Genomic DNA, 144,179 nt, shown 5'->3' with positions numbered 1-144,179 from the left:
TTAGAAATATGGTTTAATATTACTTACACAACCCATTCAGTTTTCATGATATTTCCTATTGGGCAGGTATTTTTCCATCTGTCAGTATCCAAACATCCAGGGTCCCTTGAATTTCTCAAAGATGAGTGTTTTCCTGTGGAGATAAGAACAGAACCCTGCCCCCATTCTATATGTTTTTCTTACCACCTGTATGAATATCATCGTTGTGGATGAGTTATCATTTCTCCTTTCCAAGTGGTTTCTCCTCTTCAAATCGAAACTTTATTAATTTTGATGGTATCCACAATCTTTCTTCTCCTGTGGAAACAAGAGCAAAACCCCTTCCCCAACGTAGCACATCTCCTGGCTTCCACTGAGAGGTCAGCACATCTTTGAAATAAATCGGTTGATTTAGTTCAGCAGACTTTTCCATTATCCAATGTCTTTCTGCTGCTGTCGTTCCTTTCTCATTAGCGTTAAGAAAATTCAAGGTTAATAAAGCATTATGTAATCTATTTCTGGGGGTATTTTCAGTCCCTTTCTGTTTGTTCAGCATATCCTTTATAGTACGATTTGATCTTTCTATAACTGCCTGACCTGTAGGATTATTTGGTATACCTGTAATATGTTTTATATTATAATAATCAAAAAAGCGTTTCATTTTCTTAGATACATATGCTGGACCATTATCTGTCTTTATTTGCGCAGGTATACCCATGATGGCCATAACTTCCAATAAATGTGTGATTACTGAATCAGCCTTTTCTGAGCTCAGGGCAGTAGCCCATTGAAAACCTGAATATGTGTCTATGGTGTGGTGTACATATTTTAATTTACCAAATTCCATAAAGTGGAACACATCCATCTGCCAGATTTCATTCCTTTGGGTGCCCTTTGGATTAGCCCCTGCAGGCAGTGGCGTTTGGTTATAGAAAGAGCAAGTAGGGCATTTCTTTACAATCTCCTTAGCTTGTTGCCATGTAATTGAAAACTCTTTCTTCAAACCTTTGCTATTAACATGATGTTTTTTATGAAATTCAGAGGCTTGTAGCACACTACCAATCAATAATTGATCAATTTCTGCATTACCTTGTGCTAGAGGACCTGGCAGACCCGTATGGGATCGGATGTGTGTTATGTACATAGGGCAAAGCCTGTTCCTGATCAAATCTTGAACCTGGAGGAACAATGAGGTTAGTTCTGTATCATCAGGTATAAATTCAGCAGTTTCAATATGTAAAATAACTCTTTCTGCGTATTGTGAATCTGTAACTATATTAATAGGTTCTTTAAAATCCCTTAGCACCATAAGAATGGCATATAATTCCGCCTTCTGGACAGAATTATACGGACTTTGTTCCACCTTATCCAAGTCTTCTGATTTGTAACCTGCCTTCCCTGATTTATTGGCATCAGTATAGAATGTACGGGCTCCAGTTATTGGAGCATCATGGACGATTCGAGGAAGAATCCAAGAGGTTCTCTTTATGAAGTTAAGCCTCTTGCTTTTTGGATAGTTGTTATTAATGTCTCCCAAAAAATTAGCACAAGCTCTTTGCCATGGTTCATTATCTTCCCATAATTTCTTTAGTTCATCAGCAGTGAAAGGCACTATAATTTCTGCTGGGTCTATGCCTGCTAGTTGACGAAGTCTCAGCTTGCCTTTTATAATTAACTCAGAGACTTTTTCCACATAAGTTTTCAGTTTCTTACTTGGTTTATGTGGTAAAAAGATCCATTCCAAAATAATATCATCTCTCTGCATTAAAATTCCTGTAGGAGAAATTTTTGATGGTAGTATGATGAGAATACAATCGAGCTCTGGATTCACCCTGTCCACATGTGCCTGTTGTAATTTTTCCTCAATCATTGTCAGTTCCTTTTCTGCTTCAGCTGTTAATTCTCTGGGACTGTTTAAATCTTTATCACCATCCAAGGTTTTGTTCAAATGAATTATTAAATCAGGTGTTATTCCAATAGCTGGTCGTAGACTGGAAATATCTCCTAACAGCCTTTGAAAGTCATTAAGAGTCCGTAGGCAATCTCTCCTAATTTGTGCTTTTTGTGTCTTAATTTTTTGCAAACCTATTTTATAACCTAAATAATTAACAGAATCTCCCTTCTGAATCTTTTCAGGAGCTCATTGCAATCCCCATTTAGGTAAAAGTATCTTTATTTCTTCAAACAGTCTATTCAAGGTATCCATGTTTGAATCGGATAACAAGATGTCGTCCATGTAATGGTATACTATAGATTTGGGAAATTTCTTGCGTATTATTTGCAATGGTTGGTTCACAAAATATTGGCACAGGGAGGGGCTATTTAACATACCCTGAGGGAGAACGGTCCAGTGGTACCTCCTCGAAGGTTGAGAATTGTTATAAGTAGGCACTGTGAAGGCAAATTTTTCTCTATCTTCTCTTTGCAAAGGTATAGTGAAAAAACAATCCTTTAAATCAATAACTATGAGAGGCCATCCTTTTGGTAATAAAGAGGGCAAAGGAATTCCAGATTGCAGAGGGCCCATAGGTTGAATAACATTGTTGATGGCCCTGAGATCTGTCACCATTCTCCATTTACCTGATTTTTTCTTAACCACAAATACAGGAGAATTCCAAGGGCTGGTAGATTCTTCTATATGTCCAGCATCTAATTGTTCTTGTACCAGCTGTTCTAAAGCCTGTAACTTTTCCTCAGCTAAAGGCCAATACGGATGCCAAGATTCTGGGGTAATGATACTTACCTCAGCACCTGTGTCCAGCAGGCCAGTAATAAAAATGCCATTTACACACACTCTCAGTTTAGGTCTTTGATCATTTATAGAAGTTTGCCAAAACACACGTAACTTATCTTTCTGATCATTATTGCTTGTAACAGTAGGCATGGGGCTTCCTAATTGTCCTGATGAGGCACGTTCTCTGCAGAAACTGGATATGACTGAACCATGTTTGCCATGGGGGCCTGTGAGGCGCCCCCTCTCACGTTTCCCGGCTGTATCAGGTTGCCTTGTCTATCTCTTGTAGACCTGCATTCATTCCTCCAATGTCTGCCCTTTCCACATCTTCTACATAAACCTGAATGCTGAGTCCTCCTATTTCTGTTATTTCTAGAAGATGCATTATTATTATTATTTCTGAAAGATGCATTCTTCTTCTTCTTCTTCTTCTTCTTCTTCTTATTATTATTATTATTATTATTATTATTTCTGAAAATCCGTTGTCTACAATTCTTTTTCATATGACCCATTTTTCCACAATTAAAACATTTGGTATTCTGGTGTCTCCTTTTACCATTGGAAATTGCTTCTTCTACCCATGCTTCAGTGCCATAATCAAATGTATCAACATTGAGTGTATGCAAGACCCATTCTTCCAACGGCGCTGATCTGAGCTTTAAAGGACCCAAAATCCTTTTGCATTCCACATTTGCATTTTCATAAGCCAAAGACTCAATCATTATACGTCTTGCTTCTGGGTCAGATATTCCTATTTGTACAGCCTTAGTTAATCTTTGTAAAAAGTCACTAAAGGGTTCTCTCTGACCCTGTTTAACTCTGACAAATGATTCCATTCTCTGTCCTGGGTCTTGTACCCTGTCCCAAGCCCTTAAGGCTGCTGTAGTACAGATGGAGAGTGTGTTTTCATCCAAATTAGCTTGTTCCTGAGGATCGGAAAAGAGCCCTTCACCTAGAATTTGATCTAGGGAAATGTCAATTCCCTTCGCTTTTTCCTGTTGTTCTAAGAGTCTAGCCTCTTGCCTGAATAAGCATTTCCATTTCAATTGCGGTCCACTCTCGAGTACCGCAGAGCTCAGCTGGAGCCAGTCTGAGGGGGTTGCTCTGCTTGTCGTGGCCCAAGATCTTAGCATCTCTTTAACAAAAGAGGCTTGCATCCCAAAAGTCATGACAGCCTGTTTTATTTCCTTGAGATCATTCATACGCACAGGCTCCCATGTATCCTCCTTGATGACCCTAGGGTTTTTGGAACCAATCACCTTCTCTGTTGTTATTACTGGAAAGGCAGGTAGATCTGTAGGTAGAGCTTTGTGGAAATTGTCCCGGAGAGACTTACCCACAGATGTAGTTAAAATTTGCCTTTCTACCCTTTGCTCTTCCTCATCAGAATTTAGAAATTCCTCAATCTTTTCAATTCTATTCACCATTGCCTTCTGCAATGTCTGAATCTCCTGTCCAGAATTATGTTCCAAAGCCTTCATTGAGGATTCTAAAGTATGAAGTTTGTCCGTTAGAGATAACATCTCATCTTTGGACATAATTTTTATGACATAAACCGTGCCTTCTTGTAATAACAATCATTCTGTCAATCTGTCATAAGCTTTAGACAAAATCCGATTGTCACATTCAGCAGTTTTGATTCTCTCAGTTAATGTTTCATTTCCTACAGAAAGGGACTGAATCTTATGGTCCAGATCAGCTGTTCCCTCTTCCATAGTAATGAATTTCTCCTTAACATCAGCCTGAAGAACTTCAACCTGATTCTTGAGAAGATTGTTATCAGCCTGGAGAACTTCAACCTGATTCTTGAGAAGATTGTTATCAGCCTGGAGAACTTCAAACTGATTCTTGAGAAGATTGTTATCAGCCTGGAGAACTTCAAACTGATTCTTGAAAAGATTGTTGTCATTCTCAATTGTTTTTAAGCGTTCAATCTCTACCTTAAGAATCCTGGATTCGTCTCGTAAAGACTTTATCATATTTCTATTATCAAACCATTTGGTGCCAATGAAAACTACGAATCCCAGAAGGATCCATATATGTGGGGTGATAGACACCTCTTGTAAAATCTCCCACATGGTACAATTAAAAAATCATTAAATTATTGAACAGTAATGTGTTCAGACATTTTATTTATAAAAGAAAATTTTTTTACCTGCAATGATCGGTTCCTGCCAGTGGTGGTCTCTGTGTTTTTGGAGCCTGTCCTAGAACTAGCTCTTGTAGACCAGGCTGGTCTCGAACTCACAGAGATCCGCCTGCCTCTGCCTCCTGAGTGCTGGGATTAAAGGCATGCGCCACCACCGCCCGGCCAAGTCACTTTGTAACAGACCAAATCTGACACTGTGGCAGCTTTTGTTGCAAAACCACAAGTACTTGAGCTTCTGCTAATTCAGGCAGTGGGGTTCCGCTGCAAAACTTAGCCAAGGCAGGCAGAATGGGCCTGTGTCGCCGAGTGTGTCTGGGACTCGGCACTGGGGCCGGAGTCATGAACTGAAAAACAGCACCCGGGATGGTGCTGTGTTAGCTAGCGGGCTACCCGCTTGAGTCGGGGGCAAAATAGCCCGACGTTGGACGCCAAAATGTAGCGGCGTAAACGAATGCAGACAGAGTGTAAAAATATATATATAGCTTTAATGTAGAAATAGACTTACAGAACCACAGTTCCCGTGGAGACCAGGAAAGCAGAAGCGAGAGCTTGGAGCTTGCTCTCCAAATTTATAGGCAGACATTAGCCCGAGGCGAACACGCCCCTTAAGGGGCGGGACTTATCCCTACAACATTAACTGCTGTTAAAGCAAAAAGAAGCCATGAATTTGAAAACAATGAAGAGTCTATGGAAAGGCTTAGAAGAAGAATAAAGAAGGAAATTAAGGAATTGTTATCCTCAAAAATTATTTTAAAAAGTTGAAATAGACTTTATGGCCATATAGTCCAGAGTCAAAACATTTATAATAGAGCACACCAAGTTTCAGTCATTTTCTCTCAGAATGTTCATCTTAAACCTGTAAAATACCAGTTCTTTTAGGCACTGCCATACCATTTTATCCAGTTATATTTTGTTCAAACTAGTGTATTATCTGTAATTGGGTTCCATATTAAGTTCCCTTCTTAATCCAGATTCTAGATTTCCTGGTCTGTGGATGTGAGAAGTGACCAGTCAGGACATTTATCAATTACTCCATGATATTTCATGTTTATTCCAACAAATAAAGCTTCTCTGGAGATAAGAAGTGGGGGGTAACCACTAGTGAACCAGAGGTTTAGGCAGTAAGTGGCTCATGCCTTTAATTCCAGCATTTGGGAGATGAGGACAAGAATTTAAGATGGGTGAGGACGGGATCTCTTCCCTCATTAGATCCAAAAGTTTAGAGATCTAAAAAGTGAATGTGGCTGTTGGATTGCTTCTCTGTTCTGACAGCTTTTCCCCAATATCTGACTCAGGAATTTTATTAATAATACTAATTAGGATCATGCTTCAATCAAACAAGTTAACTGCATAATTTTAATGTAGCTGCTTGGTTTCATCTGTGTTCTGTCAGTTTTACCCCAATATCTGAATCTGGAAATTTATTAATAATACTAATTATGATCACACTTCAATCAATGTAACTACATATTTCTAATATGCACTACTTTCAAAACAGGGGAGTTTTTATGCTCCTTCATGTCTATGCCCTTTTAAACTGGGACAACATATGCTTTAAATTTGACCATTGAACTCAATTCTTACACAGGATCTACTGGTCTATTATTTCTTCTCACTGCCCAGCTAAGGCCTAGCCTTGAAGCAGTAGCAAGATTTTTTTTCTGGCACTGGGCAGAAGAAGCAGGATTATGAGTTCAATGGAATTATTAACTACATAGTGTAAGGCAAGCCTAATCTACAGAAGACATTGCTCGAAACAGAAATAAACAATCAACATACTTGAGAAAAGAAGAAAGAAATTCTTATTGACCTGGAAACAATGGGAAACAGAAATAGGGTAAGGATGAATTTAAAAGAATTGAAATTTAAAAATTGAAACTCGTAATTGCTTTTAAAAAAACAAACAGCTGGTTCTTTGAAAAAATCAACAAATTGACAAGCCCTTGTCCAAACTAATAGAAAGGCAGACAGAGAACAAACAAATTAACAAAATCAAAAATGAAAAATGGAACATAACAACAGACACTGAGGAAATTCAGAGAATATTAGGTCATACTACAAAAGCCTGTATGCCACAAAGTTGGAAAATGTAAAAGAAATGGACCCTTTAAAGATAAGTACTACATACCAAAATTAAATGAAGACCAGGTGAACAATTTAAATAGACCTATAAGTTGTAAGGAAATAGATGTCATAAAAAAACCTCCCTACCCAAAAAAAGCCCAAAACCACGTGGTTTTAATGCAGAATTTTACCAGAATTTCCAAGAAGAGCTGATACCTATACTTCTTAATATGTTTCATATAATAGAAACAGAAGAGTAATTGCCAAACTCTTTTTATGGAACTACAGTTACCCTGATACCAAAACCACACAGAGACTCAACCAAGAAAGAGAATTACAGACCAATCTCACTCATGAACATCGATGCAAAAATTATCAATAAAATACTGGCAAACTGAATCCAAGAACACATCAAAATAATTATCCATTATGATCAAGTAGGCTTTATCCCAGATATGCAGGGCTGGATCAACACACAAAAATCTATCAATGTAATCCATCATATAAATAAACTGAAAGAAAAAAACCATACGATCATTTCATTAGATCCTGAAAAATTATTTGATAAAATAAAAAACTCCTTTATGATAAATGTCTTAGAGCAGATAGGGATACAACGAACATACCAAAATATAATAAAAGCAATACACAGCAAGCCGACCGCTAAATTCAAATTAAATGGAGAGAAACTCAAAGCCATTCCATTAAAATCAGGAACAAGACAAGGCTGACCACTCTCTCAATATCTCTTCAATGTAATGTTTGAAGATCTAGCAATAGCAATAAGATAACATAGGGACATCAAGGGGATTCAAATTGGAAAAAAGAAGTCAAATTTTCATTATTTGCAGATGATATGATAGTGTACATCAATGACCCAAAAACTCTACCAAAGAACTAATACAGCTGATGAACACCTTCAATGATTTGGAAGGATACGAGATCAACTCCAGAAAATCAGTAGCCCTCCTATACACAAAGGATAGAGAAGCAGAGAGGGAAATCAGAAAAACTTCACCTTTCACAATAGCCACAAATAGCATTAAATATCTTGGGGTAACACTAACCAAGGAAGTGAAAGATCTATTTGACAAGAAGGTTAAGGCTTTGAAAAAAGAAATTGAAGAGGCCACCAGAAAATGGAAGGATCTTCCATGCTCTTAAATTGGAAGAATCAACATAATAAAAATGGCAATTCTAACAAAAGCACTCTATAGATTCAATGCAATCCCCATCAAAATCCCAACAAAATTCTTCACAGACCTTGAGAGAAAAATAATCAACTTTATATAGAAATACAAAAAACCCAGGATAGACAAAACAATCCTGCACAATAAAGGTCCTTCTGGAGGCATTACCATCCCTGACTTCAAAATCTATCACAGAGCTAAAGTAAAGAAAACAGCTTGGTATTGGCATAGGAACAGAGATGTTGAACAATGGAGTCAAATCAAAGACCTGGATATTAACCCACAAACCTATGAACACCTGATTTTTGACAAAGGAGCTAAAAGTATACAATGGACGAAAGAAATCACCTTTAACAAATGGTACAGGCATAACTGGATTTCAACCTGTAGAATAATGAAAATAGATTCATATCTATCACCATGTAGAAATCTCAAGTCCAAATGGATTAAAGACATAAATATAAACCTTACCACACTGAAACTTATAGAAGAGAAAGTGGGACGTAGACTGCAACATATGGGCACAGGAGACCACTTCCTATGTAAAACCCCAATAGCACAGACAACAAGAGCAATGATGAATAAATAGGACTTCCTGAAACTGAGAAGCTTCTGTAAAGCAAAGGACACTGTCATTAAATCAAAAAGGAATCTTGATGAATGGGAGAAGATCTTCACCAACCCCACATCAGACAAAGGTCTGATCTCCAAAATATATAAAGAACTCAAGAAACTAGACTTTAAAATTCTAAATAACCCAATTAAAAAATGGAGTACTGAACAGACACAGAATTTTCAACAAAAGAAGCTCAAATGATCAAAAGATACTTAAGGTCATATTCAACTTCTTTGGCAATCAGGAAAATGCAAATCAAAACAACTTTGAGATACCATCTTACAACTGTCAGAAAGGCTAAAATCAAAATCACCAATGATAGCCTATGCTGGAGAGGATGTGGAGTAAGGGGAACACTCATCCATTGCTGCTAAGAATGCAAACTTGTGAAACCACTTCGGAAATAAGTGTGGCAGTTTCTCAGGAAATTGTGAGTCAACCTACCTCAAGATCCAGCAATACTACTCTTGGAAATATACCCAAGCATACTACAAAAACATTTGTTCAACTATGTTCATAGCAGCATTATTTGTATTAGCCAGAACCTGGAAACAACCTAGATGCCCCTCAATGGAAGAATGGATGAAGACAGTGTGGAACATATACACATTAGAGTACTACTCAGTGGTAAAAAAAAATTAACACCTTGAATTCTGCATGCAAATGGATGGAAATAGAAAATACTATCCCGCTGGGCGATGGGGGCGCACACCTTTAATCCCAGCACTCGGGAGGCAGAGGCAGGCCGATCTCTGTGAATTCGAGACCAGCCTGGTCTACATAGCTAGTTCCAGAACAGGCTCCAAAGCCACAGAGAAACCCTGTCTCAAAAAAACCAAAAAAAAAAAAAAAATACTATCCCGAGTGAGATAACCCAGACCCAAAAGGATGAATATGGTATGTACTCACTCATTAGTAGACTCTAGCCATCAACAAAGGACATTGAGCCTATAGTTTACAAGCTTAGAGAAGCAAAATAATAACTTGAACCCAAAGAAAATCATACGTAGATCCTCCTGGAAATCGGAAGCAGACAAAATTGCCAGGCAAAAGTTGGGAGCATGGGGGTGGGGGTGAGGGTGGGATGGGGGAAAGGAAGAGTGGGAGAGAGAAGGGAGAAGGGAAGGTTTGAGGAGAGCTTGGTGGAGTGGGAGGGTTGAGATGAAGGAAGGGTGGATATAGGGGCAGGGAAGAAGATATCCTCATTAAGAGAGCCATTTTAGCCTCTTTCGGGACTTGGCTCCAAGATGACCAAAAAAAGGAGAAACAACGGTCGTGCCAAAAAGGGCCGCAGCCATGTGCAGCCAGTTCGCTGCACTAACTGCTCCCGCTGTGTGCCCAAGGACAAGGCCATTAAGAAGTTCATCATTCAGAACATCGTAGAGGTGGCTGCCATCAGGGACATGTCTGAAGCAAGTGTCTTCGATGCCTATGTGCTCCCCAAACTCTATGTCAAGCTGCATTATTGTGTGAGCTGTGCTATTCATAGCAAGGTAGTCAGGAATCGATCCCGGGAAGCTCGGAAGGACCGAACACCTTTTTTTTTTTTTTAAACAAATTTGTCTCTTTTTTTTTTTTAAAGATTTATTTATTTATTATGTATACAACATTCCTGCAATGTATGTTTGTATGCCAGAAGAGGGCACCAGATCTCATTATAGATGGTTATGAGCCACCATGTGGTTGCTGGGAATCGAACACCTTTGATGTTGGTACCAGAGTTGCTATAAATGACTGCTGCTTTAGGGGTTAAATATTTTGTTAGTGGAGATACAACCAATACACTAAATGATGATAAAACTTTCTGAGTGGATAATAGGTAAATATAGTTGGGCTATATTCAAAATTATTTTATTACCAAAACTATATCATTTGTTTTACTGGAAAAAGGAAAATGGTTTGTTTTTACTGCTGGATCATGTTTTGTGTAGTAAAGAAGAAATTCTTTGGTCAAATTGTAATCTTTGTATATCAATGTTAAGATTTCCTTATTTGTATTATAGTAAATCAATGGTTTTGAGAAAAAAAAGAAATGAACAATTTTCTGAATAGGTATCACATACCATAATTAAATCAAGATCAGGTGAATAATTTAAATCAACCTATAACCTGCAAGGAAAGGGAAGTCATTCCAACCAAAAAAAAGCCCAGGGCCAGAGAGTGTCAGGGCAGAATTCCATCAGAACTAAGACCCAATAACAATACTCCTCAAAGGGTTCCACATAATAGAAAGAGAAGGAACATTGCCAAACCCCTTTAATGATGGTACAGTTACACCTCTACTAAAACCATGCAAAGATTCAACCAAAAAAGAAAATTACAGACCCATCTCCCTGATGAGCATAGATGCAAAAATACTCAATAAAATACTAGCTAAAATCTAAGAACACATCAAAAAATCATCTACCATGATGAAGTCAGATTCATCTCAGAGATGCAAGAATGGTTCAACATACAAAAATTTATTAAGAATCCTGCCCTCTTTAAGTTCCTTTCCTGACATCCTTTAGTAGTGAACGACAATATGGCAATATAAGCCAAATTAACCATTTTCTCCCATTAGTACTCTTGATTGCTAAGACTTCCCAGAATCCCTCATTGGCTAGGGCCACCCAGCTGGGACTCACAATATTAACAGCTTCTCTACTGGAGGATCAGAGACCAAATGACTCAGACAGCACAATATCATCCAGTTCTTCCCTCCCAGCCCAGCAGACAGGGCCCCAGTTTAAAAACTTTGTATTTAGTACACATTATTCTACTCCCCTAGATCACATCCTATCCCACATCCAAAGTACAGGGTCCTTTGTGTGCACATTCCATTGTACACTTACTTCCCAGTGCAGCCATCCCATTGGCTCAGAGATGGGAAATCCTGAAGACAAACACAGGTCACATTCATAAAGTAACTATTGTTATTGTGCATCTGTGGTTACTTTGTAACTGTTGTTAAAGAAAAACACACCATAAATTAGAAAACAATCCAGGCATATTTGGGTTTGGAGGCAACAAGGAGAATGTAAATATAATGTGGATTTCATCTCTAAAATTATTTTGAAAACTTGAAATAGACTTTATGGCCATGTGCTCCAGAGACTAGGGATTTGTGTTAGAGCACATTAAATATTTCTCATGTATTTTCTCTAAAGATGAACAACTTAATGCAGAAAGGTAACAGTCCTGTTAAGCAGGGCCACAACATTTTCCCCAGATTTTGTATTTTAGATGAGCTACTTTAAATATAGCAATTAGGTTTAAAGATAAGGTCAGTTTCTTTCCCAGATTCTTGATTGCCTTGATCTGTGGACTGCAAACAATGGTCAATCTGGACATTCAAGAAACATCTACAATTGACTACCTGATTCCACAATGCTAATTTCAACTACTGTTGAAGGAGGAAAGCTTTCGCCCTCAGTACAACTTCTCCCTTTCTGAACTGTGTCTCCACCAGCTTCATGTTGGTCAATGACCTCAACTCTTGCACAGGTCTCTCTTCTTCTAAGTCCCCAATAAAGGCCAGAAAGATCAGCAGACACTCAGTAACTACTCTACATTTCTTCTTCATTGACAAGTCAATGCCAAACCTGTAAGAAGTTGCAGGACTGTTTTCCCAGCACTGGGCAGCAGAGGCAGGATTAGGTGTTCAAAATGATTCTCAATTATATAGTATGAGGCAAGCCTAAACTATAAGAGACAAAGAAATCAATAATTAACATCACTTGAGAGAAATAAAATGCAACTATTAATGACTTGAAACATTGGAGGACAGAAACAGAGACAAGAGGAGCAATACACTTAAAAAATATCTGAAAATTACACTAATAAGATTTTAAAATGATAAAAATATTGCACTCTTGAGATTAAATAAAACTTTCTATATTGACTTTGAAACAGAGTTGGCCTTTCTATAGGAGAGGGAATGTCACTAATAAGAGATAGATTAATGGTTTCTATATACATATGTTGGCTACTGAGATCTGTAACCTGACACATAAAGTTAGTCAATGGCCTGTTTCTCAAATCTCTGAGCTGACATAACTGTGTCAAGCAAGATCAACCATGTCTGCATAGAATTGTTGCCTAATTGCCTTTCCTGGAACTAGCTCCTGGAGACCAGGCTGGCCTTGAACTTACAGCCAGCCTTTGCCTCCCTAGTGCTGGGATTAAAGGCCTATGCCAACTCTGCTCAGCCAGGAACATTTTCATAATGGTGACTCCAATAATTGATTGCCTCCACTGTTTCCCCTGCAGTGTACACAATAAACTATTTATCCTATTGTGGTCTGAAGACATAAGGAATGCTCCATATGCAAATCCTTTTCCTGCAACTGCAATGCATAGTCAACTACATTACTCAAATGCATAATTTTAAAACTGTGAGGTGGTACAGTATTTTTAAAGGAATTTTGAAAATCTAATATACAGGACAGCAAGGTCATTGCCCTGGATAGCAGCAGACTTAGGGCACCTGAGACAACATAAGAGAACTTGTCTCAGGAACTATTTTTCTATCAGGATGGAAATGAAGCTGTTCTAGAATTAATATGCCTTTCCACTGAGAAATAACTTTACACACCTAGGAGATTAATAAAGAAAAACGTCTTTAATGATGGTAGACAACAATCTCTAGCTAAATATCAAAGAGGAGCCAGCTAGACAGATTCCACATTTGCTGTTGTCCTTAAGTGTCCTTTAGGTTTAGGCTCTAGGTTACACTTTGAACATTGAAATAGAAACAGGGAACTTGCCAGGCTACACATTTAGGCTGATAGGAGTCTTACAGAGCAAAGATATTCTCAGGATACTTTCTTCATTACATTGGTAACAGGAATGAGCAGGTCATGCTTCAGTAACAGGGTCCTGAGGTGAAGGTCACAGGGGTGAGAAGGATGGGAAAACTAAAATGTAAAAAAGATAAAATCCTAGGGTAGGGAAGTCTTGCAGATGCCTAGTAAACTTCCTAGGAAAAACTGCATCTTGCTGGGCATTGATGGCACACACCCTTGCTGCGCCAAGTGATCTCTTTGAGTTCAAGGACAGCCTGATTTACCCAGTGAGTTCCAGAATAGTCAGGACACTCCTAGAGACAAACCTTGTCTCAAAAAAATTTTTAAAAGGAGAATAGCATCTTGTATACTTCCAAGGGAGAAATGAAAGATATTAGAGAATTATAAGTACAAATTATCACATGAATTTAGGAGGAGACTACTCAAACAAATCTATACAATGAGAACACAGGGTATCTCAAGAACTTTACTATGAGCAGAGTGGCCATGGGACTGATAACTAAATCTCCATATGGTGGGAAGAGTGGGTTCTTAGAATCTGAAGCAACCCCTCCACAAAGGCCTTGTCACCAGACCATTACCAGCTCCCCTAAGCATATTTCTGGTTTTAGAGAAGGAGCTTTGTTTTATTATCAGTAGATCAGATCCCTAGGGAAACTCAAAAGGCTTAGGCACCAGTCTATTACTAGGTCTCCCAAGATTGTTCTTCCTTCCTCAAGAGGGCATAAAAAAAAAGCCTTGATTGATCAGGTAACTCCTCCAGACAACAATGTTTTGCATTTCAATTATATGTCACCTGGTGTCATATTGCCCATTTGAAAGAACTGTGCTTTTCTCAAATAGAAAACTGGAACTTTATACCACATCAGGCCTTAAAGTAGGCCTCCTTGAAAAGCTTGTTAGAGGTTGTGTTTTGATATGGTGATGTGCCTGGTGTCTGGTTTTAAGTCAGTGGTGGCTTCTTTGTAATAATTTAGAGGAAAATATCTGGACAATCCAGTTAAACAATGTGTACCCTAGCATTCTAATCTCTAACAGCCCTAATTAAAATACATTTAACTTTTGGGTAATTTAGGGGCAGTCCTCTCTCAGCTAATTGTACTTTGTGATATTGAACTATGTCCAAGGCATTGGCAAATCCTTTATATCAGCAATTCTTCTCTTCTATATTGCAGCTTAGAAGTGCAGTGCTACACAAGAGGTGAGATGCCTTGATACTGTCCACATAGTTAAATATAAATGGAGATTGTATGTAAGGTTAAATGCAAAGTGCTCAATTTTGAGAAGATACTGGAGAAACAAGGCTTCTCTGAGTATGGCATATGAAGTTGACAAGAAAAATGTTTGTACACACAGCACCCTACTTCCAATTCTCTAAGCAGATTTAGGCCACAGTGCAAAGTTATTCAGAGACCTGACCCTAGGTCTATGAATTAACAAAGACCACATGGGACTTCACAATACAGGGAATATGGCAGCAGGTTTCCACACCAATCCCAGGAGGATGTACCATGCTGTCTCCCTCACTTCATCCTCTGTTCCTCCCCATCTGGAGACAACATTCCCTTGCTCACAATGTTGCTGTTTCCCAGCTGGTCAAAGCTCTCAGTTCTTCAACTCCCAGCAGCAACAATTACACTGCAGCATAAAAAACCACTGAAGGCAGCTCCTCTGCAAAGCTGAGTCTGAACATGGCTGCCCAGAAGAGGCCGGCATGACTTAAAGGGCCTGATTAGATAATTCGGTCTGAATGAAAAAAAACACTGTCCACAGGGCTATAGTGTGCTTAAAGACACAGCACAGTGGTTCCTGGCCATTGCTCCCACCCCAGTCAAACATCTTTTCTAGAAGGGCCAAGATATGTATTTCATAACACTTATCCCTGGCTTCCAAAAGTAGACACTGTCATAATCTTGCACTCCATAGGAACTTTCCCTTTTTCTTCCAGGACACAATGTGGCTAGCTAGCTTGTACAGTGTACTGTGCTGTGCTAGGTGGGTGCAGTGATTTCCTGTCCCATGGTGGAAAGAATGCTCAGAATATTATTAACAGCTAAAGAGAATTTTAAGGTAATAAATGGAGAAGTTTGTGCTGTGGCTTCATGCTGAGATCAGATGAACTGAAGGTACTTTTTATGGTGTTGATAAAGTTATCTTTTAGAATAAGAATCAAAATTGATAATTGACTTTTCACAGTGTCATCCACTTGAATTTCAACTAAAACCTTATGGTACAGTATGAACATGCCAGAGGCATTTCCTTCCATCATTTGTTTAATTTACAATTGTTCCTACATGATTTTGAGGAAAGAATGTCACTAAATGTCTTTGCTTTTACATTGTGATTATCATTAAAGTGGATTTGTTAATTGAGCATGCTTAAGGAAAGGGAGAACATTGCATGAGCATGTTCAGACTCCCTACGTAAAATCTCCATGCTTCATTCGTTGAGGAAAAACAATTTTGAAAACAACTTTATAAACATTCTTTATGCCTCCTACAGGCAAGAATTTTTTCTCATTTCATCTGTCTTGGCTGTTGAAATGTCTGGCTATTTTTGGCAGTTAAAATTGACTACACAAAGAATTGATTATACCTGAGGAGATTTTACTTAAAGGTTTGAAATGGGAAAATATTCCTTTAATGTGTATAGTTTGAGATGATAGGATCCACATTAAGCTGCTTGGTGTTTGTGCACACTTAACCAGTGAGCTATCTCTCTCACTCATGTCTGTGTGCAGTTTTAACACCATCACTCATGAGCAGTGGGATTTTCTAAATTTGAGACCAGTCTGGCCTACAGAATGAGTTCTACAACTACACAGAAAAATCCTGTCTTGAAATTACCAAAAAAATAAAAACGAACCTGAATCCAACAAAGACTATGACCCAACTTTAATCAGCATCTCCCATTCTGGTAGCAGCAGTCACATATAAAGTATTTTGAAGAAGAAGAAAAGTCTCTGTTTTGCCTCCGTGCTCTAGCTCTGGCTACCAAGCTCATTCCTTTACTAGCATTAGAGCCTACTGCATTGTAATTTTGATGAATACTTAAAACCAGCTGAGTCACAGAGCCTTGGGGGCAGAACAACTACTAGAATCTTCACCTGACCTTAGACAAAAGGCTGAGAAGCAAGCTATTGGATTCTTCAATTGCCATTGGTAGGCAGCTATTCTTAAGTTACCTGGACAATAGCTTGTGAGACATTTTAATAAGCCTACTTTTTACATACATGGTGAGATTCATTCTACAAATCCTGTTCTTAAGAGAATCTTAAATACTGCAGTTGTATATTTTATTCACCTGACTATGGAGTGAGATGTGCTGGCTAACAATAGTGCTCATTCTTTCTAGCTCCATTATTCTCTACATATTCAAATTTCCATGAACACTATTCTTTTTATTATTATTCATTTACCTGGAATTTGCTTCAAATTTAAGGAACAAAACCCATAAAGCAATGAGCCATTATCCACCTTTCTGATGGGGGAAAGACTGATCATCTTGATTGAGATCTGTTTCCTGCTTTTCTCTTTCCTGTTGTATAAAATCCCTGTGAAAACCATATAAAAAGTACCTTCAGTTCATCTGACCTCAGAAATGAAGCCACAGAACAAATATTTCATTTAGTAACTTTAAAACTCTCTTTAATTGTTAGTATTCTAGGCATCCTTACCCCATGGGACAGGAAAATGCTTGATCCACCTAGCACAGTGCACCCTACAAGTCATATAGTGTGCTGGAAGAAAAAGGGAAAGTTCCTAGGCGTTCAAGAAGATGACATTGATTGCTTTTGTAGCCAGGGGCAAGTGCTATTGAAATGTATATATTCTCAGATCTGGAGAAGTTCTCTATTAGGGGCAATGGATTGCACAGGAATCAGTATTCTGTGTCTTTAAGCACACTGTATCCCTATGGGAGGTGCTCTTGTCACTCAGGACTCAGTAGCCAATCATGCACTCCAGGTGACCTGCCAGTCAGAAGCAGTGCAGGTCTCTTCCTGGGAAGCCATCTTCAGTCTTGGCTTTGAAGTGGAGCTGGCGCCAGAGAATTCCTGTTCTCCGGTGCAGTTGCTGTTGCAGGGAGACGATGCACTGAGAATTTTTGCAAAATGGAGAAGCCCAACATGGTAAGTGAGGAAATGCTGTCTCCTGATGGGGAGGAGCAGAGGGTGAGGTGCAGAAAACACTATGGTGTTACCTCCATGGGTCTGGGTGGGAACCTGCCATCATTCTCCCTGTATGTGAAGTCCCTCATGGTCCCTGCTATCTCCTGAACCTAGGAGCAGGCCTCTGAATAACTTTGTTCTGTGGCTTCATCTCCTTAGAGTACTGGGAGCAGGAAGTTGTGTGTAAAAACACTTTCCTAGTCAACTTCAACAGTGTTCTTGCACTCATGGAAACAAGTTGCCAAACTCAGAGAAGCCTAGATTCTCCAATATCTTCTCGGTATCGAGCACTTTGCATTTAAGCTTTAAATATGATCTGAATTGAGATTTAAATTTGTAGAGGTTATCAAAGGCATCTCATGTGTTGTGTAGCTTTCCACTACTGTACCATAATGTTGAAGAGTAGAATTGGTGATACAATAGATTGACCAATGCTTAAAAAATAATTAGTCTCACAAAGTAGAATTTAGCAGAGGGAGAACTTCATGTAAAACACCCAGACTTTAAATATATGCTAATCAGAACTGGAAGAGATTAGAATGCCCTGGTACACATTGTTTACCAGGATTGTGCAGATATTTGACTCCAAACCATTTCAAAGAAGCCATCACTGATTTAAAAATAAAAACTCACTGCCAGGTAGTAGTGGTGCGTGCCTTTAATTCCCACACTCTGGAGGCAGAATCTGATGGATTTCTTTGAGTTCAAGGCAAACCTGATCTACAAGAGTTCCAGGACAGGCTCCAAAGCTACTGAGAAACACCTCGAAAAATCCCCGAGTACAGGGATTAAAGGCGTGCTGCACCACTGCCCGCCTAAGATGTTATTCTTAAGAAGCTTACTAGACTTGCCTGGATCTTCTGCAACACCTCCTCACCTTATCTTTTTTATCTTTTACTTGTCCAGTCCAGTCTTTCTTTTCCCTTGTGATCGTCACCTTAGAACCCTGTCTGTAACTGGTAACTGGCATACTTAAGAGAATATTCTGAGAATACTTTTGCCTAAATATTTAGACTGGCAAGTTTCCTGTTTCTATTTCAATTGTTCAAAGTTTAATCTGGACCATTATCATAAGGGATGCTTATGGATAACAGCATATATTGAATGCAAAATCTGTCTATCCTAGCTCCCCTTGAGCATTGGACAGAGATCAATGCATAACATCATTTAAGAAATTTTTCTTTATTAATCTTCTAAGTGTGTATTGTGATTTCTCTGTAGAAAGGCATATTAATTGTAGAAGAGCTGCATTTCTGTCCAGATAAAAATATTGTTTCTGAGACAACTTCTGTTATTTTGACTCAGATGGCTTTGGTCCCTGTCTGTTGCTTTCCTGGACAATCTTGAGTGTCCTCTATATTACACCCTCAAAGTTCTTAAGTGACTGTACCCATTCACAGTTTTAAAATTATGTATTTGCCTGGCAGTGATGGTGCACTCGGGAGGCAGAAGCATGCAGGTCTCTGTGAGTTTGAATCCAGTGTAGTCTACAAGAACTAGTTCCTGGACAGGCACCAAAGCTCAGAGATACCATGTCTCAAACAAAACCAATAAAATAAAATAAAAATGCATTTGAGCCATGTAGTTGACTGTCCAACACAGTCACAGGAAAAGGATTTGCACATGGAGCATTTCTTCTGTCCTCAGACCACAATAGGAAGAATAGATTGTTGTGTGCACTGCAGGGGGCACAGCATAGGCAATCAGCTGTTGCAGCCACCACTATGAGAAAGGGCCTGATTGTGGTAGCAGGAGAGGTTTGTAATTGCCCAGCATGTGTAAATTAATGTTGTGTGATTGTGTGGGTGTCCAGATTAGGAAGGTTATCTTGAGTCAAGTAACATTTAATTTGCAATTAGGCAACTATCCTCTGCAGATATGATCGATCTTTGTTTATTGATATTTACTGAGCTCTACAATTTCTTTGCTTCATTCCCCGCCTCTCCACTCCCGCTTCAACACTCTCCCAAGGTCCCCATGCACCCAATTTACTCAGGAAATCTTGTCTCTTTATCCTTTATTCTTCCCATGTAGATTAGATGTTTGTCAGTCTCTCTTAGCATCCTCATTTTTGTCTAAGATCTGGGATTGTGGTTTGTAGGCTGGCTTTCTTTGCTTTATGCTTAAAAACCACCTATAAGTTAGTACATGTGATAATTGTCTTTCTGTGTCTGGGTTACCTCACTCAAAATAATGTTTTCTAGATCCATCAATTTTCCTGCAAAATTCAAGATGTTGTTATTTTTTTTCTGCTGTGTAGAACTCCATAGTGTAAATGTACCACACTTTTCTTATTCATTCTTCTATGGAGGAGCATTTAGGTTGTTTCCACATTCTGGCTATGACAAACAAAGTTGCTATGAACATAGTTGAGCACATGTCCTTGAGGCACGATTAAGCATCTTTTGATTATATACCCAAAAGTGGTATTACTGGGTCTTGAGAAAGGTCATTTCCTAATTTTCTGAGAAATTGCCACACTGACATCCAAAGGGACTGTATCAGCTTGCATTCCCACAAGCAATGCAGAAGTGTTTCTATTTCCCCAAAAGCTCTCCAGCATAAGTTGTCATCAGTGTTTTTAATCCTGGACATTCTTTCAGGTGTTAGATGGAATGTCAGAGATGTTTTGATTTGCATTTCTCTGATTAATGATATTGAACATTTCCTTAATTGTCTTTCAGCTATTTTAGATTGCTCTGTTGAGAGTTCTCTGTTTAGGTCTGTACTCTATTTTTTATTGGATTATGAGTTCTTCTGGTGTCCAATATCTTAAGTTCTTTGTATATTTTAAAGATCGGACCTCTGTCTGATGTGGGATTTTGATCTTTTCCCATTCTGTAGGCTGTCATTTTGCCTTGTTAACCTGTCCTTTGCTTTACAGAAGCTTTTTAGTTTCAGGATGTCCCATTTAATTTTTCTTTTAGTGTCTGTGCTACTGCGGTTATGTTTAGGAATTGGTTCCCTGTGCCAATGCATTCAAGTGTACTTCCCAATTTTTCTTCTGTAATTTTCAGTGTGGCTGGCTTTATGTTGAGGTCTTTGATCCATTTGGACTTGAGTTTTGTGCATGCTGATAGATATGGGTCTATTTTAATTTTTCTACATGTTGATATCCAGTTATGACAGCACCACCAGTTAAATGTGTTTTCTTTTTTCCATTTGGTATTTTTTCGTTCCTTCTCAAATATCAGGTGTTTAAAGATATGTGAGTTGATATCTGGGTCTTCTATTTAGCTCAATTGGTCCTCCTGTCTGTTCTAATGACAATACCAGGCTGTTTTCAGTAATGTATCTCTGTAGTAAAGATTGAAGACAGGGATTGTGATGCTTCCAGAAGTTCTTTTATTGTATAGGATTGTTTGGCTATCCTGAGTTTTTTGTTTTTCAAATGAATTTGAGTGCTGTTCTTTTGAAATCTTTGAAGAATTTTGCTGGGATTTTGATGGGCATTGTATTCAATCTGTAGATTGCTTTTGGTAAGAAATATGATCGATCTTGCTTGACAGAGTAATGTCGGCTCAGAGATTTGAAAAACAGTCCATGGACTAACTCTATGTATTCGGTTACAAATCTCAGTGTGAACATATGTATATTTGTACCATCAATCTACCTCTTGTTAATGACATTCTTTCTCCTAGGGAATGGCCTACTCCTTTTTAAAATCAATATAGAAAATTTTATTTAATCTTAAAGGTGCATTTTTTTTGGTGTGTTGAGACAAGGCTTCTCTGTAGCTTTGGAGCCTGCCCTGGAACAAGCTCTTGTAGACCAGGCTGGCCTCAAACTCACAAAGATCCACTTTCTTCTGCCTCCTGAGTGCTGGGAATAAAGGCCTGAGCCACTACTGCACAGTTAAAAGTGCATTATTATCATCACTTTAAAAATCACTTTTTGGTTTCAGTTTCAAATACTTTCTTTAAGTGAATTGCTGCTGTTATCTCTATTTGTTTCTGTTTTCCAAGGTTTCTAAGTCATTGATAGTTTCATTTCATTTCTTTCAAGTTATGTTGATTTCTATGTAGAGCTATGTCTCCTATACTTTAGGCTTGCCTCATGCTACGTAATTGAGAATTATTTTACACACCTAATCCTGCCTCTGTTGCCAGTTCTGGGAAGACAGTCCTGCAACTCCTTCCAGGTTTGTCCTTCTCTAGTCAGTGAGAAAGAAAAATAGAGCAGTTAATGAGTGTCTGCTAATCATTCTGGCTTTTATTGGGGACTTAGAAATGAAGAGGGATTGGTATAAGAATTGAACTTATTGACCAACTTTGAAGCTGGTGGAGACACAGTGCAGGAATTGAGAGGTTGGCCTGAGGGTAAGAGCTTTCCTCCTTCAACTGAGATTACTTATGTGGAATCAGGAGGTCAATTGTGATGCTGTATGATTATCCTGATTGACCATTGTTTGCAGTCCACAGACAATGGTAATCTAGGTATGGCACTTACCTTATCTTGAAATCTAGTTGTGATATTTACAATAGTTCATCAAAAACAGATAATCTGGGTAAAATGTTGTGGCCCTGCTTAACAGAACTGTTACTTTTCTGGAATAAGGTGTTCATCTTTAGGGAAAATACATGAGAAATATTTATTGTGCTCTAATAAAAATCCTTAGTCTCTCGAGCACATGGCCATAAAGTCTATTTCAAGTTTTCAAAATAATTTTTGAGCTTAAAACTGCATCATATTCTCATTGTCTTTGCTCCCTCCGAGCCATAACATGATCCTGATTGTTTTCTAATTCATGGTCTGTTTTTGTTTAACAACAGTTACAAAGTAACCACAGTTACACAGGAACAGTGATTCCTTTATGAATGTGACCTGTGTTTGTCTTCAGGATTTTCCTTCTCTGAGGCAATGGGATGGCTGCACTGGAAAGTGAGTGTGCAATGCAATGTGCACACAGAGGACCCTGTACTTTGGATGTGGAACAGGATGTGCTCTAGGGTAGTGGAATAATGTATACTAAATACAATCTTTTTAAACAGGGGCCCTGTCTGCTGGGCTGGGAGGGCAGAACTGGAAGGACTGTGCTGTCTGAGTCATTTAATCTCTGATCCTCCTATAGAGGAACTGCTAATATTGTGAGCCCTAGCCAATGTGGAATTACGGGAAGAGTTAGCAATTGGGAATACAAGTAGCAGACAGTTTGTGAGTTCTTTCCATGATTCTATTCTGCCTCTGCAGTAGGTGTAGGCAGGAAGATCACAAGCTATATCGTGGTGAGCGTTGGGTGAAGCTTTGATCACTTCTAGCAATCATATAGAGAGTATCATACACAAAAATATATACAAACATACACAAAAAATAGCAGTAACCTTAATTTCAGAAGTGGTTGGAACTCCAAGTAGTTAGAGTAAATCAAGTTGATTTACATGTAAACTGATTCTTTAAAAATCTGTTCTCTTGAAATTCCATTTAAAAAGATTTCATTTCCTCACTGTGATGCAGACTTGGATTCCATCACCAATTGTAGGAAACATGGTAAGTGATCCTAACAGACATAATTTTCTTTATCACAAGAGAATGAGATGCTTTCAGTAATCAAATCTATTTTCTGTAAAGGAAAAACATCAGAAGACTTCAAGTGAATATTGTAAATTTTGGTGAAAGAGCCCTTCTCACCGAACCCATTTTCTATTATTGGTAAAGAAGAGAACAGGAGTGTACAGCATGTGTGATGGCCAGTGATTCAGTGAATTAGATTAGAACCTTGTTGTTCTTCTTTAAGAAACAATTATATATATATATGTGTGTGTGTGTGTATGTGTGTGTGTGTGTGTGTGTGTTTGTGCATGTGTGTGTATGTAGATTTGTGTTTGTGCCTTGTTTTGTCAATGGTGTCATCCATATTGTTGATTTTGTGAACCATAATTTAATTATATCATTCATTGTGAAAACGATGGACCTTCCCCAGTTTGTACTCAGAATATTTTTTATATTTTTTGGTGATAAACAGTTTTACTTTTCTCTTCTTGATCTCAGATGCTTGCTTCTAAGTATTTTATTTTATTTTTTCATTTATATTTTAATAATAAAGCTTGCCTGAGGATCATAAAGTAAAACAGATACCATGGCCCGCCTTACACCCCAGGCAATACTGACACACACCTTTAATCCCAGTAGTCACACTAGTTTGTTGTAGAGTCAATGCTGGTGTCTCATATCTTTAATCCTATCACTAAGGAGTTGCAGATAGGAAGTGGCATGCTTGGGAAGAGAGAGGAATATAAGGTGGTATGAGAGAAGAGCTGAGGATTGAGTGTTTTGTAGAAACAGCATTCACTTTGAGGATTTATAGAGACGGGATACCCCATTTGGTGAGTCTTAACAACATTTATCTAGGGCTTCCCTTGGAGGGAATGCTGAGGCTAAGGAAAAGTTAGATTAAGAGAAATGAAGACAGAAACATAGGTTAGACTGAAAGGATGAAAGGTCAATAGAAAACAGCCTGAGTTTATTTCTCAGCCAGCATATGTACTAAACACAGTCAAAATGCAGATCAAAAAGCAGTACAGTCAGCTCCCCACCTTCCTGCACTGTGCTTGGAGGCAGCTCAAACCTGTGCATTATCTGATTCAGCTAAGCAGCTTCTAATCATTAACAGGGGTGCCCCTGGCTGGCCTCCACTAGCCCAAATATTAATAGAAAAAAATGGACTCTTATAGCTGGGCAAAATGCTTTTTCTGTTGGCTAACGCAGATGTTATTCACAACCCTCAAGGTTACTAGAACAGCAGGTATGCTTGGACTCAAATAGAATCTTTAAGTCTGAAATGACTCCAGATGGAAACTGAGTCACATGTGGGCTCCCACATTGGACTGGGAACTTTATAGAGCTAAGATCTAGTGGATGGATGCTGTGCTTCATTGATCTTTCAGCTTCCCGCCCTACTAACTGATTACAGGATTTATGAACAACATCAGTTTGCACTACATCTAAAATCTAATTTAAATAAAAGGCTTCTTTTTAATTCCTGTTCATGATTTTGGGTCTAAATCTCTATCAAGTAACTTAAAAGTAAGTTTTTCGATTCTGTATATAAATAAAAAACTATGCTCCTTTAACCTCTTTGAGCTTTACTACATATAGCACTTAAAAGGTTTTCTACAGTAAACCACGATCATTCTTAGCAGTGACCATTAAAATCTTAATGATTTTACATTGATTCCTCCTAGAGTGTGGTAATGCCACTAAACTGACTACCTTCCTCCAAAGGTCAGCTTTGGGCTATAAATTATTCAGGATGATTCCAAGATTACTATCTAATATGGTCCTCATGCACTACACTAGACAGAACTTGAGATAATTCCTATACTTTCCCATTACACAAAGACTGGACAAGAAATAATACAGGTAATTCTCCCATAAATTGAAATTTTCTTAGGTTTATTTCAGGGACCCTTATGGATGCCGTTGCTCACAGACATCAAAATATAATTTCAAAAGCATGGTTCCCATATTCCTAAGAGTTGGGGTTTGGTCATTCATTAGGTCATGAATTATGCCATCGTTGAGGTGGAGGAGGTAACAAGTTACTATGGGTAATGGTAAAATATATAAACAAAGGAGAAAATATTTAGTTATCTTGTTCTGAAAAGAAACAGGGAAGATATAGAAATCATAGGATAAATGATAGATTACTAATTTGACCTTAAATAAAAAACTATTTTTATTAAATATTTTATATTAGTATGGATTTTTTATATTAATACATATTTGAGATTATTTTTGTTATATTGTAGATGTTTCTAATCTTATTTAACATATTTTTGTATATTCATGGAAATTTAAGGTTATTTTTGATAAAAGATACTGTACATACATATCTACTCTTATGTAAGGTTTTCTGCCGAACTTTATGATATAAAATAAATCTCTAGTCCTGAAAATTACTATTACAAGCTATTTAAATTAATAAAATTACAAGTTAATGTTACATGTTATAATCATACTTATAGTCCTGTTAGGTAGGCTTTCAAGGTGAAGCCAAAAGATATTTCATTTTCATTTTTTTCATGATAGGATTCCTTTGAATTACTCTGGTTGTTCTGGAAATCACTTTGTAGAACATACTGGCCTTGAGCACACTGAGATCAACCTGCTTTTGCCACACAAGTACTGGGATTAAAGACATGCCCCATCACTCTCTGGCCAAAAATACATTTTCAATAAGTCATCAAATATTTCCTATTCAAAATATGGCACTTAAGATGTTATGATTATATAAGGCATGTCTGTTCCTGACAACACCAATCTACTTCAGAGAAATTATGGATATCATAGAAATGACTAAATGTAGTTAACTTTCTTGCTGTCAAGACTTAGGCACTGGCAAGAAACTGCCCTTTGAGTTGACTACTGACAGTATACTGTCTAAATTAGATAGGCAGGACATGAAAGAAAGTGACAGCTGAGCATTGCCATGGCAAAGAAGGACAATCCTTCAAAATTCCTGCTTCACAGAAACTTGGTCAGATTTTCTAGGTGTATAGGCTAAAGTTAAAATTCCAACAGTACAGTGGAATCTTGGGTGACTGTCCAGGCAGTCAGTAGTTTATGTCATTTCTTGGATTTTTAAAATTGTTTTCATTGAGGTATATATTTTTCTCTGCTCTCCTCCCTTCCTGATTTCTAAAGTGATTGTGCCAGTTTGCATGCCCACCAGCACTGGAGAAGTTTTCCCATCACCCTACATCCTCTCCAGCATAAACTATCTTCAGTGTTTTTGATCTTGGCTATTCTTACAGGTGTAAGGTGGGATCTCAGAGTTGTTTTTACATTTCTTAATGGCTAAGGATGTTGAGCATTTCCTTAAGTGTCTTTCAGTCATTTTATAGTCATCTCTTGAGAGTTCTGTGTTTAATTCTGTACAATTATTTTTCTATTGGCTTATTTGTTCTTCTGATGACCAGTTACTTGAGCTCTTTATATATTTTGGATATCATCCCTCTGTTTGATGTGGGGTTGAAGAAGACCTTTTCCATCCTGTAGGCTGCCGTTTTATTGAACATTTCCTCTGCTTTTCAGAAAGTTCTCAGTTTTAGGTGGTCCCATCTATTAAATATTGCTATTAGTGTTCGTGCTGCTGGGGTTATATTTAAAAAGTGGTCTCCTGTACCAATGTGTTCAAGTGTATTTCCCACTTTCACTTCTATGAAGTTCAATGTGGTTGGTTTTCTGTTTTGATCTATTTGGACTTGAGATTTCTGCATGGAGATAAATAAACACTATATTTTCTGTTTACTCAGGGAGTACTATAACCTTCACAGGTCTCTAAAGGACTTAAATACTAGATAATTGTAGTTTTCTCTGTTACCAAATTGAAACAACTCAGAAACTAGAATGAAATATGTAAGGTTAAGAGATATAAAAAGTTTATTTTAGGGTGGGATAAATAATGATTTAGGTACAACACTTTGGACTTACCTAGATAGGATATATAATATAGTATTTTCTCTAAATGTCACGCCCACCTTGACCATCAAGGAAGACACAACACCCGGACTCTTCTTGCAGGCAGTTTTATTCAGGACTTTCTTACAGAATCGTGATCTCTCTCTCTTTCTCTCTCTCTCTCACCCCGGGCAAACCTCTCCTAGCCCTTAAAAAGGCACAAGCTGCCAACCCTGGATTGCCACATGGGCAGTGCCCATAGGTCCACACATATGCAAGCAGCTGACAATAATTGTGTGATAATAGCATGAGTCAGGCCTTAGCCATATTAGAAGTTGATTATCACAGAGAGCACTCACTTTCGGGATCACGGAGGGCAGAAGCCAGCACCATCAGGTGCGGCTCCACACAGCTCTCTACATCTAAATTTACCAAATACAAATGAATTGGTCACTGTTTCCTATATATATTTGTACATAGTTGTTGTATATTTTGTATATAGCTTTACTGTGTTGGTTGAATCCTTCACTTTTTATTTAGTAAGAAAGGGGAAATTATGACATTTTGATGATGTTCTCATAATACAGTTTGCTTGGAGTCAGGACAGAGCTAACAACAACCTCATTGTAAATTACCCTAGAAGTTTGGATGTTGTTGACCAGGTAGGAATCAGGATTATTAAGGCAGGCTTGAGAGAAGATATGGGCTCTTTTCTTGCATGGATAAATTGAAGAGGTAGTAGTCACCAGTGGCTGATCAATTGATTTTCTGATCTTTCAAGTTCTTACCCTGCTATCTGACTCCTGAGTTTTATTTCATTTTAGTTTGGTTTAGTTTGGTTTAGTTTTTCTGAGACAGAGTTTATCTGTAGCTTTGGAGCCTGTCCTAGAACTCATTTTGTAGACCAGGCTGGTCTTGTACACACAGAGATCTGCCTGCGTCTGCCTCTTGAGTGCTGGAATTAAAGGTGTGTGCCACAACTGCCTGGTCAAGGCAGTTTTAATTTTAAATATCAATTAGATTACTGCTTCAGTAGGGATAGAACTAATTAAGTAAGCCCTTGGAAAGTGAAGCCTCACCAGTCACTGGTGGTGCATTTCTGTGAGTTCAAGGCCAGTCTGGTCTACAAGAGCTAGTTCCAAGAAAGGCTCCAAAGCTACAGAGAAACCCTGTCTCAAGAAACACAAAACAAAAACACAAAACCAGCCAAACAAAATATGTAGCCCCATGTACCTGAGAGAGAACCACGGGGTTTGGCATTTACTCTGCTGAATTTTCATCTTTCCTTGACACAATCTTCCCTCATTTGTCCTCATTCCTCTCTTTCATTAGTCTTTTGTTTCTTCTTCTTTTTTTACCTTGACTGCAGTGCTTCCTTCCACCATTCATCTCAGTCTCATATTTCCCCCAAATCTCTCTTCATTGTTTACCTTTAGAGTCTCTGTGAGCACCAATAACTCCTGCTTAGTTGATTCTGTGGGTTGTGTTAACCTAGTGTCCTCAACCAAGGTGGGAGGCAGTTGCTATGGTACTTCCTCCCCATTGCCAGCAGGGTCTTCTTATCTCCTCTTATTGTTTGACTGCCTGTGTCTGCTCCTGCTGCTTTGAGTTCCTGGATTAGGCCAGTTTGGTAACAATTGTCTGAGGCACCATTCTATAAGAATAACAGAATATTATGAGAAATCATTTCTTGGACTTTTTTCCTATCTTGTTTGGTTCTATCACAGACCTGTAGTGAAGTGAGCTTCAGGTCTTGGACATCCAATTAGGATGGGCATTGTCTCCTTCTAATGGAATGGGCCTGAAGTTTCACGAGTTATTTGTTGTTTACTCCTACAAGTTATGGGGAACAAATAACTCAACACATGTTACAATCAGGACTAGATGTAGATGTGACTGTTGCTGGGTTGGTGTTTCAGTCCCAACATTGAATACTTCGCCTGGTTAGAAAAGACTCCACAGGCTTTTTATCCCTCTTTCCTAAAAGTCCTTGCTAGTGGCATTTTTATACAACCTAATGAGTATTTACTCTACTAGGTACCATACCAACTCCTAAATGTTCCCCAATTCCTGTAGTCTTTCCTTATTCTCCCTACATCCAACCACCCTGATCCTGATTTCTCCTGTTTCCATACCCAACTACCGCCATTCAATTCAGAAGACCTATTCTAGTGCCCCTTTCAGGGAGATTGATGTATCCCTCCCTTGATCCTTTGTTGTTAACTAACTCTGTGTCTGTGGATTATAGCATGAATATCCTCTACTTTAAAACCAATATTAATGTATAAAGGAGTTTACACTATTGTCATTTGTATTGTTGGGTCTTGAGTTACGTTGAATCCTAATTTTCAGAGAAACTGACATACTGTTTTCCAGAGTGGTTGTACAATTTGCATTTCCACCAGCAATGGAAGAGTCTTCCCCTTACTCCCACATCCTCTCCAGCATAAGCAGTTATTGGTGTTTTGATCTTAGCCATTCTGACAGGTGTAAGGTGGTATTGCAGAGTCATTTTGATTTGCATTTCCCTGATGGCTAAGGATGTTGAACATTTCCTTAAGTGTCTTTTGGCCATTTGAGAATATTCTATAGAAAATTCTCTGTTTAGTTCTGTACCCCATTTTTAATTGAATTATTTGAAATTTTGATGTTTAATTTCTTGAGTTCTTTATATATTTTGGAGATCAGTCTTCTATCTTATATGGGATTGGAAATTTATTTTCCCATCCAATAAGCAGCCTTATTGTGTTATTGACTGTGTCCTTTGCTTTGCAGAAGTTTCTCAGTTTCAGAAGGACCAATTTATTTATTTTTCCTCTCAGACTCTGCGTTTCAGGTGTTATATTTAGGAAGTGGTCTTCTGTTCCATGCTTGTTAAGCTACTTTTCACTTTCTCTTCATATTTATCGTTGTGAGCCTAGCCTTTAACGGCTGAGCCTTCTCTCCAGCCCTCACTTTCTCTCTTTTCAGTTTCAGTGTGATCAGATTTATATTACGGTCTTTATCCCCTTTGGACTTGAGCATGGTGATAGATATGGATCTATTTGCATTCCTTACATGTTGATATCAGGTTATGCCATAACCATTTGTTGCAGATGCTTTCTTTTTTCATTGTATAATTTTAGCTTATTTGTCAAAAATCAGGTGTTCATAGGTGTGAGGATTAATATCTGGGTCTTTGATTCAATTCTGTCATTCAATCTGTCTGTGTTTTTGCCCATCATCTCTTCCTCAAACCTCCAAAATGAACTGTTTGCTTAATTAAAACATATGTTCCCAGGTGTCTCAAATATCTCAGTGTACCATTTTGATACTGTCCCGAGCAGTGTGTAGTCCAAACCTGGTGTTTAGATGGTGAAACAATTACATAGTGCAGTTGAAATCTTCCTTGTGTGACTCCCACTTCTTTTGGAGACTTCAGAGTCACTGTAATGCATGCTCATATTTCATTGCAAAAAAACTTAATCATTTTAATTGTCATATGCAGCAGATCTGTAAGAGGTTAAAGATGAGTATTTGTTATGTATGCGTAGATATCAGAGAGAGACTCAAACCCAAAATTAAATACAGGAAGCTAGATGAAACCTTTCCCTAGAAATAGTTATTTCCCTATATGATCACTAATATTATGGCTAAAGAGATATTTGTTGTTAATTTCTCCCAAGAAATTACTGTAAGCTCTTTGCCAATGTTCACTTCCTGTCCATAATGATTCAATTTCAACATTAGTAAAACATGCTAAATTTTTTTTATTGAGAAAAGGAGGAAAAAAAAACAAGTTTCCACCTCCTCCCAGCCTCCCATTTCCCTCCCCCTCCTCCCACCCTTTTCCCCCTCCCCCCACTCCTTTCCCCCTCCCTCTCCAGTCCAAAGAGCAGTCAGGGTTTTCTGCCCTGTGGTAAGTCCTAGGTCCTCCCCCCTCCATCCATATCCAGGAAGGTGAACATCCAAACTGGCTATGCTCCCACAAAGCCAGCATATTTAGCAGGATCAAAACCCCGTGCCATTGTCCTTTGCGTCTCATCAGCCCTCATTGTTCGCCATGTTCAGAGAGTCCAGTTTTATCCCATGCTTTTTCAGTCACAGTCCAGCTGGCCTTGGTGAGCTCCCAATAGATCAGCTCCACTGTCTCAGTGGGTGGGTGCACCCCTTGTGGTCCCAACTTCTTTGCTCATGTTCTCCCTCCTTCTGCTCCTCATTGGGACCTTGGGAGCTCAGTCCAGTGCTCCAGTGCAATAATGACGAATATCTTGCATATCATCATAGAATCTTCATCTGGTGATGGATGGAGATAGAGACAGAGACCCACACTTGAGCACTGGACTAAACATGCTAAAATTTAACCTTGGTAAATTCTTGCTAATAGACGAAGTTTCAGTTTTCTTTTTAAAAACAACTCAGTTTCTTTTCCACATAACTTTTTAGTCTTTCAGTATGTTTATATGTTTAAAATATCGATTATAAGATAATATCTTTCCTCTGCAGTAAAATACCTATAGGGAATGCATAGAGCATAAAATGTCTAGAATGACGGCCAGGAGGTGGTGGCTCAAGCCTTTAATCCCAGCACTTGGGAGGCAGAGGCAGGTGGAGGTCAAGGCCAGTCTGGACTATAAGAGGTAGTTCCAGGACACATTCCAAAGCTACATAGAAACCTGTATCAAAAAAAAAGTCTTGAATGTAACCAAACTCCAGATCCAAACAATCCATAAGTACCTTTTATAATTTTATTTCTACTAAACCATTTTTTTCTGCTTTAGATGATAATTCTCTTTGGCTTGTCACCTTTTATGGTTTGGTTCTAATTACTATTTTCAATTTTTTACTCCAATAATGGGATATAGATGGTCAATGTCTTGCAACAATTTCTGAAATTTATTAAGATTCCACATATAACCTCTCCTAATTTTTAACTTTTGGGCTCAAATTTTTATAACACTATTTTATATGCTGAATAATTAATACAATCACCTTTTTGTATATTTTCAGAAGTAATTCCCAAGGAGACAAAGTTTGCTTTACTTCACCAACCATTTTCTCTAAAGTATTTACATTTGAATCAGCTAATGACATTCCATATAATGTTGAAAACATACCTAACTTGAGTATAATTTCCATTGTAATAAATAACAAAGTACTAACATCCAGTACTTTATATCCTAATTGGTTTATAATAATAACTTTCAAGGACTAGAAATTTTCATTACATGTTTAAGTGAGTTAAATTAGATAAAATGGTTTGAGTAAGAATATAAAAATCATAGACAGTATGTTTTGATAAAAATGTCAAGTTTATATCAAAAGGGAGCATCCATATCTATATCAATATAAAATATATAAATAAGTAGTTGCCTTTTTAAATTAATTTTAATGATCTATACTTTTACATCATACACATATATGCCCCTTTATTTTTTTTTTTTAGATTCAGTAATGTACACTTTTATCCTATCATTTCATTGGGTGCCTTTTGTAAGTGGATGTATATTTATGAATATATAGAGCTGGTTTTGGAGAAAGACACTGGCTCTGTCCCTCTATAAATCCAAGCATGTCATTAAAATAAAAATTCAGAGTTTCTCTCTCAATGTCAGGATCATGGGACAGAAAGAAGAATTTAGAAAAATTTTCACTTTTCTACATTTCTACTTTCAAGTCTATTGTACATGTCATTGAATATATATGTCTGTATATGACTATAAATAATGTTTCAGTTTTCCACAATGCACAATGAATTTTCCTGCAGTAATTTCTGAAGTTTCAGGAAGAAGTTGGGGCCCCACAACAACAACTCAACCTGGTTGATACAATGGCATGATGATGATAGTGCTACTACCAGACGTGTTTCGCATACCAGCTGCTCAAGATGGTTCCAACTTGGTTAGCTGAAATGGTCCACTTTTTACAATGTTCTGGACAGACCTTATAAGAAGAAGATCAGAAAAACTTTACATAATACTCAGAGACTATTTGCAGTTATACCAGACAGTAATCTTGGAACTTAACCATCATTTTAGTTTCGCAGGATCCCATAGAAAGAACATCGCCCCCATGACAGCTGGAAGTAATTCTAAAAGACTACATCCCCTCTCCCAACAAAGTTTGTCCTAGGGTTAGGGACATCATTTAGGGGTTGATTATAATTGGTATAGGGTTGTGGGTTGGAAGGGAAATTTTATGGGCTCAGGGATTTCTTTGAAATAAAAGGGAAAATTGGATGGAATAAGATAGTGTGAGTTTACATACATTAATAATAAGTAAGTAATAGAGTGAATTCTTGTGAGTTATAATTTATAGGCAATTGCTTTGATATAGATTTTTGTATGTTGATATAATGTTAAATATTGAATATTATATGCATTCATGCTTCTACCAATGCTTAAAACATTTTATATATTAATAAATATATTTATCAAATTGCAATGTACATTTCTTCCACTGATCAAGATACCTATTCATTGGTTACATTTTGAGCCCATTGTCCTCATTTGTTGTACAATTGTTTATTGTACAATATTCTAATATGAAGTCTTAGTCTTTAAGTTATATAGGTATTAGAATTATAGATCAATAGTCATCTATGTTTGTCTTACTTATAGTTAGAATAATCAGGTTTTTCACACACATGAAGAATAAATGTTGAATAGATAGGTAAATCAGCCACTTCAAACAGCTGTAAAATATGGATTTTACATAACCTAGGGTACTGTTGAAGTGAGACACAATTACTACTGGTAGCATTGTCTATTTTCCAGAGAATGTTGAGCACCGGAGACACTCAAAGCTTGTTTTCTTGTTGTCAAAACTAGCCTTTGGGCAAAGACATGCTCATGCCTCAACCTCTGACAAAATACATGGTATCCAAAAATGGATAAGCAGTTCTGTTAAATCTTGACTGGCATTCATCTCAGAAACAAATATACCTACCTCTGTTTGCTGAGCATTGTGGTAAAGGCAAAATACACCAATAAGCCCAGTTTGCCCATCTTTTTTTTCCTTTCTGTAGGCATTAATTTTCTCATGCATACAACATACTGTTGATCTTTTCTCTTTTTCTTTCCCCATGAATAGATACTGCTCATATAAGGAGGTATCCTATACAAATGACACAGAAATAACAGAATTGATTCTCCTTTTCAATTTCCTTCTAAAGTGACTGTCTATGTCATGGAACAAGAATGGGGAACACCAGAATTGTAAAACTATACTGTCAAAGAAGTATGCATTTCACTCTCATACTTACACTGTACTCATATATGGTATATTTTTGAAGGAAGTGACCTATGATGATGTGCACATCAACTTCACTAAGGAAGAGTGGGATTTACTGAATCCTTCCCAGAAGAATCTCTACAAAGATGTGATGCTGGAGACCTACTGGAACCTAACTACTATAGGTGAAAATGAATTTCTTTCATGTTTCAAAATATGGAGACAACTTTTCCTTGGTTTATAATTTTGTTCTGTAATTTGTTTTAGAGAAAGAATAATGGGGTGAATAACACAGTCACAGTTTTTAGGTGCACTTAAGATAATAAGCTAATTGTTGCACATTCTTAAATAATATAACTTCTATTCTGGTACTGTATTTTAGGATACTTTTGGGAAGACCTTAACACCAAAGAGCATTGTAAATGTTCTAGAAGACATGCAAGGTAATTTTCTTGGGCAAGTTCATAACAATTTCCCTTAAATAGTTTGTAATGTGTTCTGGAACTTTAAAACAAAAGCAAAAGTGTAAATAAGCACAGCTTTAAATATATTGATGGTTATTAAGTTCTCACAAATCCATATACCTCAATTTCTTGTATATGAATTGCATCTGCAAAGCCTTCATTTAAGAAAAAGTCTAGGTAGCAATGCCTAAACAGATATCACCATTTGATTCATAGCATCATGAGAGCTATGTTGTAGAACTGCTGCTTCATTTGCTTCTTGCTATTCATGACAGAAAATGTATACATATTTCAATGATGATGAGTATAGCTGCAAAACTTTCTACTAATTCAATAGCCCATGGTAAGCCTTGTATCACTCATATACTTTTTGTGACTGTGCTAAGTTTAGTGAAATCAGATTAGTCAAGGGTCAAGGGGCAGTGATGTGGAAAAACCTTAATATCTATACCTCAAGTCTCTGAAAGTTGAAGCTTGTGGATTCATTTTGGAAATCTTTTATACACTATTCTTTTTTTCATATATATATATATATATATGATTTTTTCATATATATATATGATATGTCACTCTTGACACAAGTGTATGAGCATAGGAATATGGAATAGGAATATGGAAATATTTAGCATACCTCTCCTTAAGAACAATTAAGAAGATAAACTGTAGTTCCTATGTAGAGTATACATGTTTAATTTGATCCACAAATACAAAGTTAATTTATTTTCTATCATCATGGTTAATACATAAATACAAACTCACATTACAACAAAAACAAACAAACAAACATGAGTTCTAGGTCTATGCAAATACTTCTGGGTGTCTTAGTTCACTTACCAAATGTATAATGATTCACAATATAGTAAAATTATGAATGGAGTAATGTTTGTAAATGTTGTAATAAGAGTGGCGGGCTACGTTCCTGGCACCCGGCCACCCGCATGGCTAGCATTATCCGAAATAATTACACGGAAATTGTTTTCTTTTAAACACTGTCTGACCCATTAGTTCCAGCCTCTTATTTGCTAACTCATACATATTGATCTAACCCATTTCTAATATTCTGTGTAGCACCTTGGGCTGGTGGCTTACCAGGGAGGATCTTAACCTGTGTTTGTGTCTGATGGGAGAATCATGGCGACTCACTGACTCGGCTTCTTTCTCTCAGCATTCTGTTTTCTTTACTCCACCCACCTAAGGGTTGGCCTATCAAATGGGCCTAGGCAGTTTCTTTATTAATTAACCAATGAAAGCAACAGATAAGATACAAGACCCACCTCCATCATTTCCCCTTTTTCTGTTTAAACAAAAAAGAAAGGCTTTAACTTTAACATAGTACAATTACATATAGCAAAACAGTTATCAAGCAAGAATTACAGTTACAATATTTATATCTATTTTATCTTTTATCATAACTAAGGAAAACTATAACTATTTATTTATTCTTCAACTCCATCAAGACTCCAGAGTGATATAATATTACCTAAGTAAACAAGAAATCCAAAACTCTAGAAATGACAGAGACATCTTGCTCCCTGTACAGTCACCCAAAGTTCTTTTGTTTCGTTGGGGCATCCGTCTTCGGCCTTCAGACCCATAGTGTTCAGCAGACATTTCCATGAAGCAGGAAATTTCAAAGACAGTTCAGTCACTTTCTGCTGTGTCCTGCAGAATGTCTTGCAGACTCTTTCATGAATCAGGAACCCTGAAAGAACATCTTGCCTTTAGGCAAGTTCAGCTGTCCTTTCTCTGCGGGTTCTTTGTGTCCAGTTTATGCAACAGTCCAGGCAAGAGCAGTTTCTTGCCCAAATGGCTATCAAACTCCATAAGGAGCCTCTTCGATGCCCATCTTCCTCTTGAAGTAGCTTGATGCTGCCAGGAGCAGATGTGTCTCATTGTCATGAAAAGCCCTAAGGGATTAAAACATTTAAATGCCATATTCTTATTCTGCAGTCTTTAAAAGATATAAAGAATACCTATCTAACTGAAATATATCTCTATATATAACCTGAATATCTAACTAACATGACTACAAGCTTGACTAATATTTATGATTATCCATCAACAACCTGTATTTCCTAATTATACATTACATTTTAAAAATGAACTACACAATCACAATACCTTAATCAAGATACTGAAATACATATACGTATAACAAAATTGACCTTAAAATCCACACCAATGCAAATTATTCATACCTATATCATATCCCCCTTTAAATGTAAAAGAACATTTATAAACAATATTTGGGAACATGGGCACAGTTTTTTTCTCTCCAAACTGCTTCCTGCTGAATGGGGGTGCTGTTATTCAGGTCTTTTATGGGATAACCTGTCTGCTAGGTTCATCTCAGTCGGCAGTTGAGTGAAGTAATTTTCTGAAGGTGTTCACAGCAACCTCTCAGGAGGGCATGATCATACCATATTGGGATAGACACAATCCACAGGGTCTCATCCTCTGTGAAAACAAAAGAAGAAACTCCTTTCCAAAGCATCATATCCTTAAACCAAAATTCTGAAGTCATAATACCCTTATGAAATCCATTCTGGTTCAGCTTGGTAGCCCATGTAATAAAATGTCTCTCTGTACTTAGCTCCTGTACAGTCAAAAATTTTAAAGAAAGCACAATAATACAAAGAATCCAGACTCACTGTGAATTTTCCATTTTTATGTGTCTTATTTTTACTCTATCAGTTTACTTTATTCTGTCTCTTTAAAGACTTTACCCTTTTTTTAAAGACATTAACTTTATTCTTTATATTCTTTTTCTTCTCTCTCCCAAGCCTACGTACATTCATCCAACACTGTAACTCATTTAGTGGTCTTTTATGTCTGAATCTGTTTTATTGTGAATCTGTAATTTTTTTTTACTATCCAGGAGCATTTCTTAAAATGTTAAGCAGTTCTTAAAAACTTAAGTTGCACCATGTACAGGTAATATGGTACCACCTGAGTCCTGCCTAGTCTAAACCTTAACCATGCTATTATTATGGTAATTACGGTAGTTCCTGCTGAGACCAGCATAGTTCAGCATGGTTGAGCTGAGCCTCTCCTGCCTCAGAGCCATTTGGTGCCCCTGAGCCACTCACAGTTCCAGGCACATGGCAGTCCACATCGCCATCAAGCGAGGTGTACCACTTTACTCCAAATGCTCCATTCAAAAGCTCTGTCTCCAGCAGGAGCCAGACAGATATGGTGATGGCGGCACAGCCCAGAAAGCCGGCATTTTAAAACAGCCAGTTTTTTCCTGCTGCTGAGTCAGGAAAACTTCTTTGTGGCAAGCCACCCACAAAAAGCCAAAGCTGTATTAAACTCTCTCCCTTTTCTAAAGACCTCTCAGGTTTTTAAAGTGGATGTAGTCCATCACGTTAGAGAGCCACTCTGTCATAATATGAGTGGGTGGGTGCCAGGAACGTAGCCCGCCACTCTTATTACAACAGGTAAAGCACTCAGTATATGCAGTTCTCTTCAAAAATGTAAAAAATACCCTAGAAAAATATAGGTAGTGTTATAGATGAAAAGGTAAACCATGACACAATGGAATTTATCATCACAAAAATTTTTTCTAGATGTAAAATGACCCCCAATGAGAGAACAAAACATGATTTTAAACAAAGCTATAAAACCTTGATATTAGATTCCTTTTTACAATTTGAAAAAATATGAAGTTAATTCATATAGGTATAAGGTACAACTGCATTGAATGTGGTAAAGCTTTTACATGTGTAAATTTTGCTTGCAGGATTGAAAGAAATCAAACTGGAGAAAAGTTTTCAGTATATTCTCACTGTGGTAAAGTCTTGTCTTATAACACTCATCTTCTAAGGAATGAAAAAACACATAGCGGAGAAATATGCTGTGAAATTAAGCAATGTGATGAAGTCTTTTCTTGTCACAATCATCGTGAAATGCATAAGAGAACACACAGTGGAGAGAAACCCTATGAATATGTTCAAGATAATAAAGACTTTCTGTATGTAACTCATCAAAGTCATAAACGAAAACATACTGGAGAGAAAACATATGAATGTAATCTGCATGGTAAGGTCTTTGCTGATCAGAGCCATCTTCAAAAGATTAAAAGAATATATACTAGAGAGACACCCTATGAATATAATCAGTGTGGTAAAGACATTACTCAATGTACTGTTTTTCAAACACATAAAAGAATACAAACTGGAGAAAAACCATATGAATATAATCAGTGTGGTAAGGCCTTTGCACGTCATATTCATCTTCAATTGCGTAGAAGAACACGAACTGGAGAGAAAACATTTGAATATAATCGGTGTGGTAAGGCCTTTGCACACTACAGTAATATTCAAAGCCATAAAAGAACACATACTGGAGAGAAACGCTATGAATGTAATCAGTGTGGTAAGGCCTTTGCATGGCACAGTGGTCTTCAAAGACATAAAAGAACACATAATGGAGAGAAACCTTATGATTGTAATCAGTGTGGTAAGGCCTTTACACGACATAATCATCTTCAAATGCATAAAAGAACACATACTGGAGAGAAACCCTATGATTGTAATCAGTGTGGTAAGGCCTTTGCACAACACAGTCACCTTCAAAGCCATAAAAGAACACATACTGGAGAGAAACCCTATGAATGTAATCAGTGTGGTAAGGCCTTTTCTCAAAACAGTGTTCTTCAAACACATAAAAGAACACATACTGGAGAGAAACCCTATGAATGTAATCAGTGTGGTAAGGCCTTTACACGTCTCAGTCATCTTCAAAGGCATAAAAGAACACATACTGGAGAGAAACCCTATGATTGTAATCAGTGTGGTAAGGCCTTTGCACGTCTCAGTCATCTTCAAAGGCATAAAAGAACACATACTGGAGAGAAACCCTATGAATGTAATCACTGTAATAAGGCCTTTGCATGTCACAGTGATCTTAAAAGGCATAAAAGAACACATACTGGAGAGAAACCTCATGAATGTAATCAGTGTGGTAAGGCCTTTGCACACCACAGTAATTTTCAAAGCCATAAAAGAACACATACTTGAGAGGAACCCTATGAATATACCCAGTGTGGTAAGGCCTTTGCCCTTCTCAGTCATCTTCAAAGGCATAAAAGAGCACATACTGGATAGAAACTCTATGAATGTAATCAGTGTGTTAAGGCCTTTGCTCAACATGGTGCTCTCAAATGTATAGAAGGACATATACTGGAGAGAAACCCTATGAATGATATCAGTGTGATAAGGCCTTTGCAGACCCCTGTACTCTTCAAAAGCTTAAAATGTAACATACTCTAGAGATACCTGTGAATGGAATGTGGTAAATTCTTTTTCACAATTATCTCCAAATACATAATATGAGCCCTTCTGTAGAGAAACCCTGAAGATAATTTGGATACTTTTCAAAAATATGAGAAAAAAATCATACTGTAGTGAAACTATAAATGAATTCAGTGTCATAATGTTTTGTGTTTTATATAAGAGTAAGACTTAGTGTGTAGTCATCTGAGAAAGCTTGTGCATATTATCATAATCTTTTGGACCTGATGAAAAAGCTGGGTGCTTCTTTTAAATTGTTCTTTTAGATGTCAAGCCACTTACAGTCAGTTAACAAAAATCAGTTATTGTGTAGAAAAAAGTTTGAAAATGTCAACAATTTGTTCATGCATCATTATAACTCTCTTTATTTTAGTTTGAACCAGCAAAGTAATGGATAAATCCTTTTCAGTTACAGGAAGGGTATTCCAACTTTGGTCTTCAAACCACAGCCAAAGGAAAGAACTTTGTCTTTGAATCCAGAACTAGATAATGAAACAACATCTCCCTGAAAACAGCCAAAACATTAAAAGGCCCAGTGAAAGAAACACAACTTGGCTCTCAAACCAGAACCATAAAATCCTAAAAGTTTCAACAATGTTTTTAAGCTCAAAGGATATCATTAACTGAAATATGAGAGGCATCAAGAGTCAAATCACTCATACGCTTACTTGTAGGTTTTGTATAAAAGTATCCTTAGAAGTTGGGAATATAATTATAGTTATCAGAAGATTGGGAGTGGTCATCAGGAAGGTAGATAGAATGTGGTTACAAGGAATATTTTCTGAAAAGGAAAGATGGTTTGAAGTAATAAATGATGGAAACATCACTCTTAACAGTAGCCACAAATAATATAAAATATTATGGAATTACCAACTAAAGAAGTGAAAGGACTGTTGGAAAAGAACATTAAATCTTTGAAGAAGACACCAGAAAATGGGAAGATGTCCTTTGCCCTTGTTAGGTAGAAATCAACATAGCAATCTACAGGCTCACTACCATTCCCATGTAAATATCAGAAAAATTCTTCACAGATCTCAAAATAAAAACACCCAACTTCATATATAAAAGCCAAAAAAATGCGGGATAACCAAAACAATCCTACATAAAAAATAATTTCTGCAGGCATCACATTCCCTGACTTCTTTAGATGACTGCAGAGCTGCAGTACTGAAGAGAGCCTGGTGTTGGCACAAAAACAGATAGGAGGACTAATGGAACTGATTTTAAGACCCAGACATCACTCCACTCACCTACTACACCTGATTTTTGACAAAACACCAAAAAATATAAAATGGAGAAAACATATTTACAAATGGTGATGGCATCACTGAATATCAATGTGGGGAAGAATGAAAGTAGATCCACATCTATCATCATGAACAAAACTCAAGTCCCAATGGATCAAAGACTACAACATAAAGACAAACACACCGAACTACATAAAACAGAATGTTGGTTAATCCCAGCACTCGGGAGGCAGAGGCAGGCGGATCTCTGTGAGTTCAAGGCCAGCCTGGTCTACAAGAGCTAGTGCCAGGACAGGCTCCAAAGCTACAGAGAAACCCTGTCTCGAAAAACTAAAAAAAAAAAAAAAAAACCAGAATGTTGGAAGTACACTTGAACACATTGGTAAAGAGGACCACTTTCAAATTATAACCCCAGGCATCACAGACACTGAGAAAAATTATAAATGAGTTTTCCTGAAGCAAAAGTTTCTGTAAAACAAAGGACATGATCAACAATACAAAAAAAAGGCAGCCTGTAGTATGGGAAAAGATATTCACCTAAACCACATTGGATAGAAGACTGATCTTTAGAACATACAAAGAACTTAAATAATTGATCATCAAATAAAAAATGGAGTACTCCAATAAAAATGGAGTACAGACCTAAAAAAAAATCTTTTAACATATGAATCTAAAATGACTGAGAGACACTTAAGGAAATTTCCAAACTCCTTAGTCATTAGAGAAATGAAAATCTAAACAAATTTGAGATTCCCTCTTACATCTGTAACAATAGGCATGATCAAAACACTGATGACAACTTAAGCTGGAGAGGATGTGGAGTTAAGGGAACACTCCTGCATTTTTGATGGGGTTACAAACTGAGTCAGCTACTTTGGATATCAGTATGGTTATTCCGTAAATTAGAAAGTCACCTGCCGGGTTGTGAGGCATGGCTTTAATCCCTGCACATTGGGAGCCAGAGATAGATCTCTGTGACTTCAAGGCCAACCAGGTCTACAAGAGCTAGTTCCAGGACAGGCTCCAAAGCTCAAGAGAAACCATGTCTTAGAAAACCAAAAATTAAAAAAAAATGAAAGAAAATTAGGAAACAACTTATCATAAAACCCAGTCATGCCCTTTGGATATGTACTCAATGGATGCTTAATCATACCACAAGGACAAATGCTCAACTGTGTTCACAGCAATATTGTCAGAGCCAGAACCTGAAAACAACCCCTCCTCAGAAGAATGGAAAAAGAAATTGTGGTATACTTACACAGTAGAGTACTACAGAGTGGATAAAAACAATTACATCTTGAAATTTATGTGCAAATTTATGGACCTAGAAAACATCATAAAAGAGTGAGTTAACCCAGAACCAGAAAGAAAAAATATATGTACTCACTCCTAAGTGGCTTTTCAATAAAAAACAGGGGACAGTCAGCCTACAATTCACAATGCCCAGAACATATACAACAAAGAGGAAACAAACAGAGACATACATAAATCTATTCTATATAGGACATAGAGAAAGACAAGATCTTAGTAAATTTGGAACATGTGAATCATGGGACAATGGGATGGGGGAGGAAGGGTGAATAGTGGATAAATATAGTTGAATAAAAAACAATTAAAAAATCCTTGATTCACAGCCGTTTGTGGGTGAATTAAACAAAGTGATAGTATAAAATGAATAGCTGAAATATGGAACTTTTCTTAGTTTTGTAGCTGAATGAAATACTTCCTCTTGCTAAGGCAGACTGATTTATGATATTTAATTAAAAACAATCCACACATTTTCCAAAAGAAAATTAAAGATTTATACCATATCTCCCAATCTTCCCAAACCAATAATCACACATGAAACATTTGAGACGGAAGTGCTTGATTTTACCTAATGTAGCTGCATTCATTCTAAGTTCATCATGTAACACTGAGTTCATGTTTTAATGATGAATTTTGAAGGCTGTACAAGTCAGAGTGACAGACCCTGAACTATGTGAGTACTAATTGAATCTTTGACTTCTGAAAACACCAAGTTAGAGTGTAAGAATACCTTGGGCTTTTATAGGTCAGATGAGCACCTACAGAGCAATGGATCTCATATACAATATAGCTAGCATCCAGAATCAAGAACTGGATTCAAGAGAGCAACTATACCCTTTATAGATTCATTCATACTGTAAGAGACCATGCCCAAGTGCATTGATATTTTAAAGCTGTTGACTGAAGGAGCTCTCACAGCACCTACCCATTTAACTTAATACGAAATTCCAAACCCTATACAAAACTCTGTACACAAGATGTCAAAATTAAAGTTAGAATTACAATAAGCATAATCAATATTAAGGAAGGAATACATCCTAATGGTTTGATAAGCATTTTATCCTAAGGAGTCCATGTTGTAGTAGAAATGGCTTAACTAGATCATAAGAGGATGGTAAGTATGATTATCTCATCTTCAACCCCATCAAAGACCTGAGAAGAGCAATAATATTACTTGAGTAGGCAGGTAGTGCAGTCTAGCAGCTTCCAAAAAGTGTAGTAGTTGACAGACAACTGACTGACCAATCAACCAAAGTCTCATCACAGTGTTGAAGAATAAGACTTCATATCAGAATATAAAACAATCTTTAAAGAACTATGCAGTAAAGCAGGACAATGACTTCAAAATGTAAACAATGTATAAAAATCTTGATCAGAGGTAGAGTAATATAATGCAATATGATAAATATATCATAAAATTGCATCAATAAAAATATGTTTTAAACAGGTAGAATCATACATTTATACAATCTGACATAATAACCTTATATAGTTGTTACAAATATTCTAAACAAAAATCAAAACAGTCTATATAATAAATATAATTCGAATTTGTGTCACTATATAAAAGTATACCAATGTAATCCATAAAAAATATTTCACAAGTATTCCTTCTATTACAAACTTATTAGTAGGAGTAAGTAATCTACCTATTATCCAATTCCATTTTCGCTCATTTTGAGATCTCTGGGTGTACATCATTTCACCCAATCCTATGACCCACCCAGCAGGTCCTAAGTTACTCCAGGGTCTTGAAGAGGCACTATCTGAAAGACTTGGGAGGAAAGAGAAACGGATGCCAAGCAGTATTTTGTCAAGGCATCCGTTTATTGAAGCAAGTTTCATGCCTTAAATACTCCTCAGAAAGGTACTCGGGCAGGGGGAACTCAGGAAAGGGGGAAGGGAAGGAGGGGCTTGGTAGCTAGGCAACTAAGTGGGGCAGTTTGAGAGCTAAGCAGGGCAGTTGCAAGGTCAGTGGCTAGAACACCTGCTGTTAGTGATAGCAGCAAGCCCTGAAGACACTTTGTGGTACTTTCCAGAGCTTGAGTCTCCACGATCAGCACATAATGATTTGGCTAACTTTAAGTTTTCTGTCTCAAGATTTTTACTTCAATGCCCTGTGAGAAAGGAGAAGCCTGAAATGGCTCCTGACAATCCTATATTAGTAATAATCAACTCGTAAATGTTGTTCCTGACTGTGACGACAAACTTTGTTGGGAGAGAGAATGGCATCTTCTAGAATTGCTTCCAGGGACGATGTTATTTCTATGGGATATTATAAACGCAAAATGATGGTTAAATTTCAAGATGGCTGTTTTGGATAATTGCAAATGGTTTCTGAGTATTTGATAGGGTTTTTCTGAATTTCTTATTTGGAATTCTGGCCAGAACATTGTAAGAAGGTGCACCATATCTGCAGCTTGTACCCATAAATTGGTCTCGTAGTGCTATCAGCATCATGCCGTCATATCACCCAGGTAGAGACATTGTGGGGCCCCAATGTCTTCTTCTTGGAAGCTGTTCTTTGATGAAAATGTAAGCATTATTCATGTAGACATATATTCATTGAAAGATAAGATAAAGACAAAATGGGCATGAAGGAAAGTAAAATATTCCTTCAAAATTGATCTTCTTTCTGTTCCATACCAGAAGACTGTTGACATGAGACAGAGTTTTGAATTTTTCTTTTAACATCATGCTTGGATTTAGAGAAGGATAGACATTGTCTAATTCTAAAACCATTTCTGATTCTTAAGTAGAGATGGAAACACAAAAGGACATCTTCTAAAGTTGTAGCCCATACAAAGCACCTAACAGATTATCTCTCTGGGGGTGTTCCTCCTCACAGGTTTACAGGTCAGTATCTGCCCCCTTCCTGAGATATAAAGCATACAGTGTGACAAACAGAACCAGAAGAGACAGATCAGCTACTACAGGTGAGGAAAAAATGAAAATATTCCAGATAGTGAGAACAGTGCAAGCCATGGCTTAGAGGCTGCAGCAAAGTCAGCAGGACCTTTAGAGACATTCATTCCTATGCCATCAAAGCAGCAACAGCACACATCTGCCCTAAGCCAGAAACTCTGGAAGGAACACACACTGTGTTTTGACAGTCTTCCAAATAATTCCAGTATGTGTGTAAGTTTTAGGACCTCTTATCCAGGCTACCAGCTCTCAAATGCTGTTTTCAGGTCACTTCTCTGTGATAGGATAAGAGGTGAAGTGGATGTAACTTCAGGTAAGTTTGGAAGTGCATAGTCTACATTGCTTTTGGAGAGCTTCCAATAAACATTAGCCATTGAAACGTTTTAAGAATCCTACAGTAAAGACCTTTATTTCTCATTCAGCTTTGGCTCTCTGTGATTCTGCCTATTGATACTTCCATAAATACCCTCTTAGGGATGTTTTTTTTTAATTTATTTATTTATTTATTATGTATCCAATATTCTGTCTGTGTGTATGCCTGCAGGCCAGAAGAGGGCACCAGACCTCATTCCAGATGGTTGTGAGCCACCATGTGGTTGCTGGGAATTGAACTCAGGACCTTTGGAAGAGCAGGCAATGCTCTTAACCGCTGAGCCATCTCTCCAGCCCCCCTCTTAGGGATGTTATCCTCACTAGTCACATGGATGCGATGTAACCTACAGAAGATGAGGAGACTGTCTTCAAGTCACAGAATGTGTATCCATGTTGGAAAAGACCTTAAAATTTTTTGTGTTCTCAAAACACTGCATGCTCTCTCCTTCCACTCTACTGTGTATCCAGGCATAACTCTGCATTATGTAGACCAGAAGCAGGACAAAAGTCTCTGCATTTATCTTGAAGGAATTTTCTGACTACTCATCCCTGGAAGATCTATTCTTTCCTCTGTGCTCAGTTATGAACCTGGTGACCCTGCTCCGAACACTGCCTTCATGACTGTGTGTATGTTTGATCCCTGCCTACACACACCATATACAATTTCTGAGTAATATTTCCATTTAGACAATCTGCTACACATCTACTTTTGTGCCTCTGATGCTGTTCCACCTACTCTCATCCCAGAAGACCATCTCTCTGATGGCTGTGACATCCAGATGCATCTGAGACTTTCCACAGGCTCCACAGAATGCCTGCTGCTTGTCATCACAGCCTGTGATTACTACCTTGCTATTTGTCAGCAACTCAGGTACCTGTGCACATGAGCCACAGCTTTTTCTCAATGCCTCCAAGAGCCGTCTGGGTATTCTATGTCATCAGGTAGTTGACAGAAACAGTCATTGCCATGAGACTGTCATTGTATGGCCACCAAGTATTTAGAAAGTTCACCTGCAAGGTCCTGGGTGTGCTGAAGCTGGCCTGTGGTGACATATCAGTTAAAAATGACTTTGTCCTTGTGGATGCCATCCTTCTGTTACCTCTACTCAAGTACCTCATTAGCCTTTCTGACATGCCAATCCTGGTCACCTTCCTAAAGGTGCTCTCAGCCAGCAGGTCCTGCAAATGCTTTTCCACCTGCTTGGAGCACCTTGCTGTGGTCCTATTTTTCTATAGTATCATCATGTTTCATGTACATGAAACCTATGAACACAAATGGTTATATCTCTAACATGGTCTTTACAGTCCTCTTCATTGTGGACTTCACACCCATCAAGCAGGAAGTGATCTGCAAAGATAGGGATCTTGACTTTCTGTTTGTGTCATCAAATGCCAATACCAATGCAGAGCAGATTATAGAACTATGGGGACCTCCACTGTAGAGACACAGTCTGTCTCACTAAGTCTGTCAGTCTGACTCCCCAGTTTTCTCCTATCCTGAACTTGTCTGAGCTAGTGTCCAGCATTTTAATGTGATCTAATCTCAAGACTTCAGCCTTCGCTAGGTTCCTTCATTCACAACTATAATACCAGCATGTGTGGGGCTAAAGCAGATTGATGGTTAAATTAATGTCATCCTGTGCTACATAGTGTGACCAGTACCAAGAAAATAAATAGATACTAGACATTAGTATTTCCTTCTTAATGTGTCCTCAGTGGGCACTGGGAGTACCATTTTAAGTACTACTTAAGAGTGCATCATTTCCTGACTGACAGTCACAAATGGCTTCTCACTGCTCTCAAAAAGATGTTCATCAGCAGGACCTCACAGCTGCCTGCCTGACTGCCTGCCTAGTTCCTAGCCTTCTCCCAGACTTTCAGTCACACACAACTGACAAATGTGAGTTTCGATCTTCCCTAAACTCCCTACCCCACAAACTCTTGTGTTCTTCTTGTGAGGCAGTTATTATCAGCACTCATTCAAGAACACTTGAACTTTCTTTCCCTTTAGGCTCAAAACTGTTTTCTCCTCTCATTATCTCCCTCCTCTATCTTTGGTTTCTAATATTGTTTATGGCCAGATGGCATTTTTAGGAATGTATTTTTTATTGATTTTTATTGAATTCAACATTTCTCTCTATTCTCCTCCCTGCCTCTTCCCTACCCCCTTTAGCCTTCCCACAAGGTCCACAATGGGACCTTGATCTAAATTTGGTCAGGAGATTCAGTCTTTCTCTACTTCTCCTGTAGATTAGATCTGTGTAAGTCTCTTTTAGTGTCCTCATTTTTGGGTAATTTCTTTGGGATTGTGGTTTGTAGGCTAGTTTTCTTGGGTTTATGTTTAAAAACTACCTGTGTGAAGGCGTAAGTCACAAACAATGCCACACCAATTTGGGGTTATGATTATTAGGGTGGTATTTATTTAAAGGGGAAAAAACTTACAGATCACTGTCCCAGGCAACAGCCCTCTTCGCAACCAGGAAAGGAGTCTAGTCGCAGGCGGAGCAGGAAGTGAAGAGAGAGAGAAGAGGGAAGTGGCCGCTTTTTTAAAGGGAGAGAAACCACGCCCCAGTGGGCTGGTACCTCAGCGGTGATAGGCTGGAGGAGTGGGAGGACCTCCCGCAACACCTCCCCCTTTTGTTTAAATAAGAGAGTTCTAAACCTACTATGAAATTATATACAATAAGTACAAATATCCTATTCTAACTAGCTTAGGTCTTGTACAATAAATAACTTGGCCAAGTCATGAGAGAAAGTAACTACATTTATATAGTCTTCAACCCCATCGAAGATCTGAGAAGGGAAATAATGTTACCTGGGTAATTAGGAAGTTCAGTAAAACAACTTCCAAAACATGCAACAAATTACAGAGACAACTAGCTACCTGGGCAATCACCCAAAGTCACATTAGCAGCGTTAAAGCAACCAACTTTGGCTAAGGCCTAACATAACTGACATACCATTTTCTAAGGCAAGCAACTTTTCAAAACTATCTTACCCTGTCTTGGCAGGATATGACAGTCCTGTTTTATCCATTGATGCATGCTCTGTATCTTTGTCAGTTGTTGAGGTATGGGCATTTCTTTGCCCAAACGCCAGTTCTGCCAAAAAGAAAGGCTCCAGGTGGAGTGTCTTTGGTGCTCAACATTCTCTCGGGAATAGAGTGGTGTTGCCAGGAGCAATTGTGTCTCACTACCACAAAACTCTGAGTTAGATTAAAGGCCATTTTCTACAGCTCTTTGAAGAAGTTGAAGATTATCTATCTATACTGAGTATAATCTCTATATATCTAAAGAACCTGATTAGTCTATTATAAATGACAAACTTAGATGACTATTAGTCTATATAATTCTCAATATCTATCTAACTTAAAGACTAAGACAATAAACGACTGTGAAACAAATGAGGACAATGACCTCCAAATATAAACAATGTACAAATAAACATTGCAGTAGGTAAATATATATCAATACACAATCATTATATAAGTATCTTAATCAGAGGTAGAAATGTACACTGCAATATGGTAAATATATACAATACATATATATATATATCAATACAATATATGTCAATACATAAAAAATGTTTTAAACAGAGGTAGAAACATGCATGCGTACAATAGTCAATATAATTTAACTTTGTATCAATATACAAGAATCTATAGCAATGTATTTGTCTAAAAACAGTAACTCACAATTACAAATCTATTATCCCATCATCCCTCTTTTTTTTCTTTCAAAATGATCCCTGAGCGTATAAAATTCCTCCCCCAACCCTCAATCGTATACTAATTATAATCGACCCCTAAATGATGTCCCTAAACCCAAGGGCAAGTTTTATTGGGAAAGGGGACGTCGTCCTCTAGAATTACTTCCAGCTGTCATGGGGGCGACGTTCTTTCTGGGGGATCCTGTGAAAGTGAAATGATGGTTAAATTTCAAGATCAATGTCTTTTAAAATTGCCAATAGTCTCTGAGTATTTTGTGCAGGTCTGGCCAAAATGTTGTATAAGATGTGCACCATTTCAGCTAACCAAGTTGGAACTGTCTTGTGCAGCTAGTACCAAAAGCAGGTCTTGTAGTAGCGCTATCAGTATCATGACGTCATATCAACCAGGTGGAGTTGCTGTTATGGGGCCCCATCTTCTTCCTGGAAACTTCAAATGTCACTTCAGGAAAAACTCATTGTTCATTATGAAAAACTTAAACATTAATCATATAGACATATATAGACATATATATATATATTCAATGAAAGACATGATAGATATATTCAATGAAAAGTATGATAGATATGAAGAAAAGCAAAGATGTTTTCTAAACTCATATTTCTTTCTGTCCCATATCATGGCTCTTGACATGAGACAGAAACTCCAGAAACTCTGGGTTTTTCTCTTACTAACAGGCTTGGAATTGGAGAGGGACTGAGCCAGAGTCCAACTTCAAAACCAGCTTTATAAATTTAGAAATATGGTTTAATATTACTTACACAACCCATTCAGTTGTCTTGATATTTCCTATTGGGCAGGTATTTTTCCATCTGTCAGTATCCAAACATCCAGGGTCCCTTGAATTTCTCAAAGATGAGTGTTTTCCTGTGGAGATAAGAACAGAACCCTGCCCCCATTCTATATGTTTTTCTTACCACCTGTATGAATATCATCATTGTGGATGAGTTGTCATTTCTCCTTTCCAAGAGGTTTCTCCTCTTCAAATCGAAACTTTATTAATTTTGATGGTATCCACAATTTTTCTTCTCCTGTGGAAACAAGAGCAAAACCCCTTCCCCAACGTAGCACATCTCCTGGCTTCCACTGAGAGGTCAGCACATCTTTGAAATAAATCGGTTGATTTAGTTCAGCAGACTTTTCCATTATCCAATGTCTTTCTGCTGCTGTCGTTCCTTTCTCATTAGCGTTAAGAAAATTCAAGGTTAATAAAGCATTATGTAATCTATTTCTGGGGGTATTTTCAGTCCCTTTCTGTTTCTTCAGCATATCCTTTATAGTACGATTTGATCTTTCTATAACTGCCTGACCTGTAGGATTATTTGGTATACCTGTAATGTGTTTTATATTATAATAATCAAAAAAGCGTTTCATTTTCTTAGATACATATGCTGGACCATTATCTGTCTTTATTTGCGCAGGTATACCCATGATGGCCATAACTTCCAATAAATGTGTGATTACTGAATCAGCCTTTTCTGAGCTCAGGGCTGTAGCCCATTGAAAACCTGAATACGTGTCTATGGTGTGGTGTACATATTTTAATTTACCAAATTCCATAAAGTGGAACACATCCATCTGCCAGATTTCATTTCTCTTAGTACCCTTTGGGTTACTCCCTGCAGGCAACGGTGTTTGATTATAGAAAGAACAAGTAGGGCATCTCTTTATAATGTCCTTAGCTTGTTGCCAAGTAATGGAAAATTCTTTCTTTAGGCCTTTACTATTGACATGATGCTTCTTATGAAATTCCGAGGCCTGCAACACACTTCCAATCAAGAATTGATCAATCTCAGCATTGCCTTGGGCTAGAGGACCAGGCAGACCTGTATGGGACCGGATGTGTGTTATGTACATCGGACAAAGCCTGTTCCTGATTATGTCTTGTACCTGGATAAACAATGAAGTCAAATCTGTGTCATCTGGTATAAATTCAGCGGTTTCAATATGCAAGATAACTCTTTCTGCATATTGTGAATCTGTAACTATATTAAGAGGTTCTTTAAAATCCCTTAGCACCATAAGAATGGCATATAATTCTGCCTTCTGGACAGAATTATAAGGGCTTTGTTCCACCTTACACAATTCATCTGACTTGTAACCTGCTTTCCCTGATTTATTTGCATCAGTATAGAACATATGGGCTCCAGTTATTGGAGCATCATGTACAATTCTAGGAAGAATCCAAGAAGTTCTTTTTATGAGATTAAGTCTATCACTTTTGGGATAGTTGCTATTAATTTCTCCCAAAAAGTTAGCACAAGCTCTTTGCCACGGTTCATTGTCTTCCCATAACTTTTTTATTTCTTCAGTAGTAAAAGGCACTATAATTTCTGCTGGGTCTATACCTGCTAGTTGACGAAGTCTCAGCTTACCTTTTATAATTAATTCAGAGACCTTTTCCACATAAGTTTTTAATTTTTTACTTGGTTTATTAGGTATAAATATCCACTCTAAAATAATATCTTCCCTCTGCATTAGAATCCCTGTAGGAGAAATTCTGGAAGGCAATATGACTAGGATGCAGCTAAGATTTGGGTTCACCCTATCCACATGTGCCTCCTGTAATTTTTCCTCAATCATTGTCAGTTCCTTTTCTGCTTCAGCTGTCAGTTCTCTTGGACTATTCAAATCTTTATCACCATCTAAGGTTTTGTTTAAATGAACTATTAGATCAGGTGTTATCCCAACAGCTGGTCGTAGACTGGAAATGTCTCCTAACAATCTTTGGAAGTCATTAAGAGTCTTTAACCGGTCTCTCCTAATTTGTGCCTTTTGCGTTTTAATTTTCTCTAACCCTATTCTGTAACCTAGGTAATTAATAGAATTTCCTCTTTGAATCTTTTCAGGGGCAATTTGTAATCCCCACCTAGGCAAGACTTTCTTTACTTCTTCAAACATCCTTTCTAAAGTATCTTTATTTGAATCAGATAATAAGATGTCATCCATGTAATGATAAATGATGGACTTGGGGAATTGTTTACGAATTATTTCCAATGGCTTACTTACAAAATATTGGCACAGTGTAGGACTATTGAGCATACCCTGTGGGAGGACAGTCCACTGATATCTCCTATTAGGCTGAGAATTATTATAAGTAGGCACTGTGAAGGCAAATTTTTCTCTATCCTTTTCTTGTAACGGTATAGTGAAAAAACAATCTTTCAAATCAATAACTATAAGAGGCCATCCTTTTGGTAACAGAGAAGGCAAAGGAATTCCAGATTGTAGTGGGCCCATAGGTTGAATTACTTTGTTGACAGCTCTTAGATCTGTCACCATTCTCCATTTACCAGATTTCTTTTTTACAACAAACACAGGAGAATTCCAAGGGCTGGTTGATTCTTCAATATGGTGAGCATCTAGTTGCTCTTGCACCAGCTGTTCCAATGCCTGTAGTTTATCTTCAGCTAGAGGCCATTGTTTGGTCCATATTGGCTTCTCAGTTAGCCATTTTAAAGGTAGGGCCATTGGTACCTCTAAAGGTTTGGTATTTGCTGTATGTTCTTGTACAGCCTGAATGGCTGGTGACCTTTTTCCATAATACCTCATCATATCCTTCCCAGAATTATGAGTTCCTGGAAATACAGGAATGTTAATCTGGGTATTCCATTGCTGTAGCAGGTCATGGCCCCATAAATTTATGGCAATATTGGCTATATATGGCCTTAGTCTTCCTATTTGCCCTTCGGGCCCTATGCATTCAACCCATCTTGTGCTTTGTTTTACACGAGATAGGGTTCCAATTCCCAGGAACTGAACATCTACCTCTTGAAGAGGCCAATTCGGATGCCAAGATTCTGGGGTAATGATACTTACATCCGCACCTGTGTCTAATAAGCCTTCAATAAAAGTGCCATTTATACAGACTCTTAGCTTTGGTCTTTGATCATTAATAGAAGTCTGCCAAAATATACGTTTACTCTGTCCTATTGGGTTTTTTGACTCATCCTCCACACGTAATTCTTCATTTAGACCAGTATTACTTTTTACAGCAGAAATTGGAGCTTTTAATTTTCTTGGTGAGGCACGTTCTCCACTGTGACTGGGAATGACTGGGCCACTGTTGGCTTGGGGGCCTGCGAGAGGCCCCCCAAGGAGTTTCCCGATGATATCGGATTGCCCCGTCTGTCTGTTGTTGACCTACATTCGTTGGACCAATGCCTGCCTTTACCGCATCTCCTACATATACCTGAAGGCCGAGGTCTCCTATTTTTGTCATTCCCAGAAGAGATATTATTCCTAGAAATTCTTTGCCTGCAATTCCTTTGCAAATGTCCTAATTTACCACAATTAAAACACCTGGCAGTTTGATGTCTCCTCATTGCTTTGGAAATCGCTTCTCCTACCCAAGATTCATCATTATAGCTAAACGTCTCAACATTCATCGTATGCTGAATCCATTCATCCATAGGTGCTGATCTAGACTTTAAAGGCCCAATTATCTTTTTGCATTCTATGTTTGCATTCTCAAAAGCTAGAGATTCAAGAAGTATTCGTCTAGCTTCTGGGTCTGTTACTCCTATGTCCAGAGCCTTAATTAATCTTTGCAAAAAGTCAATAAAGGGTTCTCTCTGTCCCTGCCTAATTCTGGTATATGATTCAACTCTTTTTGCTGGATCTTGTATCCTATTCCAAGCATTTAAAGCTGCTTGGTGACATAGACACAGTACTTCATCGTCATAAAGAGCTTGGACCTGTGGATCAGCATATTCTCCTGCACCAAGAATTTGATCTTGGGAAACCTCAATACCTTTTGCTCTTCCTTGCTGTTCCATATGTTTGGATTCTTCTCTGAAATAAATTCCAAACATCAAGGAAGGTCCATTATCTAAAACTGCAGACACTAACTGATGGAAATCATGGGGAGTAGCTCTGGCATTAGAAGCCCAAGTCCTTATCATTTCCTTTACATATGCATTGTGCAAGCCAAAATTAACAACAGCTTGCTTAATTTCTTTCAGATCATTCATTGCTATTGGCGTCCATCTAGCGTCTCTGACTCCCTTTGAGCCTTTAGAAGTTGATGCTTTTTCAGAATTAAGTATAGGGTATGTCGCTAGAACCCTGGGTAAGCCAGTTCTAATAGCTGGTGGAGGCCTTGTATCCTGTCCTTGTGCCTCCTTACTCTGTTCACCAGCTGCAATAATTTCCCCAATCTTTTCAAATCTTTTTATCATTGTCTCTCTTAAATCCTGAATCTCCTGACCTGTATATATTTCCAGTGATTTCACTGAGGTATCAATTTTTTGGTCCCCATTCTGCACCTGTGATTCCAAAGCTTTAATTTTTTCCTTCAAAGATAACATGTCCTCCTTAAACTTTTCTTGTATATCATGTAGATTCCCATCTTGGAGGTACATTCTGTCTGTTACCTTATCAAAACTTTGTGATAAAGTCTGAACGTCAAATTCAACAGCCTGAACCCTTTCAGGTAACTTTCTAATACCCTTGGATATGGAATCAATTTTGTCTGTCATAGTATCCACTTGTTCAGATAACCTCTGATTTTCAATAATTTTAATCCTGTCAATTAGTTGTTCATTATTAGTTCGTAAAGATTCTATCATTCTTAGGAGTGCCATATTCTTCTGTTCATTATTAGTACGTAAAGATTCAATCGTTCTTAGTAGTGCCATATTCTTCCTTAATGATAGAATATGGAAAAGAAAACTGAAGGCTAGTAACAAGCAAATTAAGGTATCCCCATAATCATATAAACCTTGTATGATGTAATTCATTGTATTAGTAAATATAAATTTACTAATCCATTGTATTAGTGAAAACAAAGCAGTAAAATTTGCGTTAGAAACAAAAACTGCAATATTACCTATTATCCAGCAGGTGGCGCTGTTGCAGAGTCGCGGTGAAAACATGGTCCTGTTTCAGTGCCTTAGTAGATGTTAAAAACTGGAAAATGCAAGTTTCTCAACAAAGTAAATGTAATTAAATCAATTCCTGAGACGGAACCAGAAACCCAGAATCCAGGGGTAGAGAAGAGCAATCTGGAAGCCGCTTATGCCTCCACATGACAGAGTCACCCTGAGGGGTTGCAGCTTTCAGCAACCACGTGCTCTGGTTCGTGCCACTTAAGAGCTGTACTTGCAAGGGAGATTTAAAAATGACTCAGAAAAGAGCAAACCACGCGGCCAGAGACTACGCGGGCCTGTGGAGTTTAAATCCACGTGGGGAGTCCAAGGCCGCTGGCGGCTGAGGAAGGGGAGGGCTCCCGCCAAGCCGAACTAGAGCCCGCCAAGCCCGCGGCCGCCAAGCTGAACTTGCGCCCGCCAAGCCTGCAGCCGCCAAGCCGAACTTGGGGCCGCCAAGCCGAACTCGCTGCTGCGAGTGGGGAAAGGAGAGGTTCTAAAACCAAACGTTGGGTGCCAAAATGAAGGCGTAAGTCACAAACAATGCCACACCAATTCGGGGTTATGATTATTAGGGTGGTATTTATTTAAAGGGGAAAAAAACTTACAGATCACTGTCCCAGGCAACAGCCCTCTTCGCAACCAGGAAAGGAGTCTAGTCGCAGGCGGAGCAGGAAGTGAAGAGAGAGAGAAGAGGGAAGTGGCCGCTTTTTTAAAGGGAGAGAAACCACGCCCCAGTGGGCTGGTACCTCAGCGGTGATAGGCTGGAGGAGTGGGAGGACCTCCCGCAACACCTGTGAGTGAATCCCTGTGATAATTGTCTTTCTGTGTCTGGGTTACCTCACACGAAATAATGTTTTCCAGCTCTATCCATTTTCCTCCAAAATTTAAGCTGTCATTATTATTTTTCTGCTGTGTAGTACTCCATTATGTAAATGTACCACATTTTCCTTATCTATTCATTGGTCAAGGGGCATGTAGGTTCTTTCCATGTTCTGGCTATGACCAACAATGCTGCTATGAACATAGTTGAGCACTTGTCCTTGTGTATGTTTGAGGATCCCTTGGTTATATAGCCAAAAGTGGTATTACTGGGTCTTGAGGAAGGTTGTTTCCTAATTTTTTGAGAAACCACCGTACTGACATCCAAAGGGGCTGTACTATCTTGCATTCCCACCAGCAATGCAGGAGTGTTGCCTTTACCCCACAACTTCTCCAGCATAAGTTGTCATCAGTGTTTTTGATCTTGGCCATTCTTACTGGTGTAAGATGGAATCTCAGAGTTGTTTTGATTTGCATTTCTCTGACAACTAAGGATGTTGACCATTTCCTTAAGTGTCTTTCAGTCATTTTATATTCCTCTACTGAGAGTTCTCTGTTTAGTTCTGTGCTCAGTTTTTAATTGGATCATTTGTTCTTTTGATGAGCAATTTCTTGAGTTCTTTGTATATTCTGGAGACTGTATGATGTGGGATTAGTGAAGATATTTTCCCATTCTGCAGGCTGTCATTTTGTCTTATTAACCATGTTCTTTGATTTACAGAAGATTTTCAGTTTCAAGAGGTCCAATTTATTAATTGTTTCTCTCATTGTCTGTGCTGCTGGGGTTATATTTAAAAAACTGGTCTCCTGTGCCATTGCTTTCAAGTGTACTTCCCACTCTCTTTTCTATGAGGTTCAGTATGGCTGGCTTTATGTTGAGGTCTTGGATCCATTTTGGACTCGAGTTTTGTGCATGGTGATAGATATGGTCTATTTTCCTTCTTCTACATGTTGATATCCAGTTATGTTAGCACCATTTCTTAAATATGCTTTCTTTTTTCCATTTGATATTTTTTGTTTCTTTGTCAAAAATCAGGTGTTTGAATATGTGTGGATTAATATCTGGGTCTTCGATTCAGTTCCATTGGTCTTCCTATCTGTTCTTATGCCAGTGCCAGACAGTTTTCAGTACTGTAGCTCCTTAGTAAAGTTTGAAGTCAGGGATTGTGATTCCTCCAGAAGTTCTTTTATTGTACAGGATTATTTTGGCTGTCCTGGGATTTTTGCTTTTCTATATGATGTTGAGTACCATTCTTTTGAGGTCTGTGAAGAATTTTGCTGAGACTTTGATGAGCATCTCATTGAATCTGTAGATTGCTCTTAGTAAAGTTGCCATTTTTACTACGTTAATTCTGCCTACCCAAGAGTATAGGAGATCTTTCCACTTTCTGGTGTCTTCTTCAATTGCTTTCATCAAGGATTCAAAGTTCCTGTCATACAAGTCTTCCACTTGTTTGGTTAGAGTTATTCTGAGATATTTTATGCTACTTGTGGTTATTTTGAAGGGTGTTATTCCTCTGATTTCTTCCCCAGACATTTTATTGTCTGTGTATAGGAGGGATACTGATTATTTTTTTTAGTTGATCTTGTTTCCTGATACATTACTGAATGAAAGTCTTTATGAGTTGTAGAAGTTCCTTGGCATAATTTTTGGGATTGCTTATGTAAACTATCATGTCATCAACAAACAGTGAGAGTTTGACTTCTTCTTTTCTAAATTGTATTCCCTTGATTTCCCATTTGTATCTTATTGTTCTGGCTAGGACCTTAAGAAATACGATGAATAGATATGGAGAGAGTGGACAATCTTTTCTCGTTCTGTGGAATCACTGAGAGTTTCTCTCCATTATAGTGTGTTGTTGGCTGTTGTCTTGCTGTATATTGCCTTTATTATGTTTAGCATATTCCTTGTGTCCCTGTTCTCTCCAAGATTGTTATCATTAAGAGATGTTGTATTTTGTCTAAACCTTTTTTTGACATCTAATGAGATGATCATGTGGTTTTTATTTTTCAGTTTTTTTATATGGTGGATTATTTTGACAGATTTTCATATGTTGAACCATCCTTGCATCTCTGTTATGAAGCCAACATGATAATGCTGCCTAATGGTTCTCATGTGTTCTTGGATTTGGTTTGCCAGTATTTTATTTGGTGATTTTGCATCAATGTTCACTAGTGAGATTGGTCTGTAATTCTCTTTCTTTATAATGTCTTTCTGTAGTTGGAGTATCAGTGTAATTGTAGCCTCATAAAAAGAGTTTGGCAATTTTCCTTACTTTTCTATTGTGTGGAATAATGTGAGGAATATTGGTATTGGTTCTTTGAAAGACTTGTAGAATTCTAAGCTGAAACCCTCTGGTCCTGGGTTTTTTTTTTGTTGGGAGACTTTATTTGACAATATCTATTTATTCAGCAATTATAGGTGTGTTTAATTTGCTTATCTGGTCTTGATTTAATTTTGGTAAGTGATATGTATCCAGAAAGTTGCCCATTTTCTTTAAGTTTTCCAATTTTGTGGAGTACAAGTTTTCAAAATATGACCTGGTGATTCTCTGTATTTCCTCTGTGTCTGCAGCTATGTCCCCCTTTCATTTCTGTTTTTGTTTATTAGATATTCTCTCTCTGCCTTTTGTTAATTTGGATAAAGGTTTGTCTATTTTGTTGTTTTCTTGAAGAACCTACTCTTTATTTCATTGATTCTTTGTTATTTTTTCTTTGTTTCAATTTTGTTGATTTCAGCTCTTAATTTGATTATGTCCTGCCATCTAGATCTCTTAGGTGAGTTTGCTTCTTTTTGTTCCAAAACTTTAAATTTTCTGTTAATTCACTAGTGTGGGATTTTTCCAGTTTCTTTATGTAGGCATTTAATTCTATGAACTTTCCTGTTAACACTTCTTTCATTGTGTCCCATAAATTTGGGTATGTTGTGTGGTCATTTTCATTAAATTTTAGGAAGTTTTAATTTCCCTGACTCATTGATGATTCAGGTTAACATTGCTTAATTTCCCTGTGTTTGTAGGTTATCTGAAATTAGTATTGCTGTTTACTTCTAGTTTAAACCATGATAGTATGAGAAAGTACATTGTAGTATTCCAATTTTTTTTTGTATTTGTTGAGGTTCGGTTTGAGTATGTGGTCAGTTTTTCTATAAGTTCCATCAGGTGCTGAGAAGAAAGTATTTTCTTTTGTTTTGAATGGAATATTATGTAGATGTATGTTAAGTCCATTTGGGTCATAATATCTGTTAGTTCTCTTATGTCTCTGTTCATTTTTTGTCTGATTGACCAGGCCAGTGATGAGAGGGGAATATTGAAGTTTTCCACTATTAGTGTGTGGAGTTTAATGTATGTTTTAAGCTTTAGAAGTGTTTCTTTTACATATCAGGGTGCCCTTGCATTTGGGGCATAGATGTTCAGTAATGAGATTTCTCTTGATGGATTTTTCCTGTGACTAGTATGAAATGACCTTCTTTGTCTCTTTTGATTGATTTTAGCTTGAATTCTATTTTGTTAGATATTAGGATAGCTACACCTGATGTTTCTTATTTCCATTTGATTGGAATCCTTTTTCCTAACCTTTACTCTGAGACAGTGTCTGTCTTTGAGGTTGAGATGTGGTTGTTTTTTGTATGCAGAAGAAAAATGGATTGTGTATTCACATGCAATCTGTTAGCCTGTGTCTTTTTATAGGTGAGTTGAGTCCATTTACATTAAGGGATATTAATGACCAGTGATTGCTATCTCCTGTTAACTTTAGTATTCATTGTTGGTGATGTTAACTTGTGCATTTTCCCCTTCTTTGGAATTTGCTACTATGTGACCATCAATTGTCTATGTTTTTGTTGGTTAAGCCAATTTTCTTCAGTTGGAGTTTTCCTTTTAGTATTTTTTGTAGGGCTGAGTTTGTAGCTAGGTACTGGTTAAATCTAGTTTTTTCATGGAATGTCTTGTTTTTTTCCTTCTATGGTAATTGAAAGTTTTATTAGGTATAGTAGTCTGGGCTGGCATTTGTGGTCTCTTAATGTCTGTATAATGTTTGATCATGACCTTCTGGCTTTCACTGTCTCCAATGAGGAGTCAGGTATAATTCTGATAGGTCTACCATTATATGGTACTTGGCCATTTTCCGTTGCAGCTCTTAATATTCCTTCTTGACTCTATATGTTAATGTTTTGATTATTATGTGTTGAAGGGACTTTTTATGGATCCAGTCTATTTGGTGTTCTGTAAACTTCTTTTATCTTCATAGGTATATATTTCTTTAAGTTGAGAAAGTTTTCTTCTATGATTTTTGTTAAATATATTTTGTGTGTTTTTGAGTTGAGCTTCTTTTTCTATTTTTATTATTCTTTGATTTGGCCTTTTCATGGTGTCTCATATTTCCTGGATATTTTGGGTTAAGCTTTTGATACATTTAATATTTTATTTAACTGATGAGTTTTTTTCCTGTATTATATCTTCAGTGCTTGAGCTTCTCTCTTCCATGTCTTATATACTGTTATTCATGATTGTGTTTGTGGTTCCTGATCATTTTCTCATTATTTCTTTTTCTATAATCCCCTCAGTCTGTGTTTTTTTTTTATTGTCTCTATTTTAGTTTTCAAGTCTTGAATAGTTTCTTTCATATGGTTGATTGCTTTTTCTTGGATTCCTTTAAGGGATTTGATGATGTCTTCCAATTTTTTTTTGCCTTTCCCTCCAATTCTTTGGGGGAATTTCTCATTTCCTCTTTATGAGTTACAAACTCTTGAATTTATTTTTTAGGTCACTTTCTTCTGCTTCATCTATATTTTGTTGTTCAAGTCTTGCTGTTGAAGGTTCTTTAGGTTTTCCTGGTGTTTTATTGCTCTTTGTGGTGTTGCATATGGTTTTACCTTTTGTACTTTTATTCCACTCTTAGGTGCATGTTGCAGCTGTCTGAGATTCTATTGATTAATATTCTAGGTGTCCATTAATCCAAAGCTCAGATGATTGTTTTGTGGTACTATCAGTACTATAGTTCTAGTTACCCCATTGGTTATCCTGTGTTCCTAGAGATAGCTCAACATTCCTGGGCTTTGCTCTGCTCACTTGGAGTTTGCTGTCTCAGGACTACTTTGGCCTAGGTTACCAGCTTTGACCTGTTTCTGTAAATTTTGGTCTGGATTTCCTCCTGCAGAAGTCCCTGGCTTGGAGTTGGTCTTGCAAATATCTTTGCCTTTGGTCTATTGCTTCAGAATTCCCAGGCTCAAGTGCGCCCAGAACAGTAGAAGACCTGGCTCAGTCTTACTCCCTCAGAGTTCTCAGATTCACACTTGGACCTGCAGAGGTTTCAGTTTCCTGTCTATTCCCTTTGATGTCCCTGACCAAGGCCCTGAGCAACAGAGGTCCTGGATCAGCATTTTTCCCTCTAAGGTCCATGACTGACACTTGGCTCTGCAGAGATCTCTGGTTCTGCTTAATCCCTCAGAGGTCCCAGATTCAGTCTCAGAGTGGCAGAGGTCCTGGCTCAGAACCATTTCCTTGGAGGTCCTAGACTCACACCAAGACAAACAGGGGGCCTGGTCTGGCTTAGGTCTACTCCCTTGAAGGTCCCAGATTTATGTCCGGACCCTCAGTGGGCTCTGGCCCTGGTTCACTCACTCTTCAGTTACTCCCCTGTACCTGTTCCAATGGAGTTTGCTGTCTCTGTTCTACCCATTGGTTTGTAATATTATACCAAGATCAGGGAACAATAATCCTACTTTTCTAATATCTAGTCCGGCTCAATTCCAGTCCTTTTATACCTTTATGTAGTACATATATGAACATGATTATGTAGACACATTCATGGCAGCATGGTGTTCTCCCCGAGTATGAACAGAGCTGGATGAATTTCTTACAGTTTAGGCAAGACTTAGACCTCCGGGAGATGTCGCCAGAGGTTGAAGTTAGGTCTGTCAAAAATCACAAGAATCCAGACCTGTCTGGTCAGAGGACACCAAACACCCTGAACAACATTAAGCTGGGGTTCCTCTTCAACCCCACCCAACAACTGCATCTTTCAGTATTCCTGATTCATCTGAGGGGGCTTGTTCTACCTGCCATCATGTTATCATTGTGCTCTATCCTAGGTAGCTGCCCAACCTCCCCAGGGTCCCTTTCTGAGACCTTATGAGCAGTTGGAGCTTCAGAGACACTGAGGGTCTGCACTCCCCATGCACACAAGCCTCAATGGTAGGCATCATTGATTTGGGATTCCCTTCTGTATGGTAAGAACATGCTTTATTACCACTGTTTAATAAAGAATCTTTTTTGGCTTATGGCAGGGCAGACTATAGCTAGTTTGGAAAGCTAAATTGAATGGGGGCAGAAAGAAGGCAGAGTCATGCAGATGCTATGTAGCCACCCAAGAGTCATGATGTGAAGTAAGAAACCATGACCCTCATAGTAAAATATAAAATAACAGAAATGGGTTAATTTAAGATGTAAGAACTATATAGCAATATGCCTGTGCTGTTGACAAAGTAGTGTTGTAACTAATATAGTTTTGTGTGATTATTCAAGCCTGGGAGGTCAGGAAACAAAAGTACAGTCTCTATTTACACATCATCCACACCATATGGAGTGAGGTCTGACCTCCAACAGTGGTCTGCTGTTGTGGAAAATTATTTTCACTGTGTAAAGGTGCACTACATTTTTGCTGCCTTTTTAATTATGCAAATATGTTTTACATTTTTTTCTTTTTTTATTGAGAAAAGGAAAAAAACTATCCATCTCCTCCCAGCCTCCCATTTCCCTCCCACTCCTCCCAACCTTCTCCCCCTCCCCCAAACTCCTCCCCCCTTCCTCTCCAGTCCATAGAGCAGTCAGGGTTCCCTGTCCTGTGGAAAGTCCAAGGTCCGCCCCCCTCCGTCCATGTCCAGGAAGGTGAACAACCAAACTGGCTAGGCTCCCACAAAGCAAGAACATGAAGTAGGGTCAAAACCTGGTGCCATTGTCCTTGGCTTCTCATCATCCCTCATTGTTCGCCATGTTCAGAGAGTCCAGTTTTATCCCATGTTTTTTCAGTCACAGTTGAGCTGGCCTTGGTGAGCTCACAATAGATTAGCCCCATTGTCTCAGTGGATGGGTACACCCCTCGTGGTCCTGGCTTCCTTGTTCATGTTCTCCCTCCTTCCACTCCTCATTGGGACCTTGGGAGGTCAGTCCAGTGCTCCAGTGTGGGTCTCTGTCTCTATCTCCATCCATCACCAGATGAAGGTTCTATGGTGGTATGCATGATATTCGTCAGTATTGCTATAGGATAGGGTCATTTCAGGTTCCCTATCCTCAGCTGCCCAAGGGACTAACTGGGGACATCACCATGGGATCCTGGGATCCACTCTAGGGTCAAGTCTCTTGCCAACCCTAAGGTGTCTCCCTTAACTAAGAATTGTGGTTCCGTGCTCCCTTGTCCAACCTTCCTTTTTCCCAATCCTACTGTTTCCCCAAGTTCCCCCCCCCCCTTCCCTTCTCACTTTTCTCTCCCCATCTCCCCTTAACCCCATCTCACCCCACCACCAAGAACCCAATTTTCTCCCCGGCAATTTTGTCTACTTCCCATAGCCAAGAGGATAACTATATGTTTTTCTTTGGGTTCACCTTCTTATTTAGCTTCTTTAGGTTCAACAATTGTAGTCTCTGTGACCCTTATTTATGGCTAGAAACCAATTATGAGTGAGTACATCCCATGTTCATCTTTTTGGTTCTGGGATACCTCACTCAGGATAGTGCTTTCTATTTCCATCCATTTGCATGCAAAATTCGAGAAGTCATTGTTGTTTACCGCAGCGTAGTACTCTAATGTGTATATATTCCGTACTTTCTTCATCCATTCTTCCATTGAAGGGCATCTAGGTTGTTTCCAGGTTCTGGCTATTACATATAATACTGATATGACCATAGTTGAACAAATGTTTTTGTCATATGATAGGGCATCTCTTGGGTATATTCCCAAGAGTGGTATTGCTGGGTCCAGGGGTAGGTTGATCCCGAATTTCCTGAGAAACCGAAACACTGACTTCCACAGTGGTTGCACAAGATTGCATTCCCACCAGCAATAGTGGTCCCATGTCCAATAGTGGTCTGCTGTTGTAGAAAATTATTTTCACTGTGTAAAGGTGCACTACACTTTTTGCTGCCTTTTTAATGATGCAAGCATGTTTTACATTTTATGATTAAATAAAATTAACCTGTGGTTAACAGGCAACATCAGCAACCATCTGACAGGAAGCTGTAGGGAGAAACTAAGTCTAGTGAGAGTTTTTAAGTGGGGACCGTGTAGAAAGACACTCCATTTTTCATAAATGCCAACAACAAGGACACATCAGGAACTTCTTATTCAACCTTTCTGAGCCAGCAGGAATTTCCCTCAACATTTAAATCCTGAGTTCAATAGAAGGATAAGAGATTTAGATATAGATTTACTTAGTGTCTTGTTGGGATCCCCTATCTCATATCTCTGTGAGTCTGAGGCCAGTGTCTGAGGGAACAAAATTCCTTCCTCACTGTATCCCATAGCATAAACTGCTGCTGATAAGTGTGGAGTTGCAATTGCTGTTTGGGACAGAAGCTGCTTGAGGTACAGTCAGTGTATTGAATGCAAAACATCTGTGTGGCCCTCCTGCTAGCTGACTCCAGGCCACCACAGCCCCTCAAAAGCACTCTGTCTGCCCTTTTGTGTTGGCCTCTGTCCACTGGGACTCAGTGAGGCAGGCTAGAAATAGCAAGGAAATAAAGGAGCAGGGCAAGGGATAGAAGCTGCTCTCCTTGGGGTCTAGTTGGTATATTTTCCTCACTAAGAGTCAAGAAAATTTGACACAAGTGATAAAACACGGATTTTCTGCAGAGGCAGTATGTATCATTCTAAAGATATCTCAAAGAGAATGTTCAAAATGATCAAGAACTCAAGATGGGCAATGGGGTTGTATGCCTCCAATCCCTGTATTCAGGAGGGAGAGGCACAAAGATCTCAATGAGATTGAGACCAGACTGGTCTACAAAGAAAGATTCAGGACAGCCAGAGTGGTTACACAGAGAAACCTTGTTGCCAGAATAAAAATAAATGTATAAAAACCTAACTACAAAACAATCAACAACTCTCTTTAATTAGGGCCAGAATGTCTATGTCTTGCATTTTACTGTGTTAGCATACCATAATCATCTCTAAATCTAATTAATACACCTTACAATTTCATTTAAAAAGGAAATACCTGACGATGAGGAATAAAACCTGGAAGGATGACTCAGCAGTTAAGAGCACTTACTGTTCTGCAGAGGATTCACACCCACATAGCAGATCACAACATAGATCCAGGTGACCCACTGCCCTCTTTGGCCTCCACAGACTCTGCAGAAATATGATGTGCATATATACACACACACACACACACATATATATATGTGTGTGTGTGTGTGTGTGTGTGTGTAGGCATAAATAAGTAATTTTTAAATTTGTATACTTCTGCTTTCAATTTGTACTAAATCTTTAAGTTTTATAAATTACATTACATTATTTTTTTATTTTTTAAGACAAGGACTTTTGTAGCCCATTGCTTGTCTGGAACTCACTATGTAGACAAGTGTCAGCCTGCCTTTGTGGTATGGGAAGTCCCTCAATATACAGTTGCTTTTATTAGTTAATGAATTGATATATAGAAAGAGTAGACAGAGTCAGAGGAGAAACCATGTAGCTGCCACCAGAGACAGATGCCTCAAACTTCGGGGATTAAAGGCATATACCACTATACCCAACTATGAATTACATCCATTGAGCTATCTGACAAATATTTAAGCATCTATTGTAAGGACACCTAAGCACAGTATCTCTCTCTATGTTGTATCTATCTTAGTTATACATACTTTTTCCCTCTATGTCTTTTTGAATTTTGGTGAAAATGGTTTTCTCTTGTATAGCCAAGGATTTAATTTTACCCAAGTGGTGGTTCCTAAGTAGAGATCTCCCCAAGGGATTGGTAGCAATGCTGGACTGAATCTCCCCCACTGTAGTTGATACACACAGAGTCCCAAGGGGAAGATACCACTGCTCATAGATATCTTCTGAGCATGCACGATTAGGGGCAGCAGTGTGGCTATGCTACTTTTTATTCAGTCTCTTACAAGATACCATCTTCCCTTACACACTTAGTGAATCGGCTTTTCTTGATCATGTGCTTATTGTTAACTAAGAAGTGGAAAGGGGGCACAGCAGAGACTCGTCTCGACCCTTCCGTCGTCCGTCTTGGGTATCGTTGCAGGATTCGGAGTACGCCCGAGGACCTCAGGAACCATGCCGAAGCCACACAGCGAAGCAGGGACTGCCTTCATTCAAACCCAGCAGCTGCATGCGGCCATGGCTGACACCTTCTTGGAACATATGTGCCGCCTGGACATTGACTCCGCACCCATCACGGCCCGCAACACTGGCATCATTTGTACCATTGGTCCTGCTTCCCGGTCTGTGGAGATGCTGAAGGAGATGATCAAGTCGGGAATGAATGTGGCTCGTCTCAATTTCTCTCATGGAACTCATGAGTACCATGCGGAAACTATCAAGAACGTGCGTGCAGCCACAGAAAGCTTCGCCTCTGATCCCATTCTATACCGGCCTGTTGCCGTGGCTCTGGACACAAAGGGGCCTGAGATCATCAAAGGGAGCGGCACTGCAGAAGTGGAGCTGAAGAAGGGAGCTACCCTGAAGATCACCCTGGACAATGCCTACATGGAAAAGTGTGACGAGAACACCCTGTGGCTGGACTATAAGAACATCTGTAAGGTGGTGGAAGTGGGCAGCAAGATCTACGTAGACGATGGGCTCATTTCACTGCAGGTGAAGGAGAAAGGCACTGACTTCCTGATAACAGAGGTGGAGAATGGTGGTTCCTTGGGCAGCAAGAAGGGGGTGAACCTCCCCGGAGCCGCTGTGGACCTCCCTGCTGTGTCAGAAAAGGACATCCAGGACCTGAAGTTTGGGGTGGAGCAGGATGTAGACATGGTGTTTGCGTCTTTCATCCGCAAGGCAGCTGATGTGCACAAGGTTAGGAAGGTCCTGGGAGAGAAGGGCAAGAACATCAAGATCATCAGCAAAATCGAGAACCACGAAGGCGTCCGCAGGTTTGATGAGATTTTGGAGGCCAGTGATGGGATCATGGTGGCTCGTGGCGATTTGGGCATTGAGATTCCTGCAGAGAAGGTCTTCCTGGCTCAGAAGGTGATGATTGGATGATGCAACCGAGCTGGGAAGCCAGTCATCTGCGCCACACAGATGCTGGAGAGCATGATCAAGAGGCCCCGCCCCACCCGTGCTGAGGGCAGTGATGTGGCCAATGCAGTCCTAGATGGAGCAGACTGCATCATGCTGTCTGGAGAGACCGCCAAAGGGGACTACCCTCTGGAAGCCGTTCGCATGCAGCACCTGATTGCCCGTGAGGCAGAGGCTGCCATCTACCACCTGCAGTTATTCGAGGAACTCCGCCGTCTGGCGCCTATCACCAGCGACCCCACAGAAGCTGCTGCCGTGGGTGCTGTGGAGGCCTCTTTCAAGTGGTGCAGTGGGGCCATTATCGTGCTCACCAAGTCTGGCAGGAGTGCTCACCAGGTGGCCAGGTACCGCCCGCGTGCGCCCATCATTGCTGTGACGCGCAATCCCCAGACAGCTCGCCAGGCCCATTTGTACCGAGGCATCTTCCCTGTGCTGTGTAAGGATGCAGTGCAGGACGCCTGGGCTGAGGATGTAGACCTCCGTGTGAATTTGGCCATGAATGTTGGCAAGGCCCGAGGCTTCTTCAAGAAGGGAGATGTGGTCATTGTGCTGACTGGGTGGTGCCCTGGCTCTGGCTTCACCAACACCATGCGTGTAGTGCCTGTGCCTTGATGGCCCTCTGGAGCCCCTCTTCTAGCCCCTGTCCCATCCCCTCCCCCATCCCATCCATTAGGCCAGTAACGCTTGTAGTGCTCACTCTGGGCCAGAGTGTGGCGCTGGTGGGCTGGGACACCCCGGAAAATTACTGTTGCTGAAACATGGAATAGAGCCCAGCTGTCTGTCTATCATATGGCCCTACCCAAACCAGGGGTGACAGAGGAATGCAGAATTGGAAACCCTCTGGCTTTATCACAAAGGGGCAGCAACATCTCTTGTGTACTTTGCTCCTGTAGAAAGTTGTCCAGAGAACTCCCAGCCCTGGCCTGGAGTCAGGAGACAGCAAGAGTAGGGGCTTAGGGCGTGGGGCCCAGGTTCCTGTGTAGATAATAACCTCTGGCCCCCAGGCCGGACTTGCTTCCCCAACAGCTTTGGCCTCCCCCACTGCTCGTTGTGCACTTCTCAGCTGTCACTGCGGTCACACCCTGCACTCTCCACCTCCGTTCTACTGTGCAGCATCTCCAGGCCTGTTGCTATAGTGCCCACCTGAGTGTCAATAAACAGCAGCTGAAGCAAAAAAAAAAAAAAAGAAGTGGAAGGGGTAATAAATCAATATAAACTTCTTAAACAGTAATTGCGAAATGAACAGACGACCTTAAATGTCAGATCTTTTCATCCTTCTCTGCCATCACTAGGAATCTAGTTTAGGAAAAAATGAAGGGCACATCGTGGTGCATAACTATAATTCTCATACTTAGGAGACAGAGATGAAGAGATTAGAAGTTAAAGAAACTCCACAAGCACAAAGTAAGGTTGAGATCAGCCTGGAATACATGAAATACATTCACACACGCACACATCCACATGCGTGCATGCATGCACATATGCACACACACACAGAGAGACATAGAAAAAAGATATCGTTAATTCAATGATTAATATGTACAAATTTTACTTACAGCACAATATATGTTAATCCACATTACAAAAAATAATGAAAATTTGATGTGCAATTTGAAAACAATGTTTAAATAAATTTCTGTGGCATTCAATGGTGGTTTTCAACAGATATGAAAAAACATTTTAAAAGAAATATTGGATTATAGAAAATTATCATAGCTTAATCAGTGGGAGGGCAAAAGGGCAAATCATCAAATATTGCATTAGCTTCTGTCCTAATCTTATTTTATAAATTATCTCTCCCATGAAAAGTTGTAATGGCGTAAATGAATGCAGACAGATTGTAAAAATATATACAGCTTTAATGGGGAAATAGACTTACAGAACCACAGGTTCCCGCGGAGAACAGGAAAGCAGAGGGGGCGGCTGGGAGCATGCAGGCAATCTTTATAAGTAAAAAATATCCTTGGGGGACCCTGCCCCCAAGTAAAGTGATTGGCTAAGTCTCCCCTACAAAAAGTCTGTAGAAAATTCTGGAAAATTGTGGTGAGATGCTCACAGTTGCTTCCACTCTGCACAAAGATAACTACTCTTCTCTTCTCCTTTTCAATACTGTTAGATATTTCTCTCTGGTTCATGTATTGAAGAGCTACTAGGCTCCATTTCAAAGCAGCTGCCTAATTTTCGAACTCAGTAGCTGTGTGTAAGATTTTTGGTTCCTTGAAATTCATAAAGATGTCTTTAAATGTTCCTTCGCATCTTTCTTTTTATTATTTTGAGCAGTTTATGAGCAATTGGTATTGTTTCTTTAAATGCTGGGTAAATTGACCAGAAAAGTAACTGGGCTTCTGCTTTTTATTATTGCCAATTCAACCTTTTTATTGAGGATAAGTTTATTGAGGATAGTTTGCTCCCAACTGCTTTGAGGAAACAACATGCCAACAAAGCACATGGGGAAGAAACAACTTATTCCATGTTCTCGAAGCAGGAACTGACGCAGGTCCCATGGTAGGGTGCTGCTTACTGGCTTGCTCCTCAGGGCTTGTTCAATCTGATTTCTTACAGCACCCAGGGACACCAGACCCAGAATGAAACCACCCACAATGGCCTGGGCCCTTCCATATGCATCATTAATCAAGAAAATGCCCTACAGAATTGTCTTCAGTCTAGCTGATGGAGGTGCTTTCTCAATTAGGTTTCTCTACCAAGACAACTCTAGCTTGTGCCAAGCTAATGGACAATTAATCAGAACAAAGTCTACTCAGAATTTCTATTTCTTCTGGGTGGGTGAGTTTGGGTGTGTGTAACATGCATGCATACATGCATATGCATGGGTGTGATTAAATGTGTATGAATGCTGGTGTGTGTGCACTTCAAGTGTTACAGCTCCAGAAGAAAAGTGTCCTAACTTGTCAGGACGTCAGGTTTTCCCTGAAAGTGTTATAACTTTGGAGAAAAAGGTATCCTAACTTGTTGGGAAGTCCAGATATGCCTACAAGTGTTATAGACATGGAACTAAAGTATCTTAACATCTCATCCACTCATGCTGTACCTACAGCAGTAAGGGAAGGTGTTCTGGGTACATCCAGCTATAAGAAGAAAGGTATCTTGACTTGTAAGAAAGGCAGGAAATATGAACAGCTGTGGAGGGAAATATCCTGTGTATGCCTACAGCTGTGAGGAGAAAGGTATCCTGATTTATTAGGAAGTGAGGCTATACCTACAACTGTGAAGGGAAAGTATCCTGTTTACCTACAAATGTATGGAAAAAGCTGTCCTGTTGTCAGGGTGTCAGGCTATAACTGCAGCTGGGATCCAGTGTAGGATGGTCTCCCAAAAAATATGGCAAACCTGCTCTTCTCTTCGAGACAGCTGATCACTACTTTGCTCCCAATGGAGACTCACATCAGAAGCACCTTTTCCTCTCAGCTACTGCCCAAGTTGTTACTTCTGCCTCACTCTGCTAAGAGAATTCCCTGAAGAAATGTAGCAATCCACTGTGGTTATAGAAAAAAAGTTATTTCTTCAGCTATGTTCCCCTGAAGGAGCTGCCAAGCAGAGATTCTGATCTGTGCCAGCAATAGAAAATCTTCACCTAAATGATTTCAAGATTCATTAGCAGAGGAAGCCAGAAATTTGAGTGACTCTACAAGAGTGTGGAAGGGAAACTCTGAACTAAGCAGACACAGAAACTTTTCTAGGGATACTTAAGGGTAGAGTTTCTCCAGGAAGATTTTCAGGAAGGGAAGTGTTCAGGTTTCAATCTCCTTGATCTTAGACAAGCTCAGATTGGATAGACTTTATACTCAGTGATTAGCTGGTTTTATGCTCAGTTATTGATGGTTTCTCTGCTATGGGAGTGTTTAGTTTTATGTTCAGTTGGTCAGAGTCTTATTTTGTTCTAATTCCAGTGTATTCTTTGGCTCAGGATGTGTTTGCTTAGTTCTGGTTTCAGGGTTAGGGTATACTTTTTTTCACTGGTTTTGGTTTCAGGAATAGGGTTAGTTTATTTCACTGAATCAGGACTCAGAGATAGGGTGTGTTTTTTCACTGGTTATGGTTTCAGTGTCACGGTGAGTTTATTTCACTGGCACTGTGTCTAGAGTCGGGGTGCCTTCCTTTTATTGACTCTGTTCAAAGCTAGAATGGGCTTCTTTCACTGGTTCTAGTGGGCAAGGTTGGATTTCTCTGGTTCCAGGGCCAAGGTTGGTTTCTTTCACTAATTCTTATTTTGGGGCCATAATAGGATTTTTTTTACTGGTCATTTCACTCTACATGCACCTTGACACATGTGTGGAGGTCAAAGGACAAGCTTAGATGTGGATCTTTAGCTTCCTCCTGGTTTGAGATGTGGCCTCTTAGCTGTGTTCCTCTGTTACTTATCCCAAACATCCTGGCTGACTACCTCTCAGGATCCTCCCGTGTCCATTCCCTAACTCCCTGGGCAGACACAAATTTGGGGTTATAGACATGAGAAGTACAGTCAGTTTTTTTGTTTGGGTTTTGATAACTCACTGTTATGGACACTATATTTATTTGACAAGTGCTTTGACCCATCAAGCCATGTCCACAGACCTTTTCCCCTTTTCTTTCTTGGAGTGAGAACTGAAGCTGAGTTCTCATCGTTACTAGGTAAGAACATTCCTATTGATCTATATGTCAAGCCTTATTTTCCACTTTTGGTTGGAGAAAGGCTCTAACTGATTCATTCAAGATTGCCTTATACTCACTCTGTATTCTGGGAAGGTGTTTAAGTTAGAATTCTCCTGCCTCCCAGATTAGCAGATATTGCAGATTTGTGCTGAGGCCTAAGTTTGAGAAATTTTTTATTGCTTTAATAATTTTTATAGAAAATGTTCCATTTGTCTGAGTTGCCTAAATTTTTAGACTATACCTTAAATACATAGCAGCATGTTTTAATCTTATATAATGTGATGTATATAATATATACACTATACAAATACGTTGTAAAATGTTAAATTAAACTACTTATAAAACACATTCCTTCACATATTTGGGGTAATAGATCATTATAACTACTATTTTTACACTTTTCTTTTTTTAAATAATTTATTTTATGCATAAGGGTATTTTGCTTACAAGTAATTACCAAGTACAAGCCTGGTAACTTTGCTGGCCAAAAGAGAGCAGTGAGTTCCCCAAGACCAGTATTACAAACAGTGGTGAGTTTCCATGTGTGTGCTAGGAATTGAACCTGGATCACCTGCTAGAGCAGCCAGTGCTCTGAACTGTGGAGCCATTCCTCTAACCCTACATTTACCCATGAATTGTGGCATCTTTCTCTTTCAAAATATATTACTTATAGCCACCTTCCATCCACCTTTCTCATCACCTTTCCCAAGCTTTGAGTAACCATAATGATACCCCCAACTTCTAAGGGAACTCTTTAAACACAATATACAAGTGAAGTTAGCCAGGCGGTGGTGGTGCATGCCTTTAATCCCAGCACTTGGGAGGCAGAGGCAGGTGGATCTCTGTGAGTTCGAGACCAGCCTGGTCTATAAGAGCTAGTTCCAAAACAGGCTCCAAAACCACAGAGAAACCCTGGTAGTTTCACACAAGTGAATTCAGGTGAGATTTGTCTCTTTATGCATGTCATATTTTATTGTATAAATTTGGGAGTGTTGTCTCCCATATCTTTTCTGGTTCTAATAATGAGTCTTGTTTTCTAAAGATTTACAATATGATTACTCTTTTCAAAAGAATCATATTATGACTTTATTGGTTTTCATCATTATTTTTCTATATTCTATCATTAGATTGTCTCTAATCTTTTTCCTTGCTGCTGGTAAAGACAGGAACAGAAGTAGTATAGTTGACTTCTCCTTGCTTTTACCATCAAGAAATTTAAAATACCTCATGAATTCACTAGGTTTTAGATCCCCCAAGCCCCAATTCTATTTTCTTACATAGCATGATGTGAGTTCCCAGCTTCATATTCATGTGTTATGGGAAGAGACTCAGAATCCTTGGGCAATCTGCAATCCATACTGTACCTCTCAGTTTTCAATCCATGACTTGTGCTTTAGCCAAGGCTTCCTGTGGTCTGAGGCCTTTGGGGATCTCTAAGTACATAAACCAAAGTTTTAAGGGTCTTCTGCTCATACTTCTCAGTTCCCACAGCTCCAGCTCCAAAGGTTCAACAGGAAGGCCATATTATTTTCTCTGAGTACTGTCCCTGGAAGAGTTCTGTTGCTATGGAATTTCATGCTGAGTTCCAGGATCAACATCCAAGAAGGTCAATTAGACTGTACTAATTGGTCATTGTTTTGATGATCTTTGTAATTATACAGACATCCTGCTAAGACCCAAGCTCTCACCTGAGTGCAATCATTGTTCCTCCCAACAATATGTGACTTGGATTCCAAGAAATTCCCTGACCTTACCATAAGCAATAGAAAAGAAAATCATGTTGCTCAGTATAGGGTGTAGAATAGGCTTCAGATCACTTAGGCAGTAGGCAAAATTGAGAGTGTTGGCTTTTCTCTACCTTAAGGTTTCTTAGTAGCTGCACCAGTGGTACTTTGGAGGGGATCAGTCTACCTTCATGAGGATAGTCACTCCTTTGTAAGATACTTAGTGACCTCTGATTCTTAAACAGTGTGTACTCTATCATGCTTGCAAGTTCAAACATACTTATGTTTCAAAGTGTTTTCCATAGCCAGGCGGTGGTGGCGCTCGCCTTTAATCCCAGCACTAGGGAGGCAGAGGCAGGCGGATCTCTGTGAGTTCAAGGCCAGCCTGGTCTACAAGAGCTAGTTCCAGGACAGGAACCAAAAGCTACGGAGAAACCCTGTCTCGAAAAATAAAAAAAAAAGTGTTTTCCAAGAAAATCCCTATGCCTGACCGAAGACATCAAACCTTATTCTCAACAAGGCAGTCAATGTGATTCACAGCAGCAGAAATGAACTGTATTTATCCACCTTGACTTGTTCCTGCATTTTCAGCTTTCTGACTTCAGTGACTTTGTTGGATTTATCTTTGATTTCTCCAGAACAAAATACAGCTTGGGATACTAGGTGTGAGGTGTGGTTCTGCCCAATAATATGTCATTTCATTTTTCACTTGTGTGATATAATTTACTGACATCTGGAAAAAGTGAATCTCAACAGAGCAAAGGCTCCATCAGATCTGGCCTGTAAGGGTATTTTATGAATTAATAATTTAAGTGGAAACACCCAGACCACTGAGCATGTTGAAACCCCTGGCTAGGCTAAGCAAGACACAAGGAGCATGCCATTAAGCAGCATTCCTCTGCTTTAGTTCCTGCTGTGATTTCCTCAATAATGGGATGTGACAGGAAAATGTAAGACAAACAAGCCCTTTCCTCCTCAAGCTGCTCTGGACATTGTGGTTGAAATAACAACAGTAGAAAACAGGCACAAGTAGAAGAGAAATCACAGTCACATTTCAAGCTGCTTAGCAACCATAACAGAAATGCAGAAAGAAGAAATAGATATAGCTTCAGTGTGTAAATAAGGTCACATTTTGTTTGCTAAGTATACTAACATTGACTGCTGAGTTTTGGAGAACAGACAGTATACAGTACTCACAGGATTTCAACTGAATCATGCTGTGTCTTCTTCCTGGTCATATAATTAAGGGCTGCATTAAAGGGCAACATGAGAAGTTCTCCTTACCTATCCACTGTTCAACAGTTGCCTAGTTTGCTTTAAGTTTTGCCAATTCTGTCTTTCTGTCTGTCTGTCTTTCTTTCTTTCTTTCTTTCGTTCTTTCTTTCTTTATTCCTTCCTCTCTTTCATTTCTTTCTTTTGTGTGTAGGTGTGAAAAATTTTCAACACATAAAAAATTGAGATAAACATACAATAAATAGTTAACATTCAATAGCTGGATAATGGGTAAAGATAAAATAAACAGCTGTGGTGATTGGTTTCCAGTACATGTGACAAAAGTACCCATGAGAACAACTCAAGTACAGAAAGAGATCAGGTATTCAGTAGGTCAAGTCGATGATCAAGTCAATATAGAAACACTACTCCAACCATGGAAAGGACAACTGATGGTTTACATTTCTAAACAAAATGTAAATGATCAATGGCCCAGTTACAGGTTTCACTACATTCCTTCTTCCAGGAAGAATGCGGTTTTTGAAGTTTTTATAGAAACAGAATAAAGAACAGAATAATGACATTGTTTACATTTGGAGATCATTGTCCTCATATATTGCACAGTTGTTTATTCTCTTAGTCCTCAAGTTAGATAGGTATCGAGAATTATAAATCAACAGGCATATATGTTTGGCATCTTTATATTTAGGATAATCAGCTTTTATAGATACATAGAGATTATATTTAGTATAGATAGTATATTCTTCGACCCCTTCAAAGAGCTGTAGAAAATGGCCTTTAATTTAACCTAGAATTCCATGCCAACCAGATACAATCACTCCTGGCAACACCGCTCTACTCCCGAGAGAACATTGAGCACCAGACACTCTACTGGAAGCTTGTCTTCTTGGGCAAAATGGACTTTGGGTAAAGAAAAGCCCATACTTTGACTAATGAGAAAGATACAGACTATCCATAGATAAAACAGGATTGTCTTATCTTGCCAAGACAGGGTAGGATAGTTCTAAAAAAGTTCCTTGCCTTTGATAATGGTATGTCAGTTATGTTAGGCCTTAGCCAAAGTTGGTTGACTCAACATTGCAAACGAGACTGCCCAGGTAGTCAGTTGTCTCTGTCATTTATTGCACATTTTGGAAGTTTCTCGTTTGTACTTCCTGGTTGCTTAAGTAATATTACTTCCCTTCTCAGATCTTTGATGGAGTTGAAGATTAGATAATTGGAGTTACTCTCTACATTATTTAGACTCCTTGAAAGAGAATGTTTAGTAAAACTTTTGTTACATATTTCTTGCTTAATATTGTTTGTTATTTGTAATTTTATATTTATTATTTGTTCCTATTGTATATAATTTTATTTGGTTTGGTTCTGTCTTATTTAGAAAAAAGGGGGAGATGAAGAGGAAGCCCAACCAATCACCTTGTTTGTAGGACGTGTTCCCCTTAGGCTAATATTTACTTTTAAAACTTGCAGGTGTGCTCCCTGCCTCCTCTGGTTTCCTGTGCTTTGCTGGAACTCTGGCTTTGTAAGCTTCCCTTTTCCCCCTTATTAAAGCTGAATATTTTATCGTAAAGCTAGTCTGGTTAACTCTATAGCCCACCCACCAACACTATGGCATTTGATCCTCGTACTTTCACAAACCTCCGTTCCTATCAGTTCACTCAAATTCCACACCACTTTGTCAATGCCTGATCACCTTAACCCTATACTGACTTCAGTTTTATGTCTCTGGAAGTCCTCACAACCTGGATGTCATCTTGAGTCATCACTGCTTAGAGCTCCCAACTGAATGTTTTTCAGGCACCTGGGAAAGAGAATATGATAACATTCCTACAAGGCAGGCTTCATGCCTGCAAGTTATGATTCTCTCTTTTCAAGAGGAATGAACTCCAGCACGGTAACACCTGGTATGTGAGCTTCTAGGCACCAACTGTAACCAATTGCTTTGATTAAATGGTTAATCAACTTTTAAAAACTTTACTGTTAGTGTGTATTCTGATTACTTTTTGCACTTTCCCTCATTTGGGGGAGACTTGGGCTCTGAAATTCTTTAAGAAGAAAGCCAGTCCAGGCTCTCTCTCCTCCACAGCCGAAGGACCCAGCTGGGAACATCCCCATGAACACCTGGAATCCTCTCCATAGCCAAGTCTCCTGCCAATCCCAAAACTGATCCCAAAATCAAGATATCTTCTTCCCTGCTCCCATATCCACCCCTCCTCCTTGTCTACCCTCCCAAGCTCTCCCCAATTCTCCCATCCTTCCCCTCTCTCCCTCTCTTCTCCCCTCCCCACACCCATGCTCCCAACCCCTGCCTGACAGTCTTGTCTGCTTCCAATTTCCAGGAGGATCTATATCTGTCTTTCTTTGGGTTTACCTCATTATCCAGCCTCTCCAGGCTCCTGAACTATAGGTGCAATGTCCTCTGTTTATGGCTAGAATCCACCAATGAGTGAGTACATACCATATTCATCTCTCTGGGTCTGGGTTATCACACTCAGGACAGTGTCCTCCATTTCCATCCATGCATACAAAATTCAAGAAGCCACCATTTTTTACCACCGAGCAGCACTCCAATGTGTACATGTTTGACACCTTTTTTCCATTCAAAGATTTACACTTCCTCCCCTCCTCCCATTCCCCTCCCGCTTACCCACTCCCCCTCCTCCCTCCCTCTCTTTCCTTAAGAGAGAGCAAGGAAGCCTGATCTGTGGGAAGTCCAAGGACTAGGAAGCTTTGCATCCAAATAGACCAGGGTCCTAAATAGCCAGTACATGCAGTAGCAACAAGTCCCAGTGCCTTTATCAATTGCTTCTTAGTCAACACCCATTGTCAGCCACAGAGAGTCCAGTTTTATTGAAGACTCATTCAGTTTCAGTCCAGCTGGATTTGGTGAGTTCCCATTAGAACAGGCACACTGTCTTGGTGGTGGACAAACCTCTCACGGTCCAGATTTTCTTGCTCATCTCCCTCCTTCTGCTCTTCAATTGGACCTTGGAAGCTCAGTCCGTTGCTCTGATGAGCATCTCTGTCTCTATCTCCATCCATCACCGGGCGAAGATTCTATGGTGATATTCGAGATAATCATCCGTGTGTTAGTGGGGCAAGGCCAGTTCAGACACTCTCTCCTCTGCTGTCCAAGGACCTAGCTGGGGACATCTCCATGGACACCGGGGATCCCCTCAAGTGCCAAGTCTCTTGGCAACCCTAAAATGGCTCCCTTAATATAGATATCTGATGTAGGTGGGCCTTCTACTTTCATTGGTTAATAAAGAACCAGGAATGCAGCCTGAAGCTCTTTCTACAAATGGCACCCACGTGGATAACTGCATCCACAGAAAGCCTGAGAAAGCTTGGAAAAGAATAGAGTAAAGCATGTTTTCTTGCTGGCAGCAATTTCTTGGGTCCGTTCTGCTTCCTAGAAGCAAGCAAGCACTCTCATCTAAGAGAGGCTTCCTGACTCAGTCTTAGCTGCAAAACCCTGCAGCTTCTTTTAAAGGTTCTGCCACGAAACACTTAAATGGTGTTGATGAAAAGTTGAATACATGCTTTTCGGTTTTCAGCCATAGCATGAAAAAAAGCTGAGTTGTTTTAAAATGCCAGCTTCCTGGGCCGTGCTGCCAGGACAGACTCTGACTCTGTAAGACAGACATTCTGACTGAGTGTGATCTGTGAGCAGAATGCTGCAGCTTGCTTGCTGGCAGGGACATTGAAACGCCATAGAGTTGTAGCGGTAAACACGGCTACAGCCGGTACCTCTGAAATGATGCTGGAATGCTAAGGAATGGGCTGAATCTAGGCGGCAAAGCCATGGCTTTAATCCTCTCCTTAAGGACTCATGTAGTCAGAAAAAGACAGATATACAGTAAAGAGAGATTCAAAGACAAAGAAAACCTCTAGATGATTTACAGTGTGTTAAAAATATATGCCGGCTAAAAGTTAAAGTTCTTAAAGTAAAAAGAAAAAGAGTACTTGGGTGTGGTAGTACACACTTTTAATCCCAACACTTGTGAGGCAGAAGTAGATTGACCTCTATGACTTCAAGGTGTGGTAACACACACCTTTAATCCCAATGCCTGGGAGGCAGAGACAGACAGATCTCTGAGAGTTCAAGGACAGCCTGGTCTACAGAGTTATTCCAGGACAAAGATTTACAAAGAACCTGTCTCAAAAAGTAAAAATAAATGAAATAGAGGTTAAAAATAAAGCCACACAAAGATGGAAAATACACATATTATCTTAATACTGTATGCTATTATGCTCTCATTGAATTGTTTGAATGCTGAAGATGGAGCAACAGATGCTAAAAGATATTTGTTTATGAATCCTGCTGAACTAATCCAACATACATATTTTGAAAATACCTTGACTTCAGAATTTGGATCTAAGGATATGATGCTTTGGAAAAAAAGATTCTTCTTTTGTTTTCACAGAGAATGACACCCTGCGGATTGCTTCTATCCCAATATGGTATGATAGACCACGCCCTCCTGAAAGGTTGCTGTGAAAACCCTCAAAAAATTACTTCAGTCAACTGCTGACTGAGATGAACCTGGCACACAGGTTACACCTTAAAAGACCTGATTAACAGTGCCCCCATTCAGCACAAAGCAGTTTGGAATGAAATAAAGTGCCCATATTCCCAAATATTGTTTATCAATATTCATTTTACATTTAAAGAGAGATATGATAGAGATATGAATAATTTGCATTGGTATGGATTTGACTTTAGTGATTTAAATTTTAGGTCAATCTTGTTATATGTATATGTATTTGTGACCTTTGACTGAGGTATTGTGATTGTGTAGTTCATGTGAAAATGTAATCTATATAGGTTGTTAATGGATAGTCATCTATAATAGTCAAGTTTGTAGTCATGTTAGATTTTCTAGATGTACATAGATATATTTTAGATAGAAATTCTTCATATCTTTTAAAGACTACAGAATATGACATTTAATGTTTTAATAACTTAGAGCTTTTCATGACAATGAAAATGGCAGCACCAATTTACTTCAAGAGGAAGATGGGCATCAAAGAGGCTCCTTATGGAGTTTGACAGCCATTTGGGCAAGAAAATGCTCTTGCCTGGACTGTTGCATGAACTGGACACAGAGAACCCTCAGAGAGAGGACAGCTGAACTTGCTTAAAGGTGAGATGGTTTTTTGGGGTTCCTGATTCATGAAAGAGTCTGTGAGACATTCTGCAGGACACAGAAGTTAGTGACTGGACTCTCTTTAAAATATTTTGATTTATGGAAATGTCTCTGGATACTATGGGCCTAAAAGCCAAAGATGGATGCCCCAATGGTCCAAAAGAACTTTGGGTGACTGTCTAGGCAGTGAGATGTCTCTGTCATTTCTAGAGTTTGGAAGTTGCTTATTTCTTGTTTGCTTAGGTAATATTATATCCTTCTGGAGTCTTTGATGAAGTTAAATAATATAAAGATAGTTATAGTTTTCCTTAGTTGTGATAAAAGATAAAGTAGATGTAAATATTGTCACTTTAATTCTTGCTTTGTAACTGCTTTGTTATATGTAATTTTGCTATGTTAAAGTTAAAGTCTTACTTTTTTGTTTAAACAGAAAAAGGGGAAATGATGTAGGTGGGCCTTCTACTTTCATTGGTTAATAAAGAAACGGCCTTGGCCCTGATAGGTCAGAAAATTAGGTAGGTGGAGTAGACAGAACAGAATGCTGGGAGAAAGTGAGGCAGATGCCATGCCTCTCCTCTCCAGGTCAGTTGCAACGAAGGTCCAGCCCAAGATAGACTTAGGCTAGAATCTTCCTGGTAAGCCAAACCTCATGGTGCTACAGAGATTACTAGATATGGGTTAAAACATAATATGAGAATTAGCTAGTAGGAGGCTAGAGCTAATGGGCCAGGCAATGTTTAAAAGAATACAATTTCTGTATTATTTTTTCAGGGCATAAGCTAGCCAGGTGGCCAGGCTGCAGGAATGCAACCTGAAGCTCCTTCTACAAATATCTTCTTCCCTGCTCCTATATCTGCCCTTCCTCCATCTCTACTTCCCCACTCCCCCAAAGATCTTTCCAGTCTTTCCTTTCTCCCTTCTCTCTTTCTCTTTCCCCTTCCCAGAACCCCACCCCCATGCTTCCAACTTTTGCCTGACAATATTGTTTCATTCCAATTTCCAAGAGGATCTATCTATGGTTTTCTTTGGGTTCACCTTGTTATTAGGCTTCTCTAGGCTTGCAAACTATAGGCTTAATGTCCTTTGTTTATGGCAAGAATCTCCTAATAAGTGAGTACATACCATATTCATCTTTTTGGGTCTAGGTTATTTCACTCAGGATAATGTTTTCTATTTCCATCCATTTGCATGCAAAATTCAAGATGTCATTTTTTTTTTTACCACTGAGTAAGTAGTACACTAATGTGTATATGTTCCACACCTTCTTTATCCTTCCTTCCATTAAAGGGAATCTAGGTTGTTTTCAGGTTTTGGTTATCACAAACAATGCCACTATGATCATTGTTGAACAAATGCCTCTGTAATATGACTGGGCATCTCCTGGGTACATTCCCAAGAGTGGTATTGAGGCAGACTGACCCCCAATCCCCTGAGAAACTGCCAAAGTGGCTGCACATGCCTTCACTCCCACCAACAATGGACAAGTGCTCCCCTTTCTCCACATCCTCCCCTGCCTTGTCCCATGGTCACACTGACAGGTATCTCGCATGTTTCCATGGTTCCTTCATCTGGGGATGGAGACAGGGACCCACATTGGAGCACTGGAGTGAGCTCCCAGGGTCCAGTTGAGGGGCTGAGGGAAGCAGAGGATGAGCAAGAAGGTCAGGGCAGAGAGGGGTTGGTCCACTCACAGAGACAATGTCCCTGATCTAATGGGAGCTCACCAATTCCATCTGGACTGGGACTGAACGAGGCTGTGGTCAGGCTGGAATCTCTGGGCATGACTGATGGTGAGGGCTGGCGGAGAAGACATTGATAATGTCACTGGGACTTGTGTTTGCTGGATGAACTGGCTTTTTGGGATTCTGGTCTATTTGGATGCTTGCGTCCTTGGGACTGGATGGATGGGGGAGGGCCTTGGACTTCCAACATGATGGGGTATCCTGGGACTGGACAGGGAGGGAGGAAGATAGGTCAGGAAGTACGGGGAGGGGGTAGGTGGAAATTTTGGAATGGAAAAATTAAAAAAAATGAAAAATAAAATAAAAAATGTCAAACAGAAAAAAAAATAAAGCCATGCTACCACTCTTTTATTTCTTCTGGGTCATCAAGGCTGTGGTAAAGAACTTAGATCAACCATTCATACCACACTGGTACTGACATGTTCATGAGACTCAGCAGTTAGAACACTGGTGACTTATCCACGGTGACCAACATTGATACCCAGCACCCACAAGTGTGTGTACTTCCAGTCAGAGGTGATTAGACACTGTCTCCATGTCTACGTCTAAAGTAAACTTCATTCTTTTTGAAGATAACAGGCACACAAAGAAAACCTATTATAAATAAAGAATCACATACAGACCTTTCTGTTCAGCATTTGCATATCTTGTGCCATAAGAAACCAGAATAATGTACCACATATTCAGAACCTACAATTACATGGAGTTCTGACCAATCTGAAGTGTGGGCTAGGAATCACACTTGGGTACCAAGTACTCCTGAGACCAGTACTCCTGAGACCACTCTCCAGTTCCCATATGTCATAATGCTGAAGGAGAAGGTGTCCCAGTTTCCTTCTGTCTCTTGTCTCTTGAAAGATAACATCACCTCTAGATGGTTGTCAAAGGATCTAATAGACTGAATGTGAATGGAATTTCTATATTGCTTCTTATCTTCATTGTTAAAACAGATCTCTTTATGTGAATAAAGATAAAAAACTTGGTTAAAATAAACCTGAGTCAAGCCAGATTTGATTAGGAAAAGTCCACATAGCCAGGAATTTCAAGAGTTCATGATGGGGAACAAGTTGACCTCAAACTTACTGAGATGGGCCCCACACATACTCCTGTGTGCTATGATTATAGCCATACACCTCTAAGTCCAGCTGAAATAAGTGTTTTGAAAGCACTTATCATTGAATCAGAGAAAGAAATAAAATAAGATTTAGAGGGAGCACCATTGTTTTCATGACAAGCAATATTTCTTGAAATTCTATAATATGAAGAGTCAAATAATTTCATATGTTCTCAATAATGGGTTATTTTCATTGCATTGTTAATTCCATCCATTTTAAAATGTTTGAAGTGTGACTGTGTGAATACACCTGTAATACACCTGTGCCATGATGTGTATGTAGCACTGACAGGAAAACTAACAGGGGTCTATGATCTACTTCCACTTTGTGAGTTCTAGTGATGATACCTAAGGAACAATTTGGCTGCAAGTGACCTCAATGGCACTTCTTTGTATTGAAAAATTGTTCACAAATGAGCTCATATAGAAGTGTGCACATGGAAGCACCCAAGTGAAAATATGGGAAACAAATGTAGAAGTCTTATCGGTAACCCAGAGATAGAACTCAGGTTCTCAGAATTAGCAGCAATGAACTTTACTAAATGAGACAATTCTCTGCCATATAATTTATTTTTTAAGAAAATGTTATAAATATATATTTAGCCTTCATAATGAACAAATTAGAAATGTATGGCAGTATAAATAAGTTCATATGCAAAGATTTATTATTCAAGATATCCTGGGTCCTTATACCCTTGAATGAATTTACATTTACAATCTGAAAGACAATAATTAACTGATGTACTATTTCTTCAAATCAAATTTGATCATCACTGATATAGTTCTGTGGGAAGAAACTGTTGAATACTAGGCAAGAAACCCAATATTGATCCCAGCAGAACATCAAGCTATGGTATGAGATACACAACTGATTGCTGATTATTTTGCTTTATTATATCAATATAATATAAATGAAAATATTTTTTGAATACACACATGAGGTATTTAATGTTTCTTATAATCACACTTTTCAGTCATTGTAACATTAACATTGTTAAATTGTGTTGAGAAAACAGAACACATTGGGAGTTCATCATCTACTCTTGAACTTGTGCTCAGGTGGCAGACACATAAGCATCATGACTTCAAATGTATCTCTGAATCATTACTGACATCCAAGCCAGCATGAATTATAAGCAAAAAGACCTCAAGGAATTTTGTAAAAAGATGAAAGTCAAAACCAGAAACAACAACTGACCACCCTTTCACTTCCTTCAAAATTCCTTACTTGAAAATTATGATCAGACATGTTTTAATATTTTAATAACCAATGGGTCACTTCAATGATGGGGATGTCATCTTATACATTACATCATAAAAATACCTATTACTAGGGAAAGGCACAATAGAAGCTGAACAAAAGCCATAGAAGGAATATAAAGTATAAAAAATAAATTTTAGTAAATAAAGTTGTCACAATATAGAACACTTTAGTACCTACCTCAAATGTTTCAAAATAGAAACCAAAATGCAATGATTTCCACCATTAATCTTGAGTGAACATGTTACGTAATTTACTTCTTTCAAAGTTATGATGAAAAATAATTTTTCTTCAAGCTGAAGACAACGTTGATGGCTAAAGTCAATAAAAATTGTTTTCTGCTTATGAGTTTGTTCCTACTTCCAAAATTCAATGTAATATAAATAGACATTAAAATATTTATAGGACTAGAGTCATGTCTAGGTGACTAAGAAATCTTCATTCCAAGGACTCAGGTCAAATTTTTAAGAGATACCTGTAATTTCTGCTACAAGAAGATGCAAGGTGTTAACGTTTTCAGAATACAGAATGCACATTAACATTCTATCTCTCTCACACACACATACACATGCACGTCATTACAATAAAAGCAAATTTTTAAAAACAAATTTTCACACATGGAAATTTTTCTCCTGTAAGCATTTATTAATGTAAAAGATGAGTCCAGGCATATTACAGCTTACTTACAGAGTTTTTCTTCATGAAGTATTGGTTCATGTAAAGAGAAATCAAATTAAAACTTGAAGTAAGAGAAATAAATCCTTCTAAGTTGGTGGTATCATTTGGGAAGATTTAGGACATGCTGCACTGCTGAAGGAAATATGTCACTGAGAGTAGGCTATGAGAATTTACATTCATACGCCAGTTCCAGTTCCAACACTCTGCTTCATGTGGAAGATTACGGCTTTGAGTTCTTAAGTTCCAGCTTTAGTGCCATGACTGACACTTTTTGTCATGGCTCTTTCAGGGTGATCCTATTATCCTCTAGAACCATGGCCTGAATTATATGCTTTTATATGTTGAAAGACATTATATCACAACCGAAAAGGAGGCAGTACACATCCATAAATATTTACACCTGAATTACATATTCCATGCAGTTGAAGAGAGTATAAAATCTAAAAGGGTTACATTATTGTTCAAATTCATTTTGCAAGTCTTAAAATTCTGGAAGGAAGGATAAGCTGACTACTGAAAGTTAGGCAACACCAACAGCTGTGAAAAGAAGTTTGCCCCCACTAGACATAGCAATTCTCTTTCTCTCTTGAGAGAGAGTCATTACAGCTGGGCTCTGCTCCATTCTTCCATGAAAGCTTCCCAGCAGAAATGTCTGTTGCTGATCTGCTCCACTCTCCTAAGGGAGTCTCCCATAAGAGATGTCCATTGCTTCTGTGCTCTTCTGGGCTAAGTGAGTTTCCAAACAGTTATGTCAACTGTATCTCAGTTCAACTCCACTAAAGATTTCCTGATCCATTCCAGTGAAAGAAGGTGTTCATATAAATCTCAGTCAAGAGATTTATTTAGGAGGGAAGAATCCAGAGTGTGAGTTCCTCTGCAAGTCTGGAAAGAGGCAGCTGCCAACTGAATGAGCATATGACTCATATAGGGCTTCTTGGAGGCAGAGCAGCTCTAAGGAGATTTAGAAGGTGAGAACTGGTGAGATTTAAATGCCTGGGCTTGAACAAGCTCAGAGATGGGCTGGATTTTGTGCTCTGGAGTTGGTTGGTTTTGAGCTCAGAGAGACAAGGGTAGATTGCATTTTTTTTGCTTTGGTTTGAGAGCCAAAGCAGATTTCTTTCAGTATCCAGATTTGATGTTTGACTGTGTTTTCAGGGTGATGTTGTATCTTTCACTAGTTCTGGAATTAGGAGCAAAGGGTTTTCCTTTGTATCTCATTTCACTACCAGGTTGCGATTTTTATCTTGGCTCTATCTCCTTCCCAAAAGACTTCATAAAATCACAAATTAGGTATTGTCCATGAGTTTCCTGGTGCAAATAAAATAAAAGCTGGTATCATAATGCTTGAACAGATTGTTGACACTATCATTTTTTACAGAATAAATACTGTTGGTTAACAGACTGTAAATGTGATGGCTTAAAATTAATTTGCAATAAGAAACCCTCAGTGTCTTCTTCAGGTACCCAAAAACTTTATCAGATTGATTACACACAAAAAGTTTTACTCCTGTAACAAGTACAAAACATTTACCACACTGTTTATTTTTTTCACTACATTATGATTATTCTCATGTTTTTGAAGACTATAATCCTTAAGTTTACAGTTTCTCTCCAGGATAGTTTGTTTCATGTATTTGGAGATTATTGTGACAACAGATTTGCGAAACAAATCCATTCACAAGTTTCTTTCCAATCTGTGTCCTTTTCTGCATTTGAAGATGAATAAGACATGAAAAGACTTTTCCAAACTCATTTCATGCATACCTTTATGCACCCATGTGTGTTCTTTGATGCCTTTGAAGAGCATTGTTTTGAGCAAAGACCTTATCACACTGATTACATTCATAGGGTTTCTCTCCAGTATGTGTTCTTTCATGTATTTGAAGAGCACTGTGTTGAGCAAAGGTCTTACCACAGTGATTACATTCATAGGGTTTCTCTCCAGTATGTATTCTCTTATGCAATTGAAGAGTATGGGCCTGTCCAAATGCCTTACCACACTGATTACATTCATAGGGGTTCTCTCCAGTGTGTGTTTGCTTATGCGATTGAAGATGATTGTGTTGTGCAAAGGCTTTACCACACTGATTACAATCATAGGGTTTCTCTCCAGTATGAGTTCTTTCATGTGTTTGAAGATGACTGTGTTGAGCAAAGGCCTTACCACACTGATTACTTTCATAGGGTTTCTCTCCAGTATGTATTCTTTTATGCAATTGAAGAGTACGGGGCTGTCCAAATGCCTTACCACACTGATTACATTCATAGGGTTTCTCACTAGTATGTGTTCTTTTATGGTATTGAAGAGTATTTTGTTGAGCAAAGGCCTTACTACAGTGATTACATTCATAAGGTTTCTCTCCAGTATGTGTTCTTTTATGCACTTTAAGATGACTGTGTTGAGCAAAGGCCTTACCACACTGACTACATTCATAGGGTTTCTAGGTAGTATGTGTTTTTTTATGCAATTGAAGAGTATGAAGCTGTCCAAAGGCCGTACCACACTGATTACATTCATAGGATTTCTCTCCAGTATGTGTTCTTTTATGCTTTTGAAGAGCACTGTGTTGAGCAAAGGCCTTACCACACTGACTACATGGATAGGGTTTCTCTCCAGTATGTGTTCTTCTATGCAATTGAAGATGATTAAGTCGTGCAAAGGCCTTACCACACTGATTACATTCATAGGGTTTCTCTCCAGTATGTGTTCTTCTATGCCTTTGGAGATCACTGTGACATGCAAAGGCCTTACCACACTGATTACATTTATAGGGTTTCTCTCCAGTATGTATTCTTTTATGCAATTGAAGAGTATGGGGCCGTCCAAATGCCTTACCACACTGATTACATTCATAGGGTTTCTCTCCAGTGTGTGTTCTTTTATGCGATTGAAGATGACCGTGTCGTGCAAAGGCTTTACCACACTGATTACATTCATAGGGTTTCTCTCCAGTATGTGTTCTTTTATGGTTTTGAAGAGTATTTTGTTGAGCAAAGGCCTTATTACACTGATTACATTCATAGGGTTTCTCTCCAGTATGTTTTCTTTTATGCTCTTTAAGATGACTGTGTTGAACAAAGGCCTTACCACACTGACTACATTTATATGGTTTCTCTCCAGTGTGTGTTCTTTTATGATATTGAAGATGATCGTGTCGTGCAAAGGCCTTACCACACTGAATACATTCATAGGGTTTCTCTCCAGTATGTGTTCTTTCATGTATTTGAAGATGACTGTGTTGAGCAAAGACCTTACCACACAGAATACATTCATAGGGTTTCTCTCCAGTGTGTGTTCTTTCATGCAATTTAAGATGACCGTGTCGTGCAAAGGCTTTACCACACTGATTACATGCATAGGGTTTCTCTCCAGTATGTGTTCTTTCATGGTTTTGAAGAGTATTTTGTTGAGCAAAGGCCTTACTACACTGATTACATTTATAAGGTTTCTCTCCAGTATGTGTTCTTTTATGCTCTTTAAGATGACTGTGTTGAACAAAGGCCTTACCACACTGACTACATTCATGTGGTTTCTCTCCAGTGTGTGTTCTTTTATGTGATTGAAGATGATCATGTCGTGCAAAGGCCTTACCACACTGATTACATTCATAGGGTTTCTCTCCAGTATGTGTTCTTTTATGCCTTTGAAGATCACTCTGATATGCAAAGGCCTTACCACAGTGATTACATTCACAGGGTTTTTTTTCAGTATGTGTTCTTGTGTTCATTTGAAAAGAACTGTGATGAGCAAAGGCTTTACAACACTGATTAGATGCATAGGATTTCTCACTATAATATCTTCTTTCATTCCTCTGAAGCTGACTATCATATGCCAAGGCTTTATCACATTGAGGATGTACTGAATATTTCTTTCCAGAATTATTTCTTTTAATCCTGCAAGTATAATTGGAACACATAAAAGTTTTACCACATTCAATACACTCATGAACCTACATATCTGTATGTATTATTTTTATAATTTAGTCTAATAGTAAACAGAATTCAGATATTAAGGTTTTATAACTTTGTTTAAACTCATGCTTTCTTCTGTAATTAAGGGTTCTTTTGCATTTTTTAAGACACTTGTCATGGTAAATTCCTTTATTATGTGGTTTAAATTTTCACCTTTACAGAAACATTTTTCAATTTGACATATGTGAAAACAAAATATGTGAAAACATGTGAAATCAATTTGACATATTTCACATATTTGAAGACAACTGAATAACCTCAGAACAACTTTATTGCATTCTTAAACTGTCCTATACTGTAAATCATACTACATTTGCTAAGTAAACTAGGACAATAAGAAGTATTTGCACAATTCTAGAACTCATGTGGCTTCTCTGCACTGTGACTTTTTTTATCTATTAACAGTTATGTGAGAAAACCAATTTTTTATATAGTTCAATCAATTTGAGAAAGGGTACTTAACATGGGGACTAATGCTTATCTTCTAATTGTTTTTAGAGAGAGATATGCTGTGATTTTCCATATTTCCATGTGCATAGGCTTGTATTGAGAGTAATTTGTGGTATACAAGGTAAAGGAAGAATCACAAACAAAAAATTTCCACACTGAATTATCACGGTGTGACATTCTGTTCCTCATAGATGTGCAGTAGAAGTTTCTTCACAACAACTGCCACTTAACTCTAACTGCTTCTGTCACCAATCTTAATATAGTAATAAGAAGTATATGAGTAATACAAGATTTACTATGTGCTCTCGATTTATTAGAAAGTCTTGCAGATATACTTATCATCACTCCAATGTATACACATTTTGTATTATGAGTAGTAAGAAATAAATGGATTGGTAGATCTACAGAATAGCTCTCATGGTTGTATGCTTCAAATGCTGATATCTGTTTAGCCATTTCTCATAACTTCTTAATTAAAAAAAAATGCCTTGAAAATGTAATTCAACTACATGAAATTCTATATGGATTTTTCAGAAGTTAATAATCATAAATGCACTTAAAGCTGTGCTTATTCACACTGTTGCTTTTATTTAAATCTTCTAGGACACATTATCAATTTATTAGAGGATCATTATTTTCAGCATGCATAAGAAAATTACCTTTCATGTCTTCTAGAATGTTGACAATGTTCTTTACTATTATGTTCTTCCCAAATGTATCCTAAAATGCAGTACCAGAAAATGTATGTTATAATATTGAATACTATGCATCATTTAAGTAACTATTTTAACTAAACCTTAGAACCATTTTGATTTATTTACCTCATTCTTATTCTCCTTTCTAAATCAAATTATTTTTTTCTCATTTTTTTTTGTTTTTTTCGAGACAGGTTTTCTCTGTAGCTTTTGGTGCCTGTCCTGGAACTAGCTCTTGTAGACCAGGCTGGCCTCGAACTCAGAGATCTGCCTGCCTCTGCCTCCCGAGTGCTGGGATAAAAGGCGTGTGCCACCACTGCCCGGTTTAAATCAAATTATTGAAGAACATCATTAACCAAGAAAAAGCTGTCCCTTTATTTTGAAACAAGAAGGAAATTAATTTTTACCTATAGTACTGAGGTTCCTGTAGGTCTCCAGCATCACATCTTTGTAGAGATTCTTCTGGGAAGGATCCAGCAAATTCCACTCTTCCCAAGTGAAGTTGATATGCACATCATCATAGGTCACTGCCTTCTAAAATATGCCATACATGATAGTGACATGATAGTGACACCATTGTAAATGTATACTTCTTTGATAGTATAGTCATAAAATTCTGGTATTCCCTAGTCATATTCTAAGACATAGACACTCACTTTAGAAGGAAAGTGTATAGGAGAGTCATCTCTGTCATTTCTTTACTCTTTGAATGAGATATCACCTTACATGTGAAATATCTATTAGCAAAGAGAAACAAGAAAACATATCAACAGTATATAGTACACATGAGAAAATTTTATGAAGATTAACTAACTACAAATAGAAAAATAAGTTGGACAACCTGGTTGTATTGACTCATGCCTTTAAGCTCAGAACTTCAAAAGCAGAGGCGGGTATATTTTTCCCTGAGTTAAATGCCAGACAAGTCTATGCAATAAGGTCCAGGAAGGTGAAAGTACATAGTAAAACCCTGTCTTCCAGGAAGTGCTGGTGCATGCCTTTAATCCTACCAATCAGGAGGCAGAGGCAGGTTGGTCTCTGTGAGTTTGAGGACAGCCTGTACTTTGAGAGATAGTTCCAGGACAGGCTCCCAAGCTACAGAGAAACCCTGACTCAAAAATCAAATAAACAATAAACAAAAAACAAACAAACAAAAAGACACTGTCTACATTGCAAATATCAGTGAATCAAGCAAGAAAAATAGAGGAACTCAGAGGTTTTTACTGGAGTTCCTACAAAGAAATATACATTCACTCCACTTCTCTATTTATCTTCCAAACATCCGAAGTGCCCTAATTTAAATTGCAATGCCAATAACATTTTACAAACAGAGCTTTATGTTTAAACAGTTACAAATGGACAGATGAAAACATTAGCAATATAAAACTTGGGCATAAGTAATAAACACAAGCTGGGAGAGGGATGACTGAGTAGTACCTAGCTTTTGATGGTCTTGAATAGATGTGGCAGAATTGCCAGTACTTATTTGGGAATCATAACTATCCATTATTCCAAGTTCACAAATTCTGTGATCCTTTGATCATGTTGAGGACCAGGTACTCATGTGGTCCATAGTCATGCCGATACATCAAGTTGTTATATTAATTTTAAAAATGTAAAGTAAGCATAACAAGCAGGAAGAAGTTCAAGCACCTACAATTCAATGACTCTGAATTCTTAGGCAGTACTAATGTCACACCTACTGAAAGACTTCCAGACCCCAAAATGGGGGAAAAAGCTACTTCTATCATAGCCAACACAGACCAGAATACCAAAGAGCAGATAGAAACCAAGGAATAAACGTGCATCCAACAAAGACAAACAGAGATACTGGCACCTAGACCTGCAGTCACCTCAGACCCAGACACCTGACAAGAGCACAATAACATGATCAACAACAGACAGAACAATATGTCACTACCATATTCCAACTCTCCTACTACAGCACACCCTGAATATTCAAACCCAGTCAAAGTACAATTAAGTTAGATCAACTATGTAGATGTTTTATGTCCTTAAGAAAGAAGTGAATGAATTTTTTAAAAAAGCAAAGGAAGAGGCGCTTTGTTTATGAGCTACCCATCTAGCACTGAGATCTGATCTGGGCACCAGGAGAGCCATCACCAGGGTGAATGAGTTTCACCTGCAGCAGCAGCCCTAGACATGGAACTCAGACATTCCTCATCCCCCTATACTTCCTGGACTTCCTGCAGGGGCTATACTCCCCAGATACTGCCTCTCTCTTTCTATCCCACCCAGCTTGCATCCAGAACCCCCCTTCTGCCTCCCTCCCCTCTTCAGGCACATTACATCACCCAGCTCAGCCTGTTTGGGCTCTGGGTCCAAATCGTGAGGGCAACCAGGCAGACAGGAGTTCCTTTGTCTCAAGAGCCTGCCTGCAACAAGAAAGGTAGGCGCTTTGTTTACGAGCTACCCAACCAGCATGGAGATCTGATCTAGGCACCAGAAGAGCCATCACTGGAGAGTGCCATCACTGGGAAGGTACATCAGTGGGCAAGGAGACCTGGTCCTGTAAAAGAAATTCCATAGGGGAGCATTTGGAGGAAGAGATGGGCAGGTGCCAATGCAAGAATTCACCCAACAATCTGAAAAACAACATGAAACCACCAGAACCCAGTGACCTCAAAACAGGAGGACATGAACACCTTAATCAAGAAAAAGTAGAAAAAATTGACTTTATGAAAGTGATTGACACCCTTAAACAGCATGTAAAAAATGCCCTTATAGAAATGGATGAGAAGTATAACAGAAAGTTTGAAGAATTGAATAAATCAGTGAATGATACCCTAGGAAACCAAGGAAAAACAATCAAACAGATAATGGAAACAGTTCAAGACATGAAAACTGAAATGGAGGGAAGGAAGAAAACACACACAGGGCCGGATGGACATGGAAAATTTAAGTAAACAAACAGAGACTACAGAAACAAACATAGCCAACAGAATACAAGGGATAAAAGAAAGAATCATAGCTTCTGAAGATATCATAGAGAAAATAAATGCTCTGATCAAAGAAAACAGCAAGTCCAACAAACTTGCATCACAAAACATTCAGGAAATCTGGGACACAATAAAAAGATCAAACCTAAGAATAATAGGAGTAGAAGAAGGAGAAGAGTCACAGCTCAAAGGCCCAGAAAATATTTTTAATAAAATTATAGAAGAAAACTTTCCCAACCTAAGGAAAGATATACCTATGAAGGTTCAGGAAGCAAACAGAACACTGAATAGGCTGGATCAAAAAAAAAAATCCCCTCACCATATAATAATCAAAACACAAAGCAAACAGAATAAAGAAAGAATATTAAGGGCTGCTAAGGAAAAAGGCCAAGTTACTTATAAAGGTAAACCTATCAGACTTACACCTGTCTTCTCCATGGAAACCATGAAAGCCAGAAGGTCCTGGATAGATGTACTGCAAAAACTGAGAGACCATGGATGCAAGACCAGACTACTATATCCAGCCAAGCTTCCGTTCACTATAAATGGAGAAAACAAATTTTCCAGGATAAAAACAAATTTAAACAATATTTATCCACAAATCCAGCCTTACAGAAAGTAATAGAAGGAAAATCACTAACCAAGGAGTCCAACAATGACCACAATAACTCAGACATCTAGAGACCCTTCACCAGCAAAACTCAAAGAAGGAAAACACACAAACCCTACTACTAAAAAAGTGACCGGAGTTAACAACCACTAGTCATTAATATCACTTAATGTCAATGGACTCAACTCACCTATAAAAAGGCACAGGAGAAGAGATTGGATACGAAAACAGGATCCAACATTCTGTTGTTTACAAGAAACACACCTCAACCACAAAGACAGGCCCCTACTCAGAGTAAACGGCTGGGAAAAGGCTTATCAAGCAAATGGACCTAAGAAACAAGCAGGTGTGGCCATACTAATTTCTAACAAAGTTAACTTCAAACTTAAATCAATCAGAAGAGTCATTGCCAAATTCCTTTTATGAAGCTACAGTTACTCTGATACCAAAACCACACAAGGACTCAACCAAGAAAGAGAATTACAGCCAATCTCACTCATGAACATCAACGCAAAAATCCTCAATAAAATACTGGCAAACCAAATCCAAGAATACATTAGAAAAATTATCCATTATGATCAAGTAGGCTTCTTCCCAGAGATGCAGGGCTAGTTCAACATATGGAAATCTATCAATTTTTTTTTTTGATTTTGCGAGACAGGGTTTCTCCGTAGCTTTTGGTTCCTTTCCTGGAACTAGCTCTTGTAGACCAGGCTGGCCTCGAACTCATAGAGATCCGCTTGCCTCTGCCTCCCGAGTGCTGGGATTAAAGGCATGTGCCACCCCCGCCCGGCATGTAATCCATCATATAAATAAACTGAAAGAAAAAACCATATGATCATTTCATTAGATGCTGAAAAAGCATTTGACAAAATTCAACATCCCTTTATAATAAAAGTCTTTGAGAGATTAGGGATATAAAGGTCAAACCTAAATATAATAAAAGCTATTTACACCAAGCCAACAGCTAACATCAAATTAAACAGAGAGAAACTCAAAGCCATCCCACCAAAATCAGGAACAGGACAAAGATGTCCACTCTCTCCATACCTCATCAATATAGAGCTTGCACTTTTAGCAATAGCAATAAGACATCATAATGGGATCAAGGGGATTCGAATTGGAAATGAAGAAGTTAAACTTTCATTATTTACAGATGATATGATAGTGTACTTAAGCGACCCCAAAAACTCCACCAAAGAACTCCTACAGCTGATAAACACCTTTAGTAATGTGGCAGGATACAAGATCAACTCCAAAAAATCAGCCGCCCTCCTATACACAAAGGATAAAAAAGCAGAGAGGGAAATCAGAGAAGCATCACCTTTCAAGATAGCCACAAACAGCATAAAATATCTTGGGGTAACTCGAACCAAGGAAGTGAAAGATCTATTTGACAAGAACTTTAAGGCATTGAAGAAAGAAATTGAAGAGGATACCAGAAAATGGAAGGATCTCCCTTGCTCTTGGATTGGGAGGATCAACATAGTAAAAATGGCAATTCTTCCAAAGGCAATTTATTGATTCAATGCAATCCCCGTCAAGGTCCCATCAAAATTCTTTACAGATCTTGAGAGGACAATAATCAACTTTATATGGAAAAAAAAAACGGGATAGCCAAAATAATGTTATACAATAAAGCAACTTCTAGAGGCAGAACCATCCCTGACTTTAAACTCTATTACAGAGCTACAGTAATGAAAACAGTGTGGTAGCAGCATAAAAACAGAGAAGTTGACCAATGGAATCGTATAGAAGATCCAGATTTTAACCCACAAACCTATGAACACCTCATTTTCGATAAAGGAGCTAAAAGTATACAATGGAAGAAGGAAAGCATCTTCAACAAATGGTGCTGGCAAAACTAGATGTCAATCTGCAGAAGAATGAAAATAGAACCATATCTATCACCATGAACAAAACTCAAGTCCAAATGGATCAAAGACTTCAATATCAATCTGAACACACTGAACCTGATAAAAGAGAAAGTGGAAAGTACCCTACCTCATATGGACACAGGATATCACTTCCTATGTATAACCCCAGAAGCACAGACATTACGGTAACATTATATAAATGAAACTGAGTACATTCTGTAAAGCAAAGGACACTGTCACTAAGATAAAAAGACAACCTACTGACTGGGAGAAGATCTTCACCAACCCTGCAACAGACAAACATCTGATCTCCAAAATATATAAAGAAATCAAGAAACTAGACTTTAAAATGCTAATTAACTCAATTAATAAATGGGGCATTGAACTGTATAGAGAATTCTCAACAGAAGAAGTTCAAATGGCCAAAAGACACTTAAGGTCATGCTCAACCTCCGTAGCAATCAGGGAAATGCAAATCAAAACAACTTTGAGATATCATCTTACACCTGTCAGACTGGCTAAAATAAAAAACACCAATGATAGCCTTTGCTGGAGAGGTTGTGGCGAAAGGGGTACACTCATCCATTGCTGGTGGGAATGCAATCTTGTGCAACCACTTCAGAAATCAGTGTTTCAGTTTCTCAGGAAATTCGGGATCAACCTACCCCAGGACCCAGCAATACCACTCTTGGGAATATACCTAAGAGATGCCCTCTCATATGACAAAAGCATTTGTTCAACTATGTTCATAGCAGCATTATTTGTAATAGCCAGAACCTGGAAACAACCTAGATGTCCTTCAATGGGAGAATGGATGAAGAAAGTATGGAATATATACACATTAAAGTACTACTCAGTGGTAAAAAACAATGACTTCTCGAATTATGCATGCAAATGGATGGAAATAGATAACACTATCCTGAGTGAGGTAACCCAGAACCAAAAAGATGAACATGGAATGTACTCACTCATAATTGGGTTCTAGCCATAAATAAAGGTCATTGAGTCTATAACTTGTGATCCTAAAGAAGCTAAATAAGAAGGTGAACCCAAAGAAAAACATATAGTTATCCTCTTGGATATGGGAAGTAGACAAGATTGTCAGACAAAAAATTGAGATCTTGGGGGTGGGGTGGGATGGGGGTAAGGGGAGATGGGGAGAGAAAAGTGAGAAGGGGAGGATGGGGGGAACTTGGGGAAACGGGGTGATTGGGATAAAGGAAGGGTGGATAGGGGAGCAGGGAAGCATATATCTTAACTAAAGGAGCCATCTTAGGGTTGGCAAGAGACTTGAACCTAGAGGGGCTCCCAGGTGCCCAGCGCAATGTCCCCAGTTAGTTACTTGGGCAGCTGAGAATAGGGAACCTGAAATGGCCTTATCCTTAGCCATTCTGATGAATATCTTGCATATCACCATAGAACCTTCATCTGGCGATGGATGGAGATAGAGACAGAGACCCACATTGGAGCACCAGAACGAGCTTCCAAGGTCCCAATGAGGAGCAGAAGGGGGGAGAACATGAGCAAGGAAATCAGGACCATGAGGGGTGCACCCATCCACTGAGACAGTGGGGCTGATCTATTGGGAGCTCACGAAGGCCAGCTGGACTATGACTGAAAAAGCATGGGATAAAACCGGACTCTCTGAACATGGCAGATGATGAGGACTGATGAGAAGCCAAGGACATTGGCACTAGGTTTTGATCCTATGTCATGTTCTTGCTTTGTGGGAGCCTAGCCAGTTTGGATGCTCTGCTTCCTAGACCTGGATGGAGGGTTGAGGACCTTGGATTTTCCATAGGGCAGGGAACCCTGACTGATCTTCAGACTGGAGAGGGAGGGGGAGAGGAGTGGGAGGGAAATGGGAGGCTGGGAGGAGGCCGAATTTTTTTTTCAATAAAAAATAAATTAAAAAAAAGAACAATTAGTAAACCATAATTTCAGTTCCCCCAATCAAACTGTAGTGATCTCAACACTGGCTTTGTATTGTTGCATGTTTTTTAAGTAGTAGCACATTCTTTGTTATGTTTTTATTTGTTGTTGTTGATTTTATTTATTCATTTATTTTTGTTTTTTTCGAGATGAGGTTTCTCTGTACCTTTGGTGTCCATCCTGGAACTAGCTCTTATAGACCAGGCTGGCCTCAAACTCACAGAGATCCACCTGCCTTTGCCTCCTGAATGCTGAGTTTAAAGGCCTGCACCACCACCGCCTGGCTGAGTTATGTTTTTTTTTAGAAGTATCATATTCTTTGAGTTTCATCCCACATCATTTCAATAGATAATGTTTACAATAAATATTATTATGAATTTCAGTTTATATGATGTAAGATCAGAGAAGTTACCTAAAATAATAGGCAATGTTATAGTGAAACTACAAGTTAAAAAACAATAAACTCAATAGATTGGAAATAAGTGATATAATAACCACCTTTGCTTTATACAATCAAAGAAACTGAATATCCCACATTAGCTGCTCGAACAGATCAGTGGCAATGCTGGGTGTGCTCTCTGGTCTTCTAGTTGGCACCTGTCTAGTACATCCCCTTCAAGTTACTTCTAAATCTCAGGTTTATTTAAAATTAGCTCTCATTTATTATATTTAAGTTAACCTTATATTGTGTGTGTCTATTGGTTATAGAAAGAGAAGATATAAAAAGAAGGATACTAGTCAGAACTAAATGTGATGATAACACCCGTTCCATTCATAGTTTGTGAGATATGTATAGTTCATTAACCTTACAAAAAAGGTTTAATGATATAGCAATTAATATTTGACAAAAATGAAATTATATATCCTATAGGAAAATACATCAGATATCTTGCAAATTTTGTTTAAGACAAAGATACATGTGTTGCGGTAGCTCATTTTGCTCCTTCAGCCAATAGCCGATGAGATACCAGACCATTGGAGCGTGGTCTCTCTCCCTTTTTTTTTTTTGATTTTAAGAGACAGGGTTTCTCTGTAGCTTTTGGTTCCTGTCCTGGAACTAGCTCTTCTAGACCAGGCTGGCCTCGAACTCACAGAGATCCACCTGCTTCTACCTCCAGAGTGCTGAGATTAAAGTTGTGCACCACCACCGCCTGGCTCTCTCTCTGTTAGGAGCCAATTTCCTCCTAAAATCATTGCAGGAACCATCACCCTGGAGAGTCTGCAGAGAACCCCACACCCTTAATTGTGTTAGGAATAGTTCTATTGACAGAGCCTACCCCACACCCAAATTGGCTGTTAATGAGAGCTATCTGTTAGCGGAACCCACCCCACATTCCAAACTATCTAGGGATCTAGGTGTGTCAACTCGCGACTTCCTGGCCTACAGTGACCTGACCGAAGACAACCTCCTGCCTACGTGACCAACTCGGACCATGTGACCAACGTGAACCACGCGGCAAGAGCCCAGGCCCCTGTGCCCACCCCCCCAACTCTTTACCCTATAAAAGTTGTACCCCGTCTCTAATAAACGGAGGCTTTGACAAGAATTCTCGCTTAGCCTCATTCCTCTTTCCTAGCCCATGTCTTCCAGGTGGTGCCTCTCCGGGACCCTGGAATAACAGATTGCAGGGTGGGTTACAACCCCTAGACTGAGTAGCCCACCCAAAGGCAATCGACATCTCTCCCTTTAAAAAAGCTGCCACTTCCCTCAGCTCACTCTCTGGCTTCCGGCTCTGCTTTTGGCAACTGGGCTCCCTTCCTGATTACACAGAGGGCTGTTGTCTGGGACGGTGATCTGTAAGTTTTCCCCCCTTAAATAAATATCCATTCTATTAATCATAAAAAAAGCAAAGGGAAAGATAAACGAAATTTTGGAGAATAATAATAAACCCCTTAAAGAAAGTCAAACAAGCAAACAGTTGACAGAAATGAATAACTCAGTTCAAGAAGTGAAAATTGAAATAGAAGGATGTAAAAAACCACAAGCTGAAGGAATTCTGGAGATAAAAAACTAGATAAATGAAAAGAAAAAACTGGCAAATTAAGGTGAAGTTTATCCTATCTTTGTGAGTCTAAACTTTTATATATAATTTACACACACCATAACTAAGAAAAACGTTGGGGGCTGGAGAGATGGCTCAGAGGTTAAGAGCATTGCCTGCTCTTCCAAAGGTCCTGAGTTCAATTCCCAGCAACCACATGGTAGCTCACAACCATCTGTAATGGGGTCTGGTGCCCTCTGCTGGCCTGTAGGCATACACACATAATAAATAAATATTTAAAAAAAAAAGAAAGAAAAACGTTAACGATATAATTGTTTTCAACTCAATCAAAAAACCCAGGGCATAACATTAGCCTGGAAGGTCTGTGGCAGCAAAAGCAGAGCCTATTTTCCAAAGTAACAAATTTTGAAGTCAAGATAACTTTAAAGTATGTGTGGGGTTACCATAGCAGCCCCCAAATCAAATGTCTCTCTCTGCAGTCCAAAAAATTCAAAGAAAGCACAAAGTATAACCCAGACTCTGTGTGTATTTTCTATCTTTTCAAGGTCCATTAATTGTTTTACTTACTTTTTTCTTTAAGAACCTTAGAGTAAATTCCTTAAAAAACTATTTTGAATCCATGACTCGGTCTATATTTATCTTCTCTGTCTTAAGCCCATGGACATTTATCAAATAAACTATCACACCCACTCAGAGGCCTTTTTATCTGAATGTTTTTACTGTGTATCTGTAATCCTTTTCTGATGAGGAGTGTTTTTGTAATTGGAAGCTGCATTTGACTTCCATTTTTGTGCTTTTACAACCCCTCATTTTTAACTTTCTTAGGGTTTATGTGGATTTAGTTGCCAAACATTTGGTGTCCTAATGTAAATGGGGACTACACTTTCATCTTCTGGCTGCCTAGACCCAAATAATCACACATAAACTATATAATTATATCAGCATTTTAAAAATGCCTCAGGCATATTCTTAGTTAGATTTTACATGTTCAATTCATCCATTTCTATTCATCTATGTATCACCATGTAAAGTTTTGGGATATTTCACATTCAGTGAATACATGGCATCTCTTTGATCTTCCCAAATAGTGCACCTACCAGTCTGGTCTGTCTCTATAAAAAAAAAAAAAAGTAACAAATGCTGGAAAGTAATGAAATTGGTCTCCAACTACAATCAGGTTTTTTTTCATAATTGGGACTCCAGCAGTCCTATTTTCCTGTGCAGTGCACACTCAAAACTGTTGCTTCTATTCTGGACTGAGGTAGAAACCACTCTCCACATGCAAATCCTTTTCCGTTACCTGCAATGGATATTCAGTTTCATAACTCAAATTTATAACTTTGAAACTGTGGTAGAATCATTTAAGATTTTAAAGGTGTAAAGTAGGACAAGGTCATTACTAAGGAGAGGAGAAGACAGGGACCAAATCCTTTTATGTCAAGATAAGATAGATAGTGTAAAAAATTTTCTGAAATACTAGAAGTACAGCAGTTCAAGAATTAATATGACTTCCTAGGGAGAAATCACTCCACATGTTTGCCAGATTAATAAACAAAAAATCATTTAATAATATTCACATACATCTCTGACTAATGCTCAAAGAGGACCCAGGCTGGAATAAATTTTTGCATTTCACATATTTTCTTATCCTTATGTCTTTTAGGTTCAGGCTCCACACTCTGAACAATTTAAATAGGGGTGGAAGGCTACAAGTCTACCCACCTGGACAGATGGAATACTTACACAGTAAAGTCTTCCCAGCATTATTTCTTACATAAACCAGTGACCTTAAACAGTAAGACCATCTTCATCGACAAGATCATGAGATGTCAGACTTTTCTTCCATTTTTACAAGCTTTTCATTAGCCTCTTAAATGAGTTGATGGCCTGATTTTGGTACATTTCTGTCCAGAATTACAACATGGAGATTCCGGGGGATGTGAAGGATAGGAAAAGTATAAGGCAGAAAAGATAAAAACAGGTTAGGGAAGTCTTGCACAAGCTATGTCTCATGTCAAGTAAATTTCCCAAGAAGAATAAATTTGGGAGACGCACAGAGGCAGAGCGGCGGGGCGGCCAGACGCACAGAGGCAGAGTGGCGCCACGGCCAGACGCGCAGAGGCAGAGCGGCGCCACAGCTAGACACACAGCGGTGGAGCGGCGCGGCAGCCAGACCATTCAGGAAGAGGCTTTGGGGGACCGGCGTGGCGGCAGACACAAGCAGTGGGGACAGGCGTGCGATAAGCAGAGCAGATCACCCTACTACAATTAAATCAAAAAGGTAGGCCTTTGGTTGGCCAGGTCACTGGCACACGGGGAGCCTGGTCCTGTCCTGAAGACCCTTCAGAGGGGTGAGAGGGTTCTTGGTCTGCAGCAGGAACCAGGAAACAGAGCGAGGGCATTTTGTAAGTGGAGCCCTTGGCCAGCAGGGAAACCTGATCCGGTTTTTTAAAAGACCCATTAGATAGGATCAATAGGAGGAGATGGGCAGGCGCCAAGGCAAGAATTCACCCAATAATCTGAAAAACAACATGAAAACACCAGAAACCAATGATCTTACAACAGAAGTATTTGAACAACCTAACACAGAAGAAGTGGAAAAAATTGACTTTATGAAGACAATAGAGTCCCTTAAACAACATGTAAAAAATGCCCTTATAGAAATGGATGAGAAGTATAACAAAACGTTTGAAGAAATGAGTAAATACGTACATGATACCTGGGAAACCAAGAAAAAACGATCAAACAGGCAATGGAAACAGTTCAAGAATTGAAAACTGAAATGAAGGCAAGGAAGAAAATACAAACTGAGGACCAGCTGGATATGGAAAATCTAGGTCAACAAGCAGAGGCTACAGAAACAAGCATAATCAATAGAATACAAGAGCTAGAAGAAAGAATCTCAGATGCTGAGGACACCATAGAGAAAATAAACAAACAGATCAAAGAAAACAGCAAAGACAACAAATTCTCAACACAAAACATTCAGGAAATATGGGACACAATAAAAAAAAACGTAAGAATAATAGGAATAGAAGAAGGAGAAGAGTCACAGCTCAAAGGCCCAGAAAATATTTTCAACAAAATTATGGAAGAAAACTTTCCCAACTTAAAGAAAGATATTCACTTAAATATTCAAGAAGCATACAGAACACCAAACAGACTGGATCAAAGAAAAACATCTCCTTGCCGGGCGGTGGTGGCGCACGCCTTTAATCCCAGCACTTGGGAGGCAGAGGCAGGTGGATCTCTGCGAGTTCGAGACCAGCCTGGTCTACAAGAGCTAGTTCCAGGACAGGCTCCAAAGCTACAGAGAAACCCTGTCTCGAAAAAACCAAAAAAAGAAAAACATCTCCTTGCCAATAATAATCAAAACACAAAATATACAGGTTAAAGAAAGAATATTAAGAGCTGCAAAGGAAAAAGGGCAAGTAACTTATAAAGGTAAACCTATCAGACTTACACCTGACTTCTCTATGGAAACCATGAAAGCCAGAAGGTCCTGGATAGATGTACTGCAGAAGCTAAGAGACCATGGATGCAAACCCAAACTACTATACCCAGCCAAGCTATCATTCATTATCAATGGAGAAAACAAGACATTCCAGGATAAGAACAAATTTAAACAATACGTAGCCACAAATCCAGCCCTACAGAAAGTAATAGAAGGAAAATCGCAACCCAAGGAATCCAACACTGCCAACACTGCCTACAATAACTCAGGCATCTAGTGACCCTTCACCAGCACATCTCAAAGAAGGGAGACACACAATCTCTACTACCAAAAGCAATAAGAATAACCAGAGTAAACAACCACTGGTCATTAATATCACTTAATATTAATGGGCTCAATTCACCTATAAAAAGGCACAGGCTAAAAGATTGGATATGAAAACAGGATCCAACATTCTGCTGTTTGCAAGAAACACATCTCAACCACAAAGACAGGCACCTATTCAGAGTAAAAGGTTGGGTAAAGGTGTTTCAAGCAAATGGTCCTAAGAAAAGAGCAGGTGTGGCCATACTAATTTCTAACAAAACTGACTTCAAACTAAAATCAATCAGAAGAGACCGAGAAGGTCACTTTATACTCATAACAGGAACAATTCATCAGGATGACGTCTCAATCCTGAATATCTATGCCCCCAATATAAAGCACCTACTTATGTAAAAGAAATATTACTAGAACTCAAGGCAAACATCAAACCACACACACTAGTAGTAGGAGACTTCAACACACCTCTCTCTCCAAGGGACAGGTCAATCAGACAGAAACCTAATAGAGAATTAAGAGAATTATTGGAGGTAATGAAGCAAATGGACTTAACAGACATCTATAGAACATTCCACCCAAAGAGGAAAGAATATACCTTCTTCTCTGCAGCTCATGGAACCTTCTCAAAAATTGACCACATACTCGGAAACAAAGGAAACCTCCACAGATACAAAAAAAATCAGTGTCCACCTGTGTCTTATCAGATCACCACGGATTATAGTTAGAAGGCAACAACCACGCTACCCCCAAAACACCGACAAACTCATGGAAACTGAACAGTCAACTACTGAACCACACCTGGGTCAAGGAAGAAATCAAGAAAGAAATTAAATTCTTCCTTGAATTTAATGAAAATAAAGGAAACATACTCAAACCTATGGGACAAAATGAAAGCAGTGCTAAGAGGAAAGTTCATAGCACTAAGAGCCCACTTAAAGAAAATGGAGAGTGCATACATTGGGAACTTAACAACACACCTGAAAGCTCTAGAAAAAAAAGAAGCAGACGCACCCAGGAGAAGTAGAAGACTCGAAATAATAAAACTGAGGGCTGAAATCAATAAAATAGAAACACAGAAAACAGTCCAAAGAATCAATGAAACAAAAAGCTGGTTCTTGGAGAAAATCAACAAGATTGACAAACCCCTATCCAAACTAATTAAACGACAGAGAGAGAACACGCATATAAGATCAGAAATGAAAAGGGGGACATAACCACAGAAACAGAGGAAATTCAGAGAATCATTAGATCTTACTACAAAAGCCTGTATGCCACAAAACTGGAAAATACAAAAGAAATGGACATTTTTTAAAATAAGTACGAAAGCTAAACCAAGACCAGGTGAATGATAAATAGACCGGTTTACTCACGAAGAATTAGAAGCGGTTATCAAAAATCTCCCTTTGAAAAAAAGCCCAGGACCAGATGGTTTCAATGCAGAATTCTACCAGAACTTCCAAGAAGAGCTAATACCTATACTCCTTAATGTATTTCACAATATAGAAACAGAAGAGTCATTGCCAAATTCCTTTTATGAAGCTACAGTTACCCTGATACCAAAACCACACAAAGACCCAACAAAGAAAGGGAATTACAGATCTATCTCACTCATGAACATCGACGCAAAAACTCTCAATAAAATACTGGCAAACCGAATCCAAGAACACATAAGAAAAATTATCCATTATGATCAAGTAGGCTTCATCCCAGAGATGCAGGGCTGATTCAACATACGCAAACTATCAATGTAATCCACCATATAAATAAACTGAAGGAAAAAAAAACCATATGATCATTTCATTAGATGCTGAAAAAGCATTCGACAAAATTCAACACCCCTTTATGATAAAGGTCTTGGAGAGAATAGGGATACAAGGGTCCTACCGAAATATAATAAAAACTATTTACAGCAAGCTGACAGCTAACATTAAGTTAAACGGAGAAAAACTCAAAGCCATCCCACTAAAATCAGGAACACGACAAGGATGTCCACTCTCTCCATACCTCTTCAATATAGTGCTTGAAGTTCTAGCAATAGCAATAAGACAACATAAGGAGATCAAGGGGATTCGTATTGGAAAGGAAGAAGTTAAGCTTTCGTTATTTGCAGATGATATGATAGTATACATAAGCGACCCCAAAAATTCTACCAAAGAACTCCTACAGCTGATAAACACCTTTAGTAATGTGGCAGGATACAAGATCAACTCCAAAAAATCAGTTGCCTTCCTATACACTAAGGATAAGGACGCAGAGAGGGAAATCAGAGAAGCATCACCATTCACGGTAGCCACAAATAGCATAAAGTATCATGGGGTAACTCTGACCAAGGAAGTGAAAGATCTATTTGACAAGAACTATAAGTCTTTGAAGAAAGAAATTGAAGAAGACATCAGAAAATGGAAGGACCTCCCTTGCTCTTGGATTGGGAGGATCAACATAGTAAAAATGGCAATTCTACCAAAAGCAATCTATAGATTCAATGCAATCCCCATCAAAATCCCACCAAAATTCTTCACAGATCTGGAGAAGACAATAATCAACTTTATATGGAAAAACAAAAAACCCAGGATAGCCCCAACAATCTTATACAATAAAGGATTGTCTGGAGGCATTACCATCCCTGACTTCAAACTCTATTACAGAGCCACAGTATTGAAAACAGCTTGGTATTGGCATAAAAACAGAGAAGTCGACCAATGGAATCGAATAGAAGACCCTGACTTTAACCCACAAACCTATGAACACCTGATTTTTGATAAAGGTGCTAAAAGTATACAATGGAAAAAAGAGAGCATCTTCAACAAATTGTGCTGGCAAAACTGTATGTCAATCTGTAGAAGAATGAAAATAGATCCATATCTATTACCATGTACAAAATTCAAGTCCAAATGGATTAAAGACCTCAATATCAGTCCGAACACACTGAACCTGATAGAAGAGAAAGTGGGAAGTACTCTACAGCACATGGGCACAGGAGATCACTTCCTATGTATAACCACAGCAGCACAGACTCTAAGGGCATCATTGAATAAATGGGACCTCCTGAGACTGAGAAGCTTCTGTAAAGCAAAGGACACTGTCACTAAGACAAAAAGGCAACCCACTTACTGGGAGAAGATTTTCACCAACCCCGCAACTGACAAAGGTCTGATCTCCAAAATATATAAAGAAATCAAGAAACTGGACCGTAAAAGGCTAATCAACCCAATTATAAAATGGGGAATTGAGCTGAACAGAGAATTCTCAACAGAAGAAGTTCAAATGGCCAAAAGACACTTAAGGTCATGCTCAACTTCCTTAGCGATCAGGGAAATGCAAATCAAGACAACTTTAAGATACCATCTTACACCTGTCAGAATGGCTAAAATAAAATACACCAATGATAGCCTTTGCTGGAGAGGTTGTGGAGAATGGGTACACTCACCCATTGCTGGTGGGAATGCAAACTGTGCAACCACTCTGGAAAGCAGTGTTTCGGTTTCTCAGGAAATTCAGGATCAACCTACCCCTGGACCCAGCAATGCCACTCTTGGGAATATACCCAAAAGAGGCCCTATCATACAACAAAAGTATATGCTCAACTATGTTCATGGCAGCATTGTTTGTAATAGCCAGAACCTGGAAACAACCTAGATGCCCTTCAACGGAAGAATGGATGAAGAAAGTATGGAATATATACATATTAGAGTATTACTCAGCAGTAAAAACAAGGACTTCTTGAATTTTGCATACAAATGGATGGAAATAGAAAACACTATCCTGAGTGAGGTAAGCCAGACCCAAAAAGAGGAACATGGGATGTACTCACTCATATTTGGTTTCTAGCCATAAATAAAGGACATTGGGCTTATAATTCATGTTCCTAGAGAAGCTAAATAAGAAGGTGAATCCAAAGACAAACACATAGGCATCCTCGTGAATATTAACCTTCATCAGGCGATGAAAGGAGACAGAGACAGAGACCCACATGGGAGCACCGGACAGAAATCTCAAGGTCCAAATCAGGAGCAGAAGGAGACAGAGCATGAGCAAGGAACTCAGGACCACAAGGGGTGCACCCACACACTGGGACAATGGGGATGTTCTATCGGGAACTCACCAAGACCAGCTGGCCTAGGTCTGAAAAAGCATGGGATAAAACCGGACTTGCTGAACATAGTGGACAATGAGGTCTACTGAGAACTCAAGAACAATGGCAATGGGTTTTTGATCCTACTGCACGTACTGGCTTTGGGGGAGCATAGGCAGTTTGGATGCTGACCTTACGAGACCTGGATAGAGATGGGCTTCCCACAGGTCAGGGAACCGTGATTGCTCTTCGAGCAGATGAGGGAGGGGGACTTGATCGGGGGAGGGGGAGGGAAATGGGAAGCAGTTGCGGGGAGGAGGCAGAAATCCTTAATAAATAAATAAATTTTAAAAAAACTAAACAATTTAATTGCATTTATGCCTACGTGTAATCAATTACACTTTCTAATAAAGTTATTAAACTAGAAAAATAAAAAAAAAGAATAAATTTGGGCTAGAGAGATGGCTCAGCAGTTAACAGTATTGACTGCTCTTTGAGAGGACCTGGGTTCAATTCCCAGTACCCACGTGACAGCTCCTAAATATCTGTAAATCCAGTTTCACAAGATCTGATCCCTACACACCAACACATATAAAATAAAATAGAATAACTCATAAAATATCCAGTATTTATACTGGCTGAGAAATAACTTGGGGCTCTTTCATATTGACTTTCAGTCGGCTCAGTCTGTTTTATGTTTATGTCTTCATTTCTCTTAATCTAACATTTCCTCAGCCTCAGCATCCCTTCCCAGAGAACTCCCAGCTGAATTCTGTTGGACAGACCATATGGGGTATCCAACTATGCTTGAACAAAATTTACTGCAGTTTCTGTATGATGCTGCTTTTGATACAAGGAATTACTTTGCATAATCTGTCCATAAATTAAGAGCTTAGCTGGATAGAGCCTTACACATTAGGGCACCTTGTTAAGATTAAAATGTAAAGCAAGGGCCTTCTCCTTAGCTGTGTAAAATCCTTGAAAATCCCTCTTGCTTTCACTACTGGACAGCCATCTAAAACAACCTAGTGCTTTTTTTCCTCATCAAAAACCTAGATTTTTTTCATTCTTTTTATGTGTTTCTTTTTCACTGTAGATTTGAAGGAGTCAGCAGTAATAACCATACAGCAGAAGTAATATTTTGTCTAAGATATCAGTCCATTAATTCTTAATTCTGCCTTTGTCACTTTCTTGGGACATGGAAAGATTAAGAAAGACTGGGGGCCAAAGTGTCACACAACTGATCTCCAGCAAACTTTTTATGAAGTCTTCTAAGTTCCTTTACTTACTTACCAGGCCAAAATAAATCAATAGGGCCACAAGGAATAAAGTCAAGCTTGGGATGGAGGGACCAGAACAAGATGAGGTTATGAGAGCAATCATAATTATTATATCTTTATGAGAAACAGAAAATAATGGCAATTTCCAGGATCAATACAGTGTAGTTGCCAGGATATCATGAACTGCAAGCTATACAGGGAATAAAGGATTGTGGTCTCAGATCAAGTGTACTGTTGAACTTCCATACTTCCTTGACCACTAAGGGATTACTCAGAGAAACACAGATTAGTCTGAATGACTCACTGCTCCAGAGAGTGCATCCCTATGTCAGCAACTTAAAAAAGCACACTGTGCCCCAGGAGCCATGGACTTTAATGTGACATAACCAAGACACATATCTCTCAGGGTAGATGGGCCAATCCAACTCCTTTGTTCCCTGCAGAGTCTTTGCCCACTAAAATCCTATAACCTTGACCTCTACTGCCTGCCAACACTCCCATCTTTCAGGTCCTACAACGACAGTCAGTTAAGCTATGTAGAGTTTTCTATGACTTTTGCCATCTAAAGTCCTGTTAGCTTTAAAATTCTTCCACAGTCAATATTCCCAAGTCCATTGCAGCAACAAAACCATTTTTCTGGTACCATTTTTATTTCAACTTGCTTCTTTGTTCCTGTGATTAAATTATCTAACCTAAAGCAACTCTGGTAATGGACAGGTTGAGTTGTTACCCCTAAGTCAGAATCCACCATTGTGGGAGCTTAGGATAGGAACTCAAGTTAATCACTGGAGGCAAAACATTTGGAACCATTGTTTCTTGGTTTTCTCTTGTGCTTTGTCACTGTTTTGTGCTCAGCTAGCCCCCTTATTCAGCCCAGGCCCACTTGCTTAGAGACATTGCCAACTCAGTGGAAGAGTCTTCTTCAAACATCAATCATCAATCAATATAATCACTTTCAGACAGAAATCAGACATTCTGATCTAAGCACGCACTCAATTGATAATTCCTCAGATGACCCTAGGCTTTGTCTTGTTGACAGCTGAGGCTAATTATCACACAGAGACAATATTGTATGAGAATGTTTTAAAGAACAAAAAATATAATGTATTATTCCTGTCAATCACTTAAGCAGCATGTACCCATGAAGGTAACAACAAATGGAAAACACAGATTGCCAGAAAATGGAAAGAGATAAGGATCTAAGATCAAGAAGAGAAAACTAAAACTTTCAATCCAAAGAAACTATTCAAAACAAAAACATGATAGCAGAGGAAATATTCTGAATGCAAATTGATGAAGGTTCATTATTTTTGAAATTTTAATGATATAAATAGATTATGGTTCATAAAATCAACAAAAATGTCACCAGTGCCAAAACAAGACTCAAAGACAGACCTATGAATATACATTATGGTCCCTTAAAAAGAACTATAAGATTCTAGTCAAAATCGAACTTCAGAAAATCACTGGCCATCATTCATCCTGTACACTCCAGTTCTCTTCTTTAACAATAATAAAAAAAGGGTTTTGTAAGAAGGGCTATTCCACCAAAATTCAAAAGATTCACTTGACGCCTTCTGATATTTTTGCTTTGTGGAAATAATTTTCATGACTAAAAGGACCTCATTTTCTTATGATAAAGAAAATGATGTTTGTTAGGATCACTTACACACCATTTCATTTCGTACAATTGGTGATTGCCTCTAAGTCTGTATCAGAGTGAGGAAATATAAGCTTTTTAAATGAAATTTTAAGAGAACAGATTTTTAAAGAATCACTGTACATGTGAAGTAACTTGCTTTATTCAGACTGCTTTCTAAATCGCAAAGAATTTTGAAAACAAGGTTATTCCAACAATTTATAAGAGGAAAGCTAATTACAAAGTAACATTCACAGTGGAAACACTCAGAATGCTCATTGGGATTATGTGTTAATCACATCAACATTTAAGTAGCAAAGACTCAAATATGAAGATAGCAACAACTGGAACATATGCCAGGAAATGGAAAGATGCTGGCATCTAAGATGAAAAAAAAAAATTCCGCACGGAAACATCCCCCAAACCTCAAACTTAAGGAACTGATGAAGTAAGAAATTTTCTGAATAAAATTGGTGAAGGTCCATCATTTTCAAGAAAGTGAATAATAAATTAGATTTCAGCTGTAGATTACAAAAAAATCATATACAGATTCACATGATATGGTTTCTGCATTTTTCACAAAGATCCATCAATCAAGAATGTGTACAATGTTTGTGAAAGAATAAAGTGTTAAAGAGAAAGAACCGTGAACAAAAGCAGAAATATGTAGTCAATTTTAAATCAAAAGATCAAAGTAAACTTAGGCAAGGAAAAGTGTGATCTTGGTCAATGCTACCCAGCGATCTTTGGTTATATGTGTACAGAAATTAAATAAACATAAACTGTTCAACTTTCACAAAGATATCTCAAAGTGATCCTTAAATTGTTGTTTCTGACCACAGATCTGTCTTCTGAGATGCAGCCACATGATATAGATGCTCTCTTTGCAAATAGAGAGGATCTCTTGTTACAGCTCTCCAGATCCTTGTGCTATCTTCTGGTTGAAGGTAAACACAGTCCCACTAATGTCCAATCACAAAACAACCTAAAAAATGATTTAAAATCTGCTTCCTGCTACATGAATTATGACGGAATTGGTAGATTGTGCCCTATCTACCTGGCTAACACAACGCACACCTGAGAAATCTCTGCACATAAGAAACTCCTTAGCCGGGCGGTGGTGGCGCACGCCTTTAATCCCAGCACTCGGGAGGCAGAGGCAGGCGGATCTCTGTGAGTTCGAGACCAGCCTGGTCTAGAAGAGCTAGTTCCAGGACAGGCTCCAAAACCACAGAGAAACCCTGTCTCGAAAAACCAAAAAAAAAAAAAAAAAGAAACTCCTTTTGTCCCCTGGTAAGCTTCACTGGATCACACCATTGTGGCAAGTGGCAGAATCACATTAACAGAATTCTACTCAAGTATTGCTCTACCAGTTCCTAAACAATTTGTAATCTTTAGAACAGAAACCTGAAATTGGAAAGCAATATTCAGATATTCAATAGTCTAGAAATTAGAACTTCACTTTTCTAATCTCTCTTCCCACTGCACAACAAAAGCAGTGCCCATGTGTATACTCTGGACATAGATACAACCAGCATCATATCTTTCCATTCCAGGGCTGCAGAGTCTCCCCTTCCCCACTAAATCTACACACAAGGAGGCTCAGAGAACAAGGGCCACTGTCAGCACGAACCACATGAACCAACATAACCACAGTCTGGCTCATGATCCTTCCAAATCACAGCAGAAATAACAGTTCAACAGACCTGCTCTATACACCACCCCCACTCAGCAAGGGATAGCTTGTGGTCTTCCTTAAAGGTACCTACTACAGAGGCAGAGGAGAGTCATGGAAATAACCCACAAACTATCTGCCACTAGTACTCTTGATTGTCAGTGCTTCCCAGAATTCCCTCATTGCCTAGGACCTCCCAGCTAAGACTCAAAATATTAGCAGGTTTTCTACTGGAGGATCAGACATCAAATGACTCAGACAGCACAGCCCTTCCAGTTCTGTCCTCCCAGCCCAGCAGACAGGGCCCCAGTTTAAAAACTTTCTATTTGCCGGGCAGTGGTGGCTCACGCCTTTAATTGTAGCACTTAGGAGGCAGAGGCAGGTGGATCTCTTTGAGTTCGAGACATGCCTGGTCTACAAGATCTAGTTCCAGGCCAGGCTCCAAAACCACAGAGAAACCCAGTCTTGAAAAAACAAAAACAAAAAACAAAAAAAAAGCAAAAAAAACCAAACTTTGTATTTAGCACACATTATTCCACTCTCCTAGAGCACACACATCCTGTTCCTCATCCAAAGTGCAGGGTCCATTGTGTGCACATTCCATTACACACTTACTTTCCAGTGCAGCCATCACCTTGTCTGAGAGATGCGAAATTTTGGAGAAAATCATGTCAGATTCATAAAGTAATTACTCTTACTGTGTAACTGTGGTTACTTTGTAACTGTGTCAAAATGACAGACCATGAATTAGAAAACAATCCAGGCATATTAGGACTTGAAGGCAGCAAAGAGAATGTAAATATGACATAGTTTTCATCTCAAAAATTATTTCGAAAACTTGAAACACACTTTCTGCCCATGTGCTCCAGAGACTAGGGATTTGTATTCATGCACATTAAATATGTCTCATATATTTTACTAAAGATGAATGTCCTAATGCAGAAAAGTAACAGTCCTTTTAAGCAGGGCCACAACATTTTAACTACATCTTCTATTTTAGATGAACTTCTGTAAATAGAGCAATTAGATTTAAAGATATGGTCAGTCCTTTTCCAAGATTCTTGACTGCTCTGGTCTATGGACTGCAAACAATGGTCAATCAGGACAGTCATAGAGCATCTACAATTGACTCCCTCATTCCACATAGCTAATCTCAACTTCTATTGAAGGAGGAAAGCTCTCACCCTCAGTCCAACCGTATTTTTTTCTTTCAACACAGGGTTTCTCTGTGGTTTTGGAGCCTGTCCTGGAACTAGCTCTTCTAGACCAGGCTGGTCTCGAACTCACAGAGATCCGCCTGCCTCTGCCTCCCGAGTGCTGGGATTAAAGGCGTGTGCCACCACTACCCGGCCAACTTTTTTGTTTCTGCCCTGTGTCTCCACCAGCTTCAAGTTGGTCAATGAGCTCAACTTTTGCACAGGTCTCTCTGCTTCTAAGTCCCCAACAAAAGCCAGAAAGATCAGCAGACACTCATTAACTACTCTATTTTTCTTTCTCACTTACAAATCAAGGTCAAACCTGTAAGGAGTTACAGAACTGTTTTCCCAGCACTGGCAGCAGACGAAAGATTGATTAGGAGTTCAAAATGATTCTCAGTTACACAGCATGAGGCAAGCATAAGCTATAGGGCACATTGCTTTACACAGAAATCAATAATCAACATCACTTGAAAGAAATAAAATGCAAATATTAGTGACTTTGAAATGTTGGAGAACTGCCTGGTGGTGGTGGCAAGCCTTTAATCCCAGCACTAAGGAGGCAGAGGCAGGCAGATCTCTGTGAGTTCGAGGTCCACCTGGTCTACAAAGAGAGTTTCAGGACAGGCTCCAAAAGCTACAGAAAAACCCTGTCTCGAAAAAGCAAAAAAAAAAAAAAAAGTTGGAGAACAAAAACAGAGACAAGAGCAACAATACACTTAAAGAGAATAACTGAAAATGACACCAATAAGTGATTTTTTAAATGACAAATATACTGCCCTTTTAAGATTAAATAAAACTTTCTACATTGACTTTGACAGAGTAGGACCTTCAATAAGAGAGGGGATGTCATTAATGAAAGATAGATTGATGGTGCCCATATACATATGTTGGCTGCTGAGATCAGTAACCTGACACATAAGAGTTAGTCAATGGGGGGGCTGGAAATATGGCTCAGTGGTTAAGAGCACTGATTGTTCTTCCACAGGTCCTGAGTTCAATTCCCAGCAACCACATGGTGGCTCACAACCACCTGTAATAAAATCTGGTGCCAACGTCTGGCCTGCAGAGACACATGCAGACAGAACATTGTAAACATAATAAATAAATTGAAAAAAAAAAGAGTTAGTCAATGGGCTGTTTCTCAGATCTCTGAGTTGACATAACTGTGTCAAGCAAGATCAACCACATCTGCACAGGATAGTGGCCTAATTGCAAATTCAATGTTCATTGGCTCAAGATGACCTTCCCAATCTGTACACCCCCACAAATGATATGCGTTCAATCACATGGGATTAAATTAATAACACATGCTGGGAAATTACAAATTCACTGAACCTACCACAATCAGACCCTTTTTCATAATGGTGGCTTCAATAGTTGATTGCCTCCACTGTTTCCCCTGCAGTGTACACAATAAACTATTCATCCTATTCTGGTCTGAAGACAGAAGGTATGCTCCATATGCACATCCTTTACAGTGACTGCATTGCATGGTCAACTACATGACTCAAATGTATAAGTCTAAATCTGTGGGTGGGCAATGGTGGCGCATGCCTTTAATCCCAGCACTCGGGAGGCAGAGGAAGGCGGATATCTGTGAGTCCGAGACCAGCCTGGTCTACAGAGTTAGTTCCAGGACAGGCTCCAAAGCCATAGAGAAACCCATTCTCGAAAAAACAAAAGAAAAAAAAAAACCTGTGAGGTTTTACGGTCATTTTTTATAGGAATTTTGAGAGTGTAGTATACCAAGGACACCTGAGTCAAAATAAGAATTTGTCTCAGAAACTATTTTTCTAACAGGATGGAAATGCAGCTATTCTAGAATTAATACACCTTTCCATTGAGAAATCACATCATACACTTAGGAGATTAATAAAGAAAGACCTCTTTAATGATGGTATACATCAATCTCTGGCTAATGCTCAAAGAAGAATCAGCTAGACAGATTTCACATTTGCTGTTGTCCTTAAGCCTCCTTTAGGATTAGGCTCTAGGTTACACTTTCAATAACTGAAATAGAAACAGACAACTTGCCAGGCTAGACATTTAGTCAGATAGGAGAGTTACAGAGCAAATACATTTCCAGCATAATTTCTTATGTACACTGGTGACCTGAATCAGCAGATCATGCTTCAGTAAAAGGGTCCTGAGTTGAAGGTCACAGGGGATGATAAGTTAGGAAAAGTAAAATGTGAAAAGTTAAAACTTTAGGGTGGGGAGGTCTTGCAGATGCCTAGTAAGCTTCCTGAGAAAAACAGCAACTTGCTGGGCATTGATGGAACATACCCTTGATGAGCCAAGGGAGATCTATGAGTTCAAGGACAGCCTGGTCTACCCAGTAAGTTCCATGATAGTCAGGACAGTCCTACAGAGAAAGACTGTTTCAAAATATTATTAAAAAGGAGTAAAAGAAGAATAGCAACTTGGATCCTTCCAGAGTGGAAATGGAAGGAAATGGGAGAATTATAAGAAGTCAGTAAACAATATCATGTGAATTTGGGAGGAGGTTCGTCAGACATTTCTACTCAATTGGAACACAGGTTATCTCAAGAACTTTACTAAAGAGCACAGTGGCCTGGGGACTGATAACCATAGCTCCATATGGTGAAAGGCTTGGGTTCTTGGTCCTAAAGGAACCCCTCCATAAAGGCCTTGGCACCAGACCATTACCAGCTCTCCAAAGAATATTCCTTAGAGAAGGAGCTCTGTTTTATTATCAATACATCAGGTCTTTAGGGAAACTCACAAGACTTAGCCCCCAGGCTGTTACTAGGTCTTCTAGGAATGTCCCTGATCTCTGCCAGAGAGGATAAATAAAACCCTTGATTGATCAGGTAACTCCTTAGCAAAACAATGTTTGGCATTTCAAATATATGTCACCTGGTGTCTTATTGCCCATCTGGAAGAACTGTGCTTTTCATAAGAAGAAAACTGGAACTTTGAGCCATATCAGGCCTTAAGGTTGTTTAGGAACCTGTAATGCCTCCTTGAAAAGCTTGCTTGAGGGTTTTTTTTTTTTATGAGCATGTGCGTGGTGTCTGGTTTTAAATCAGTGGTGGCTTCTCTGTAGCAGTTTGGAGCAAAATATCTGGACAATCCAGTTGAACAAAGTGTGCCCTAGCATCCTAATCTCTAACAGCCCTGATTAAAATACATTTATCTTCTGGGTGATTTAGAGGCAGTCCTCCCCCAGCTAATTCTACTTTGTGAGACTGAACTATTTCCAAGGCATTGGAAAATTCATTATATCAGCAATTCAACTCTTCTATGTTGCAGCTTAGAAGTGCAGCGCTACCCAACAGGTGAGCTGCCTTGATACCATTCACAAGTTAAACACAAATCAAGATTTATGAAAGTACTCAATTTTGAGAAGACACTGGAGAAACTAGACCTCTCTGAGTAAGGCAAGTTAAAGTTGAGAAGAAAGATGTTTGTATATATAGCACCCTGCTCCCAATTCTCTAAGCAGATTAAGCACACAGCAATAGGTCTAGGAATTAACAGGACCACAAGGGAATTCACGAGGCAGGGAATATGGCGGCAGGTTCCCACACAGATCACGCAAGGATGCACCATGCTGTTTGCCGCACCTCACCCTCTGCTCCTCCCCATCTGGAGACAGCATTCCCTAGCTCACCATGTTGTGGTTCCCCAGATCGCAAAAGCTCTCAGACCGTCATCTCCCTGCAGCAGCAACTTCAGCACAGCACAGGAAACAACTGGCACAAGCTCCTCCACAAAGCCAAGTCTGAAGGCGGGTGCCCGGAAGAGCCCTGCACTGTTGCTGACTGGCAGGTCACCTGGAGGGCCTGATTGGCTGGTGCGGTCTGAGTGGCAAGAACACTCTCCACAGGGCTATAGTGTGCTTAAAGACACAGTACAGTGATTCCTGGCCATTCCTTCCACCTGAGTCAAAGATCTTTTCTAGATTGTCCAAGCTTTGCATTTCAATAGCACTTGCCCCTTGCTCCAAAAGGAGACACTTTCACAATCTTGCACTCCATAGGAACTTTTCCTTTTCCCTCCAGGACACAGTGTGCCTAGCTAGCCTGTACTGTGCACTGTGCTGTGCTAGGTGTATGCAGGGATTTCTTGTCCTACAGGGGGATGGGTGCACAGAGTATTAACAGCTAAAGATAACTTTAAGGTCACTAAAGATGATTGTTCTGTGGCTTCATGCTGAGGTCACATGAACGTAAGGTACTTTTTACATGGTTTTCACAGGGATTTCACACAACAGAAAAGAGAAAAGGAGGAACCAGATCTTAAACAAGATGATTAGTCTTTCCCCAACTGATGGCTGGATGATGGCTCCATTGCCTAATGGGTTCTATTCCTGAAATTCAGGGCAAATTCGAGGCAAATGAATGATAATAAAAAAGTGTAGTGTTCATGAAAATTTGAATACATAGATAATAATGAAGCTAGGAATAATGTCTTCATGAGCACTATTGTTAGCCAGCACATTTCTTTCCTTGGTCAGGTAAATAAAATATACAACTGCAGTATTTAACATTCTACATGACCAGGACAGGTAGAATGAATCTCACCATTATGTAAAAAGTGAGTTTATTAGAATGTCTCACAAGCTGTAGTCCAGGTAACTTAAAAATTCCTTGCTACCAATGGTAATTGGAAAAATCCAGTCCATCACTTCTCAACGTTTTGTCTAAGATCAAGTGAAGAATTCAGTAGTTTTTTCTGTCGACGAGACTGGCTATTGTGTGTGTTTTGTTTTCTGCTATAAATTGGAGTAGTGTGCTTTCAAGGCCTGGGAAGAAGAGTTTTGGGATGTTGATGGAGATTGCATAAATATATTAATTGCTTTTCGTAGGGTTGCCATTTTTATCAAGTTGATTCTACCTATCCAAGAGCATCTTTCCATTTTCTTGTATTTTCTTCAGTTTATTTCTTTAAAGATTTAAAGTTTTGTAATAATAGGTATTTCACTTCTTTGGTTACTGTTACCTGAAGATATTTTAAATTATTTGTGGCTATTGTAAATGGTGATGCTCCTCTGATTTCGTTCTTAGCTTTTTTATTTTTATATAGGAGGGCTACTGAATTTTTTGAGCTGATCTTGTATCCTGACAAATTACTGAAGGTATTTATGAGCTGTAGGAGTTCCCTGATAGAGTTTGTGGGGTCACTTATGTATACTGTCATATCATCTGTGAAAAGCAAAAGCTTAACTTCTTACTTTCCAGTTTAGATCCCCATGATCTTCTTTTGTTTTCTTTTCTCTCTAGCTAGAGTTTCAAGAACTATGTTTCCTAGGTATGGTGAGAGAGAAGAGCCTTGAATTGTTCCTAATTTTAGTGGAATCATTTTGAGTTTCTCTCCATTTAATTTGATGTTTGCCCTATGCTTTCTGTATATTTCTTTTACTATGTTAAGATACCTTCCTTGTATCTCTCATGTCTCCAAGACCTTTATCACGAAGGGGTGTTGGATTTTGTCAAATGCTTTTTCAGCATCTAATGAGATGATTATTTTTTTTTCAATTTATTTATATGGTGGATTACATTGACAGACCACATGCTTCATATGTTAAACCATTCTGCATCTCTGGGATGAAACTAGGTTCATCATGGTGAATAATTTTTTTGGTGTGTTCTTCGATTCAGTTTGTCAGTATTTTATTGAATATTTTTGCATTAATGATCATGAGGGTGATTGGCATGTAATCCTTTTTGATTCTTTGTGTGGAATTAGTATCAGGGTAACTGTAACATCATAAAATGGAAATGTTTGTATGGAAATGTTCCTTCTGTTTTTATTTTGTGTAACCATTTGAGGAGTATTGTTGTTACCTCTTCTTTGAAGTTCTGGCAGAATTCTTCACTGAAACCATCCAGTCCTTGGCTTTTTTTTTAGGGGAAGGGATGCTTTTGATGTCTGCTTCTATTTACTTGAAGGTTATAGGTGTATTTGAATTGTTCACCAGGTCTTGATTTAATTTTGGTATGTGGTACCTATTCAGAAAATTGTCCATTTACCTTACATTTTCCAATTTTGTGGAATACAGGATTTGAGGTATGATGAAATGATTCTCTGGATTTCCTTAGTGTCTGTTGCTATGCCCAGTTTTTCATTTATGATTTTGTTAATTTGGATGTTCTCTCTCTGCCTTTTGGTTAAGTAGGATAACGTCCCTAAGAGTCTCTGCTTTTACATTGTGATTATGGTTAGAAGTGGATTTGTTAACTGAGCATGCTCCAGGAAAGGGAGAACTTTGCATGACCATGTTCAGACTCCATACATACTCCAAAACCACAGAGAAACCCTGTCTCAAAAAAATAAAAATAAAACAAACAGACTCCCTACATAAAATCCCCATGCTTCATTTGTTGGGGAAAACACTGTTTTGAAAACAACTCCCATGCTTTTTGTGCCTTCTGCAGGCAAGAATTTTTTTCTCATTCCTTCTGTCTTGGCTGTTGAAATGTCTATTTTTGGTAGTCAAAACTGACTACCCCTGGGATCATGTTATACACAAAGAATTGATTATACCTGAGAGATTTTACTTTAAGGTTTAGAAATCAGAAAATCCTACATTAATCCATATAATTTGAGATGATTAGACCCACCCTAACCCTCTTGGTTTCTGTGTACACTTAACCAGTGAGCCATCTCTCCAGCCCATGTTTGTGCACAGTTTTAACACTATCACTCATGAGCAGAGGTAGTGGGATTTTCTGGTTTGAGATCAATCTGACCTACAGAATGAGCTCTACAAATACACAGAAAAATCCTGTCTTGAAATCACAAAAAAAAAACTGAATTATACAAAGACTATGACCCAACTTTAATCAGTAACTCCCATTCTGCTAACAGCAGTCATATATAAAGTATTTTGATGAAGAAGCAAAGTCCTTTTTTTTTTTTTAAATTTTTTGAGACACAGTTTCTCAGTAGCTTTTGGTTCCTGTCCTGGAACTAGCTCTTGTAGTCCAGGCTGGACTCGCCTGCCTTTGCCTCCCGAGTGAAAAGTCCTTTTTTTGCCTCTGTGCTCTAGCTCTGCTTACCAAGCTCATTCCTTTACTAGCATTAGTGCCTACTTCATTGTAATTTTGGTGAATACTTAAAACTAGCTGAGTCACAGAGCCTTGTGGACAGAACAGCTACTGGATTCAAAAGGCTGAGAAGCAAGCTATTGGATTCTTCAATTGCCATTGGTAAGCAGCTGTTCTTAAGGCACCTGAACAACAAGCTTGTCAGACATTCTAATAAGCTTGCTTTTTACGTCATGGTGAGATTTATTCTATCTGTCCTGTTCATGTAGAGAATCTTGAATACTGCAGTTGTATATTTTATTTACCTGACCAAGGAGGGAGATGTGCTGGCTAACAATAGTGCTCATAAAGACATTTTTTTCTAGCTCCATTATTCTCTATGTATTCAAATTTTCATGAACACTACTCTTTTTATTACTATTCAGTTGCCTGGAGTTTGCTTCGAATTTAAGGAATAAAACCCATAAAGCAATGGAGCCATTATCCAGCTTTCTGATGGGGGAAAGACTAATCATCTTGATTGAGACATGGGTCCTGCTTTTCTCTTTCCTTTTGTGTAAAATCCCTGTGAAAACCATGTAAAAAGTACCTACAGTTCATCTGACCTCAGAATGAAGCCACAGAACAAATATTTCATTTTGTAATTTTAAAACTCTCTTTTGTTCTTAGTATTCCAGGCATCCTTACCTCTGTGGGACAGGAATTACTCCACCCACCTAGCACAGTGCACCGTACAAGTCACATAGTGTGCTGGAAGAAAAAGGGAAAGTTCCTAGGAGTGCAAGAAGATGACATTGAGCTGGGTGGTGGTGGCACACGCCTTTATCCCAGCACTTGGGGGGGGGGCAGAGGCAGGCGAATCTCGGTGAGTTTGAGACCAGCCTGGTCTACAAGAGCTAGTTCCAGGACAGGCTCCAAAAACACAGAGAAACCCTGTCTCGAAAAAAAAAAAAAAAAAGAAGATGACGTTGACTGCTTTTGTAGACAAAGGCAAGTGCTATTGAAATGCATATGGTCTCAGATCTCTGTTGGGGTAAATGGATTGGACAGGAACAAGTATTGTGTCTCTTTCAGCACACTATACCCCTATGGGCAGCGCTCTAGCCACTCAGGACTCACTAGCCAATCAGCATTCCAGATGAACTGCCAGTCAGAAGCAGTAGAGGTCTCTTAAGGGCAGCCGCCTTCAGGCCTGGCTTTGAAGAGGAGCTGGCGCCAGTGGATTCCTGTTTTGGGTGCAGTTGCTGTTGCAGAGAGACAATAAGCTGAGAACTTTGGCAAAATGGAGAAGCATAACATGGTGAGTGAGGGAATGCTGCCCCCTGATGGGGAGGAGCAGAGGGCAAAGTCCGGAAGACACTATGGTGTTACCTCCATGGGTTTGGGTGGGAACCTGCTGTCATATTCCCAGTATTGTGAAGTCCCACATGGTCCCTGCTAACTCCTGAACTAGGGGCAGGCCTCTGAATAACTTTGCTTTGTGACTTCATCTCCTTAGAGTATTGGGAGCAGTAAGCTCCAAAACTCCTTCCTAGTCAACTTCAACAGGGTTCATGCATTCATAGATACAAGTTGCCAAACTCAGAGAAGCCTCGTTTCCTCAGTATCTTCTCTATATTGACCACTTTGCATTTAAGCTTTAAATATAATCTGAATTAATATTTAAATTTGTGGAGGTTATCAAAGGCTTCTCACATGTTGTGTAGCTTTCGACTACTGTATCATAATGATGAATAGTAGAATTGGTGATACAATAGATTGACCAATGCTTAAAAAATAATTAAGTCCCATAAAGAAGAATTTATCAGAGGGAGAACTGCATCTAAAACACCCAAAACGTAAGTATATGCTAATTAGGGCTGGAAGAGATTAGAATGCCTGTTAGAATGATTGTTCACCAGGATTGTCCAGATATTTGACCCCAAACCATTTCAAAGAAGCCATCACTGATTTAAAGGTGGTGGTAGAGCACGCCTTTAATTCGAGCACTCTCGAGGCAGTGACAGGTGGATTTCTTTGAGTTCAAGGCCAGCCTGATCTCTCAAGAGTTCCAGAACAGGCTCCTCAGGTACTGAGAAACCCTATCTTGAAAAATCCCTGAGTGCTGGGATTAAAGTCGTGCACCACCACTGCCCAGCAAAGATGCTATTTTTCTTCAGAAGCTTACTCGGCATTGCATGTATCTTCTGCAACACCTCCCCACCCTATCATTTTTATCTTTTACTTGTCCAGTCCAGTCTTCCTCCTCCCTTGTGATCTTCACCTTAGAACCCTGTCAGTGAAGAATGACCTGCTGTAACAAGTCATGGGCATACTTGAGAAAATAGTCTGGGAATATTCTTGCCTAGATATTTAGACTGGCAAGTTGCCTGTTTCTATTTCAATTGTACAGAGTATAATCTGGATCATTATCCTAAGGGATACTTATGGATAACAGCATATATTGAATGCACAATCTATCTAACCTAGCTCCCCTTGAGCAATGGACAGATCAATGCATAACATCATTAAAGAGACTTTTCTTTATTAGTCTTCTAAGTCTGTGATGTGAATTCTCAGTGGGAAGACATATTAATTCTTGAAGAGATGCATTTCCATCCTGATAGAAATATTTTGCTGAGGCAACTTCTGTTACGTTGACTCAGTTGGCCTTGTTCCCTGTCTGTTGCTTTCCTGGACAGTGACCTTGAGTGTCCTCTATATTACACCATCAAAGTTCTTTTTTTGTTGTTGTTTGTTTGTTTGACTTTTGAGACAGGGTTTCTCTGTGGCTTTGGAGCCTGTTCTGTAACTCACGCTGGTAGACCATGCTGGCCTCGAACTCACAGAGATCCACCTGCCTCTGCCTCCCGAGTGCTGGGATTAAAGGCGTGCACCACCACCGTCTGGCTCACCATCAAAGTTCTTAAATAAGTGTACCAATTCACAGTTCTAAAATTATGTATTTGCCGGTCAGTGGTGGTGCATGCCTTTAAAGCAAGCACTCGGAAGGCAGAGGCAGGCAGATCTCTGTGAGACTGAAGCCAGTGTAGTCTACAACAGCTAGTTCCTGGACAGGCACCAAAGTTACAAAGATACCCTGTCTCAAACAAAACCAATAAAATAAAATAAAATAAAACAAAGCATTTGAACCATGTAGTTGACTGTGCAATGCAGTCACAGGAAAAGGGTTTGCATATGGAGCTTTTATTCTCTCCTCAGACCACAATAGGAAAAATAGATTATTGTGTGCACTGCAAGGGGCACAATGTAGGCAATCAGCCGTTGGAGACATCACTATGGAAAAGGGCCTGATTGAGGTGGCAGGAGAGGTTTGTAATTGCCCAGCATGTGTAAATTAATGTCATGTGAATGAACACAGACCAGATTGTGTGGGCGTCCACATTAGGAAGGTTATCTTGAGTCAAGTAACATTGAATTTACAATTATACAATTATCCTGCAGATATGATTGATCTTTGTTTATTGATATTTACTGAGCTCTACAATTCTCTTTGCTTCACTCCCTGCCTCTCCACTCCCCCATTCAACCCTCTCCCAAGATCCCCATGTGCCCAATTTACTCAGGAGATCTTGTCTTTTTATACTTTTTACTTCCCATATAGATTAGATGTATGTAAGTCTCTCTTAGCATCCTCATTTTTGTCTAAGATCTGGGATTGTGGTTTGTAGGCTGGCTTTCATTGCTTTATGCTTAAAAACCACCTATAAGTTAGTACATGTGATAATTGTCTTTCTGTGTCTGGATTACCTCACTTAAAATAATGTTTTCTAGCTCCATCCTTTTTCCTGCAAAATTTAAGATATCGTTATTTTTTTCTGCTGTGTAGCACTCCATTGTGTAAATGTACCACATTTTTCTTATCCATTCTTCTATGGAGGGGCATTTAGGTTGTTTCCACATTCTGGGTGTGACAAAAAAAAGCTGCTATGAAGATAGTTGAGCACATGTCCTTGTGGTACGATTGAGCATCCTTTGGTTACATACCCAAAAGTGGTATTACTGGGTCTTGAGAAAGGTTGTTTCCTAATTTTCTGAGAAATTTCCACACTGACAACCAAAGGGACTGTATCAGCTTGCATTCCCACACTGATTCTTTAAAATTCTGTTCTTTTGATAATCCAATTTAAAAGTTTTCATTTTCTCACTGTAATGCAGACTTGGATTCCATCACCAATTGTAGGACACATGGTAAGTGATCCTAACAGACATAATTTTCTTTATCACAAGAGAATGAGATGCTTTCAGTAATCAAATCTATTTTCTGTAAAGGAAAATCATCAGAAGACTTCAAGTGAATATTGTAAATTTTGGTGAAAGAGCCCTTCTCACCGAACCCATTTTCTATTATTGGTAAAGGAGAGAACAGGAGTGTACAGGGTGCGTGATGTCCAATGATTTCTAAAGCATTGATTTTGAATAGAAACTTCTTGTTCTTCTTTAAGAAACAATAATATGTGTGTGTGTGTGTGTGTAGATTTGTGTTTGTCAATGGTGTCATCTATATTATTGATTTTGTGAACCATAATTTAATTATATCATTCATTGTTTGCAAAATTGATGGACCTTCTCCAGTTTGTACTCAGAATATTTTTTTTTTGATTTTTCGAGACAGGGTTTCTCTGTAGCTTTTGGTTCCTGTCCTGGAATTAGCTCTTGTAGACCAATCTGGCCTCGAACTCACAGAGATCTGCCTGCCTCTGCCTCCCGAGTGCTGGGATTAAAGGCGTGCGCCACCACCGCCCGGCTCAGAATATTTTTTATATTCTTTGGTGATAAACATTTTTACTTTTCTCTTCTTGATCTCAGATGCTTGCTTCTAATTATTTAATTTTATTTTTTCATTTATATTTTAACAATAAAGCTTGCTTGAAGATCATAAAGTAAACAGATTCCATGGCCCGCCTTACACCCCAGGCAATACTGACACACACCTTTAATCCCAGTAGTCACACTAGTTTGTTGTAGAGTCAATGCTGGTGTCTAATATCTTTAATCCTATCACTAAGGAACTGCAGATAGGAAGTGGCATGCCTGGGCAGAGAGAGGAATATAAGGTGGTACGAGAGAGGAGCTGAGGATTGAGTGTTTTGTAGAAACAGCATTCACTCTGAGGACTTACAGAGACAGGATACCCCATTTGGTGAGTCTAACAACATTTATCTAGAGCTTCCCTTGGAGGGAATGCTGAGGCTAAGGAAAAGTTAGATTAAGAGAAATGAAGACAGAAACATAGGTTAGACTGAGAGGATGAAAGGTCAATAGAAAGCAGCCTGAGTTTATTTCTCAGCCAGCATATATACTAAACACAGTCAAAAGGCAGATCAAAAAGCAGTACAGTCAGCTCCCCACCTCCCTGCACTGTGCTTGGAGGCAGCTCAAACCTGTGCATTATCTGATTCAGCTAAGCAGCTTCTAATCACTAACAAGGAGTGCCCCTGGCTGGCCTCCAAGCCCAAATCTTAATAGAAAAAATATGCTCTTTTAGCTGAGAAAAATGCTTTTTCTGTTGAGAAACACAGATGTTACTCATCGCCCACGAGGTTACTGTAAGAACAGCAGGCATGCTTGAACTCAAATGGAATTTTTTTTTAAAGATTTATTTTTTATGTAAACAGTGTTCTGGCTGCATGTAACCTGCATGCCAAAAGTGCACCAGATCTCACTACAGATGGTTGTGAGCCACCATGTGGTTGCTGGGAACCGAACTCAGGACCTCTGGAAAAGCAGCCAGTGCTATCAACCCCTGAGCCATCTCTCCAGCCCCTCAAATGGAATCTTTAAGTCTGAAATGACTCCAGATGGAAACTGAGTCACACGTGGGCTCCCACATTGGACTGTGAATTTCATAAAGTTAAGAACTAGTGGCTGGATGCTGTGCTTCTCTAATCTTTCAGCCTTCAGCCCTACTATCCGACTACAGGATTTATGAATAAGATCAATTTGTACTACGTCTAAAATCTAATTTTAAGAAAGGCTTCTTCTTAATTCCTCTTCATGATTTTTGGTCTAAATTTTTGTCAAGTAACTTAAAATTAAGATTTTGAATTCTGTATATAAATAAAAAAAACTATGCTCCTTTAACCTCTTTTAGCTTTACTACATACAGCCATACAGCACTTAAAAGGTTTTCTACAGTAAACCATGATCATTCTTAGCAGTGACCATTAAAATCTTAAACAAGGGCTAAGGGCCCCACACCATTGATTCCTCCTAGAGTGTGGTAATGCCACTAAACTGACTACCCTCCTCCAAAGGTCAGCTTTGGGCTATAAATTATTCAGGACAGTTCCAAGATTACTATCTAAGATGGTCCTCATGCACTACACTAGCCAGGACATGAGACAATTCCACCACTTTCCCATTACACAAAGACTGGACAATTCTCCCATGAATTGAAATTATCCTAGGTTTATTTCAGGGTCTCTTATAGATGCCATTGCCCACAAACAACCAAAAATAATTTTTGAAACATGGTGCCCATATTTCCAAGAGTTTGTGTAAGCAGTTTGGACATGCATTAGGTCATGATTCATGTGTTCATTGAGGTGGAGGTGGTAACAAGATACTATGGGTAATGGTAAAAAATATAAACAAAGGAGATTATATTCAGTTGTCTTGAAAAGAAAAAGGGAAGATGTATAAATTATAGGATAAATGATAGATTACTAAATTGACTTTAAATAAAAACAACAATTTTTATTAAATATTTTACATTAGTATGGCTTTTGTATATTAATACATATTTGAGATTATTTTTGTTATATTATAGATGTTTCTAATCTTAACATATTTGTGTATACTCATGCAAATTCACGGTTATTTTTGATAAAACATACTGTAAATACATTTCTAACTCTTTTTTTTTGCATTTCTCAGTTTTCATTTTTACTGATTTCAATCACAACCCATGGGGTAGTGCTTTGCATGTTTGTGACAGGTTTTCTCCATTCAGTTAGCTCTCTCTGGGAGAGCACTCACAGAAAATTCCTGAGACATGTCTTATGAAATGCGCTAGGCATTTGTTCATTTAATCAAGTTGACAATGGAAAGTAACCATAGCAAGGGTATCTGTTATCAACTTGATAAACAAATACTTTATTCCAAAAGATAACATTGCACTCATTACATAAAAATGCCTTCAGTTTGTCTCCAATATTCCCAAAGTCTTAACATTCTAACATTGCTCAAACGTCTAAGGTCAGTGTTTCAACTGAGACTTTGACAGTTTCTTGACAGTGAGGCCTGTAAGATCAAAAACAAAGAAAGGAAGACCACCATACTGCATACTTCAAGTATATAACAGCACAGTGTAACCATCCCCAGAAGGAAGGAATAGAAGATCAAAGAAATACTGGGCCACAGTCAGGCAGAATCCCAGCCGACTCAACACCAAATGCCCGGATGTGGCACCTGGGCCTGTGATATTCTCTTCTGTGTTCCACTAGCCTTGGCTGTTCCCACAAGCACTTTCTTCAATGCTGCATCCTCTCTCTTGACTATGTGGATTGCTCCCCTCACAACGTGGTTACTCTCCATTAAGTCTTTTCTCTTTAGGAAAAACAGTTCTCATGAGCACAACAAATAATGTGTCATATTAATAACTTGAGCACTAATCCCATCAAGTTGACAATTGAAATTATCCATCACACAATAATATATATATACATATATAATTATATAAATTTAGTTATTTTTGCACTAACTGTAATTTATCTCCTTTTTTTTATTGAGAAAAGGAGAAAAAAAAAACAAGTTTCCACCTCCTCCCAGCCTCCCATTTCCCTCCCCCTCCTCCCCCCCTACGCCCCCTCCTCCCACCCTTCTCCTCCTCCCCCCACTCCTTTCCCCCTCCCTCTCCAGTCCAAAGAGCAGTCAGGGTACCCTGCCCTGTGGTAAGTCCTAGGTCCTCCCACCTCCGTCCATATCTAGGAAGGTGAACATCCAAACTGGCTGGGCTCCCACAAAGCCATCACATTACGTAGGATCAAACCCCCGTGCCATTGTCCTTTGCGTCTCATCAGCCCTCATTGTTCGCCATGTTCAGAGAGTCCAGTTTTATCCCATGCATTTTCAGTCACAGTCCAGCCGGTCTTGGTGAGCTCTCAATAGATCAGCTCCACTGTCTCAGTGGGTGGGTGCACTGAGAGGGTCACGGAGAGGCACTACCTGGAAGATATGAGCTAGGAAAGCGGAAGGAGGCTAAGCGAGAGTTCTTGTCAAAGCCTCCATTTATTAGAGACGGGGTACAACTTTTATAGGGTAAAGAGTTGGGGGATGGGCACAGGGGCCTGGGCTCTTGCCGCGTGGTTCATGTTGGTCACATGGTCCGAGTTGGTCACGTAGGCAGGAGGTTGTCTTAGGTCAGGTCACTGTAGGCCAAGAAGTCACGAGTTGACACACCTAGCTCCCTAGATAGTTTGGAATGTGGGGTGGGTTCCGCTAACAGATAGCTCTCCATAAACAGCCAATTTGGGTGTGGGGTAGGCTCTGTCAATAGAAGGATTCCTAACACAATTAAGGGTGTGGGGGTCTCTGCAGACTCCCCAGGGTGATGGTTCCTGTAATGATTTTAGGAGGAAATTGGCTCCTAACAATATCATTTCTTTTAATGGGAAAAGGAAAATGGTTTGTTTTTTATGCTGGGTCATGTTTTGTGTAGTAAAGAAGAAATTCTTTAGTCAATATTGTAATCTTTGTATTTCAATGTTAAGATTTCCTTGTTTGTATTATACTAAATCAATGATTTTGAGAAAAAAAGAAATCAACAATTTTCTGAATAGGTATCACATACCATAATTAGATCAAGACCAGGTGAATAATTTAGATCAACCTATAACCTGCAAGGAAAGAGAAGTCATTCCAACCAAAAAAAGTCCAAGGCCAGAGAGTGTCAGTGCAGAATTCCATCAGAACTAAGACCCAATAGCAATACTCCTCAAAGGGTTCCACATAATAGAAACAGAAGGAACATTGCCAGACCCCTTTTATGGTGCTACAGTTACCCCTATACCAAAACTATGCAAAGATTCAACCAAGAGAGAATTATAGACCCATCTCACTGATGAACATACATTCAAAAAATACTCAATAAAATACTAGGAAAGAAAATCCAAAAACACACCAAAAAATCATCTACCATGATGAAGTCAGCTTCATCTCAGAGATACAAGAATGGTTCAACATACAAAAATCTATTAAGAATCCTGCCCTCTTTAAGTTCTTTCCTGACATCCTTAAGTAGTGAATGACAATATGACAATATAAGCCAAATTAATCCTGTTCTCCCACTAGAACTCCTGATTGCTAAGGCTTCCCAGAATCCCTCCTTGGCTAGGGCCACCCAGCTGGGACTCACAATATTAGCAGCTTCTCTACTGGAGGATCAGAGACCAAATGACTCAGACAGTACAATCCATCCAGTTCTGCCCTCCCAGCCCAGCAGACAGGGCCCCTGTTTAAAAAGATTGTATTTAGTATACATTATTCCACTACCCTAGAGCACATCCTGTTCCACATCCAAAGTACAGGATCCTTTGTTGCACATTCCATTGCACACTCACTTTACAGTGCATCCATCCCATTGCATCAGAAGTGGGAAATCCTGCAGACTAACACAGGCCACATTCATAAAGTAACTCCTGTTACTGTGTAACTGTGGTTACTTTGTAACTGTTGCTAAAGAAAAACATACCATGAATTAGAAAACAATCCAGGCATATTTGGGTTTGAAGGCAACAAGGAAAATGTAAGTATAATGTGGATTTCATCTCTAAAATTATTTTGAAAACTTGAAATAGACTTTATGGCCATGTGCTCCAGAGACTAGGGATTTGTATTAGAGCACATTAAAGATTTCTCATACATTTTCTCAAAAGATGAACATCTTAATGCAGAAATATAACAGTCCTGTTAAGCAGGGCCACAACCTTTTACCCAGATTTTGTATTTTAGCTGAGCTACTGTAAATATAGCAATGTGGTTTAAAGATAATGTCAGTTTCTTTCCCAGATTCTTGATTGCCTTGGTCTGTGGACTGAAAACAATTGTCAATCTGAACATTCATGAAATATCTACAATTGACTACCTGATTCCACATAGCTAATCTCAACTACTGTTGACGGAAGAAAGCTTTCACCCTCAGTACAACTTCTCCCATTGTGCCCTGTGTCTCCAGCAGCTTCAAAATTGGTCAATGAGCTCACCTCTTGCACAGGTTCCTTTTCTTCTAAGTCCCCATAAAAACTAGAAAGATTAGCAGACACTCAGTAACTACTCTACATTTCTTCTTCATTGACAAGTCAAGGCCAAGCCTATAAGAAGTTGCAGGACTGTTTTCCCAGCACTGGGGAGCAGAGGAAAGATTAGGTGTTCAAAATGATTCTCAATTATGTAGTATGAGGCAAGCCTAAACTAGAGGAGACATTGTTCTCCACAGAAATCAATAATTAACATCACTTGAGAGACATAAAATGCAACTATTAATAACTTTGAAACATTGGAGAACAGAAATAGAGACAAGTGCAGCAATACACTTAATGAAAACATCTGAAAATAATACCAATAAGAGCCGGGCGATGGTGGCGCATGCCTTTAATCCCAGCACTCGGGAGGCAGAGGCAGGCGGATCTCTGTGAGTTCAAGACCAGCCTGGTCTACAGAGCTAGTTCCAGGACAGGCTCCAAAGCCACAGAGAAACCCTGTCTCGAAAAACCAAAAAAAAAAAAAAATACCAATAAGAGATTTTAAAATGATAAAAATATTGCACTCTTGAGATTAAATAAAACTTTCTATATTGACTTTGAAACAGAGTTGGCCTTTGTATAGGAGAGGGAATGTCATTAATAAGAGATAGATTAATGGTTTCTATATACATATGTTGGCTACTGAGATCTGTAACCTGACACATAAAGTTAGTTAATGACCTGTTTCTCAAATCTCTAAGCAGACAAAACTGTGTCAAGCAAGATCAACCATGTCTGCATAGAATTGTTGCCTAATTGCCTTTCCTGGAACTAGCTCCTGTAGACCAGGCTGGCCTTGAATTTACAGCCAGCCTTTGCCTCCCTAGTGCTGGGATTAAAGGCCTGTGCCACCTCTGCCCAGCCAGGAACATCTTCATAATGGTGGCTCTAATAGTTGATTGCCTCCACTGTTTCCCCTGCAGTGTACACAATAAACTATTCATCCTATTGTGGTCTGAAGACATAAGGAATGCTCCATATGCACCATATGCAAATCCTTTCCCTGCAACTGCAATGCACAGTCAACTACATGACACAAATGCATAATTTTAAAACTGTGAGATTTTTTTTTTTTTTTAGGAATTTTGTGGTTTTTTTTTTTTTCTCTTTTGGATTTTTCAAGACAGGGTTTCTCCATAGCTTTTGGTTTTGAAAGTCTAATGTACAGGACAGCAAGGTCATTGCCCTGGACAGCAGCAGACCTAGGGCACCTGAGTCAACATAAGAGAACTTCTCTCGGGGGCTGGAGAGATGGCTCAGTGGTTAAGAGCATTGCCTGCTCTTCCAAAGGTCCTGAGTTCAATTCCCAGAAACCACATGGTGGCTCACAACCATCTGGAATGAGGTCTGGTGCCCTCTTCTGGCCTACAGACATACACACAGACAGAATATTGTATACATAATAAATAAAAAAAAAGAGAACTTCTCTCAGAAACTATTTTCTAACAGGATGGAAATGCAGCTGTTCTAGAACTAATATCCCTTTCCATTGAGAAATAACTTTACACACTAGGAGATTAATAAAGAAAAACCTCTTTAATGATGGTAGACATCAATCTCTAGCTAACGCTCAAAGAGGTGCCAGCTAGACAGATTCCACATTTGCAGTTCACCTTAAGTGTCCTTTAGGTTCAGGCTCTGGGTTACACTTTGAACAATTGAAATAGAAACAGGCAACTTGCCAGGCTAGACATTTAGGCAGATAGGAGAGTTACAGAGCAAAGATATTATCAAGATAATTTCTTCATTAAACTGGTAACCATAATCAGCAGGTGATTCCTTCAGTGACAGGGTCCTGAGGTGAAGGTCACAGGGATGAGAAGGATAGGAAAACCAAATTGTAAAAAAGATAAAAAGCTAGGGTAGGGAGGTCTTGCAGATGCCTAGAAAGCTTCCTAGGAAAAATTGCATTTTTCTGGGCATTGGTGGCACACACCCTTGCTGGGCCAAGTAATCTCTGTGAGTTCAAGGATAGCCTCTTCTACCCAGTGAGTTCCAGAATAGTCTGGACACTCCTACAGAGAAACCTTGTCTCAAAAGAATTTTAAAATGGAGAATAGCATCTTGTATACTTCCAAGGGAGAAATGAAAGAAATTAGAGAATGATAAGTACAAATTATCACATGAATTTAGGAGGAGGCTACTCAAGCAAATCTATACAATGGGAACACAGGGTATCTCAAGAACTTTACTACGAGCAGAGTGGCCATGGGACTGATAACTATAGCTCCATATGGTGGGAAGAGTTAGGTTCTTAGAATCTTTTTTTTTTTTTTTTTTGGATTTTTCGAGACAGGGTTTCTCTGTAGCTTTCAGTTCCTGTCCTGAAACTAGCTCTTGTAGACCAGGCTGGCCTCAAACTCACAGAGATCTGCCTTGTCTCTGCCTCCCAAGTGAGGTTCTTAGAATCTGAAGCCACCCCTCCACAAAGGCTTTGGCACCAGAACATTACCAGCTCCCCTAAGCATATTCCTGGTTTTAGAAAAGGAGCTGTGTTTTATTATCAGTAGATCAGATACTTAGGGAAACTCACAAGGCTAAGGCCCCGGGCTATTACTAGGTCTGCCAGGATTGTTCCTCCTTCCTCAAGGGGACATAAAAGAAAACCCTTGATTGTTCAGGTTACTCCTCCACACAACAATGTTTTGCATTTCATTTATATGTCACCTGGTGTCATATTGCCCATCTGGAAGAACTGTGCTTTTCTCAAATAGAAAACTGGAACTTTATATCACACCAGGCTTTAAAATAGCTTAGGAACCTGTCATGCCTCCTTTAAAAGCTTGTTAGAGGTTGTTTTTTGATATGGGGATGTGCCTTGTGTCTGGTTTTAAGTCAGTGGTGGCTTCTTTGTAATTTTTTGGAGCCAAATATCTGGACAATCCGATTGAACAATGTGTACCCTAGCATCCTAATCTCTAGTAGCCCTGATTAAAATACATTTAACTTTTGGGTGATTTAGAGGCAGTCCTCCCTCAGCTAATTCTACTTTGTGAGACTGAACTATTTCCAAGGCATTGGAAAATCCTTTATATCAGCAACTCAACTCTTCTATGTTGCAGCTTAGAAGTGCAGTGCTACCCAACAGGTGAGATGCCTTGATACCGTCCACAAGTTAAACACAAATGGAGATTGTATGTAAAGGTTAAATGCAAAGTGCTCAATTTCAAGAAGATACTGGAGAAACTAGGTCTCTGAGTATGGCATATTGAAGTTGACAAGAAAGATGTTTGTACACACAGCACCCTGCTCCCAATTCTCTAAGCGGATTAAACCCACAGCACAAAGTTATTCAGAGGCCTGTTCCTTAAATCTAGGAATTAACAAAGACCACATGGGACTTTACAACACAGGGAATATGGCAGCAGGTTCCCACACTGATCCCAGGAGGATGCACCATGCCATCTCCTGCACCTCACCCTCTGCTCCTCCCCATCTGGAGACAGCATTCCACCCCACCACCCCCCCCCTCGCTCACCATGTTATTGTTTCCCAGCTCGCCAAAGCTCTCAGGTCATCAACTTCTTCCAGCAGCAGCAATTTCACTGCAGCACATGAAACCACTGGGAACAGCTCCTCGGCAAAGCCAAGTCTGAACGTGGCTGCCTGGAAGAACCCTGCACTGCCTATGACTGGCAGGTCACCTGGAGGGTCTGATTGGCTCGTGCAGTCTGAGTGACAAGGACACTGTCCACAGGGCTGTAGTGTGCTTAAAGACTCTGCAGAGTGATTCCTGACCATTTCTCCCACCCCATTCAAAGATCGTTTCTACATAGGCCAAGGTAAGCATTTCAATAGCACTTGTCCTAGGCTACAAAAGCAGACAATGTCACAATCCTGCACTCCACAGGAACTTTCCCTTTTTCCTCCAGGACCCAGTGTGGCTAGCTGGCTTGTACTGTGCACTGTGCTTATCTAGGTGGGTGTAGTGATTTCCTGTCCCAGAGGGAAAAAGGTGTTCAGAATATTAACAGCTAAGAGAATTTTAAGGTAACAAAAAAAGATAATTGTCATGGTGTTAAAAGTGTGCACTGCCACCAAGCAGTTAAAGATGGTCATATCATCTCAAATTCTACAGATTAATGGAGGTTTTTCCCATTTCAAAATCGTTAAGTAAAATCTCTCTCAGGTATAATCAATTCCCTGATAGAGTGCATGGCGTCACTTATGTATACTAATATATCATCTGTGAATAGCAAAAGCTTGATTTCTTCCTTTCCAGTTTGATTTCCCATGATCTTCTTTTGTTTTCTCTTTGCTCTAGCTAGAGCTTCAAGGACTAAGTTTACTAGGTATGGTGAGAGAGGACAGTCTTGTATTGTTCCTTATCTTAGTGGGCTCATTTTGAGTTTGTCCCCATTTTTTTAATGTTTGCTGTAGGCTTTCTGTCCATTCCTTTCATTATGTTAAGATACCTTTCTTGTATCCCTGATCTCTCCAAGACCTTTATCATGAAGGGGTGTTGAACTTTGTCAAATGCTTCTCAGCATTTAATGAGATGATTATATTTTTTCTTCCAATTTATTTATATGGTGGATTACATTGACAGACTTTCATATGTTAAACTATTCTGCATCTCTAGGATGAAGCCAATTTCATCATGGTGAATAATTTTTTTGGTGTATTCCTAGATTCAGTTTGTCAGTATTTCACTGAATAATTTTGCATTAATGATCATGAGGGAGACTGATATGTAATTCTTTTTTTGATATTTTGTGTGGGATTAGTATCAGGGTAACTGTAACATCATAAAATGGAAATGTTTGTATGGAAATGTTCATTCTGTTTTTAATTTGTGTAACAATTTGAGGAGTACAGCTGTTTCCTCTTCTTTGAAGTTCTGGTAGAATTCTTTACTGAAACCATCAAGTCCAGGGATTTTTTTTAGAGGTGGGGTTGGAAGAAGGCATTTGATGTCTACTTCTATTAACTTGAAGGTTACAGCTGTATTTAAATTGTTCACTGTGTATTGATTTAATGTTGGTATGTGGTACCTATTCAGAAAATTGTCCATTCACTTTACATTTTCCAATTTTGTGGAATACAGGATTTGAGGTATGATGAAATGATTCTCTGGATTTTCTCAGTATCTGTTGCTCCACCCACCTTTTCATTTTTGATTTTGTTAATTTGGATGTTCTCTCTCTGCCTTTTGACTAAGTTGGATAAGGGTTTGTCTAGCTTCTTGATTTTCTTTTTCATAGAATCAGTTTTTTTTTTTACATGGATTCTTTATAGTCTTTTCCTTGTTTCTATTTTATCGACTTCACCCGCAAATTTGATTATTTCCTGTCATCTACTCATCCAGGGTGAGTCTGCTTCTTTTGTTCTGGAGCTTTCATTTGTGCTGTTGACCCACTAGTGTGAGATTTCCCCACTTTCTTTATGCAGGCACTTAGTGCTATGAACTTTCTTCACAGCACTGCTTTCATAGAGTCCCATAGGTCTGGGTTTGTGGTGCCTTCATTTTCATTGTATTCTAGAAAGTCTTTAATTTCTTTCCTTCATTCTTCTCTGACCCATTGTTGATTCAGCTGAGCACTATTCACTTTCCAAGGGTTTGTAGATTTCTGTGATTAGTGTTGTTGAATTCTAACTTTAAAACATGGTGATCTGATAAGACACAGGTGCTTATTACAATTGTTTGTGTCTGTTGAGGTTTGCTTTATCACCATGTATGGGGTCAATTTTAGAGAAGGTCCATGAGGTGCTGAGAAGAATTCATATTCTTTTGTGTTTGGGAGGAATGTTCTCTAGATGTCTGTTAAGTCCAATTGAGTCCTGACATCTATTAGTTATCTTATTTCTCTGTTAAGTTTCTGTGTGGTTAAGCTGGAAGTGGTGGCGCACTCCTTTAATCTCAGCACACGGGAGGCAGAGGCAGGCGGATCACTGGGAGTTTGAGGCCAGCCTGGTCTACAAGAGCTAATTCCAGGACAGGTTCCAAAGCTACAGAGAAACCCTGTCTCAAAAAAAAAAAAAAAAAACCAAAAACAAAAAAAAGTTTCTGTGTGGTTGACCTTTTCACTGCGGAAAGTGGCCTTTAACATCTCCTACTATTTATGTGTAGAATTTGACTGCAATTTAAGCATTAGCACTGTTTCTTTTACATATGTATGTCCTCTTGTATTTCGGGCATAGATGTTCAGGATTGAGATTTAGTCTTCATGGATTTTTTCCTGTGACGACTATGAAGTGTACTTCCCCATCTCTTCTGATTGATTTTAGTTTGAAGGCTCTATTTTGTTAGATATTAGGATAGCTATACCTGCTTGTTTCTTAGGTTCATTTAATTGAAAATCTTTTCCCAACCATTTACTCTGAGGCACTGTCTGTCCTTGAGGTTGAAGTGTGTTTCTTATATACAGCAGAAGGATATATTCTGCTTTTATATCCATTCTCTTAGCCTGTGTGTCTTTTTATAGTTGAATTGAGTCCAATAATATTTGGAGATATTAATAACCAGTGATTGATAATCACTATTATTTTTGGTGGTAATGCTTGTGTTTCCTTTCTTTGGGGTTTGCTGATAGGGAGTTATCTGTTGCTTTTTTGGGGGTACAATTAGTTTTCTCAAGTTGGAGTTTTTCTTATTTCCTTTTTTATGCTAGATTTGTGAGTAATTATTGTTTAAATCTGGGTTTATATGGAATATTATGTTTTCTCCATCGATGGTCATTTAAAGATTTACTGGGGCTAATTGTCTGTGTTCCATCCATGGTCTCTTCATGTCTACAGCAAATTTGTCCACGACCTTCTAGCTTTCATGGTTTCACTTAAGAATTCAGGTGTAACTCTGATAGGTTTGCTTTAATATTACTTGCTCTTTTTCTTTTGCAGGTCTCAGTATTCACTCTTTCTTCTGTATGCTCTGCATTTTGATTATTTATTTTTTAAAATATTTATTTATTTATTATGTATACAATATTCTTTCTACATGTATGCCTGCAGGCCAGAAGAGGGCACCAGACCTCGATACAGATGGTTGTGAGCCACCATGTGGTTGCTGGGAATTGAACTCATGACCTTTGGAAGAGCAGGCAGTGCTCTTAACTGCTGAGCCATCTCTCCAGCCCTGCATTTTGATTATTATATGGTGAGGGGACTTGTTTTTGTTCCCATCTATTTGGTGTTCTGTAAGCTTCTTCTACTTTCATAGTGATATACTTCTCTAGGTTGGGAAAGTTTTCTTCAACAATTATGCTGAATATGGATTCTGTGCCTTTGAGCTGGAGATCTTTTCCTTCTTCTATCCCTGTTATTCTTAGGTTTGAATTTTCATGATGTCCCTGATTTCCTGGATCTTTTGCATTAAAAATTTGTTGAATTGAAAATTCTCTTTGACCAATGAATCTATTTGTTCTTTAGTACCTTCAACTACTGATATTCTTCCTTTCCCCTCTTCTATTTTGTTAGTTATGTATGTTATGTATGTTGTTCCCATTTGTTTAAATGGATTTTCCATTTATAGAATTCCCCTTATTTGTGTTTTCTTTATTGCCTTTATTTCAGTTTTCAAGTCTTAAGTGTTTCCACTCTTTGTTTCACATGTTTGATTCTTTTATCTTGGTTTTCTTTAAGATATTTGTTGATTTCTTCCAATTTTTTTGTTTGCCTTTTCCTCCATTTCCTTAAATTAATTTTTTATTTCCTCTTTAAATCTGTCCATCATCCTCTTAAAGTTATGTTTAAAATTATTTCTCTCAGCCTCCTCTGGGTTAGGCTGGTCAAGTCTTCCTGTAGTATTTCTATTGGGTTCTGGTGATACCATGTTGCTTTTTAGGTTGTTGAATAAGCTCTTCCATTGGTACCTACCCATCTCTTCCTCAAATTTTTGCTAACAGAGTCTTTGCCTCTTGGTACAATCATTGCAGTTACTGTCTGTGTCTTTGGGAGCTGTTTTTACGTGCTCTGTACTGACACTGTTTGTGTCTTATGGAGTGACGGAGGACTCTTTTGGCCTTCTGTCTTGGTCCACTGTCTTGGTCTTCTCTCTTGATATTCTCTGTGCACTAACAGTCTATGCTTCAGAGTTCCTCTGAAGCCATGTGGGATAGAGGTTTTGGGGCCAGAGTAGGACTTCTAGCTTGAAGCCTCCTACTCTGAGAATTTTGGAACAGCCAAACTGCTGGAAGCTTGTCTTCTGACTGGCTGGATAACCAGAACCTTACTGTACTTAGAGTGGGGTATCAAGCTGGGTGGGTGTTCACTTACCTCTTTGTCTGCTGTGTGCAGTAGCAGCCTGTGCTTGCAAGTTCCTCTTAGGTCACAGGAGATATGATGGTTTCGGGGGTGGATTGGGACTTGTAGCTTACAGGCTGCAATAGAGAGGGTGGTGGATTTGGAGCATCCTACCTGTAGGAATCTTACCAGCTGGCTGACTAGAGAAGCTGATGCAGGTAGGGGAGGGCCCAGGGTTTTGTATGGAGCCAAGGGCCTAGAGAGTGAGTGCCTAGTGGGGTGGGTGCTTACCCACCTCTTGTTCCGCTCTGTGTCCTCTCAGCCTGTGCTTTAGAGTTCCTCTGCCCACCAGCCCCACATATTTCTCTCTCTAGTACAGCTATTGGCTATTAAGCTCTATAGTTGATTAATCAGGTGTTTTAGGCAGGCACAGTAATACAGCTTTATATAGTTAAACAAATGAAAAAAATGAATGCAATACATCTTTGCATCATTAAACAAATATTCCACAGCATAAATTCATGTAACACATCTTAAAATCATATTCCATTACATGAATTAATTCATCACATACTCAATGTTGACTCAATTCCTGATTTATTGATTTAGTCACTAGAACAAGGTCAGGAAGACCACAGATGCTCTCCCTTATCACCTGACCACGCAGCTATTCTCCTGCCCTGGAATAGACCAATCACTGCTAGTAACCCTTTGAATAAGCCAATCCAATAAGGTGGAAAACAACCTACAGGTTCCCCCCTTGTGTCTGTGGTTTTTTTGATTTAAAAAATGGACTGTAACAGCTATCAGATGTCCTTCATATCCTGAACTTGAAGGGTCCTGTCATGACAGAATAAAAATCCTCTTGCTTTTGAATCAATTGAGGCTTTGTGAGTAGTGTCTGGAGCAACCCCTCCCTGATGATTGGACTTCTAGTCCAACATTTTGATGCATTGGTCAGGAATTGAGTTGCTTCTGGACTCAATCCAGGCACAGTTGGAGGTAACATCGAGCGCTCTTATTGTCTTTGTCTGTCTGCTTTGTTTCTGTGATTATTGTAGTCTGTGTTTGTTGTTATTTTGAGTCTGTAGTGCTGCAGAGCTTCTGAAATTGTACCTATGTAGGGCCAGTATCTGTACTGGAGGACACTCCAGTAATCTGTAAATCTGGGGAATGCTCCAGTAATCTGTAAATCTGGAGGACACTCCAGTATCCAAAGGGGCTAAGAGTGACCAGGTCACTCCTCTAGTTCCCAAGAGGTAGGGCTTTTTGCCACTCACTTCCTCTGAATCTGTAGTGCTGTGCAGTTTCTGATTTTGAGTTTGGTTTGGCTTTTTGTGTCTTTGTTTTTATGTCGTGTCTTAGTTTTTGTATATCTGTTTGTATTCGAGTCTAAATCTGGTACGATGGGGCAGTGAGAACCACCTCTCTGACCTTAACTCTGACTTGACAGAAAAGCTGTAGACCAAGCTGTGGAAATCCGAAAGAAATACTGGCAAGTGGTCTGCTTCCTGGAATGGCCCACTTTTTTTTGGGAGGGGGGATTTTTCGAGACAGAGTTTCTCTGTACCTTTTGGTTCCTTGTCCTGGAACTAGCGCTTATAGACCAGGCTGGCCTCGAACTCACAGAGATCCACTTCTGTCTGCCTCCCGAGTGCTGGGATTAAAGGCGTGTGCCACTGCTGCCCGGCTGGAATGGCCCACTTTTGATGTGGGCTGGCCACAGGGTGGGACGTTCAATCTAGATACTATTTTGCAGGTAAAAGAAAAAGTCTTCCAGCCTTACCCTTATGGCCACCCGGACCAGGTTCCCTATATTGTCACCTGGGAGAACTTGTCCAGAGAACTCCCCTACTCTGGGTCAAACCATTTCATTACAGAGCACAGTGAGGGCACCAAGGCTGCCTTCCCTCTGACTTTGATAACAGCAGTTTGCCCCTCCCCCGTCTCTTTTCCCTGCAGGCGGCCCACAAGCCAGCAGGGTCCAAACTGGTGCTAATTCCTCCCCACAGGACCCAGTAAGCCTGGGGGCTGTTTCTCTGGGGTCAGATACCCTATTAGAAAGCTAAAGTCTTGTAAAGAGCCTGGACCTTTTCACTTTGGCAGCAGATAGAAAGATTGCAAATAAGTATCCCTGTGGCTTTTGGTAAACCACAAATGTGGATTCAGGAGCAACAGGTAGTAGGGCAAGCCAACATCAGAAGGGCCTCCCAGCCCTGTGACATCTTTCTTCTAGGGATGCTCTGTTCTGGTCATCACGTGCTGTGTTCAGGGTAAAGCTTCAGGTTTAAAAATTGGGGAAAGTTGAGCTAAGTCACTTTAAAAAATGTGCTTATAAAAAACTACAGATTGTTGGTTTCTATATTTCTTACTAAACAGTGTGTACAGAAAAAAGTAAATTCCCAGCTCTGTTAGATGGACAGAACTACACTGTCTTCAAGAACTATTGCTGTAAAAGCCATGTAAACAGCCCAGCTGAGCTTCTAAGCCACCCATGTGCCCATGTTCAGATCTGAATTTAACATTTGACTGCTCGCAATACTTGTGATGAGGTGGGGACCCCGAGTTGCCCCACATGGTGACGATTCTCATTCATTATTGATATAAAAAAGGTACATTTTCAGTTGTTTTCAGATTCTGTCTATGAGAAAATAATGTAAAATAGGCCCAAAAGGGATATTGCTGAGTTTTGAGGTAATATGTTACCTAATTCTGAAAATTCATCATACTAATGTTCAAAGTAGCTGTATCAGTTTGCATTTTTACCAAAAATGGAGGAATTTTATTCCACATTCTTTTATTTTTTTTTTCTTTTTTGGATTTTCGAGACAGGGTTTCTCCATAGCTTTTTGGTTTCTGTACTGGAACTAGTTCTTGTAGACTAGGCTGGTCTCAAACTCATAGAGATCCGCCTGCTTCTGCCTCCTGAGTGCTGGGATTAAAGGCGTGCACCACCACCGCCCAGCTATTCCACATTCTTTTTTTTTTTTTTTTTTTTTTTTTTGGTTTTTCGAGACAGGGTTTCTCTGTGGTTTTGGAGCCTGTCCTGGAACTAGCTCTTGTAGACCAGGCTGGTCTCGAACTCACAGAGATCCGCCTGCCTCTGCCTCCCGAGTGCTAGGATTAAAGGCCTGCGCCACCACCGCCCGGCTTCTAATTAATTCTTAAAGGGAGAAAATGACAATCAAAATGCCGGGTTCATGGCAAATCTCAGGGGCAAGGCACCCCACTAATTTGGCCAAGGTAAAACAGGTTCTTCAGGGGCAAGTTAAAATCTGTGTTTCTTAAATGTTCACTGGAGGTTTACAGGCATTTTACCCAACCTCTAAAGGTCAGCAGGCAGTGGTAGCCATGGCCTTCATAGGACAGTCAGCATCAGATATAAGGAGAAAGTTACAGCAAGTAGATAGGTTGCAAGATTATAGCTTGCAGAATTTGGGGAGACAGAGAAAATGTTAAACGAGAGACAGAGAAAATGTAGCGAAAGAGAGAGAGGAGGGAAGTGAAAGAGAAAGGCGGGAGGCAGAGAAAAGAAAAAAAACAGAGGGATCATAAGCAAGAAAGAAATTTGACTAGAAAAAAAAGACAGGACTCAGACAGATAGGGAGCCTGGGCAACAGAAGATCAAAGACAAATGAAGATGGACAGAGGCACTCCTTGGAAAAAGGCCAATGTGCTTATGGCAAGAAAAAGGAATTAGATTCCTCTATAGATTTTCTAAGGGACACAGGGACTGACCACTCTGTGCTAAAACAACTGTTGAACAAAATGGACACCTTACGAACTATAAATTTGGGACAAGAACAAATAAATGACTCATTCCTCCCTGATCACCCCTAAATGTATTATCAAAGCCTTTTGTTGACCAAACGAGGGACTTTGCTTTCCCTGCTGTTTTCAGATCTGTAGGAGATGCAGGCTGCTTGTCTGCCTCAACCTCCACCACACCCTCCTCACGAGGATGACCACCTCCCCCTGCCACACCACCAGAGAACTCCTTGCCTCCTCGCAAGTGCCTTGGTGCCATGCTTGTCCTAAAGCCTGCATGAGCCCTGGCTGCTCACCCTGCAGTCTCGCTCCCCTGACCCATGTCAGACTGTGATAGAGCACTCCCAATGCTACCACAGGTGCCCTCCTGCACTGGGCTGCTGCTCCTGTGCCCTGCTCACACCGATGGACTATGGATCCTACCAGCATCTGCAGAAAGGACATGTGACTGGCAGAATGGCAGACTGAGCTGTGCCAGGCAGAGCCGGAAATGATGGCGAAGCTTGCCAGTGGCACAAGGCTGGGGGTCTGAGCCAAGCAGGTATACAAGACTGAAGGTAAGCGGAAGGCAGGGGCAGCAATGGTGGACAGGAAGCAAATGATCTGGGCCAGTAATCTCCCTGTAGGGACATTGGCCCGACCAGAAAGCAGAACTTGTGGCTTTGATACAAGCTCTACAGATGGTAGAGGGAATGTCTACGCTGACGGCAGGTATGCTTTTGCCACTACCCACATACATGGAGCAATATACAGACAAAGAGGACTGTTGACATCTGCGGAAATTATTTTGAGCCTCCTCGAGGCCACACAGTTGCCAAAGAAGATAGCCATCATACATTGACCATTACTGGGATCGCCAATGTAATGGCTAAGAAGATCATAAAAGAAATCTTCCCGAGGTTTGGAATGCCCAAGGTAATCATGTCCAATAATAGACCTGCCTTTGCTGCCCAGGTAGATCAGGGTGTGGCCAAGACATTGGGCATCAATTGAAAATTGTGCTTACCAACCCCAAAGGTCATGTCAGATAGATAAGATAAATAAAATTCTAAAAGAAAATTTTTACAAATTAACAAAAATTGGCCCTAGAGACTGGCAAAATGACTGGATAGACCTCCATCCCTCTGTCCTGTTCTGGCTTCAAAACACTCCTGGGCTATTTAAACTCACCACTTATGAGATCCTATGTGAGGGCTGCCACTGCTCACTAAGGCAAATGAGGTATATAATCCTGATGCTGTTTTCCCAGACTGTTATCTGCCCACCTAAAGCCCTCCTGATCATCCAAGCCCAGTGTGGAAGCCTCTGGCTGCTGGCTACCAGTCCAGACACCCAGAGATCATCCATTGGTGATTCCATATATGTCTGGAGCCATCAGTCCCAGAGCCTTAAACCTTCCTGGAAGGGACCCTACACCATACTCCTTATGACAACCACTGCTCTCAAAGTAGATGACATTGTGATTTGGATCAACACATCTCACATAATGCTGACACCTCCACAGGACGACCCAGGACCCTCCAGATAAAAGCTTCAGCACACCCAAAGCTAAACTAAGAACTCTTAAAAAAATACCAAATGAACTCTCCCCAGGACTCTTCCCTACATGTAGACATTATGACTGATATATTTGTCTGGGGGGAGGGGATGTAAGCAAACTTGACAAGGTGGGGGGAGCTGAACTAGCCCCCTC

General features: G+C 39.2%; 2 protein-coding genes and 3 pseudogenes across 3 annotated transcripts; 4 read left to right on the top strand and 1 right to left on the bottom strand.

The window, feature by feature from the left end:
- Positions 1 to 9,979: 9,979 nt before the first annotated feature.
- Positions 9,980 to 10,285, top strand: LOC121458696 (40S ribosomal protein S26-like). Its single transcript, XM_041667970.1, has one exon. It carries the CDS (start codon positions 9,980 to 9,982, stop codon positions 10,283 to 10,285), a length of 306 nt encoding a protein of 101 aa, XP_041523904.1.
- Positions 10,286 to 34,449: 24,164 nt separating this feature from the next.
- On the top strand, positions 34,450 to 39,783 carry LOC121458887 (zinc finger protein 431-like). Of its 2 annotated transcripts, none has more exons than XM_041668248.1 (3): positions 34,450 to 34,483; positions 34,681 to 34,741; positions 39,090 to 39,783. In XM_041668248.1, exons 1-3 carry the CDS (start codon positions 34,450 to 34,452, stop codon positions 39,781 to 39,783), a joined length of 789 nt encoding a protein of 262 aa, XP_041524182.1. The 2 variants fall into 2 exon arrangements, with proteins under 2 accessions (XP_041524182.1, XP_041524181.1); XM_041668247.1 differs by having other exon boundaries at positions 39,012 to 39,783.
- A 5,327-nt stretch (positions 39,784 to 45,110) lies between these two features.
- On the top strand, positions 45,111 to 47,350 carry LOC121458695 (annotated as a pseudogene).
- Positions 47,351 to 66,528: 19,178 nt separating this feature from the next.
- LOC121458884 lies at positions 66,529 to 68,213 on the top strand (annotated as a pseudogene).
- Positions 68,214 to 86,904: 18,691 nt separating this feature from the next.
- Positions 86,905 to 134,278, bottom strand: LOC121458694 (annotated as a pseudogene).
- Positions 134,279 to 144,179: the final 9,901 nt, after the last annotated feature.

This window comes from Microtus oregoni, unplaced genomic scaffold (genome assembly GCF_018167655.1).
Source record: "Microtus oregoni isolate MIOR12 unplaced genomic scaffold, Mior012 000018F_ref0000195, whole genome shotgun sequence".
NCBI lineage: Eukaryota > Metazoa > Chordata > Mammalia > Rodentia > Cricetidae > Microtus > Microtus oregoni.
This window is presented reverse-complemented; position numbering and strand designations above follow the sequence as displayed.

What these genes read in the sequence shown, in the direction of transcription:
- LOC121458696 (XM_041667970.1), top strand. Translation starts at nt 9,980, where the DNA reads ATGACCAAAAAAAGGAGAAACAACGGTCGTGCCAAAAAGGGCCGCAGC.
- LOC121458887 (XM_041668247.1), top strand. Translation starts at nt 34,450, where the DNA reads ATGCTGGAGACCTACTGGAACCTAACTACTATAG. An exon ending in CTGGAACCTAACTACTATAG is followed by an intron (nt 34,484 to 34,680) that starts GTGAAAATGAAT and finishes ACTGTATTTTAG; the next exon opens with GATACTTTTGGGAAGACCTT. An exon ending in TGTTCTAGAAGACATGCAAG is followed by an intron (nt 34,742 to 39,011) that starts GTAATTTTCTTG and finishes TCAATTGCGTAG; the next exon opens with AAGAACACGAACTGGAGAGA.